Below are 144,179 nucleotides of genomic sequence, written 5' to 3'. Positions count from 1 at the left end.
TAGGAAGAAATATATTAGATATTGGGAAGAAATTCTTCCACTGTGAAGGTGTTGAAACACTGGCACAGGTTACCCAGAGAACCTGTGCCTGTCCCATGCCTGGAAGCGTCAAGGCCAGGTTGGATGGGGCTCTGAGCAACCTGGTCTAGAGGAAGGTGCCCTTGCTCACAGCAGGGGGATTGGATTGAGATGGTATTTAAGGTCCCTTCCTGCCCAAAGCATTCTGGGCCTCACTTAGGTCTGTCTTCTGAATTCCTGAGTTCAGAGTTCTAGTGCACTCAGGTGGGTTTTCTATCTTCTAGATAGAATCTATCTTGCTCTGTTTCCAACTTGTTTTCTTTCCAGATGATGCTTCTTTACTTTGTTTGGTGTGGTGTTTTTTTTTTTTTTTTTTTTGGTATGTGAGCATATATAAAATGTGATAGTTCTGTGGAGTAATTGCATCAAAGGTAGCCTGCAATAATAGCAACATCCTCTGGCAGAAGGTTGCCAGTCGATCAAGAGGATTATTTGGGCTTCCGTTTCATTGCCTGACTTTATCAACCAAGGCAGTCATAATCCATAGTGCTACATATACAGAGCAGATTTCCCTTGTAGTAGCCCTGTCTCTGCAGGAGAGAAAGGATGTCTTAAGATCTCCCCAGAGATCTTAAGCAGGTGATCTTGCCTGACGTAGGTTTTCTTGTCTTTAATGGGGAATTCTGTACTGAAAGCCTATGCTGGCATCCATGTAAGATTCAAATCAGGTAATATCATAGTGCTGTCTAAATGAATCTTGCAAACATTAAAAAAAAAATATAGGCTTAGCAAATGAAAGCATTGCTTGTACATTATTTAGCAGCAGCTGCCTGCTAAATTCATAATAAACCTCTTTTTTTAAAAAGTCTCATAACAGAGTTTACATAATTTCATAGAGTAATATATTAGATGGATAACCATGTTAGAGGCCTCATTTTTCAATATGACTAGGAATATTTTCCAACATTTTACATTAAGAAAGCTAATGGTCTGACCAAGGTATCCTCAAGTTCATGTTTCCAGAAATCAATTGATTTTTGTATGAAAACAAAATCATTTTATCCACAGCAATCTCCTTTTTTGGGGGGTTAGGGGAGAAATGAAGGCAGGTGCTGAAGACACAGGTGCTATAAAAAAGTTTCTGTTTTGGTGGATACAGACATTTTCCACACCACATTTTTGTGCTCTTTTTAAAAATGTCATTTTTACTCTGCTCACCACTTGCATTCACGCAAGACCTGTGGTTTAAAGTGGGTTTTCCTGAATACTCTTGGCCTGCGGTCATATTCTATCCATGGATAATGGAGTTTTACAAACCCGTTTTACAAACCACTGTTTACAAAACCTGTCTGTGTGGCTCCTGAGAAGAACACTTAGGAAGATGGTGACGTGGCCTGTGAAAGTCTCTGTCAAGCCCCATAAACACTGATGGGTAAGATCAGGAAGAGCTCAGAAGTCCAGGATTTTCTAGTTCCCCTCCCTGTAGTGGAACTTCCATCGTTCTCCTTCTCCTTAATGGCTACTTTGGCGAGATTTTCTTCTGTTCCAGGAGAGCTATCAGCTCTTAGTCCTTCCCTAAGCTGGGCAGGCACAGTGACCAGTCCCATCCAGGGACTGTGTTTCAAATTAACCAGATGAAGTGAGAGCCTTTGTCCAGTCCTTGCTTCTACTGGAATATTGCAATGTAAAAGTAATTCTTCAAATGAATATGCATTGAAAATATATAGAATAATTTGTTCTCAAGGAACATATATAATACTAAGATTTATTTTTCATATAATTACCAAATATAATTAGTATTTCATCATTGAAATAAAAAAAATTTAAAAAATTATATACTTTTGGTTTGAACCAATGTATCTATCTGGACAATATATAAAATGATTCTGCACTATTTAAAGCACTATTTAAATTGGTCCTATAAACATAACTAAGAATTTATTTTAAATTGATTTCTATTCAAAAGGATACCATAATGTTTAATATCTCAGCTTTAGGTTCTACAGAAATTTGCCCACATGCTGAGATTTAAGCACAGGAACTGAAGAAATGGTGCTATAGATCAGCTTCGTCACATTTAATATGAAAGCTGCCTTTTCTGCAGCAGAAAAGCCAAGCAGAGCGTCTCCAACATTTTCCAGCATAACAGAAAAATGGAATATATCAGAGCAAATAATTATCATTGTATTGCTAAATGCTCAGTGCCAAGAAATTTAAATCAGGGCCTTTCCTTTACTCTCCGTTACCTCCAGCTTCTTCCTGTAAACACACAGGTAACTGCATGTTATCATGTTAGAAATAAGTATTTCTTTATGCAATGTAAACTTAATTTTTGGTGGCTTACCTGCAAAATTGCCTCACCCAGTGAATTTTAAACAGCTGGCCTATACATCCTTTTCATTCAGCTGTTTTTCCTTCTGGAGGTACTTAAATAATATCTTGAGGGTGTTTCCTCTTAATGAGGTAATAATACCCATATCCTGGGCTAAATAAACTTGAGGCCAAAGGCCTAGGTGTTTATTAGCAGAGGATGTGGTTATTAAGAAATTTAACAGGAAGCACCCTTGAGTTATTATTTTACTGACATTTCTAATGATTATGCATTTGAGTAATAATTGGTTGAAAAATAATACTTATACTTTTAAGAGGTCAGGTGAAGCAGAAGATAATTTATAAGTCTGCTCATGGCAAACAAAGCTTCTATCAGTCTGGTACCTTCCAAAATGGGTAGTGATACCAGAGGGAGGAGGATCTGCTGTTGCCTTGGGCACACCAGGTCAGGGTACCACTCTCCTTAATGCAGGGAAACCTGTGGAAACTCTGGGTTTCAATTCAAAGCCGGTTAGACTGTGCATCCTTTTAAGAGACTGAAGTTATTTGTCAACAACAGAGGTAGCAAAAACACATGAATTTGTGAAATTTGCATGTTGTTAGCTCTAATAAGTGACAATTGGCATCCTAATCCTCTTTAGCAAGGGAGTTTTGCCCCCAAAGGAACAATAATAATGAGCTTAGCTCTTAGAAAAACTGGTTCTCATCTCTGGATCTTAATTGGTTTTGCAGAGATGGACAGAGGAATGGAGACAAAGGGAACTTAACAGCATGCCAAGTTCCTGTCATAAGTAAACAGTAGTTTGGAGAAGACTCTGGACTCTCAGTCTGGTGTTCCCGTTGCGTTGCTTCCTCTGCCCCGTAATACCTCCGTCCTGCAAATATTTGTGCTGCATGAGTAGATTCAGAGTCCTTGGCTCCACTCACCAGGCATCTTCCACTGTGGATAGTGTTTCATTTACAACACTTTGCATTTTGTATGATGCAAATGCTGGCAGAGTGCAAACGTTCTGATGAGAATGTGCAAACTGCTCACAAACTCGGAGCTCAGCACATATGTAGGTATTTGTAAGGCTGGCAGCTGAGGGACATCAGATTATGCTGTTTAGTTCCACTCATATGAAATCAACTGCTGTGTAAAATCCCACCAGCTTCCCTTAATTGCTACAGAACAGGAACTGTGTGGATTTAAACAAATGAAAGAAGGTGATTCGGGGAACTGACAAGTCTCTCCTGTTCTTTGTTTAGGGCAGAAATTGTAGCAAAGTATTTTCAGGTTAACCAGCTTCTGTGAGCTGAATTTTTGCCAAGTTTGAGACTCTCCATTAAAAATACAGCAGTGGCTAATTGCTTTGCTGACAGCTTGTTTAAGTTGAATATAGGATGCTAAGTTCCTCATGTTAGAACAAAAACAAAAATACAATGGCTACTTATGTTTTGCCTGCAATTAACAGAATAAACATCTTAATAGGCAGAGAAGACACAAACAGATGTTCTAATTGCACATCTGTGTGAAACTGATATTTGCTAGTTCCACTGTAGCTTGACCTCTGTACCTCGGGAAGTTGAATTCCCTCCAGATTTAAATGATTTATTGATCTGGATGCAATGAGTATTGCAGAAACAAGCTGTATTTCTAAGAAGTTAAATACATTCTCATTCTGTGAAGTACTAATTCATATTTGAAAGGAAATCACACTCTGCTTTAATCAAAGTGGAGATATCAATATTGTTCATCATATCCTTGAATAAGTGGGAGGAAAGAGGAAATATGCAGGGGATATGAGATTGGCCAACTGGATGAATGTGGAAACAAGGAAATTGGTTCCAATAGCTACATCTTTCTCTTTAGGCTTCTGAAAAGATTTTGTGAGATGGACCAAAGCAAAGCCAGTGAAAACCCCCCTTTTTTGTAAGCTAAAAAACCCCTCATTCCCTACTACACTGAAGATTAATTTTGTTTTGTAGTTCTCTATGCAGAAACTAGAAAAAAAAACCCCTTTCATAATACATATTAAGCTTTTTCCATAAGTAGAGTTAAGATTTATATTGACAGGTTTTCATGACATTTCGGAAATAGCAAATAATGAGTAGCAAGTGACTTTAGGACCAGATGTAACATCAGAGACTGCAAAATAATATCCTTACCTCTACACTGTAAAACTGGGCACTGTACATTTGTATTAATTTTTATTTTATTTATTTGTGTTTTTTTAGAATATTTGCTTTCATTGGTTTGGGTAATTATATCTTTGACACAACACCCACTGTTGTGTGCTGCTTTGAGTGTCTTTGCTGTTCCACTGAAGCCAATACTTAGTCAGACCTGGGAAGACTTGAGTACCAAACCCAGTGCTGGTTGTTAGGCTTTTGTTATCCACCAAGCTGCCTCTTGTTCCTGCCAAAAACAGTTACACCGTGTTGAACTGAAGTATAGCAAATCTCTGTGGTTTTAAATGCACTAATTTTATATCCAGCTGTCTGGAATTAATGCAGAGGAATAAACAAACAACATCACAGTTTGATTTGTTCAACCTGTTTTGTGGGTTTCGTTGGTTTAAGTTTTTTTTTTTCTTTTTCCATAATTGTCAAACAAACCTAAAGTTTATTTTGCTAAAGGAAAGTGAGATTGAGGAAAGTACCAAATCCATTGCTATAGAGGAATGGATGGATCTTTCCAGCTAGGAACAAAATGTTTCTAATCAATATGGAAGCACCCGAAGCGCATGTTCCTCCTCCGCAGCTCAGCTCTGGCCAGCTGTGGGATGCTATTCCTGTTTCCATGTGCCCATGGATGCAGTCTGGCAGCATGTTAGGAAAACTCTTAATGCATAAAAAGAAAGTGACTTGAGAAAGCAAAATGAGAAGAAAGAAGAGAGGGAAAACAGCAAGGAAACAGGGAGGGGAATAGAGAGATGAGTGAAAGGATGATTGTTCCTGAGCCTCCTGCAGCTGGTGCCATTGCTGTGTTTTTCTGGGAACTGGATGATGATGATGATGATGAGGGAAAGAAATTGTCTCTTCTTGTCATAGCATGGTGTTTTGGAGATTGCTCGAGGGGTGGGAAAGTGGGATGAGTGATCATTTGAACTATACACAGAACTTGGTGCCTCATTGATGTCTGGATCTTTAGCCAGCTCTGAAAGTTATAGTTCCTTTTCTGTGCTTTAATCACAACTAACTCCTAAGGAGATCCCTAATTAGTATTAGAAAAGAAGAGATTATCATTAAAGTATTGTGTTGATGTATCAAAATACAAAGAAAACATACAAAATCAATAAGAGAACACACACATCTATTTATGCACTTATAATGTCTATAATTCTATGTCCAAAGGATGGCTCCATAAATTACAGGATTAATACACAGTGAGAATTAGTGCAGTATTTTCTATTTATTATTATTATTTTAATATAATTTCTGTACCTCTTTTTTATATCAATTTATATAACTTTTTTTTCTTCTATGGTGCTTTACAGGTTCCAAGTTATTTTGTGGCACATAGAAATGTTTGTATTAGGAGGCAAATCATTCTTTCATATGTATGTGAGGAGTAACATCTGGCTTCTAAATTTCTACTTATCTTTTATTAAGGCTGGTGAGGGCATCATCTTCCAGGTGTTTTCACTTAACTATTTGGTGGACAGCAAACACATGTCATACACACTGTGTACTGTGTCTAAGTACAATCTGGAGCTATTGAAAGAGAGTATTTACTGAGGAAATTGTTTAAGAGTTCATATATATGATTTTAAGAGCACAATTTCCCTTTCCCTAGAGGTGATTTATATATAAATGTCAAATTTAAGATATATGACTCCCAAAAAGGCAGCCACAGAACACAAGACTGTGGTCATATAACACAACTCCAGTGTCAAAGAAAGGCCATATTTTAGGACTTTGGCACCATTGTCATGAAATATGGCTTAATATAAAACTAACTGAAAGTCAAATGTTATTTTGCAAGAGAAAGGGACAGTAACTTGCTGTTTATAAGTTCCTGTGGAAATGGGGCGATGTGACGTGCAAGCCTTGTTGTAAAGCACTGCTAAGGCTAAAAAAAATGAAAATTAAAAAACAAAATGAGATCATGCAGATATTCAGTTCTGAGGCAAATTCAGCTGTGAGCTGAAAGCCTTCATTTAACTTTGTTAGTGTTTGAATGGCTCTCAATGTGGAGAATCAAAGTCTGTCTGTCCTACAGCCTAATGAGAAGGGGACATGCATGTGTCCCTCCTGTTCTGTCCTTACAGAAAGCTCCCACAGCAGCAGAGCTGGCAAGGTTCCGCTTTATTTGTCCCCAGCACACCGATGTGCTTGTGCCTCCTCAGATGCTGTGACTACTGGCTTCAAATGACTGCTTAGTCTGAGATTTCTTTATGTTTGAGCTGGTCTATGGGCAAATCATCATTATTATTGAATCATTGCATATGAATTCGTGGACAAACTAGACTTGTAAAACTTGTGATGTTTGGAGTTTAAAAATGAACTTGATTTTTGTAAGAGCAGGTCTAGAATTACTCAAAATGATTGTACTTTTCAGTGTACAGCAGTTTCACAGGGCAACAGTTTATTCTGAGCAATGAGAAGATCTTTTTGGCTGTAGCTGTGAAGGAAAACAAATAGTTATTCTGAGTTTGTGGGACAAAAATGATACCCATACTGAATTTCACCTCGTGAGGCTGTTGACAGTGTAAGGACCTTGCTGTAAACATAGTGGAAGTCTTATATTGTTCTGTATTCTTAGAGATAATTTTGGCACTCTAGAAAGGACAAGGACATTTACTGAAACCTGTGCCAATGAAATGATGGAAATCAGATGCAATGAGAATCAAACCTCCTCATTACTATTGTCAACAAGAGTATCTAACTGGTCACTACTTGACAATTCTTAAGATCCTCAAAAAATAACAATAAGATTGATCTTGTAGTGAAAGACACAAGACAACTTATAAGGACATTAAAAAAAAAACCTCTTCAACTTATGTAGTCTGGAAAAGGCACAAGAGATAATGTCAACTTTAATTACTGTTTTCTTCTGAGCACAGGGAATAGGCCAAAGGGCATGAATGGAAATTAAAGAAAAATGGAAAACAGATGGTAGGAAGCATGCTACAGGAACTGGGATCCAGGCAGCACTGTACATAATTTACCAAAGAGAAAAGGGGCCTTTTGAGTTATTTTGTCCCATTTTAAACAACATCATCTTATGGTCTGTTTCACAACAACGTTATTACCAAATCAAGTCCCCATTGATAGCAACTGATGTATTGTTGCCAGGATTTAAAATTTTTTCTTCTCCAGTTTTTAGAAGACATCTTTGAAATATAGGTCAAGTAAAATTGGATGCTGAAAGATAGCTGCATAAATTAATAGCTTGACATCCAAAAGTGCTGGTCACCAAAGCCACCATATATTTCCAGGGGGTACTGGTTGAATACTTGCCATTTGGAAAAGGTTGACATTGATTTAAATGCTTCAGCGTGGGATTAGGAGCCTAATTTTAATAAGTGTTTTAAAATAAATCATGTCAATATTTATGGTGATATATTGCCAAGTACTGTTGCTTTGTTTTAGGGGCTTTCATCTGGATAGGAAATCTTTTAGTCCAGGCAGAGTTTCTTTCCCTTTACAGCAGGCTTCTCAAAGTTAAGGAAGCTGATTAGGGAATGGTGCTGACGTGCAGCAGGGAGGTTTCAAAGTTTTAAATCAGAAAGACTTTAAGGCACACTAAGCCATAGACTGGAGAAACACAAACACCAAATGATAGCCCTTGCAATTAATCCTAAAATTCATGCCTGTTTCTGTACTTAATTTTTTTTCTTCTCCAATCCTACCCTGCATAATGGGAGCCAGGTCTATGCTTTTCATGGGAAACTTCTAATTTGTTGGGGTTTATGTAGGATGAAGCAGAATCATGTTCAGATCACATATGGAACATCACGGCAGTTCTTGGAATGGGTTTCATCAGAAGTGTTGTTTCAAAAAAAAGGCTGAATGGTTACTTGCAAACATGTTAACATAAGCTCAGTCATCCCTAGGCTTCCAACACCATAATGGGAGAAGGTATTGAGGTCATGGGTTGTTTTTTTAGGTTCTGAAGACTGACTTTGAGAATGGAGGAAAAGTAAATAAAGGATTATTTATTAAATGAAGAAAGGATTATCCATTACAGGATAAATCTTGCTTGCCTTACGTGTACAAATAGTTCTCATTGACTATGAACAAGTCAAATACTTACATAAGACATTTATAACTTTTTATGTAACCTTATAAAACTGTGTATATTCTTCTATGTCCTGGCCTTAAGCAGCATGCAGAAATTAGCCAGTCAGGTGTATAATAAAACAAAGCAGCCTCATTTTTTTACTACAGATCTCTCCAAAGATGGTTTTAAACAGGAAAACTGCTTATCTATTTAACCACAAGGCAAATTTATGCAGAAAAAACATCCAGACAACTAAGCAAGTTTCAATGGAGAGTCTCAATTGCTGTGAGAACAGAGCGGCTGGGAAAAGGAAAGGAGGAGGATGCAAAGCATGAAAACATTCAGAAGGTATTTAAATGGAAAGTTTCTCCTCCTGCGCATTCCTCAGAGTCCCTCAGAACGCTGGGCAGGGCTGGCCCCGGGACATTCCTTGCTGGATAACAGTAACCTTTATTATAAGGCTACAGATTAATTTCAGAGTAATTTTCTTCCCTCCCACCAGCTGTAGTTACTCAAGGCAGATTAACCAGAACATGATTGGTTTCAGCCCCTATCTGGCAGCATGAACTAAATACCACAATTACAGAGGTTGCCAACAGAGATAGTGTTAAATGCTAATTTAGTGACTCTCTTAGTTGGGATTATCCCAACTGTCACATCTCTGGGCTGAGTTTTTCCGAGGTACAAGTGCAATGTCACTGAAGAGTTGGGAGGACTGAGCTCCTGCAGGGGTGCTGTATGGATTCATAACCACAGGCTACTGCATGGTATATGGGTGTCCTCATATCCCATCCTGCCTCAGCCTCTCTGTCAGCTGTACATGACACATTTGCATTCAGTGACCCATTTTGCCTCAAGTATGTGGCACTTGGGGACATGGTTTAGTGGTGGACTTGGCAGTGCTAGGTTAACAGTTGGACTTGAGGATCTTAGAGGTCTTTTCCAACCTAAACGATACTTTCTCTGGTATTAAGTCACTTGGCAGCTTCTGCAGCCTTTAACTAATGTTATGCTCTGCATACATGATATAAAAACTTTTCTCATCATCTTTCATCCTTATTGATTCAGTTGGAAATCACCCCTCTTTATGTTTCCCATAGTTTATCTCAGGAATGCGTAGATAATGACCTTTCATTAAAAGAGAAGGAAACATTCAGCCTCCTATTTTAATTTTATTCAGAGGAACAGCTGAATCCAAAAGGAAGATTTGGATGTTTTCCCCTCTTTCTTTGAGAAGCTACAGAAATTGAGGAGACCAGACTTGAATCATCACTAGACAAGTGCATTCAGTGCTGCTCTGGAGTAATTCACAGACATTTTTTCCCTGTGGTGAAATATTTTGAAATCCCTCATTTTTGTCTGAATGGCAAATGCCAAAACCTCAGTGTTTTTCATGAGGAGGAATTCTTGTCTTCTGGCCAGCTCAGTTAGCTTCCCGGCAAGAACTGGGAAGTTAAGGCTGTGGCAAAGGGAGGATTTCCACATTCATGTGGAAGTAGACAGCAGTTGCTTTCCGTCCTTTGACCTCCTGTAGTACTGAGGTATCAGACATTAGAATCATGACACTGTACAGAAAGTTATTGAATCGACTAATTCCTCAGGGCTTTGTCTAATTTTTCTCTTAAGATGGTTTAGTTAAGCTTAGACATTTATCATGCAACTAAAGATCATGTAAGGAAATTTTCTCATCGTCTATCAAGTACTCCCTGCTAACTCGTTCAAAAGAGTAAAAAAAAAGAAAAAAAAGGCCAAATGATCCATTCTCTCAATTCCATGCTGGAGTGGATTTCCTTTCTTGATCACAGTACACATTGCCATGGTCTCACCTGTCACCCATAATCTGAGTTCAGACTTCAGCTTGACCTAGCTTGTGCTGTACCTTTTGCTGATTCTGTTTTACATTAACTCAAAGACAGGGCAGTTTTTTAAATCCAGCTAGAATATTTGACTGGGCTTTTCCTCATGTCTTGTCTGTGACAACTACAGTCCTCCCTTGTGCAGCTCCTCCAGAATGTGTTTGCCAAGATTATACTCCTAGAACATAGTTTTGAGTACATCCCCCTTCCTTCAACATCCTGCTTGTCCTCAGTCTGAAGGTGCTTCCTTTCCCCTCTAGTCAGTCTTGTGATATCTCCATCCAGTCCATAACTCCAGGCCCTAATGCCGAGCTCATTTTATCCAACAAACTCAACATTTTATCCAACTCTCCAACTGAGAGTGTAGGGACTGGATATTCAGCTTGTTACTTCAGGCTATGCAGATCTAGTTCTCAAGCAATGTGGTTTACTTGACACAGTTTGAAGCCACAACTTTAACAGCAATTCAGAACATGAAAAATACTTTCCACTGGATTCCCGTATTTTCAGCTTCATCACTTGAATTACAATGATTTCTTGTTGTGCCTGAGCAGAGTCCACAAACTCTGCAATTTACTGCTTCCTGCAACAGTCTGACACAGTCTCCTGTGGGAGAAAAATAAGTTAAACAGAGAACTTTTTCCTCTTAAAGAATTATATTGATCTTGCAGATGCTGAGTTGACTTACAGTGTTTTTCCTTAGAGCACTTGGCTGCAGATTCGCTTAAGAGCAAATATAAGAGCCCTATCATCTCATTTCCCCTTAAGCCTAAGCATTATAATCTCTGTCAGTCACTGACATGCAGTTTTTCTTTTAAAGATGAGATATAATAGTATGAAACAGCTCTTCAGTGTTCTCTAAATTCTGTGTCATAATTTCCCAACTATTACTATTTCATTTCTCTCCAAAACCTCTGGTTTATATGCAGCCTGAACTTCAAGTGCAACATATAGAAAATATAAATATTTAAATTTGAGATATGGTTTACACTGTTCTTTCCTGGAGTGTTTTTCCTTGTTTCAGAAACCACATGAGTGTAGCTTAAGTAGCCTACTCGAGAGAGCAAATTCATCATGTGCCTACTTCAAGACTCTTGTGTTGTTTAAGAGCTCGCTAGGCTGTGGTAAATAATCCACAGACCTTCACAGGAGGCAATGCTGACTCACATTCCTTGTGGAAGAGCACAGGCTTGCATCTTTTGGTATCCTCCTCCTTCTTTTACCCCTTTACCATCTAGTTTTATCTGAGATGGGAACGATGTTGATTTGACACAGACCTTTACAGTCTTATTTCAGCTTGACTGGGCTTCTCAGTGTCGGTTTCCATGTTCTGCAGCTTGCTACAATACGTTCTTCCTGCAGACTGGAATCTCAGTTTCCAAAATGAGGATGACTTTTGACATCCCATGTTCTTACACAGCATGAATCTGCCACCTTTACATCAAGGTGTACAAAGATATATATGTATGTAAAGATGTGTAAAGGATATACAAAAGAGTGGTATGGTCACATGACCATCAGCTTTACTTCAGCCAGGGAGCAGGCAGTGATTTTTCTCTCGTGACAAAATCTAATGGGCATCATCTGATGTGCTGTGACAAGGCAGCACGGCATCAGTAGTGATCAGTATATTCTGATTTAATGTTTGAGAATTGACCTTCTGTGTTAGGTAGTGTAAACATGAACTAAAAGAGGCAATTTTGGTCCCAAAGGTGGAGGAATCTGATGTACCAACCTTTTATCTGTTGCTGAGTAGTTGATGTGTGCAGAATGTGTAGCTCAAAGCTAAAATACACTGACAGGACTCTTCCTTTATGGCTCAGAGTGGCTCATCATCCAGGGTTACTCCTGTAGTCTCCCAATGGCTTGCTTTTGTTACCAACACTAAGGTGATGATATGGTTTGAAGCTGGCTCCCTGCCAAGTCTCCAAACCTTACCACAAGAAGTCCCCCCTCCCCCCCAAACCTCAGGGAGAAGAGGGAGAAAAACAACCAAGAAAAACTGAAAGGAGAGAGACAGCTAAAGAAATATATATATATAAATATATTTGCACTTATGTTACAGTTATATACAATTGAAATATATATATAATTTCACAAGGGAAAGGGAAGGGGGAAGGGAAAAAGGAACAAAACCAAAATAAAATATATATATATCCTGATTAGTAGCCCAATATCTAGCAACTAAAAGAGTTAGCAAAGAAATATCTCACTACTCTCCTTGGGACAACGGAGAGTCGCTCCGGAACGATCGCCGGCAAACCTCCACCTCCCAAGGTCGACAAGGCCTTACCAGGCCTCGCTCCCCAACACGGCAGACTCAAGAGCAGGGAACCTGCACCTCCAAGCCGCCAGAAGGCAAGAGAGCGAAGGCCTCTCCTCCTTTCTTCTTATAGCCTGGCTTACGTAAAAATCGTAGGGAATACTGGGTAAATCTGGGCCCTTCCTTGGCTACAAACTGGTCACCAAGGAAGGCCCAGACCAAACTACCACAGATGATTTTATTCTACTGTCAGTTTTGCCATAATTCACCAAAAACAAATAACCTTTTCTTTTATTCTGCGGCACTGATGTGGCTGACAGACAATGGCCCTGACGTGCAATTTGTGTTTCCACAGTGAAAGAGACTATATTTAGAGTAAACGATTTTAACTCCCCTTAGTAAATAAAGGGAAAAAAAATTAATCTCTGACACTGCTTTTTACAGATAATTGATTTTTAAAAATGACTTTGCTACCTCATTTATGGCTAGGAAGCAATAAAACCTCTCCCCCAATTCAGTTCAGAAATTCACCACAGAGATGTTGAAAGTAGAGAGCGCCAGGAAAAGAGTGAGTGTAAAATACTTTTAAAACCAAACATCACATCTCTCTGTAGTGGTGGATAACCGCAATCATTTTCCTTTCCTTCACAGAGCATGAGGAATATCGTACTCAGGAGAATTATGCCTCAGCCCTTCAAATGCTACTTACCCTGTTATGCAGCCTAATCAGAGATGATCTTTGCTGGAATGAGCGAGCTGCAGACAGCCACTGGGCATTACTGTGGAATGCAGGGGCAAAGGGAAGTCCTGCTTCGTATTTGGCTTGAAAAATTGGATGCCCTACAGGGTGTAATGTGCCTGGCTTGGGCTGTGGCAACATGGAAGTTCATACAACTACCCCTTATCTTGTGCTGGGGTGTTCAGATTGGGCACAGATGAGGACCTTGCGTTCTCCCCTTCTCTCCTTCCTACCCTGTTCTGGTGTGGAGCCTTTCATGGTCCCTGAGGATTGCCAGCTCTGGTGGCACGAGGAGATGGCTCTCCTGGAGCACTGCACTGCTAGGAATACTGGGGAGAGGGAAAGCTAAAGGAAAGAATCCAGTATCTAATACAAAATCTGGGATAGCACTTCTGAGCTTCCATTTCAGTGCAACTGTGTTTAAATTCTCAGTGACTGTTCTCCTCAGCTTTTGGCAATGCTGATGCTTTTAAGTGTGTTTGTGCACAGAAGGTTACAGGCTGGCTTTTCTCTATTGGCCTTAGGTGTGAGCTGAAAATCCTCCAATACCTTTTGGAAAGAGGAAGGAGCATCTGAGTACATAGTTCATGGAGAGGACTTCTCAAAGCAAGTCTGATAGGTTGTTGCCATCTTGTGAGGAGGCTTTTTTCCTTTCAATATACCAGAGGTGAAGTGTCGAGTAAGGGGGAGTGGAGCTTATAAGGAGTCAGTGATACACATTTCCATCTCAAATAAAAAAAAAGAGAGTATTTTGAAGAATTTTAATGAGTAGGAACAACTTATGAGACAGGAAAATTTAAAATAGTTTCCCTAAGTCTACCCCATGCTTCCTGGGAATGCTACTAAAATTGCAGTGTATTTTCCTGTGGATTTTAGTGGCTGCAGGTGACTATGGGGTACTGTGACATAACAAATAATTACTGTTTCTCTTTGAGACCCAGGTGGGAATGTTCTTCAGATTTGTGCTCCTTTCAAAAGGAGTCTTTTACTGGTTAGAAAAACTGGTTGGTGCTCAGATAACATGAGTTTTGCAGTTTTCTCTGTGTTGCCTTGTTCCAAGTTACTGGCACAACTGTAGCCTTAGAGTTACCTGCTTTATGGATGGGCAAATAATGTGATCATTAAAGATGCTGGGGCCAGAGGTTGGCTGATGTTTGTTTAATTGAATCCCATGGCAGAATCTGGAAAATCCTCAACAGGAAAGGTTGCCATTCAGGGCACATAAGAGTACTGAAATAGGTCAAATAATCTGAGTATGACATTCCTGAATCTGGTGGAGCTTTAGGTTTTGGTGCACAGTGACTTTAAACCACTTTTTCAATTTCATGATGCTAAACATGCTAAATCTATTCCTGTGCAATGAAACACAAACTCGAGGCCCTAACAGGTGAAATAGCTACTACTGGGTCTGGTATTTTTGAATTATAATAAGCTAGATTCTGCAGAGCTTTAGCATTTTCCTTCACATCCAACTTAAGGGGGGGAAAAAAGAAAAAAAAGGTAAAATATAAAGGATGACAATTTCCCCCTCATTTAAAACAATTCTGTTCCTGAATGAGATGGATGGCACAAGTCATTGATGAACAGGAACCTAGAACTATGTGGCACTGCTGCTGAGTTTGCCTTGCAAGCTGAAAAGGAAACAGATATTCCTGGTTAGAGAGACGAGAATTTCCCAGTGTGCACATAGTGCCAGTGGGTGCCAGAAAGAGCAGAAGATCTTTAATGCACAGGAGGGATTTAATGACTTAATGAACCTGTTGTACTGAATCAGTGAGAGAGGTTTTAGAAAAACATGCTGACTTCTGGCAAGAACTGCTTATTTACCGGACTTCACTTATTTTATGGGCTATGATGGCCATTACTTTCAGGTTATATATGAGGATAATTACCAGAACTCCAGTGAAGTAGCCGTCTCTTTGTTTTCTGGGAAAATTTGTGTACATACAGAAAAAAATATTCATTTATATGCATGATTTCCCTCAGAATACCCAAAAGCCTGAAGATGTGTTCTCCCTCCAAGTGTTGTCCATCTTCAAATTTAGTTTCACAACATATACTGTGGGTTATACCATCCAGAAGATTAATAATTATAATTGTGAGAAAAAAAAATATTCTTTTTCACTGAGACTGTAGGGAGACAGTCTGTTTATTGGCTAGAACAAAGACTTGGCACGCTTGTATTATAATACTTTGCCATTATTCACTTTGTTAAAGAAATGCAAACTATTTTTTTTTTCCATTTTTCATGTGTCATATATGTTAAGAACTTTGCATTGAAAGAGAAGTGAGTGTACTGGAGACTCTCATAAAACCTGCAGATGCTAATGGAAATGGTGGGTGTGGAAAGGCAAAATTAAACAGCTCAGAGCTTATAGGAGTGAAAATACTGGCTTAGGTATTTAGACTATGATGTTATCCTGCAGTGTAAACTACTTACAGGACAGCAATATATAACATTTACTATCCCAATCTGAGTATTATGGGGAGCTATGGCCATTCTTACAGTTATCTACATGGTGAAGACTGAATATAAAACTCTGCAAAGTAGAGGCAAAAGAATTTTCATATACCATAAAGGCCAGGCCCAACTAATCTCCAACAACAAGCTGCATATAAAAATGGGTTTGAAATTTTGCACATCCTCCTCTTGCGTAAGGCACAATAGATTCCTAATGTCCAGTCGAGCTGTGACAATTTATGGCATCTGGCAGCTCAGCTACACACATTTTAAGTGTATAGAAGGGAATATTATTTTATAAACATGAAAAGCATGGTTTTCAGAGAAAAGGAAGCAAAAGTTATGTATTACAAAAAACTTAGACATGCCTCAGTTTCAGTTTGAGAAACTTGGCCTATATTCCTTTAGCAGTTTGCAACCACAGACCAACTTCCAAGGGGAACACCCAGCTCCCCATGGGGAAGGATTTATGATTTTATTCAGGATGTATGAAATGCGATGATTTTGGCTGGAGTTCAGGAAACAGAAGAGGGGGGCAGTGTCTACATGCATTTACACCCCTTTCAGTCTGCTTGTTGTCAATGAAGTTTTAATGACAATGAACAAAGGCAGAACGTGGGCTGCAGAATGGGAGCTGTGTGCTTTGTAAAAATGACCAAAAAAAAAAAAAGCAAGGAAACAAATTGCCGACCCTTCTGTGAGCAGAAGCTGCTGGTGCTGGCAGAGCTTTGAAAAACAAGGCTGCAGCTGAAAACAACAGTGGATTCCAAGAGCCCCCATTAGGGACCTTTCTTCCAGACCCTGAGTTCTCGTTCTCTCTGACCTACTGAAATGATCTGTTACAATACATTTGTGAACTCAACCTTTGGAAACAGATGAAGTTGACTGTGTTTCCAAAATTCATGAACGTGCAGTCAAGTAGCTGTATTCCTGGAATATGCAGGAACTTTTCATCCCCTGAGCTGTTGCATGGATGGACATCTATGCATTTTGAGGGAAGCTGTTTGACATGGGATTTTTAAAACCTGAGAAAAGTTCATGGTACCCAGTCAGTTGAAGGAAATTCTTCCCACTGTTCTTTCTCACTGATAGTTTAGTGTTGTTTAACACGCGGTAATTTTCGTTTAATGAAAGCAGTGTGCGTGGGGAGAATCACTGTCTAAAAGAAGCAGTTGCTGAGCCAGATCCCTGGCTTGCATCCATTGCCTTGCACCATGAGAGCACGAGGGAATTCCTCAGTACCGATGAGCCGGGGAGCCTGGCCCCACCAGCACCCTCTCACTGTGCCTTTCCCGGGGGAGCATGCCTGGGACAGAGCTGGGGCTGGGCAGGAGGGAGTCTTCAACCATTTGTGAACTCTGGCAAGCCCCAAATGCTGACCCAGCCCTTGGGAGGACGTTGCAGCTGAACACGATTCTGAACAGTCTGAAGCAGCTCCGTGCAGATGAGCGGGGTCCCGACAGGCCCCTGCGTGGGATGGAAAGTCCGGAGACTCCTGCACGTTCTTGTTGCTGCACTCAGGTCTTGCTGCAGGAGGTGGACACGGAGTATCTGCACTGAAATACACTGTCAATAGCTTCAAAAGAGAGACACAGGCTTTGCCTGGTGGGAGTAAGACCCCTGTCTATCATCTAAACATATCTGCATTTTGTAAGCAAGGCAATAACTTAATAAAACACTGGAAGTAACAGGTATTGCCTGGGAGGCTGAAAGTGAGAAGTGAACTAGTGAGCTGGCTTCCACCTGGGATCTGCAAGAGCCTTGAGGTCATCGACAAAGATGTCTTGACTTGAAACCATAAACTTTCTTTGGGATGTGCTGTGCACTGGAATAATCAAGTATGGAATGATTTATTAGCAGTTTATGCAGATAGAAGAGTCACTCCAAAGGGAGACAAATTCGCCATTGAAATAGGTTTCTTTGTGATGGAAATAAAAATAAAATGCTTGGCTTGTTACATATCAAGACGTAGATTGAAATCTTCTACATGGCCTTGGAGAGAGAGAGGGTTCATAGCCACTACAGATGTATAAACTTAGCTATCATTAAATTTTTCTCATAGTGTCAAACACTATGTGCATTATGTATCTCCCCACTGATCAACGAAAAGCTTTCATAGCCTCAAATTAATTAAAAAACAACAACAATGCAGCATCATGCCCATATGAAACCAGAAAATCACCACTAGAAATGTTAGCCACAACAAATTAAAAATCTGAGAGTCTCACCGTACTAAGCTGCTCATGTCTTTCTTCCTCCTCATGTACTGATATTCCTAAATACATGGTAAAACACTAAAACATAATTACAGAGTAGATACTTGACTGGAAAACTTCCCCTCACCTGTAATATGCATCCAGCTGCTTTGTTAATATTGCAATTCAGATACAATTTAAAATCAGCAAGGAAAGTTATTCCAGAACCTGCACCAGAAGGTCACAAACTCCCCTTGAAAGCACTGATACTTCCTTTTGTTGGCTCTTATGTATCTGATTACAAATTACTAAATCCTCCTGCTATTTGAGAACTTTTAGATTCTAATCAGTACTTTGATGAATGTACAGCACAATAATGCAGATGAGTGATGTCACCCTTTAAACATACAGCAGCATGCATGGACGTAAAGCCAGAGAAACCACTCAAAAGCTCTGGGACCTCTGTGATCTGGGATCTCCCTTTGTAATCCATCCTGACTGTAAATTGTTGCCTAACAACTTGAAATTGTTAAAATGTCTAATTAAACATTGCAAAAAAAATCACAAAAATACAAAATGTTCTGCTTAAATTGTAAAGAGATGCTTTTATGTTGATATAATAGAATGAAAATCCGGGATAAGGAAATGTTGCAGATGTTGACTTGAATAAATAAGAAGGAAACATGAGTAAGTTGAACAATGTCAGCAGCATTAAAGATCTTTTCTTTAGCAATTAGGAATTAGGTAACTTCCTAAAACTTTGTGCTACAGTATAAGAGATGGTTTATTAAATTAAGTAGAGATAAATATTACAGACTTTTTTCATGTAATGAAATGTAAAGTAATGAAAGGAAAACAATGTAGCCAGATGTCAATAGATGAGCAAAGAAACCTTAAAAGGTAGGATGTTTTCATAAAATATAATGAAACCAAATTGTTGAAGTAGAACTCATAATATAAGTATAATGTGTCATTTTTCTACTGCAGCTGACATGATCCTGACCCGTTCTTTTAGTCTGTTTGACACACTTATATTCAGTATTTTCATTGAGTGTGAAAACTCCATAGGACTAGTCTTGGTAAAACTTTGTTAAAAACTGTGCTGAGGGGATGTGAGGATGGTGCTAAGAATTCATAAAGGGGAAGAAATGCAGAGATCTGTCTCTCTGATACCCGTTCAACAGCAACTGGGAAGGGATAATGTCTGTTCAGTTCCATAGAGTCTTTATAATTCCTTGCCTGTGTGGTTTTGCATTATGATATCACCATTCTTTTAATGTGGATTAAAAAGGAGTGACCTTGCCTTATTTTAAAACATGTACCATTAAACTAGGATAATTGGGGAATTTCCTGTAAAAAGAACTTTCCTGCCACCTCACACTATGTCTGGGTAGTTGTGTGTGTCGTTCTTCTGAGACTGCCCAAGAAAAGGAAATGTAAACCAAAGTATATTTTCCTTAAGTTTTCCTATACTTTGCACCTATGTAGAGCAAAGAAACCTCTCTGCAGAGGTGCTGCAACCTGCAAGCAGCTACCTTTTAATAATCTTCCTCCTTTTCTCTGCCAGGGACTTCTGATGCTCCCAGCCCTTTAGGCTGGGGCACCTGAAGTACAGGAAAAGGACTTTTTGCAGAAGTTGTTTCTTTCTGTTCTTTCTCTCTCTTAGGTAATCCATGCTGCTGATCGGCTGTCAATGGGATTAAGCAATCTGCTGTACTTGTATCAAACTGGTGGTTGAAGTAGTGTAAAAATACTAAACCACTTGTGAGTCTGCCACCAGAAGTGAACAGATATTTGGTGATTCTAGCTGTGGTGATAGTTATTCAATCCTTGTATTTTGTTTTCAGCTCAAGAACTATAAACTGACCTCTGCACTCCATTCTTAGAAATTAAATCTATATTCCTTTATTTTTCTATCCCCTTCTTTCTGAGTGTGTATATATACATTTGTACAACTGCAGTTGTCTGTGCTGTTTTATCTGGGAAGCCCCTGTAAAAATCTAATGCTTTTCTCCACTGAAACAGGTTTTTCTTCCAGTGTCACTTTGATTATGGTGGAGTGCTGTCTTTTCAACACTTAAGCATGTTCTGTCACCACATGGTTAACATTTAAAGCTTCTTTTAGCAGTGAAAGTCAGTCTTACTTAGATACTTGTTCCCTTGTTGATTTTAATATGGGAAGTCACCATCCTTTAACTGGACAAATTTATTTCAATTGAGCTTGAAATGAACACGGGCAGTAGCACTGTATCAGTTCATATCATTCCCCCCCTCCTTCCTCTTCTCCCATCATGTCTAATACATCTGATGCACTTTAAAAGATCCTGGGCATAAGATAAGCTATCAGAAGTCTCTAGTTGTTTTGAAAGAGATCAGGGAGTCTGAAACACTGGAAGGGGTCACCTTGAATCTGTCTTGAATATGAGAAAGGCAGGCGTGCCAGCCCAGATGGTCTTTCTTTATACTTTTTATGCTATAAAGAGAGGCATTACTGCTGCTTGGAATGAAGGGGTTTTATGATCAAGAGCAGAAGAAAAGGATTTAGAATTGTTAATATACTGCTTGAGTGCTTAGCCATTTATATTTACAGTAATTGCTTCTGGGAAAAAAAAAGTCTTTCTCCTGCCAACATGCAGGAAAAATAAAGGCTGATTGAATTAAGTCTGGGAACCAGTTTGATTAGAAACTGAAACAAATCTCCTAGGACTCTAGAAACCTAGTTCATTTGTGGCGTTCCTTCTATACTCTAATGGGCTCTAATGCTTGATACCGAATGATAAGAAAAGCTTGTTTCTGAAAACAGCTGTTGTGGGTTTGGTAGCTTGGAACCACATTTTGAGAGCTGAATGTAAACCATAAATAAGTGGAAATGCAAGCAAGTGAGATTGTTCCTCCCGATAGGATTGGAACCAATGGTCATTGTTTCAAAAATGTTCACAGAAAGGTAATAGAATTACACCTTTCACTTTTGGAAATAGTCATACTGTGTAAAAGGTCTGCAATGTGTAATGATGTGTACACTCTGAGACTTATACCAGGCACCCGGAGGTACCACAGATCAGCATTTTGGTATTTGCTGTTTACTGAACTATAGCCCAGTGCCATTATGCTGGGATGATGTTGATACTGCTTCAGAATTGGAAGAAATTAAAACATTTCTGTTCTATGCTCACGTTAAGGTAACTCAGGCCTTCAAATACCTGAAAAATCATGACCCTGCTTTCTAAATTTCCCACCACTCATTAAAACTTGTAAGGGACATTTGGAGCTCTTCACCTTTAGCATTGTTCCAAGAGAAAACTTGAAAATGAGTTTCTTGAGGCACTTTGTGGGGCACAACTTGGGAGCTGAGAGCAACAAAATCCTTTGGTTGTGAGATGCAGAAGTGAGATTCACTTCCCCGCTTTCCTGCTCCTATTCTTTCCAGTCATCACAGTTAAATTTGGTATGAACTCCTTGGGCCATCCCTGATGTAACCCACAGGCCTAAGACTTGTGGGTCACAGTCCCAGAACAAACTTTGTGGTTTTGCATATTTTTAAACAGAAAAATTGTTTTTTTCCTTTATTGTTAGTTGGAGAGATCATATTTTTAAAAAGAAGTTGTGTAATACCAAATAAATTTCTCTGTTTTGCAGGTAGCTCTTTGAAAATGACAAATTAACAACGATTATAATTTTATTTAATGTATAATTATCTATTATTTACAGAATAAAGAGTAAATAGTGGAAGCAAAGATCATGTCATAACCTGCAGTATGTGAAGTGCTAGAGAAGATCACTTTTTTATGTGGCTACTTCTTTCATCACTCAGAAATGGTGGGAAAATATTTCTAAAATACAGCATGGACAGGCACTGGATTTCAAACTGAATTTCATGAAGCAGCACAACAACTCATTAACATTGACTTTTTAAAATATTTAAACACCTGTTTTTTGGTATCAGCTAATCATGGCAGAGACTTGTTAAATTAAATTGTTATTGGATTATTTTTTTAACTTTTGGCATATTATATGTCAGGAATGAACAGTGTATAATTAGCCCACATTTTGGAAAACAGGTTTTCACCCACTTTGGTGTGTGATGGAGTGATATTTGATAATTTTGCAATTTTTTGAAGAAAAATATGCAAAACGTTGAGTGCATAAGGTGTACAGTGGCAGTTTGCATTACACAAATTTTGTGCAAATAGAAATTAAAATACCCCATCTGGCATAACCTGGAAATGTAACGCATAGAAACTGTACGTGTTGTTCTGAAAAAAACCTATTATAACCTTGCTTCCTTAGAACAAATTCAGCCTGTTCTACCAGGATGATACAATGAAGCCAGTTCTATCTTCTTCCTTAGCAACACAAAACTTTTACAAAAAAACAAAGAGGTAGTTGGAAGTGTTTGAATTACGAATGTTTCCAAATCATTAAACATACAAATATTAAATTTATTAATGATATTCAAGAAGTAGATGCAATGAAAAGTTGATGAATTAACAGATTCAGATGAAGGTTATGTGACATTTACCAGACATCTTGGTGACACAAACCTGTGGACCAGATGGGAGGGTTAGGGAGAAGATGGTGATACAAAGCTGATGTTTCAGTACATTCTTGCACATTTTCTGTGGTTTTTGTTTTGTTTGGTTGTATTTGATGGGATCTGCTGGATGGCTCCACATTTACTTGGACACTGTGCCCAGCGCATTCCTGGGTGCACTTATGATTTCATGGCTGTTGGTTAAAACCTGTAGAATACCCCATCTCCTTAAAAGAGCCCAAATAATTTTTAAAAGGTTTTGTGGACACGATTTCAGTCTCAGCCTTAAGAAAAAGAAAGGATTCATTTAATGCTGGAGACTGAGGAGGAAAAAAGGAGGCTGAGAAAAAGATGGACAGGAAGGCAGTGGAAAGGTAGGCAAGAGAAAGTGGCAGAAAGCATCAGGTTTATATATATGAAAAAATGAGCACAAATAGAAAAAACAATGCAGTAAAGACATATTGTTTTTCTTTGCTTTAAATGCCTATTAAGCAGAGCAGTCAACAGGCAGACAATTATACCACCAGGCACTTTAGATTACATTAGGGTGCAAGGCAGGCTTTGCTCTCCATGGTTTATGATATCCTTTGAACCCTCTGAAAGGATAAATGGTATAATTTGTGATGTGACTCATACAGGAAAGCAGATAATCAGTGGTGTGCCATAATACAAGTGAGAAAAAGACAAAATAACAGTCAAAGAGTGCTTACATTGTGTTCCTTTTATCTTCTGATATTGTTTATCATCTTAGTATTATCATTATTATTTGCTAATGTTATCATATCACCTAATGACAAAAATTCAAGGCTTGGAGCCAGGATGCCAGACAAAACATCCTAATGCTCATGGCAGTTTCTTCCTTTGTTGATTATTAAACTCTTTCTGTGAATGAAAATAATGATAACAACAGGGAGAAATGTACACCACGCTGGGACCAATTTCCTGCCACACCATGAGTGATGCAAATAAACTGCCTTCTGCAGCTGAAATGATGCCCCTGGTTGGAGGGAACCTGAATGAGGAGTGACAAGTGTGGCAGAAGTGACCTGAATTGTGCTGTTAGCACTGAGAAGACAGATGCCTGATTTAGTTCTTCGGGGTTCCACAGCTTCCTACTGAAAAATTGAAAATGAAGAAAATAGGTCTGGCGGGGCTGGGAGGTGTTCCTAGTGAGGTTTCAGTACTGACTTTCTGTGGGGATATCAGTTTTATAGCAAAGAGAAAAACTTCCTAGCTTACCATCTGTATCTGTGCTTTGCTTCCTGTGTTTTTATTTATTAAATTAAGCAAAAGGGCACCAGAGCAAACCCCTGATGAAAATGAAGTGCCCTGTTTTTTTCAAGAAATGAATAATAATTCAAAAACAGGCTATCATCCACAGTTTTATGGAGAGCCTTGAGCTATGCTATGTGTCATATTTTTCTAAAGCCCTCTAGTTAATAGTTCTGTAGGCAGACTCGAGTACTCCAAGAATTAGCTAATGTTACACCAGTAAAAATGTCACTTGGAAAAGACAGATATAAGGAACATTTCTAATGGGGGTTGCATTTGGTCACGTTTTTTTCCATTAGATCATGCTTCTGTGGAGTTCCTTGGCTCTTATTGGAAGATCCTGCTGGTTCTTGGACTGTGATGCAGAATGTCCCTTACATTCATTAGTAGCTTATGTTGGAAGCAGAGGGCTTCTGAGCCCTTCAGCTGTAATTCAACAACATTAGTCTTAGGCAGGAAAGTGAAAATTTATTTACTGAAAGTAAAATATTTGCTTTGGCCAAAATGCAATTTTTGGCACTAGTACTGACGTCTTTTAGGTCAAATTTTGGTAGTAGGCTTGTAAGCCTGGGATTACAAACACAGGAGAATGTAATAAAAATTTGGTCCTGTCTCATTCCTCTTGGTGTAAATCCAGAGTATTTTACTGAAATCTATTGCCATCTGACTAAACTTTCTGTTTCTAGAGTCTACCAGTGTACACAGCATTTGATGTTACCAGCCCAGAGTATTTAGATTTTCTCATTATTATAGAAAGCAAAAAGAAAATAAAAATAACTAGCCAATCCACTTTATAAGTAACCAGGTAACATAAACTCATGTTACTGATGTGACAATTATCTGAGTTAGTAAGTATGGTTAATGGTAGCAAAAATAATGCAAAAATGACCTCCTGAGGGAAGTGAATGTTACTGTCCCTTTTGTGCAGAGAAACTGAATCCAAGAGATTAAATAGGCTGTGTAGCACTTCCACATAAGATGGAAATGAAAGATGTGCAGAATAATGATGAATTGTGTTATTTGTGAACTTTTAGATTAAACCTCACTGTGCTTATACTTTACAACTTGTAGAAGTAATCAAATCAAGACTGAGTCCTTCACATCCCTACAAGATAAAGGTCCTCTATGTGCCCCACAGATTAGTTTAGCAAACAACCTTTGCTCCATTGCTCTAAAAAAAAAAAAAATTTCTTTTTATGTAATGGAATTTTTTTTCCTTTGTTTTCTAGGATCTTCATGCTTCCAAGAGGACAGCTGTTCCCAAGAGCCATACAGTTCCTGTAAATTTGTCCTTATATCTTGGCTTTGACAGCTCAGAGAAGATGTCAATGGTAAGTTTGGAGTCCCTAACAGTTGTTTCTGTGTTTTCCAGGAGACTGTGTAGGCAATCAGTGCTGATATTTCACACAGTGGTCACCTGCTGGAGAGGTGTGACTATCTGGGGATGCTGGACCATGCAGAACTCTTGTCACTCTGCAGAACTGGCGCTCTCATCCAGAGAATTAACACAAATTTTACTCGCTCCAAAGTTTCACTTCCCTTTTGAGTGTCTCAGAATTTCCAGTATTGATTCCCTAAATTGAGACTTTGGAAATGAGAGTCAGATACTTAGACTTAATAGAATAAAGTTGTTGTGGAGGCTCAGAGCATGCTGCACTGATAATGTCAAGCACCCCAGTGCAGATGCTTCAAACTCAGTGGTAGGTGCCTGGATTTAGCAGCTAAGCCTAAGGGTTCTGCTTGACACTTTTAGATCCGGCCTATGCTTTTCCATGTCAGAAATTATTCAAGCAGCTATTAGACCTGCAACAAATTGCAGTGGAAAGATCAACAGAGCATGAAGAAGCTCTGTTTACAAGGTACCAGGGACCACTTGCATAACAAACCTGTCAATGATTTGTAAAGTGTACAGGCACAGTACCGTGGAAAGTCTCACTCAAAACAATTGGTTACTCATTACTGTGTTGTTTCAGTGATCTTCTCATCTTACTGGATGTGCTGGACAGCAGGAAGGCCTGCCCATCTCTTTAGTACCTGATGATCCTTGGACAACTTTGTTGCCCTCTCTGTAAATGAATGTCAGCTTTCCTATAGAAGTATAGGACTGCCTGTTTTATTTGAATGTTCTCTGGGAAACAGTTTAGAGAGCATCCATATCAAACAATTCCTGTGCTGCAGTATTTGTACCTCAAAGAGCTAGGTCAAGGGTTTTGGATCAAAGCCTAGCTGAGACTGCATACATCATGGGGCCCAGGGAGAGAAGCATTAAATTTCTTGCTTAAAATTGGCTGTTAAATGCAAATGCATCATCCTTTGTGTTATATAAAATCTGAGATGAGTGTTCTGTATTTTCTCGAGGCAGCAAACTGTTGAACAGATTCTCCTCCATTTCAAGGTCTTTCCATCAGTCTCTTGATGAATGCATTAAACTATTTATTCATTATAGGTGATGAAAAGTATATAACCTTTCCGGAAAGGAAGTGGGTCTGCTCCATAAATAAATCTAGTTTTGTAAATTAAAGATGTGCTAGAATGAAATACTTGAGTCCTACAGTGCTGAAACTTGAGCAAGGCAAATGTTGTAATGGCAGCTTTGGGAAGGAGAGTGCTCACAGTGGAATGGATGAACCTTATGAAGTACCCTGATGGTCTAAAAATTCAGGCTGTGCTGGATCAGGGGAAGAAGTTCCATAGCCAAGGTCCCTTGTGGAGAAGATCTGCCAGAGTTTCTCCTGTGCTGTATATTGTCTGAGCATGACCTCAGATGGAAAGCACCGTACTACTCCACCAACAAAGTAGGAAAGTTCTGATTACATTCTGAGAGGTCATCTCTTAATGATCTGTGTCCTTTTAGGAGATCAGAGGGCAGGAAGTCATAAAACACTCTCCCTAGTTTCTTGCTTCATCTAGTACTGGCTCCATTGCTTTTATGTATTGTTTGGAGCTCCTCATGACTGTGAAAATTGGCTCCAACATTGAAACCATTGTAGTAGTCCAAGGAAGAACTGATGAGTCAATGAGTTCCACATATTCCTTTTGGCCAGAAACATGAAAAAGTATATGGTCTTTCTCACTGTGATTTTCAGGTCAACTACTGTCAGGTGGCAACTAAGTACTTAACCAGATCCATATCCAGTAATGTCAGGTGAGAAGCAGCAGCAAGAAGGTCAGGTATAGCCTTTGCCATATCTCATAAGTGATTTTCCTGACATGCCAGTACAACTTTGGTTTTCTGTGAGTTATACTTCATATGTTTCCCTAACCACTGACTTCAAAAAAGCCGAAATCATTTACCTCCATTATCAAGATTTCAACACTTCAGTGTTGGTTATTTTTTGTTTTATTTTTTCCATCACCCTTCTTTCAAATGAACGATGAAGCTTTGCATACTTTGGTTCTAAACGTAAGTGCACTGCATGTTTATCCAAGGCACAATTCTCTAACCTTTTTCTCAGTTACAGCTTGCTTCTGGTATCATTGTCAGATTTGTTGGCAGAGGGAATTGGCCACAACTGGTGTCCTCCACAGCACTTGCTATAGCAGTTGGATACCAATGAAGAATGTTTTATGGCAATGGCAGCATTACAGCATCTCAGGGGTTTTGCTTAATGATTGGACACATTCCATGTTAGGATACAAATGTAATCTGTGTTTGTGGAAAAACAAACATCCCAGTTAAGACTAGAGCAAATCCTCCCCGGTGCTGACTGTGACCAAGGTATGAGCCAGGTCAAGTGTGGAGAAATAAATATTGACCTCATATAACGGTTCATATGATAGCTGTGCTGTGTTAAATCTGTAGCTGTTTTGCACTGGAGTACCAACTAATGACACAGCCAACTTAAATCTATTGACTACTACCATATTTTTTTAAAGTTTGCACTCTCCCTCCCCACTCCCAGTAATTCCATTTTGATCTCATGGAACTGATTCTGCTCTAAATGAAGCTCTCAGGAGCCTTGCAAAGCTACTGTAGACAAAGGGTCTACAGTCAGTCACTTACCAGACACAATGTACTTTTTTTATGGTCTAATGCAGCCTCAAAATAAGAGCCACATTTTTAAATTTTAGCATGACAAGTCACGTGCACCCACAAATCATGCTGTTGTCATCAAGGTCTTAAAAAAACATATTTCTTGGAGAAAAAGTAGATTAATGCAGTTAAACAAAGCACATTACAGGAGACGGAGAGAAAAATCCACAGAGGGGAAATTAGTGCCCTACTTATTAGTACCTTTTAAAATCTCTCTTCTGTACTTGAAATATTAAATAGCAGGCTGGAAAAAATGTAATCTTCCTGCAGGAATGTATTGCTTCCTTCAACATAAATATTAGTCTCTTAACATGCAAGTTTGTCACTGCTTGAATTGTACTCATATTGTGGTGCAAGCAAATGCTTCGTGCTATTGAAAGAGTTTTCCTTAATAAAATGCAGAAGCAAGAATGTTAAATCTTTTGAAGTTGCTGCTAAACATGTAATATTTAGCTTGAGAAGCAATAGTGAGGAAATGAACATGATAAGAGCTCATTCAGTAACAGGCCTAAATTGATTATTTCCTTCCTTATGTAAACTTATCAGTCAGCCCTTTGGGCTCACTTCCGAATACCAGCTCAGCACAAGAGTCTTATCACAAGGAAATGGAATGTAAAAGCCCTGACAATTTTGATAAGGCACGTACTTTAGTTATGATCCTATCTCCCCCCTCCTCCCTTTTAAATAATTCATCTGCACTAAAAGGGGAGATGCCCTCCCTCTAACTTTTGTATAAATAAAAGTTGGTGCTGTTATAGGCAGAGTAAACCTTGGTTATTTATTGTGCTGGTTTCTCAAAATATTCTTAGGGAAGGAAACTAGAAGATGTATTGACAATTACAAGCAACTTTGGAATGGAGTGGCATAGTGTTTTGAATAGATTATTTTCGAGTTTTTAGAGAGACTCATATGAGTTTTGGACACAATCTAAAGATTCTCAGTAGAGTGGATACTGTTGGAAACTTAAGACTCTCTGGTTTTATCTGTCACTTGTTTATTTGCCACCTTTACCCATCTATGATGCCATGGGTCTCACATCTCCTTGTGATGGCAGAACCCAGACTGCATAAAGATCCAACAGCTCACAGTACAAAAGTCAGACATACAAACTGAAAAACCTACTACTCCAACACCAAACCACACACCATAGATGAGGCAAAAGAATACTGACAACCAAGCTCTACCCACCAGCCACAACAGCCTTAAACTTCACAGTTTTAGAAGCCAAAAAACCAGCAAAGCAGCCCAAAATACAAATTTAACTTCATTCATTTGTCCCAGTAAAGTAATAATTTAAAAATGTGCATAACAAGTTTTGTGGTTCATCGCATGCCAGGACAACAAGGCCTGATAAAAGGACTCAGATGACAGTACTGTTTTTGTTTGAGATGTGGTGACATGTTCCTCAAGCAAATGTTATAGGCAGCAAATCCATGACCCAGTAAAATACACTCCAGACCATCAAAGTAGTTCTCCAGCTTGATGAAATCCACTCATTTCTAGCAAGAATGACCTAAAACTCTTCAGAGAAAAAAAAAAAAGGTGCGGTGGAATTCAGAAAGAATGTTTTTTAAGCAAACAGTGACATACCAAAGCTGAGTGTAACTTTTCCAGCGAAACTTAAAACTAAGCCAAACTTACCTGTTTCATTTTTTCTGCAGAAACTCAAATTTTGAGTCACTTTATGCAAATTAGGGAAAAGTCATGACTGAGGCTGGATTGACATATGATTTGGATTGGCTACTTCTCTAAACCTCCTCTCAGGAATAATTATCATCAAAACAACATCTCATCATTGTAAGTCAAGAGGGGTCTTAATCCTGACAGCATTGAATTGCACGGCAAAGATACCATTGATTTTAATAAGGTCAGGATTTCTCCAGAATTTTCATGATGCTTTGCACGAGGCAGCCCTTAGACTTTTTCACAAAACATCCTAAATCCTTTCTATTGGAGAAATGTTGCTGTGGCAAGTCTATTTCATGAAACAGTGGCAAAAATGAGACCGGAAAAAGGTCATGGAGCAAATCCAGAACATTCTTATATGCACATGAACACCCAAAGGAAAAGAAGGCTTCTGATGGAAGATTTGGGCTCAGAGTAGATGGATCTGTGTTGCCTTTTCCCTGCCTTTGTGCACAATATGAACTTTCATAACTCTGTGCTTTCTTTAACAAACTGTACATAACAGGAATAAAATCTTGTTAATGATTTTGGAGAGAAAAAACCCCAGAATTAGCAGGGCTAAGGAAAAACTAAACATTTGCAATGTGAATGCTAGGTAGTAAAATAAAAGAGGGTGTAACTGCATTGCCTGTCATTTATTTCTTTGGGCCTACAGCAGCAAAGTCCTCAGGGAAAAGAATTACAGTAGGAGATATTATCTTATTTTACTTCTGTGTTTCCTATCTTAAATTAATAGTGTGTAGGATTTTCATTATAATTGATATAATTATTCATGAGTCTATTTTGTTGTACAAGCGAGTAAAGAGCACTTTGCTGCTCAGTGAAGCCTGGTTTGTTTTATGGTGTTTAAATTAGGGCTTAAAGATATAAGTGAGGGGGAAAAATACTATTGCTGAAATTCTCGGTCCGACAACTGAACTGGTGTTTGGAGCAAAGAGCGGATGGAAGGGCTGGGTTTTTGCACCCGTTTCTGTAAATCCATAGGGAAAAAAAAGTTTTGTAACCTCAGATGCTCTACAGCAACTGGCTGTAGTGTGCATGGGGTTTGCTTTGTGACACAAAGTTCAAGCACTGGAGAACTGCAGAGCTAGTAATCAGATGGTCTGTAAGAAGGCCAGGTTGAACAGGGCTTGGAGCAACCTGGTTTAGTGGAGAGTGTCCCTACCCATGGTAGGGGGTTGGAACGACCTGATATTTAAGGTTCCTTCCAATCCAACCCATTCTGTGATTAACAGCACAACCTCTGTTCATGATAGGCATTATTGGCAGTGATAAAAATGGGGATGGCATTACACTAATCAGTCATTGATTGCTTGAAGATGGAGAACAGGGTAAATCTAGAGGGAGCTTTCAGAGATAATTTCCGGCAAAGCTCAGGTGGGTACTGCCAGCTTTACTGAATGGAGTATTATACTGTGGGAAGAGGTGCATCAGAAAATTTTTGTGGTCTGCTTAAAAGTAGCAGAATTGGTTATTTATTTAGGTCAAATAGACCTGAGTACTTGGAGACCGTGGGGAGCTTACGTAGTGCACTGGCATGGTGTGAAGGAGATACATTCTGGGGGAGAGGCACAGATGGGATAAGAGCACAGTCTCTGAACAGATGTCTCATGACATTTCATGGTGATCATGAAACAATTGTGTGGCCAGAGACTGTCTAATAAATAGATCTGCAGAGTCCCAATAAAAATTCCTCCAAAAACTTTTCATATATTCATATATTCTTATATTTTCATATACTGTGCTTATTAACCATGAGGTTTTGGAAACACATGGTGATCACTCACCACCCAGGCCAGTCTTCAGGCTTCTGTACTAGTTTGGAAGAGTTCAGGCTGAATCAAAGTTTCAGGTATTGTAAAAGATAAACCAGTACACTTTATTGTCTTGAAACTTAGAGGAACTGTTCTAAGAAGTTCAGCTTATCTGTTTGGGTTAAGTAGAAAGGCCTAAAGTCAGGCTATTTTTTTGGCTAACAACGATTATGTTTCCTTTTTTGCTAAACACCTAGATATTTATGAAAACAAAGCAGAATATATGTGCAAAGATTCCATCAGGTTTATAGCCAAAATTAATTGCAAAATAATTTTCTCTTAACCTCAATTCAGATTTTGAAAGAGCATTTCTGTTACTTCTCTTTGCCCCTTTTTTTACAAGCTACACTTCTATCACCAATTAAATATAATTCCTGCTAATAAATGATCCATTTTCTGCAATATCCTGAATTGTTGCTGTAAAAGATGCAAGTCATGAATCAAAATGCATTTATTGTATACTGTAGCTCTAGTGCTAGTTATGTATTTATTAGATATTTGAAGCTCCATCTTACATTGTCCCCTGCCTTTCCACCAAGCAAATAAGAGGTCAGGTGAGCAACATCTGTTCACTTTGCAGGCTATCACAAGTTTCAAGGGAGTGGTAACAGAGGGCTGTGCCAGCTGGTGTGATAAGCCATGAGGTGACATACAGTCTGTGACAGACTTAAGCTCCAGGGAACAGTGCAAAGGTTGTGCAACTTGGGGCAGCGTGGAGCTGCTCCAGTGAGAAAGTCCCCAGGGAAGGGTTGTGGCCAGTGTTACCTGTGATGGCAACATCACACTGTGGAAGCAAATTATTATCACCTCCTATGTCCACCTTCTCCATGTTGTTTAGTGCCCGGTGACTGTGGAAGGGTCAGACCTGTCAGACCAAGTGCAGGTTGCCCTTCTGCTTGGCTGGGAACCAGTTGTTTGCAGGCAGCCCGGGAGGATTTAGATGGTGTTTTTGCTTCTGTGGACATGGAATACAGGTGAGACAACTGAGATCTGAATCACTGCTGGTGTAAGTGGTAAAAATAACCTGGTGCAAACTAGATTCTTGTCCATATCAGGTGGCATAATGTGATCAGCCAAAAGATATGATCTACAGTAGTAATAAATTGACTTCTGACTTGATAAGTTTTTCAACTTGTTTTTTTTTTCATGACCCCATGAGTGACATAACAAAGAACATTGCACACCAGTCTGTGAAGTTGTTGTATTTTAAATGTATATTAAATTCTCCACTCTACATAAGTTGTACCATGGAACAGACTCATTTCCTCTTTTGGTGAGTTAATCTTGTAAATTAGCATTACAACAAAGCCTGAAGAAGCTCCCTTCCCTTCCATTTCCTTTTCTTTTGTGGTAGATCAGTTATTCACAGGATGTTCTTTGTTTCTGGAATCAACTCTTTGTTTTGCCAAACTTACTTCCACCCCTGTGTCTAGTAGAGACCTGTTCCAAGAGGTGTTCCACCGCCTGAGAACACGAACAGGCAACAGAAGGGCTTTTCTTACAAAACTGTCTTTGCAAGCTTTTTATCTCTTCCCCGCCCTAGAGAGGAAAGATTTTTGTTGAAAACAAGTAGATCTGTACGCATTACCTATGGGAAATTCTCCTTAGTGCCTTCAAAAACTGCTCCTGAAAATCTGCCTTTGAGGAAATGTCCTGTACATCTAAATAGGTGAAGAGATCTCTCAGACATCTTCTTTCATGGGAATATATTTCTAAAGGAATATGGATTGTTCTGCTTTTAGTGGTTTCAAAATCTTGAGTCAAATCTATGAGGTACATTTTACTTAATTACGTGTCTAAGAGTTTCCATTCCTTCAGGTAGTGGATTCCCTGCTAGTGATGGAAACTGCATCTTCCATTTCGTAACCAATAATCCTAATAACTGCAATCTACACTCTGTACATTTATTTTGTGGAGTGTCATTGACTCTTGAGACTTGCATATCCAAAGGTGACTTTGTCCTGATGCAAATACATGGATACTCCTAGGGTCTGCATTGCCTTGTGTAAGTTTCAAGAGGAAAACATGGTAATAGGAAGACAAGAAATATTAGAAATGTTCATTATAAAGTTGGAAACAAGTCTCACCAAGCCTCGAATGCATTCTTTGTGGATGGAATGGAAGCAGAAAAAAATGTTTCAAAGGAACTGACTGCTCCTTTGTGTGATTCAGGCTCACAGAGAACTGTGTTCATTACAAAATCTTTTGCAGAAGACATGTTTTCATTGAAGGCGGTGACGTGTGGGTCTAAGATAAAAATAATTCTTATTTTATAAAGAAGTGAGTAACCTCTGTGTCTCATCCTTATGTACCTGACCTGGTACCATGTAGATGGTTTCTGCACCATGTCTGTTCTACAGAAAATGAGTGTCCTTTTTAATTGTCTGAGGGCTTGCTGAGAAATTGGTCTGTTAGGGTTACTGCAAATAAAAGAAGATCTCAGTAGTCAATTATTTCTTTGTCTAAAAGAAGTCATTAAATTTGATGATAGAAGCTGTCAATGTATAAAAATATACAACTGAATAGAACGTGAGAACAAATGCTGACAAGTGTAGTATACAGCCAGTGCTCTTGACAAGACACAGGATTGAATCAAACAAATGGCTCATAAAACTCATTTAGCAGGAGGACAGTAAAATCCTTCCTTTAAGATGATTTAGCTTTTTTATATGGAGATAGGAGTCTACCCCAGTGGATGGGGGTGCTTGCTTTTACCAGACACTGCAGACAGCGCTGCAATACAACTTTAGTTTATTATGGCACTAAAACTATTAAACTCTGACAGTCTTTTTTTCACTTGAAAAGTGAAAAAACCTCACTTGAAGTGAGGTTTGTCTGTAACCAAAAGGGGACAGCCATTCTTTTCCCATGCTGACTATTGTTTTTGATGAGCAGTCATCTCTGTGTCTTTTAAAAAAGCATGAGCTCACTTTGTGCTAATTGCCTGAGAGGGAAAATATAGAGTTAACTGTAGAGGTTGATCAGTAACTCAAAACTACAATAGCTCCACTCAACATACAAAAAAGTTAAAGCAGGTACTCCATTCTCTGTCTCATTGATTAGCATTATCCAGATGATAAATATTAGTAACTTCCAATTTCCTGAGGGACAAAAGCTGTGTGGGTGGGTATAGGAAGAGCCCAGGTCAGGAGCCTTCCCACGAGGATGAGGATCTGACTGATGCCCCAAGCAGAGGATAACTATGGTGGCTTTCCCCCAGGAGACAGTCACCTCTGTTGATAGGTGGGGGTGTTGAATATGTGGAAACCCCTTGGAGCCAGGTTTCCATTCACCTGGGCGACCGTGTTGGACGGGGATGGGGGGCTGTCTCAGCAAAAAGCCACCATCCCTCTGTCTTATGTCCTGGTCTGTCACCACTGCTCGTGGTAAAATACTGCTCCTGCCAGCACCACCCATGGAGTGCCCCATATGGTATGTGGCTCCTGTAGGATGCCAGGCCCACGGTCCTGGGTTCACTCTGTTGTTCCAATCTGGATGTTTGTTCTGGGGAGCACAGAAACTCTCATTCCAGCTTGCAAAAGTGTTTTTCAGAGTCACTCTGAGGTCGCAGAGTCCTCTGAATCACTGAGGTCACTTAGACATAACCTAAGTGTCTTCAACAGTCCTTTGAAAATTGCTGGCAGTATTTTCTCTGACCGGGTCATTATCTGCTTACTGAGAAAGAGGATGTTTTGTAATACACTTTTTCTGTCAAGCTGAATGTTTGCAACATGTAAGTCCTCATTTGGACTGAAAGATCATCTTTAAATTCATGAGTTGGGTTAGGGAAAAAAAATCCATCACTGACAAATCAACACTTTCAAAACCAGATTTATGATAGTGTTTGAATCTCATGTAAGCTTTAGATCAATTCTTTATTGATTTTATTCAACTATTTCTTCAGCTGAATGAAATTTGGACGAAATAAGATTTGCCTTCCAGTACCAATCCTTCTGTTGATTAAGAAGGGACATATTCACTCTGTCATTAGCATCCTCTGTTAGAGAAGCTCTCAAATACCTGCTTTGTTGAAAAGAAAAAAGAAAATAATATAGGCTGCCATCACAGGCAGTCCTAAATCAGGGTCAGGTGCTGTGGATCTGGTCCAGGATGACAGAAATCTGGTGCTGTGCAGAGTCTAACCCAAAGTAGGGTTAGACTGTCAGTGTTGCTTGCCCCAGATATGATGCTGACCAGTGGTACAAAATAGCTGGTATTGCAGACTGTCTGTGAGTCTGTCCTCAGCAGATAGCCACCTCATTCCCAAGGAAGCTTCAACTGTAATCTGAACTTTTCAGTATCTGTTCCATATGGACACCAACAGTGAGCTTTCAGCTGTCTTAGAGACTTTTCCTGGCTCTGTTTTTTCACCTTTTGCTCTATGACAAATCCCAGTAAATGCATATTAGCAGATTGTTTTTATTATCTGCAAATCCCACAAAATTTAGTATGTTTTTCACTGTATCTCTCTCATTCCAAGACAGAAAGAAAAGAAAATTCTCATGTATCCATGTTAGGTCCAAAACCACAGTTTATGTCATGCCTGTTGTTATTCAGGTTGACCAGTTTACTCTGGCATATTTTGACTTCAAACCCATATCTAACCTTAACTCCAGCATGATGGCTCTGTTAAGATCAGACCTTTAAAACTTTAAGCCTTGTGATCCCCCTATGGAGGAGTACCACTATTCTGGGACTCGAAGTCATTTCATGTCTTTGGTAGCTGTCTAACTGAGCATCACAAAAAAGGCTCAAAATTTTATTAAATCATTGGTTGTATTTAATACCTAACAAAACAAAACAACGAAGTAAGAGCAGCAACCAGCAGGTATGTTAGGAAAACATGGCAGGCTTGCACAGAATGTGAGCTCTGCTTCTTAAGTGGAAGAGACAGACAATTATTTACTACAATTTCAGAGCACATGGCACTAAGTCTCTTGGCCAGGAGAGACGACTTTAGGGAAAGCGATGTTTATCACAGTGCCCTGTTAAGTGGATTTGAGTCCAACAGAAATAAACAAAACAGCCTCTGGAAAAGTTTCAGGGCTTTCCAACTGGTGAGTGCTCCCGTGTTGCAGACAGCTCAGGTCATTTATTAGGAGCCAAACAGTCAGTACAAATGGCAATAGGAACTTTTATGTTGACTTCTTCCTTCTACTTTTGTTTGTTTCTTTGTAAAGAAGGTGGATTTCATACAGTTATGAAAAGCTACACTTAAAGACAGTCTCTAGCCTGCCCATTTGAGAGACCCTACATCTTTCAAATACACTCCTTTTCTCTGCTACTCATGAGGAACCTCCCATTTGCTGCTCTGCTTTTCTTATCTTACACAAACGAGACAATCCTAGTTTCCTGTGAGTGTGGTAAACCATTCAAATTTTTACTAATCATTGTGGTATTTGCTGCCTGCCTTTCAGGATTGGTATAGCTGGTAGATCTAAAGTGGACAGGTTGTATGCTACAGATTCCAGGTCGTAATCATCTTGCAATCCTGCATTTTGCTTGCAAATGTTGCAAGATTTTTGTATTGGCTGTTTTCTGCAACTAGATGTCACCTTGTTGAATCATTTCTGAGATCATTGTGTTACCAAATTTACCAGGCCCAGCAATATCAAGAAATCCAAGATGGGAATCCAGGGCTTTTGTTTTCAGGTCAATGATAGTGGTGGAGGTTTTGTAAGACATCCCCTTATCTTCTCCTTTGGTCTACTAAAATCTCTAGACGTGGAATGTGTCTCTGCATTGCCTTACAGTTCTCTGATGCAGAAATAAGCATTTTGATGGGAGAAAGCTCATGAAATCATTTTCTTGTTGGTGTCTCTTGAGACAGTTGCAGTTCTTCTCTCCAAATTTGACATGGGAAGATGAGCGTGAATAACTAGGAGAAGGTCATGGTAAAAAAGCAGTTCTGGCCCACTTGTTTCTCCCATACCCTGAGATCCCTGATATACCTTATTCAAAGTAGTATAAATTACTGCTGGCCCTGGAAAGAATCTACATTCAGGCAAAAGAAAGTTAGGAACAGAAGTCAGTACCACTTGATATGAACAACTGTTGAATATGTTAAAAGACAGTGAAAAGAATGTGTTAAAAAACAGTGAAATTTTACTATCATGCCCTTTGTTGTTAAAATGTGAACATTGTTACAGTTTTCTTTCTTAATAGTGGGATGTAATGGACTTTACACTAAGAGCACATTCAGAAGATTGGTGTTAAATACCTTTCCTTGAAGCTTTGGCTGATATGAACATCATTACTCTCAAAAAAGAAAAAAAATTCTACATTTTCAGCCTATCATGGCATATATGAGGCAAAAAGTAGTTCTCATTCTTAGCAATTTCTATTTTTTAATGGAAAATTTATTTACATCTTCAATTTTTCAGTTTGGGGTAAAACTTTTGCTTCCGTCTCTTTTTGAAATCCAAGCAAAATATTTAATTCTTTTAATTATTCCATGAGACTTTTATTGTCTGAAATACTATTTTTTCCTGTAAACTAGTTGTTTCAGTGCATTTATGCAAGACAGGCCATAATTTTGATCAATGGTGCATTCAGACTATCAATTACAGAATCCTCTGGAGTTTGCAGATAGGAAATCCAATGGATTCAGTGTCTCATATGCGTCTAATCAGTAATGTGTAGTAACTTATCAGATAACAATTATACCCAGCGGTTTTGCACAGTATTTCTGGGAATCATCCTTTGACACTTTATTTAGAACATCTGTCAGCATAGATGTTATTAAACTCATTGGACATCACTCAGCAGCCACTATTCCAGTGTTTGCAGAAGGTAAAGAGACCTCCTAGATCACCTGTAGCACAGCTTCTTGAAAGATACCTGCTTTTTCTTCTCTGGTTTGACTTTTGTTTTGGTGTTGTTGTCTTTGATGAAAGTGAAAACACATGTAACGTTTCTGGCTGCTTGTCTTTGGTATTGTTCTTGAAATATTTGGTGGTTCTGATGCCTGTGCTTAAAGAAGTAAAAGAATTCACTAGACAGGGAATGTATGCAGTGGTTACCTTGGGGTGGAAAGGATCTCCAGAGAAGGAGTGTAATCTCCCTGCTCAAGCTGGTTCCAGCTAGACCAGGTTGCCCAGGGCTGGTTCAGTCAAGGTTTGAGCATCTATTCCAACAGATGGGTTAATAACTAAGCTTTTAGTGGTTTTGATAGCAGAGCAAATCTGGCATGGGAGAGGTGAAAGGGGAGGATCATGTTGGGGGCATCAGACCTTGCAAGAACTCTGATGTGTGTTATGGGGCCAGGAAGACAGAGTGAGGGGAGCATAAGGATGAGAAACTTCACAAATCTGGGGAACTACCAGGTGCACTCATTGAGTCCAGTGTGGCCACTGCTTATTTGCACACCAGAGAGAAGCAAAATCTCCAAATTCCCCAAGTGACTAGAAATTCTACCAAAACAAATTTTTATTGAAGAGATTGAGAAAATAATGATGCATGATGTTTCATTCTGATTTTGATTTCTTTTGTGTTTGCCACTGTATGATTAATTAAATGAAAATAATTTTGAGCAGGAAAACTGAGTAGGAAATCCTTCTTCTTTTCCCTGTATTTGTAGGTAAATACTAACTTAATTTCAAACTGAAATATAACAGAAAGGTACTTCTTTCTGCAAAATATGTTTCTGTTAGTGGTTCATATTATCTGTTGATGAATATGTGAGCAATTGTACTTTAGACTCTCCTCTTGAAAGAGAACGGGATATGTTTACTAGTGTGATGTATATTAAATGATGCACTAAAATGTATCATACATACTTTACAAACATATGCTTCATAAGGAGGTATCATCACTGAGAAATACCAACTTCTACTTCAATACGAGTCTGTGAGATTTTGCATGTCGGCAGCCAAAGCTTCCCAGTGTTTTTCTAAATTGGAATTTTTTTTGCATAAAATTGCTGAAGATCACAAAATGTCTTTGCCTAAAATGGGATGCTACTGGGATGCAATGACTTCAATGGCACTGAATTCTTGAATTGCACCTAAGAAGGCTGCTAAGAGTGGTTATCTAAGGTGGTGTGTGCTTATACATTTAAGCAACAAAACTTTGGAAGATTTTGTGAGGGCCCTGCTTCAGCAAAGTCCTTGGTCTTATGTTTGACTGTAGATAAGGGAACTCACTGCTTGTAATGCATGTACTAACACAGTTTACTCTGTCCTAGAAACATGTTGAAAACAGCTTCTGGGTCACTTTAAATCCAGCAGTTTGTTGCAAACAGATTGCATTGTTGCAGCAGAGGGTTGCAAAAAATATTGCAATGGACCCCCGGGTACATCTGAACCTCTTTCTAACATTTCTTGCAGACTTTTCCCACTCATGAAAAAATGTATGTATTAAAAACAAAACAAAACAACCTTACAAAGCTTCTAATTGCAAACAAAGTTACAAAACCAAATCCACCTTAAGGGGAAACGAGAAACAAACCCAAATATACAAACCTGGGTCATAATGTTGCTTTTCTGTATCGCACACTCATTATGGAGGTAGCTTTTACTTAACCTCTTAGTTCTCACATCACTCATGTTAATGGCCAAGTTTCTGATACCAGGGACATTTATCAACTGGTCATCTGTGACTCCATGAGTCACTGTCTCCAGGCTTGACATAAACCACTCAGGCTCTGTGCTAGGGTCACCTGGACTTTGTCACTATTTAACAATTGAAAAGGAGCAGTATTTTCTTAAAGCACAGGCCAGACCCTCCAGTGATGTAAATGAGCACAAGAGAAGTAAAGTCAATAGAGCACTGACGTTTTCCTTAAGCTCCAAGGCAGTTGAGCAAATGCTGAAGATCTGTTTTCACTCTGTACCAACTTTTCCTTGCTCATTTGTTCCTTTGCCCTCTTCAGTTAAATCAAACATACCTAGATATAGGCAGTACTTGAAAAGCAAATCCCATGGCTTATTCTTTTCTATGCCTGCATCTTTCCTGTGGAGAAAATTCTGTGATAAGAGGGAGAAATGAAGAGGCAATATCTCTTTAAAGACACTTTACCTTTCAGTTCTTGTACAGTTTAAGGTCTGTATCAAACCTGGTGCCTACAAACTGCAGACAACTAGTAAAGATGTAGGGCCCAGCTGCAACACAGGGGCCAAGGTGTACCCCTGAGCCAGAGCCATTGACAAAAGCATGTCGGAATTTAGTCCTGTTCTTGGCAGTTAGTTTGAGAAAACATACAGACTTTTTCCAGGTCAGCCTCAGTGTTTTCTTCTTCCAAGCCCCAGGAAGTAAAAAAATGCATGTTTAATGAACTTCTTGAAAACTCTAGTTCTTGTATTCCTGACCTAATAAGTAAGAGATATCGATGAACTTTGGAAATTTATTGTAGGGAAACTTTAATCCAAGTGCCTGACATATATTTCTTTAGTACATGAAGTCTTTAAAACATTAGACTGGGTCAGGAGAATCAGACCACTGACTCAATGTAGAGAATTTCTCATTGTCAAAACACTGTTTGAAACTTCTGCTGGGAATTTAGTGCTGCTGCTAATGTGCAGCTGCTGAGTAGTCAAAGGACATGCTTATCCACGTGTCTCTGCTTCTCTACTTCAGCCTGCCCTGAAGAATGTGTCATGGGATCTATTTCTGGATCAATGGCAGAAGTCACCAAACAATCCTTCCAAATTATTCTGTTGACCACATGAAGGCTTAACTCTCCTCTAAAGACAACAAGGCCAATGTAACATTGAATGCTGTAATTAACTCCATGTGTTTTGAGGCATTAAGGTAGAGTGGAATGACCAGAAGTACACTAATAAATAAAGACCATATCCTGGTATTGATCTGTATGTGGAACTCACCTCTGAAATCAATAGGGAGCACTGAAAAAAAATCAATGGCAGGATATGACCTTAGATAAGCTGTTTTCAAATCATTCGGTCTCTCTACTACAAGAAGACAGGTTACTTTGTGTTATCTAAGCCCTCAAACATCCTCAAGAAGTTTGGGAAGTAGGAAAAAGCCACATGTAAGGGAACTGCTATAGAAAGATTTACATGACAAAATACTCGTGTTTTGTAAGCCCTTGATTAGTTGTTGCTTTGTAATATCAACTCTCTGGGTGAAATATTTAAACTGTTTCTTGTAATTAGGACTGAAAGTCTCTGAGAATTCCTTGGGGAAGAGTGAGTGATCTAGTAAAAGGAGTCAGTGTTTACATGCACTTCCCTCTAGCACAGTCAATAACCTTGCCCTGTGTTATAACGTGGGGAAAACTCTACAGAAATGAGGCCTTGAGGCAATTGCTCTGCATGAGAAGTCAACCATTTGTTGTTGAAGGGGAAATGGAACTAAAAAGCTCAAGAGACACAGCCTACCTTCTTTTCTGAGATACGGTTTTGACAGATGAGCATGGTATAGTTGGTTATTTTTCCTCTTCTGGAAATCAAAAAGGCTGAGTTTTGCATCTCATAGTTTATGTTTCTTGGCTCTATTTGCCTGTGTTAGATAAGTACTGTGTGGGATCTTCTGAAGCGCAAGAGGGCAAACAGGGACCTCACTGAAGGAGGTTATAGATCCCTTCAGGCTCACAAATTTGATTTCTTTCCTTCAGAAACCATATGGAAGGGATGGGCACATGGATGCCTGGATACCTGTCTAATACGGCGTCAAGATGCAGCTGAAGCTTACACCCAGGCCTAGTTAACTAACTTTGTTGCTCCCATGACCAGAATAAAAAAATAGCTTTAAGATGGCTGCATGGATATTCCTCTCACTAATTGTTTTCCACAGATGTGAGTATTCATTTTTTTCTCTTTTAATTTTCTGGGAGAGAAGTCCTCAAGCAAATGTTTTTGGGAGTGAGAAGAACTACTTTTAATACCCCAAAGTTTTTATGTGAGCTTACCCTGATGAACAGTACAGTAACATGGTATGAGGCATGTCCCATATCAACTAAAAAGAATATGGAGAAAATTACAGATTTGAACATGGGGGTAGAGGAAGGGGAAAGAAAGAACCAAAGGCATTTACCCGAAGAGTTTCTCTCTTCAGAATAACTCTTTTTACTTGCCCTTTCTTGCCTTCTGCCTTTTTGTTTTTTTTAATTGCATACATGCATTTAATGCATGTGAGATGATTCACTTTGTCGAAGATGGTATAAACCTGCACTTAGAGACTCGTAGACTTCTTGTTCCTAATACTGGAAGATGCAATCCAGCCAAAATCTCCTCTAGATGGCTCTGATGCTTTCATTACATTACTAGTCTTTGCTCAGATCCTTGTCTGACTCTTTTCCCTATCTGTAGCTTCATTCTCACTTAGAATTGCATGTTTGAAAGTTCCTATTCCTTTTTATTCATGAAGGAGATCTATGTCAGTAATACAAGCTTTTGCATGCTGCCCCATTAGTGTCTCATCTTAATCCATGCCTTGAGGGTCCAAATCCAGGGAGGATAGAATAATTGAGTCTCCATGCAGATCTTGGACTCTTGTCAAACTGTGCCAAAAAATATGCCAATTAAAATTGCATTTTCATGACATTACAAGCCAGACGGTTGCAGAAAATGTGGATGAACAAAATGAAGGTTTATAGATTAGGTTTAAGAAAAAGACTAATTTCCCCTCCAAAATTACCTGACTTGTATTGTGTCATTGTTCATGATTTAGTCAGAACCTGGAATGCTACCTTCAGATTATGGAAGCTGGCAAAATTCATAAGCTGGCAGAAGGGAAAATATTCACATAACTCTCGGCGAGAAACCAAATCAAACTATTCTTTTTAATTGCAGGTGAGTAATAGCACTCTTACATTTCATACAAATAACGTCAGCACTCTCCTGCTCTGTGATTGATGGGATGTTTTAAGTGGAGTGCTCTAATTCAGCACAGCTGGTCTCTTGCTGGATTCCCCTCCTAGTCCAAGAAATTTTTGGGTTTAGATGTGTTGGCAACAACTTACCCTGTTAAGGCTGAAAAATATTCCTCAAGAGAGTAGATGTTGAATTGTCAACTCTTCACTTGGTCTATATCTCTGCTAGTGAAAACCAGGGACTACTGTTCAGTTGTTTGGTTGGTTTTTTGAACCAATTCTTTTGGCCTTCAAGGTCTTGTTTGAGCTTTTTGGACTGAACCATAATGGTCTATCATGAGTAATGTGTCTGTGGCCTAAGTGCTTCCTTGTAGTACTTTCAGAAGGAGTTTTTCTTTTCCCTGGATCTCTGCCATTTGGTTGCTTCCCGTGGCTGGGACTAAGAAGTTGTCTGCATATTTAGGAGGCCCCGGTAGAATTCCCCACACTCCTTGAACCCATGTGCATGGCCAGTGGCAGGAGAGGGCTCCCATGAGGATCACAGGAGAGCACTGATAGGGAAACATGCACACTGTGGGATGCTTGAAAACCTCACTTAAATCCAGCATGGGTTTGAAGAAGGGATTGCACAGCATTAGTGCACAGTTCTCCATACCATGTGCAGGCCATGGTGCTTTGCCAAGCCTAAGGGTATCTAAGGAAAGAAAACTGATGGGTGTTTGAGAAAGCAGAAAGACTAAACCACTTCTATTATGCTTCCAAAGTGGAGAATGCAGAGCAAAAGATGGGATTCTTTAAGGATCTTACCATGCTACAGACTATGGAGATCATTTAAAGTAGGCATATATCCATTAAGTTTCCTAGCATCAGACTCATATGGATTTATTTACAGTCCCTGAGTAGAATCCACATGAGCTTTCAGAGCCCTTGGAGTATATAATAACAGGAAAATCATGCCTCTAGTTAAACACTTCCCCAGGGAAAGTCTGGTAAATGTCCAGGGTGGTGATTAGGAAAGGCTAACTTATGATGTGACAAGGAAAGTAGTACAACTTAGATAACACTAGTAAATGACAGTGGTGCCAAAAAATGATAGATTATTCCAATGTGTTCTGTTAAAAATAAATAAATAAATAAACCAAGCAGGTTTTAGAGGAATATCCTGAATCTATCTGTACCCATATACAGTTATTTACTGTTCTAGCATATCAATTTGGATGTCTATGTGTGAAAAACATGTTACAGAAGTAATTATTTAATATATAAGGAATTATCTGTTGTGTTCCACCTAGGAAAGGATGGGACATTGTACTGTGCAGCTGTCATGAGTGAGCACCCACAATGACATTTATATTGGAGGAAAGTAGCAGTAATAGAAAGCATTTAGTGAATGACTGAAAACAAATTTGCAAGGAAGAGACAATTTTCTCTTTGCTCTTGTTGGTTTTATGCTCTGTATATGGTAATCCTTAGATTATGGAGTTAGTAAATTGAATTGGTGGGGAGTTTATGCCATAAACAAGTGAAACCCTAAGCTTCCAACATTAAAAAGCCTTTTTATTCCCAAGGATTAGACTTTTGCTTATTATTGATTTTCTTATGTTGTAATTTACACCGTGATCTTCTTTCTTTCTGCTATAGTTATATGAATTATTATTGCTGTATTATTGGCAAATATGTATTTTTAGACTTTGTTCCTGGTTATGTTGCAACCTCTCAGTCTTGCACAGACTCTCAGATATGCTCTCCCTCTTATGCACTGATCTGAAATACAGATTTCAGCAGGAGAGATCATAATGAAAAAAATTAAGCAACACTTTACCATTCGGGATCTAAATAGTTCTGTCTTGCTCAGTGGCCGAGTAATTGCTCAATATTCTGGACTTCCTGTGATGGACCCAGCATGTCTGTTCAGCGCCAAGGACTGTGGTGCTCAGATATCTGATCTGTCTCTGAGAAATCCTGGATTGTCTATGCAGAGCTGTCTGGAAATTGTAGAGCTGGTCTCACAACTCAAGCAGAGCCCTGTGCCGACACACTCCAGTCTTGCAATTGGTTTAGCTGCTGTTTATTTGGGTCTCGCTGTGTTACACTCCACTCCACTGAGGAGACATAACTCAAGCAGTGTCTTTTAGAGGAGTTGATGGAGAAATGTCTTAGCACAGTGAAAACCAGAGACTCCTTACTGATGCTTTGAGATCCTGTGGTTATCTGTAAAAACCTCTGTTTCCTCAGGTTTGTTCCTGAAGTCTGAAACAGATGTTTTATTACACTTTTACTGACTCCAAGGACAAAAAAAATATCTCACCACTTCAGCAGGAACATCCTGACACCAAAATCTTTGTTCCAAATATTATAATGTGTATTTTATGGCATATAAAGAAAAAGTTACTCAAAATACTGACTAGGGAGATGTTTTCCCCACCTGTCCCATAGTGGATAAAAATTTGCCTGGACAGTGCTATTATAAATCATATATCTGTTATACAATAATGCCAAAACATTAAAACCTGAGTGTTTATATACAGAGTAAGGTCTAGCATACATGCCTTACACTGTGGTCTACAAGATGTCTTGCTGAAGTGTGAGCAGCTGACCGCGTGGTATGTCCCTCACTGCTTTCTAGATTCAGGCATTCAGTATAATTTTGGAAGCCAGTGAGATTTAAAGACCTCAAAGTCTCTGGGTATCAGGGCAATTCTTCAAGGCATAACAAGGTTTGGGTCAGAAATAAGGAGCCGAGAGATTGTGGCCAGTTGAGAAGGTCTCTCTGTTACATCAACACAGGTGTGTACCTATGGTTGCTTTCTTCCTGGCACAGTTTATTGCTGCTACTCTTTCTCTTCACCTACAGTGGTAAGGATTTCAGTGTGTTTTTACCATTTGAATGGTGTTTTTAGTACTGCCAGGAGGTATCTGACTGGACCTGCCCTTGGAAGTTTTTCTGGGACAGTCTCAAGGTCTCCCCTCATGCCCAAAGTGCTGCCATCTCTCTCTTTCTTGAGCTGTGTTGTCTGTACAGGGAAGCAGTTCAAAAGCAATTGGCTGCAGGAGGCTGATGGTCTAAAGTACAAGAAGAAAAAGAAGAACACCACAAAAATTTGCTCTTTTCAGCCAGGTAAAAATGAGCATATTTGCCACTGAGATAAAAAAAACTTGGGGTTTTTGTTTGTTTATTTTTATCATCTTCACTTACGGGGCACATGAACAGGTTTCCTTTACATAAAGGTGCAAATTCAAAAAAAAAATGTTGCATATAAACTTTTAAGGAAGAAGGTACCCTTTCATTTTTGCTATTTGATAAGAAAACCACTGAACAAGAGCAAAACACAGAAAAAGACTGTATCAAATGGGTGCTTGTAGTGTGTAATACATTTTTTTTCTGGCTGCAGTTGAAGCTGCAGTCAGTCTCTATGCAGTGAACTAAAGCTAGAAACCTATGTGGTTCAACCATGTAAAAATACTAAAATGACTTTCTTCCCTCCTGCTCCTCCACGCTTTCTTCTTTGCAGATGGCAGAGGACAATATGCTGGGTCTGCAATAACACTGACTCAAAATTCCTTGCTAATTGTAAGATAACTTCCTAAAGATTGCAAGCGAAAGGAAGTCAGAGAACAAAGCAATGTCAAGTATGCACATGTCACAACACAATGTGCTGATTCCAAGCCTTTGGAAACATGCTGAAAGACATGTCTGAAAAAAAAAACAGGGAAGTGCTTCCACACAGGCTTTCAGCATGAAAACAACAGCTGAATGTGTCTGTTCCCACCAGGAAAAAATACCCTGAAATAACAAAAGGTGCTGGAAAGCTAGAAATGAAATCATCAGATGATGAGTACACCCTTTTGTCTGTTCCTAAAATTTACATAGACTGTACTCCCAGTGCATTGTAAACGAAGGGATCAGTCTGGAGTAGTGTTTGACTGCAAGGTGCCAAGAAGACCAAGAAAAATGGAATGTATAAACAGGTCTCTCTTACAATGAAGGACTAACAGAACAAAACAGAAGGAAAGCAAACAAAGGGCCACACTTTCAGATAATGTATCTGCAGGAATGCAAACTCTGTGCATTCCTGATCACTCCTGTAGGTACTGAAGGCACAAAAGACAGACTCTTGAGGAGAATGGCATACACAACGTTTCTTTGTGAAACAGTCTGCACACATTCCCTTCATAACCACAGGCAAATCTTTGCATCATTGCTGTACTCTAAAGATGTAAGTGCTTTCAATTAGGTCTGTCACTGTTGGCTTGCTGAGTCCAATTTTCTGTCATCTTAAGAGCTAAGGGTTGAGCAAATTCCAGGGGAAAATTATGGGATCCCAGTGAAAGACAACATACACAACACAAAGGAAACACTGAGTGCATCTGACTAAAGACATTACAAAATATCACCTCCAAAAGCAGGGAGAGATCATACCTAAATGCAAATGAAGCAGCACTCAGGAATGAATAATGATGTGGCTAAGGCATTTTTCTTTTAAAGCTGACAGAAGGAAATAAAATTATCCCTAGTTTCTGCAGGCCCGAAGTGAAAACCAAGTTGCATAACATTGCATATCAGCTCAGGAATAAAGCCTCCATCTCCAGATTCTCTAGTGACTTTATAAAACTGTTCCTTTTTTCCGAGTGCCGAGCCCCAAAGAGCACTTAGGACAAGTGCACATGAGAGGCTTGTTTTGCATTTGATGCTTCTAGTTGTGCTCCCACAGATACATGCCATAAAATGACCTCAGAGTTTGTTCATGTTTCCTATAGTGGCCATAATATGCAAGAAAATGAAAATCCAATCTTACCTTAAGCAAATTGTTTAGGTACATTTAAGCAAAATTTTCCAGAGATTTGTTAAAACCTAACATAAGTTTTTCTGCCAGAAATAGAAAAAGTGTGTCTGTGATTACAAAGGCTGAATATAAAATGAGCTGAGAAACTATTTCTTTCCCCTGGCTGCAAACTGTAGTATCTCTCTCAAATCTATTTGTCTGTTAGATATTCCTTGTCAGTGTACTTTTGGGGATTCAGATCTTTCTTGCTGATTCTAATTTGGACTCCAACTGTGTGAGGCACCATTTAAATTTGGTGTTCAGCTGTCTTCCATGGATTTCCATCCATTTAATGAATTTCTTCTTCCCTCTTGGGCTAAACTGACAATATCTGTCTCTCAGTCTCAAAATAGCAAGTTCATGGAAAATACGGCTTCTTTCAAATCAACATTGGGTTTCTTTTATTATTTGTGTAAACAAGAACCTGACCAAACTGAGCCTTCTGTTTTACACTCAGAGGAAACCCTCTGCCATAATAAATCATATTGCAGATGCCCTTTGAGGCTGAGACTATGCCTGACTGTAGCCAAATGAGGGAGCGATATACTCTGTTACGGCTGTGCATGGTCACATAAAATTTGGGAACTGGCAGAAATGGACAATAAGGCACGTGAAACTGTTAGGCAGTGAAGGAGAGATGGGGAATGCACCTTAAAAAGAGCTTTTGGTTTGCACTCTTGTAGGGCCTGCCAGAGGTTTTGAAATAATGCAAAGGATGAGCTTGCTATCCTGGGAACAATATTCTAGCAAATTGCTTTTTCAGGACCAAGGGAATTGTATCTTTGATCGTAATTCCTTTCAGATCCCTGAGTAAATGAATTGAAAACTAACTTTGGGTTAAAAAAAAAAAGGAAGAAAGAGAAAAAAAAGAAAGGAAATATGAAGATTAAATCCAAGCACTATTATACTGTCCAAAAGCACTGAAGAGATTGTAGCAGGTGGTCCCACCACCTGTGCTTGTCTGCTTCCATTCCAAATAATCTCCTTATCAAATGCAGAGAGAAGCAGACACCCAGGAGGGTCCCACAGGAAGAGCAGTGGCTGAAAAAGAGAGTAACTAACCAGAGAGATAGGAACCTGCAGTGGGGAAACTGAAACAGAGTGGGAAACAGTGGAGACAGATCCTTGTCCCATTTACTTGCATATGTACAGCAATGCTGCTGGCTCCAGCCCTTCACGTTTATGTCATGTTGGTAATGGGAGATAAGAGATCCTGCAATTCAAAGCTTTAAGCTACCACGTTCTAATGGCTTGCAGAGAAAAAGGCCAATCAGACAATGCTTTTATAATAGCACCTATTTTCTTTATCCTTCCTCAATTGCTTCAGGAAATGCTTTAATTTAATAGAGTAAGCGGATGCATTGCGTGAATTCCAAATGGCACAGTAACAACGTAATGATCCCTACCCTCGGCATTGCAGGGAGGACTGTGGTTTGGTTCTCAGTGGGCTGCACTTACAATAGCTTTTTATGATTGTCAGACTTTGACTAAAAGAAAACAAAGCACTGGCTGAAAAAGAAATGACAATAAAGACCATTTCTGTCATGTATCTGAATATTCCTTTTCACTCATTCTTTTCTGTGCATGAAATTTCGTAGGTAAATACAGCTAGAAGGGGAAAGGTGCCTCAAAGGAGCCTGCTATTGCCAGTGTGTATCCTCGCATTCAAGTGAGATCTTTTGAAGTGAAGACATTCCCAAAGTTGAGGACTTCTGTGTCGAACTGCCTGCTGGTCATGATGCACACCCTGGAGCTGATGGCTCTACCTTTTCCCGAGTTGCTCCCTAGTGGAGCAAAGTTCTTGCTCTTTGGGTGGCAGCCAGTTTCCTTCTTATCAGGTCTGCTCACTGTGGTGCAGCATCACACTGACATGTTTAAATGGCTTCTCAGCTGGGACTGTGCTTGGTACCTCTTTGCCACCTTCCACTTTGCACCCAGAGATGGTCCTTGAGCTCTTTGTAAATTCTACATCTGGACCCAAAGGCTTCCAGAGCTTCCTGTCCACACCACAATCTGGAATAAATTGTGATAGCCTCTTATGAGATGCAATCCTCAGTGCTTTTCTTCCTCATGGACAGGACATTTTTCTGTCCTGTAGGGAGCAGTTTGATAAGAGCCCTGATGCTGGATCTGCCATTCTGGGAAGTCCAGTTGTTAGGCCTGGACTTTCCTTAAATCTCTTCTCTGTTTTAGCAACACAAGAGGATATGGACAAAAGTTAGGCCTGTTGAAACTCATCAGAAAAGTTGTCTGGCACCCTGGGCAAGGGGGACAGACTTGAGGATCCATGTTTTCCATAGTGATAATTATCCATAAAAATGAATACAGTGTTCTGTAGGAGAGCTAACCTCAAAACATCCAGCATAGCTTCTGCAAGCTTTAGTGGTTTGTCCTGATGTAGCATTGCTTGATATTGTTTTTTCAAAGAAGGGAACTTTGGATTTAACACTGCAGTTTTGAAGTGAAGTCTTGTTCACCTTGATAGCTTTTTGGCTCGTTCATTTTGAGCAATGGTTTTGAGATCCCTGAGAGGAATATTCTGAGGTAAAAGAATAGTACGGCAGTTTTCTTTCATGAATCAGAAATATTTCTTTCATTTCTTCCATGATGTTGTCAAGACAACAGTGTCCTAATGGCACCTGTACTGTTTGCCACAGTGTTTTGGAGAACAAAAGACATTTTTTTGTTTATATGACTCTCAGAATACACAGGTTTTGATCTAACTTTTAAACCAAAAATACCATATATACAGAAGACGGTCTAAGGTTCTTGAAGTGTAAAAGTCAGGTAAAGAAAAGTGATGGGTCTCTGCAACTGACTCAGAAATATATGACATTTTCTATTATTCTGTAGGGCGATGACTTTGTATCATATACTTACAAAGTGTGGCAAATTTTATAGTAACTTCATTAATCAACTTGGTACTTTTACAGTCTCAGCTTGCGTTGCACTTAACATACTTTTTCAATATTTGAATTCCCTGACTAAATCCATAAAGCAAAGAAAGGAGAGATTAAAATAACAAGAACTACATTGACTTCAATTCAGCTCAAAGTTTATTCTGGACTCTGCTGTCTGCTTTTAGCAGAGAAGCAAAAAGTTTGCTCTCCCCTCTTGTGAAAGGGTCATGTTAGAACAGGACAGGCCCTGAGGGACTTGGTGTGAAGAAGTGGTGGTTGTGTGGTGACAATTCCTTCAGACCTTCTCCTTCCTAGAAGTGTACAGTCCTGCTGATCAGAAGGTTTTTGGTAGGAATATGTAAGGTTCCTGTCAATGTGAATCTTCCTCAGGAATTCTGAGCAGCCTCTTAAGACTGGTTAGGAAGAAACAGTTCATGTTACTCTGAATCTAGTTTTAGGAATCTGATAACTGGATTAATTAACAAAAGCAGCAAAATGCATGTGGTAAACTCAGATCTGGGCAGGAATAAGCTTTGTTTCAGTGTGGTCATTTTGATACTGATCACGACATTGGCCAGTAAACAAGAGAAGAAGAACCAATTTTATGTGAAGTTTCTGTTGACTCCACTCCAGGGCCATAGTAATTCTTCCAATTCCAGCAAGAGCATCCTTCTTCAGATGACTCCTGATTTTCTTCTTTCTTCAGCTCAGGTAAATGGAAAGCTGTTCTGGGGCAATGAAGGCTCAGTAATCAGGCTAGAATTAATTCCCACCTATATATAAAAGCCATCTGAAGATGTCACCTGACAGAAATTCTGTGTTAAGGTTGCAAAGCCCAGAATTTAAATGTAAGGAAATGTTTTACTCACAGCTGCCAGCAGAACCTTAATTCAAATGCTCTTTGTGTTAAGATATAGTCTTTAATTGCATAATCACATACTATTTTTTCCAAAGGACCTCTGTCTCACTTGGGGCACAGGACCTACAAGAGGGCCAAGTAGAGGTTATACAGGCACACATAAATCTGCCACTTCCTAATTTAGCTGTCCTTGACTTTGCAACCTATGTAATTTTGCTTTCAGAGATATATATGTATTCTTTTTCTTACACCATGATAGAGAAGGTTTTCATAAATGGTTTCTTTTGGTGGGAAATGGTTGGATGTCAGCTTGCGAAGGCTCTTAAAGGAGACATAGTTAAGAAATGGATAATCCAGTAAACACAGCCTCCATGCATTTTAAACATGCATAGGCTAACACTTCATTTGCTCTCGGTTTGGAGTGTCACACGGTGTTTCAAGTGCTAAAAGATTTACTATGGTTTATGACTCAAATATTTCTAACTCAATTTGTCGTTTAGCACCAAACTCCCCTGTCCTGCAGCACACTCAAAGGCTAAAGGGCATCGAGGCATTCTCCTGCTCAACTGCCCATGGATTTGAATAGCTCTCATGACCTTTCTATTGCTCTTGGGATCTTTTATGAAATTAATTATTAAAATGCAAGGCCTCAGGTCTATCTGTGATGTAATGCTTGAGGTTTTCACTGCAAAACCAGATTTCCTCAGTCACAATAATTTTTATATACTAAACAGTTTCTGCTTGAAAAGAATGATACTACCCTTCAGTATAATTTTGCTTTTTTAATCCACCTTATTACCAGTTTGCTCTTTTGCAAAGCACTATTAACTGAGTGCATTTCCATTAAATTTCAAAGTACATCTTGGTCTTTATGACTGGATGTTGCTTATAAAACATGCGAGTTCTGGCAGGTATGACCTCGGGTGCAAACATAACTTTATTTGCTAAGAATAAGCTGTTTAGCTCTGTGGCTTTGCTTATGGTTCCATAATTAAAGTGCTTGGACACTATTACAGCAAATGGACTGAAGCTACAGGTAAAATGAGCAGTAAACAGAAATATAGATAAGAGGAACGAAGTTTGAGGAGCAGGTTGTCATATCCAATTCTGCTAACTTCATAAATGGAAAATATCCAACCTTGACTTGCATGAATAGTTAGAACAATAGTTATCACAAAGAGCCCTTCAGCCCAAGAGGACTGTGTTTATTAAGTGGCCAAATCAGTGGGTTTGTGATCTGTAAAAATAATTTGCTACAGTGTATTGGAACAATAATTATTGAATGGCAAACGCATTTTAAGGCATTTTAGTGGCAGCTCCACAGTTGATCCTACAAACAGAGACTATTACGAATCCAGGTTTTCATGCCTTCAGCAAATGCAGGTTTTGAGTAAGAATTCAGCTGTGGAAAATTGAAAACTTTCCATACAGATACGTGCCTGAGCTGTATAATAGATGAGCAATCTGAGGCAGCACTGAAAGAATCCATTTTTCTCTTTCCAATTTTTCCCCATCTGGGTTTACTAGATTACCCAACGAATATGAGCTAATATTTTAGTTTGCAGAGAGTTCTCCTCATGTTTGGAGGAACTGGGAATTTCGTAACAGTTTTATGAGATGAGTTTAGAGCTGCTTTTTGGAAATGTGTTTTTAAACAGAGGATGTGTTTTATCTTTCTTTAGAACATATTTTCTTGATTTAACTGGCATAGGTTCATATTTTTTTGAATAATTTAAGCAGTCTGGATCCAGGGCCCAAATTGTGTTGACCTTCAATATAATCCTGGTGAAGTGAATGTTGAAATAGCAAAGGGAAGTTCACTTTTGTGTTGAAGACCAGGGTCAGTGAGAAATATTTCAGCTGTTATGCTATCCTGATTTAGAAGGCAAATGAAAAGCTTCTGTGCATCGTATTGACGTGATGTGACTGAGTGAGTGCAGATGCATCATGATCTGAAGCCTGCTAAACTTGTGTTTGGAGGGGTGTGAATATATAAGAAAGAGTCTGTTCCTGGGAGAAGCCAAACACTGGTTCTGGAAAGATCCCAGCAAATCACAATAAAGTTATGCAACTAATCTTTATTGGTAGGATGTGGTACAAAATAAGAAGATTTATGGTTTTATTTGGAGTGTCTAAGCATGACAGACTCTAGTGGTTATCACCAGTGTCAGGTCAGGAGCAGGGCACAGGAGCTTCCCTAAACGCTCAGGAAAAAGTGTTACATGCATAAAACTTGTGGCCCATTGTGGGAGAAGCATTTTGTATTACGTTGAATATTTGAATTTTCTATTAGGCTGCTCCTTGTGCACCTGACCAAGCCCAGGCCTAACAGAATGACTACAGTAAGTGACAACATATAAGATTTTATGCTTCTGCAGGACTGGAGATCATTTCAAGAAAACTGGCTTCTCAGGGAAAGTAGAATCTCAAATCTGTTACTACTGGTCAGAGCCCAAGAAATAAAACTTCAAATCCACAGGGACAAAAGATCACACAATACAGCTGTGCTTCAGGCAGACATACCCAGCCTAAGTGATATTTCTACATGGTCCAGACCTTAACCCGGGCACAGACCCCTCACAAGCATGGATCTGTGTTTGGGGTAGTTAGTCTCACTCATGTTAAGTATTTGGTGTGAAAAATCTGTAGCAGAGCTGTTTTTTTTAATTGGGTGGAGTGGGAGGGGAAGGTGGCGTGTTCCCCATCTGAAATTTGTTATTGGAAATTATTTCTAGCATTTGAAAAATTATTTGAATAATATTTAGATAGTATTAATCACCCATTTCCATCAGCTATTGAAAAGGGCTCAGTGAAAATAATGTTTCATTTTTCAAACTTCTCTCCTGCTTGAAATAAAAATTGGATGTAGAGAAACCTTGAGTTTTTGAAAGCAATATAAAAACAATGGAGTCCTCCTGGAAAAAAAAAAAAAAAAGAATGGAATTTGTTCAGTTCCTTTAGAAACCCAGGCTCTGCCTTCAGAGTTTTCTCAACAGTCTATATTTTTCCCAATCACTAGCAAAACAAGGGTAAAGTCTTTCCCAAGGGAAACTGCTTAAGCCTGTTGCAACGTCCGTGAAGAGTATGGGTGCTGGTGGAGAGTGATACAGGGAGGAACTGTGCTGTCAACAACAGGAAGCTGGTGAAAAACGAGCGGTGCCCCTGGGGAGGTGAATGCAGAGCAGATGGCTCTAATTGTGAGTCACACTGTGACAACCGACAAGAGAAATTCTGCACTCTTGACACTTTAAAGATACCAAAAATACCAGAGAGCACATTCCATGGCTTCTTGAAGACTTCCATATCGAGGTAGCTGGGGGGGGGAGAGCTCCAGCTACTCCTGTTTCCATCACTGAACAGCCCATAAAATTTGCTGTTGATAAGCTTCCAAGCAGCCAAGCATTCTAATACTTAGATAAGTCACTAATGTTAATAAAACCACTGAAGAAATAAGAAGGAAGAGGTGCAAAGGGGATTCATGTGCAGGGCAGCACCAGTTGCTTTAGATACTGATCCTTTCAATTAGGGGTGGTTCTGGATAAGAAAGGGGAAAGTAACATCCTTGTTTATAAGCACTGTTAGATTTTGAAATATCTGGGTTTTTTTCTTTTTTTTTTTTTTTTTCTTTTTCCATCCAGAATGACTGCAAGCATTTCTTGATGTATTTCAATTATTGTCCGGATACAGGGTTGCAGATTTATATTGTGCTTCTTTAGTGGAGTTACAAAAAGTCAAGACCAGAAACCATTCACAGTTGCTTGCCAATTTTTTATTTTGGGATGAATGCCTGGCTTGGGTGGGTCTGCAGATGTCAACAGAGCTACCTCAGAAATACGTTTTATTTGCAGTATTTTCTTGCTTGATGCAACTGCTTTACTACCAGTAGTTTAGTACCAGATTATCACTTGAGCATGGCCTGGTTGTTTTGCATGCACCCTAATAACATCAATCAGCTCCTTTACTTGGAACTCTGTGACCACTGATATCTGGCTGAGGCACTATTGTTGTTTTTCTTCTGGTCCCATGCAAAAATGTTCCCTGGATATTTGGGGAGGGGTGTGTGTGTGAATTTCATAGTGTTAGAAATATTTTTGGGAGTGTCTCATTCTGACTGGATTCAGATATCTGATATTTTGGCAGTTTCTACTATTTTCCAGATTGTTGATATTTGTGAAAGCTGCTAACAATGGAAAAGTGCATCTGGACACTTGGGAAGGAACAACACTGCACAACTGTTCCTCCTACAGCTGTCAGGCTGCAGCTCAGGGGTACAATTTCAAAGCTGATAGTGGGTAAGTGCTCATGCAGTGAGGTGGTGGGTTTGCTCAGGGAGGTCGCACAGTGCAGCACTTCTCAGTTCATTTCAGAATTTCTGAGTTGGAGCTATCTTTATCATTTTCTTTTATTGTTAGTTTGGTTTATGTTACACCAGTTAAGTGGCTCTGTAACTTGCAGTACCTGTGGCAGTTGTGTAATGTCACACTGTGTCTTCTGGAAATCCCACCAAGCAGCCTTCCCCTCAGTTCTGCTGTGTTACACTGCTGAGGTTACACCAACTTCTTTGGTCCAATTCTCTCATGTCACCAATGCAGCTTGAGATGAGGCTAAATTAAATCCTTGGGCATTTCAGAACAAGACTTTGCAACTGCTGTGCCAGACTGACACTTGACCTATTTGCTAGCAGATATTTTATTAATCTTCTGCTGTTATTGCCATTTTTAAGATGAAGTTACTCTGTGAAAAGCCCAGGATTTACACTAACTCGAATTAATCTACTGAAATACTTGTGTAGTTCACACTTAAGAATTTTTAGGTTATGTAACACCCATATACACTGGGTTACATTTTCTAAAATCATGAACCTTTTCCATATCCAACTCACAAAGATCTTTGCAGATACACACGTATGAGTCTCCCAAGACATGCAAAGCCCTGCCATCATTTTGTGGTATCACCACCACCAGAGAAACCTACTGCAATGCAAAGCCAAGGAGTAGGACTCATGTTTGGTGTGAATTTCAAAGTTTGTCTCTTGTGGTGTTACTTTTTCCCGCTGGTAGTAGTAGAGAAGAAGAGGAGTAAGCACCATGTCATCTTCTTTTCTTGAATCCTTGGTAGGGATTTTGAGACCACAACTCTTCTCTCCTTTTAAAGGTTTTCCCTTGGAGAAGTTGTATGACACGGTGGAATGTCTTTCTTCTTTATATCTGTGTTGGCTAAAGGAAGACAGAGGAGCTTGAAAAGGCTCGCCCTCCTCAAGGAACGCTATCTGATTTGTAAGCATTCCTAGAGGTTAAGGCTGGTGACTATCAAGAAAGCAAATACTTCACGCAAGGGTAAGTCCTCTAATTGTGTTTGTGTTGAATAGCTGCCAGATCCCCATGTCAGGATGTCTGCAGTCACGGCTCTGATCTCACCATTCCTTCCTCGGCTGTTGCACAATTGTGTTGCATGTTTGTGGTAGGGGAGAAAGTTGGAGAGCTGGGCTATGAAACCATCTCAGGGAAGGAAGCCATGTTTTATTTTAGTTGCTTGGTTTGGATAAAAGCCTGTAGGAGATTGAATAACATAAAAAACCCATAATGTGGCCCATTCATGGAAAACAAACCTGGTCTTCTCTACAGATATGAGAAATATGAGGCTTGATAGCCAGGTTGGAAAAGGAAATGCCTGTTTGCCTGTTTCATTAGTAGAAATCCTAATGAACATATGTGATAAGACATTACTTGTTCTACGTGGACTCTCACCTGTAGCTGCAAGTTGAGCTCAGGCTTGTAGATGTAATGAAGGAACTTTTGGAAAACTGGTTGGAAATCTGCGTCTCTGAATGCTCACTTCAAGGATCTGTTGTGGCAGAGAAGTGAGACAGAACAATGACAAATAACAGGTTGTGAAAGAGGAAAGAAACCCAAAGGTACTGCAGGCAACAAGCTTAGCAGTGGAGAGAGAAGGAAAGAACATCATAATTCCTTCCAGCCACAGCAGAAGAGTTTTGGGGACTCTCAGAACAAGCAGGGATTGAAAGCCACTCGGGTTACACAAATAATCCTGAAAGAAGACAGCAGTTGCCTTAGCCACAGAAATATTGAGTAAAAGTAATATCCTGATCAGTCTCAGCACCATAAATCTTTCTCAGATGATAAAGTTGCGCATTGCTCCAGCTTGGTTAGAACAAAGTAAATGTCACAGAGGTCTAATTTTAATATTGAAAAATAGTAAGAGGTTGGGTTAATCTTTGACCATCATGTCATCTCACATAATAAAATCTGGGGAGCTGTTAGCGGTGCTCCAGGAGGATGTCAGTTCCACTTCCTAAACCAGGAAGGGGAGAATTATCCAGAGCAATAAAGAGCTTGTACAAATAATACTAGGGAAATCAGAAGTTAATCAGAATACCAACTCAATCTAATCTGTGTGAATAGCTCCCTGCCAACTGCTCTGTTACCTGAAACAGGGGTCAACTGATAAATATCAGCCAGTCCTCTCATTAAAAAAACACAACTAACAAACCCCCTTCATCTCCGAATCTCAAATTCCATCATTCCCGATAAGCAGTAACCAGTTCCTCATCTCTCATTTGCAGTTCATATCCTAAGCTACACAGATTTGCTGTTAGAGATAAGGATATGAAAAAGCAAAGTGATATTAATACACATGTTGCAACCTGTGAGCCTCTCCGAGGCTGCCGTGCCTGGCGTTGGGAACAGAGGTGGTCAGTGAGTCTGCACAGGGACTTGGGATCTGGCCAGGTGCTGTTTGTTTAACATTAGCCTGGATGTTCAAGGAAAACAGTATGAGACATCTGAATGGAGAAACAGATGATTGACCAAAGAGGGAGCAAGGAAGGAAGAACGGGAGCGAGAAGGACCCACTGTGCGTCCATGGGCTGCTCCTGGAGCTGGCAGAGAATGTCTGCCAGCTGAAGGGGGAAGAAGGAGAGGGATCTGTAACCCCAGGCTTATGAAAGATGTCCCCCAGTTGCCATCAAACCCTATGAATTACCTTTGGATTCTCATCCCGTGCTCACCACTGTGATGAACTTGTCATAGTTCCAGCCAAGGCAGTATTTTCTACCTTTCCCTTTTACCACAGGTGAGATTTTGCTTCCTAAAACCCAGGTAACACTGATCAAAAGTGGCAGTCAGGAAAAGATGGTTCCTGAATCAGTATTCTGGGGCTTGAGTCAAACGTTCCTCTTCAGCCATTTTGTGCAATGTTTTTCTGAACTTTTGTGAAGGCACAGAAATTGCCTTTTTTTGCTTTTCTTGGTAGCTGAGAGAAATAATGGATGAGTCAGCTGCACCATAATGCAGAATTCTTCTCTACAACAGGTTAGAGGCTTTCCATAGAAAATCGTTCTTTTCTGTTCTGCTGACTTTGTTTCTTCATGTGTTTTAGATTTACAGATAAACCAGTCAAAACTAATCAAAAGCAAAACAGAACACAACCAATACAAAATCCCCCAACATACTTTTAAAGGTCACTGATGTAACTGTATTTAGTTTTAATATTTTTTTAATTCCAGTGTGTAGTGAATAAGCAGAGGTTATTTCCTCAAACAAACCAAGGTTTTCTTAGCTTGTTTTCTTGACTTCAGATTTAGCTAAAGTCAAATATTATGACCTGTAATAATCTGAGAACAATATGTCTTTTTTTTTACACTCAAATTGCTATTCACTGTCACTTTGCCTGTTAAGGGAAAAAATAAAGCCTGTTTCAGTGAGCCACAGGTAAATTAAATTTAACTCAATTCTATGATTGAGGGCAGAGGTCTTGGAGACAAGCTGCCTGTAACAGGTTATATATGCTTATATTTATGGCAAGTCTACACTCAAATTAGAAATAAGTCAAAATGATTTCAGTGAAACATTTTTGCCATTTTTGTCAAAGTGAAAAATAAAGAGAAACCTATAAAATGGATTCATTTACATGATTATTTGTGGAAAATAGATTTATTGTTTCACATTATGTTTCTCTGTGAGCTATCATTCATTTGCTTTTCCAAGGACATGCTCTCCTTCCATTATTTACTTTTAATTTCAAAGGGGGAAATAATGGGGTGAGGGGTTTTGGATTATCGTTTCATTTGAAATGCCTGGACAGTAAAGAAATAGTGTATTCTGTGCATCCTTTAAAAGCCAGACACCTGCTACTGAAGGGGAAATAATTTCCCCCCACTCCTCATCCCCCTCCTAAAAAAAGAAGAGAAAGAAAAAAAGAACAGGTGCACTTAATGGGCCAGACTAAAGTATGACAGGAGATTTTTGAAGCCACAGATGAATTTAGCTGCACCACTTCCGAGGAATATAAATAAGTGTTGTTTACTTTGGTTTTCTGAAGTTTGAAATTATCCTCTCCAATGTAGGCTTTGGGGGGAAGTCCACTTGAAATAATTGTAGACATTTGAAATTAACGTGTCACTGCCACCTCATATGACAAGTGTAAATGCCACTCATTCATACACAGATTTTCCACAGACTACCAGAATGCCAGAGAATAGTACCAAGCATTGCCAGTGAAAAGCAGCAGTAGCCTTGCCTTACATCTCCACTTGCTATTTCACAATTTTTCCAAATTGTCTTTGAGTGGGGAACAAGGTCTGGGCATTTGGCCCAGGCAGGCAACACTATCTCTATTTTTTTAACTCTAGTTTTAATAGAACCTTTCCTCCTACCTATACTTCCTGTTGCATTTGTTTTTCTAGAATTGTTCTGGAAAATAATGAGTTTATAGAAATGTTACACTGTGTCTTGAGCCTATGAAATTAATACATTATTAGGTAAAAAGTCTTTCAATCATACTACTACTCCAAATATATACATACACTGAGACACATATGTTGAATCTGTTAAAAAACAACTTTCAAGAAGCTTTGGAATTACACAAAAATTAGACAATGCTGTACAATTAAACCACAATCTGCCTTATTAATGGATAACTCTTGCTCATCTCTGGGCCTAAATCACATGTTGTGCTGGTCAAAACACACCCCAAATGAATTTAGACACGTTATATCTGTGATCTTATTCTAGAACCTTAGTTCTTTACAAGGTCCACCATTTTGTAAGGCCACTGTGACAGGCAATGAAAACTGTTTATTGAAGTGAGTACGGCTTATCCTAATTTCCATAAGGAAGCTTTTTTTCCTCATGCATTCTAACCTTAGTAGACTATCATCTTCCTTTATATTCAGTATTTAAAAATTGTTTTGGCAAAGTGCCTGTGTAGCGAGAAATGCAAGCTGCCTTTATTGGACTGCTTTGTTCTTGTTTTTATTTTTCATTAAATACCTCTCATGTTTTTTTCCTTACAATGACCCACTGCAGGTAAATTCAAAGTAAGAACCATGTTATTTCTTTTGTTCCAATGACTCACTACAGTAAGGAACAGATTCTGTTGTGTTAAGTTGTTGCTTCTAAGATAATATCATACACTTCATTCCAACATAATAATAGTTTTTAATTTGAAGTCATAGAAAAACAGAATGATTGAAAATAACCCATAAGTGATTGAGTGAGCTACATGTAGAATCATCCTCAGGTCTGGATTCATCTGTCTGTCTTTTCTACAGATTGGGAGAATTTTCTTTCCTCCTTTTTTTTTTTTTTTTTTTTTTTTCTTTGTTTTTTTTTTTTTTTTTTAGGCAGTTCTTAATGCTTGAACAAATCCCTTTTTCTTCCCTTCGGTAATGTGGTTAACTGTCTGGAATGTGAGCCACTGGAAATTCTTCCCCACAGAAGAATCTCCATTAAGCTTTCAAACAGAGTTACTTCATCCCCACAGCTGCATGGATAGAAGTCTTTCTAGTGCCTAAATACTTACTGTATATGTCATCCTTAAATTTAATTATTTTTTTTTCCCCAGCCAGAGCTTTAGGAGCAGGTGCTAGCCTTTTGCTTCCTTTCTGCTTCCTCTGTGGGGAACGGGCTGGAAAGAGCCAACTAATTAGAAAATTCTACAGGGAAATTAATTCTGCAAACAGCTGAGGAATGGCATTTCAGTATAATGCTCACTTTGTCTGTCAGCAGAGCACTGGTTGGCTTCACAAGTGGCAGCTCTCCCAGATGTTACACATGTTGTGATGAGACCAGAACTGCATCATATGTTGCCCGTTTACTAAGAGACATGGTGCTCTGGAAGAGTAAATACACTAAAACTAACTCTGGGACATGCTATGTTGCTGTCACAAGGCAGCTGCGTGTTTTTTTTACATATGCTTGAAGCGTAGCAGTGAACCAAATCATTTTTAGTGAGCTTAGTTCCGAGTGTTGCCTTTGCTTTCATGTAGGGCTGAGGTGTGGGGGAGGAGGGTGAGAAGAGACATGCTAAACTACTCGGTGTGAAGGGCTGTGCATTGTACACTTGGAAAAATGTGTGCAGATCTTTAACATGTCTGAGCAAAGCCCTCATATAAGCAGTTGGCTGGTCACGTGCATATGAGAATAGTGAGATCTGCATCCACAGGCTTCCGTGTTTGGAGACAGTGGCGACTGGAAAATGCAGAGACAGACTCGGAAGGAGCCTGTTGTGAGATGTTTATGGAAACAGCGCTTAGTGAAGATGATGACAGACTGCTCGTTTCTCAGAGGTCTCACCAGTACCAGTTTTGTCATCTTAGTACTTTTTACTTGTGGACTAAAGCCCGTTCAGCCACTCACGTTACTTTCAGTGATGTGCCAGGTTCTCAGCTCGCTTCTTACGACAGATCTTTGTGACCCTCAAGCCAAGAACAGCACAAAAGCCCCAGTCCTCCTCCCAGCCACATTGCTTAGCTGTTCCTTCCAGAGCCCCCAAATTTTCCTTGAGCTATTCATAACATGAGGTAACCCTCAGTTGCAGGTTTCTCCTGCACATTGCTCCCAAACTGGCTTGGCATTCCTTGCTTCTGTCCTGCCAGGAGATTGGCCCTGGGCTTCATTTTAGTGTTCAGCTAGGCACGAGTGGTGCTCAGACTCCAGATGTCTGAGAATTGGCCCTGGGTTTAACATAGGAAGAGAGACTTGTGAGTGCTCATTGAGTAATATAGAGCTGCTTTTCTTATCTCTTTGGTCCCAACATGATGTTGAAGTTCGCAGTGCTCTGAATACCTCTTTGTGTGGCAGCTGGTTCATTTTTTAGATGTCTTACTCTCCCTCAGTGGGTCTTGTATTCTTGAGCTCTCTTTTGCACTCTCTATCTCTGTCATTAGTATCTGAATGCTTTTTCTTCCCGAGCCTCCTAAGAATTCATTTGTCATACCTAAGAATGTAAAAAAAAAGAACATTCACAGAAGTCCCATGGAGATACGTCATTTTTCTGCAGCTGAAGGTTTTCCAATGCGTTTTCCTTTTTCTCATATTTGCTTGACTGTAACAGGACTCAGGTTTTTTTTTTTCTTTTTTTTCCCCCCTTTCCATTTTCCTGTACTTCACAAACGCAATAATATTCTATATTCTATCTCACTCAAAAATCTCATCACTCCTTATTTTTTTATCTGTTCTTTCCAGCATAATTACATTGCTTAATACATTGCACAGTGTTGGGTTCAAGGACTGTTTTTAACGGTGAACTGTCCGTATCCTGTTACCAGTGCACTGTTAACATGCAGATGTTGTTTAAGAATTAGTTGGTTATGAGCTTTATTTAAATTCAAAAGTTGACATTTTTGCTATGCTCATATTGACGTGTGATCATCTTCCAGCATTAAACATTAACTAAAGGGCCTTGATTTTGAAAAAGTCCTTTTCAGAGATGAAGAGCATGCTTTCAGAAGAAAATAATAGCATTCCATTCTTTGTCTTTAATAAAAATCAAGCCAGTTTCTATACTTTCTAAATTTACCTTACCTGATAGAAATTACAGGTTTCCTAATGAGATATAATTGCTTAAGAAACCATTGAAATTAAATCCCAGATAAATATTAACACCTTCCCCTTATCTAATTCATAATTTAAAAACTTCTGTGCATGTTTTAATTAATTTCTGTAGTTGCATACATTAACAAAGTGGAAGGACTAAAAAGCATCTCTCTCCAAAGGAGAGGTGCGTGAACTCTTGAATGTAAAGAACTTGATTCTAAAGTCTCTTTGAGTTAGAGAGGTTCTAATGTCACATAAAGAAGATTTATTGTGCAGTCACATATTCTGAATTAATTGACTTTTTAATTTTCGGGTCCTGAATGCATCACTGCTTGGCAGTTTTCCAAAGTGCATTGTGATATAACTGATGCATTTATTATGGAAGTTTGTCAAATGGTCCATGCTTAACATGAAGACCTGTTTGCATTTAAAATAAGAACACATTTAAATTATTAAATATCGTTATCACATATTCTTACCAGAATTACATTTTTTATTATGGAGTGCTTAATAATTGCAAGAACACTGTCAGCTGAAATTTTTAAAGTGATTGCCAAATAGGAAAGAAAATGGAAAAGGGGAAATAAAATGTGCTATTTATTGCAGGTGAATGTCTAGCTTTATATACTACCTAGATAAAAGTTCTTAGTGATTTAATTTTCTGTATATTGTCATCCAGATGTTCAAAACACTGACCCAGCTGGTATGGAAATTTCATTTTTTCCAACTCAAGATAATGAGTCATAAAAAAAAAATAAATCATAAAATATCTCCATATTGCATCCATGGAGATTCGCTAGGATGATTTGCACTAAATGGATTTTTTACACGGGATAAATTTCTTTTCCAAAGTTCTACAAGAGTCAAGATAATATCCAAACGTGTTTAGGAGCCAAAAAGTGTAAATGAAGGAGAAAGACACATCTGTGTGTGGAAGTTGTTGAATAATTGCACTGTTTGTTTAATGATATAACTGTTGAATCCTATAAGTGCTCCTGGAGAGAACAACAGTTAGAGCACCATGGATAAGGATGTGGTTATGTGATGTGATGTGTGAAAATCAGGAGGGGTCAACCTAGAAGGAAGAGAAGTCCTTGGTTTTGGGGCATGGGGGTGTGTGTGGATGTAAGGAGGCCAGGGCAGCTAGGTGATTTGGGCACTGAATTTAAAAAAACCTTAAAATTAATTAAAATGTTTCATTATGTTGTAAACACCACACATGTTTCCTTTGGGATAAAGAGAAATGCTTTTTTTTCCTTTATATGTTCAAGAGGACTGAATTTCTGTTCGTTTTCAAGAGATCTTCCCTTTTGAAAATTGAAATTCTATTTCAAAATGGTAATGCTGGCTTAAGAAATCAAAACTTTGCTTAGAAGTGCAAATAGGCAAATAAATAAAAGTAGTTCACTTACCCATTTTGGGAACAAAGCTACTCACTCTGATCAAAGCTGATCAGAATTTGCAACGGGTTTTAGTATGTCCAAGATTTCATTTCCTAGTTAGTTTTGTATTCATCAAGAAATTTCATTCATCTCTAGCTATAATGTTTCTGTTCACAAGATTTTTTTATATGTGTTTACCACATGTTGCAAGAGTTAATAAATAAAACCAAATTGATTTATGACTTGTTTTGCTTGGACAAGTTTATGAATAGCAATGTTTTTCAATTAAATTCTTTCTTTCCTCCAAAACAAATTGAGAATTTTTTTCAGAAAATGTGCTCACACCTTGTGTTATCATGGATACTCTTGAGATAAACGTGCATCTGGGGTAGATATTCTGAAGAATGGTTTCCAAAGTCTGGAATGGAAACTTTTAAACTTTCATGCTGTCCTTAAGTTTTAATATATACCTGGCTTGATATTGCATTGCAATGTTTACATAAATTCTATATTTTGCATAACAGATGTGCCTCAGCAAAATGTGAGCCTTTTTCTTAATACATTTTTGCAGCAGCTGCAGATAACATCCCTTGTTGAATTTCTAGATTGTTCAGTAAGGTCAACATCCATAAAGCATTTTGTCTACTACACTTTAGGCATTTCCCTCTATCTTCTCTAAAAATGTGAGTGTTATTCTTTTTTCTGAAATCCCATCAATTTGTTACTTGTAGGCATGGCCTGGAAAGGAAGGAAGGATAAAGAGACAGTGGGAGTGAATCAATATTTTATTGTAGTGACACTCTGGTGTTATTCCAGGCAGGCAGTTTTACTTATGACTGCAGTGCTGTCCATCCCAGTTGCTCTGAAATGAAAGGCTACATCTTTGCTGCTCATTCATGTGTTGTAGCACAGATGAGAAAACAGGTAGACCAGCTTTATTCTCTGACTAAAGAATTTGACAGTTTAAAGCTGTGCCACCTTCCCCAAAGGCCAGGAATTTGCTAAATGGACCTGTGTCCATTGTGCTTATCAACAATATCCAGAAATACAAGAACCAAATTGTGCTAAGGATTAATCTAAGGATGTTATTTAAACACCTGTATTTTGTGGTCAGAAAACCACTCTGCTAAACTCATCTGAGGGCCTGCTGTTGCCATAAAAGGAGTGTGTTGGGGTGGCTAAGGGGACCAGGTCATATCCCTCAAGGCTGAAAGAAAAAAAGTCATGGCATGTGAGTAAAAAACCAGAGATTTCCAGAAAGGACCATGATTCTTTTGCCATCAGTCAATAATCTTTTTGCTGTTGACACTCACAAAGTTAGGCCAGTATTGATTGCTTCTGAAATCCCACCCTTATTACCAGCCTTCTTAAGTGTCAACCTGTTTGCCTTCTTTCCAAATGTTGGGAAAATCCCTGAAATTTCTGACCTTCAACCCCACTGAAAACAAAAGAAAAAAGGTTATTTGGTGTTTTTTTATTTGGTGTTTTTTTATTTGGTGGTTTGGGGATTTTTTTGGTAAGCCCCCTAGAAAAAAAATGCAGTGGAAATCAGATGAACATTAAGTGGTTTTTGACACATTTGGCAAATGGTAGTGTTTTTAAGAAGTCTACTCAGAAAACCTCTTGTGTAAGCATCCACTTTCTCAGTTTGAGTAAGAGGATTTCTTGCCAGAAAGTGGAAAAAGAAAGATCACCAGTTGGTGATTCATCCTTTCCACTCATATTTTCTTTGCCTATGACTCCCAAAGTGTTTGGTGGAAATGGCAATGTTGTTGTATTTTTACAACTAAAGCACAGGAGGTTAAAGTGAAGATATGAAAACATGAATGCTTGAAAAGTTACATTCCTGGAAAAGAGAGGCACAGATGAGCTGTCAGAGAAAGCTGATGCTCAGAAGTACACTAAGAACCTTCAGAGGCTTGGCATTAATGGAAAACAAAATACTTATTTAGTAGCCTAAGTTATACGCTAAGCGACAGCCCTAAACTTTCATAACATTCTAGGAAAAGAGCAGGAAAAAGAATGTAAAATGCTCATAATTATCTATACTAAATGCTAGACTGTATATTATATCCCTTGTCTCTAATGTTGAGAAAAAAACCTATACGGTCTGAATTATTATAATTAAAAAAAAAAAGCATAATCTGCAAGAAATTTTTATGTGCTGAGTTGTTTTTTAGCTGGGTTGTTTATGAAGCATTAAAAAAAGCTGCAGGTCTCACATTTTGCTTTACACAATCAATGTTTCAATGACTGCCTAAATACTTGTCATTCTGTTCCATTCATAAGATTATGCCATATACAGTCATGTGGGGTTTGTCCAGAAGTTGACATGTCCTTTCATTGCTAAAAAATTGGGTTTGGAATGGAATGGAGTTGAGTACAGGAAGGAAATGATTATGGAAACTGTAAGAATTTGAGACCTCAGCTATCTTCAGACACAACAAAACATTTCCTCCTGTTATCAGAAGGCATGTAATTACTGATCAGACAAAAAAATGCCAAGAAATATTTCAAGAAGGTATTTGGCTTCTGAAAGGTAATTCTGCCATCCGAGTCAGACATAAGCAGAGCATCACGTTGTGATATTTTTTCTTATATGAAGAGAAGTAAAAGGGGTAAATATTTGGAGTTCAGGCTTTTACTGCCTGTCTCAAGGGACTCTACTGAATGTCTTTACACCCTCTAAAGAACATTTATTAGAAGAAAGATAAACTCCAAAGAACACTGGTAAACTAATTTTTTTTATTTAAGTGGATAAGGTTGTGATGGATACACCTGATTACATTATCAGAGTCTAGGAATTTTAAGATAAACTCAGGCTCCAGAAAAATTCAAGCTATTCACAAGTCAAAATAATTTTCAAATGCATCATGTGAAAGACAAATAGAACTACAAATGTGATGCTGATGTAAAGAATTTTCCAAGTTAGTTGGAGAAATTTAAGTGTGGCATTGATTGCTTGTGTTTAACCTTCACACAATAACAATGTTGCTTTCAGCTGGAAATGATGAAGTCATGCATAAAAAACATTTGCATATCTAAAACATACTCACAGACTTTAAGCCATTTCAAATAAAACCATTTTCAAATAAAATTTTGATTCTTGTCCTATACACTGATAAGATATTTTTATTCTGTTAAAATTATATATTTTAGACAAGAATATAAAAAACCCAGCAGTATTCTTTTGCTAGTGTGACAGAGCAAACATAAATAAAAATAAAGAACATTTACTGCACAAAAAGAAGAAAATGTGTCGGGCGTGGATAATAGCTATTGAGAAAATGTTAGCATGGGGAAAGGCTAAGAAATGTTAAGCATATTAGCTATTCTTAATTGAGTTTTCACTGGAAACCACCTCTTTTCTGAATAGGGCTGGTTGTTATTCGTACCTGCACCCTCATATCTTAAAATGACCTTAAAGAATGTTAAGTGTAAGCCAATTCTAATTAACTGCTATTTAATCAGTTAATATTTGAGGGGATGGAAGAAGTACAAGGCTAAATCTGCAGAGAGCACAATGCTGGCTAGCACAACACCTAACTTTAAGGCATCCTGCCAGCTAGCAGGAATTCTTGCTCCAAGATTAGGCACATCTCTTCTTTAATGAATGGAGGGGAAGAGCTAACTCAGCTCAGAGTAATGTCACTGGAGAGCAGCGGGCTGAACTCTTCCAGAGAAAAGCAACGAGATGTCAGCTGTGTCCCTGAGTAAGGCATTTGACTCTACTTGGGTTTCTCCACTGTGAATCTGCTCTTTCAATTAAACATCTCCAAATTGGCTAAAGGAAATCCCAGCCCAATATTTAAAGCATTCACCTGTGGACCTGCTTTCAAAAGCCATTCTGCTTTAGCTTGAAAACACATTTATCTGTCTTCCAGGGGTTTTTTTTACTGAATTTTAAAACTTAGTATATATTGCATATTTTGAGAGATGGGGAGGAGAGTGTGATTGATCAATTAATTTGATATGTAGAAATTCCTTGGCCGAGGAAAGAATTGCTCCAGGTGCAACAAATACTTATGCAAAAAGTGCTTCAGCAGGAGAGGCTGGTACCTGATAGTCATAAACTGCCAGGATTACTGTGCCAATCAAGTAAACCACTGCAATCAGTATTCAAACACAGTCACATAAATATGGAAACAGAATATTCAGCCAGAAACCTATAAGTATAACATTTCTTCATGTTTACCACAAAGTAAACTGTCTCAGTATATAGAAAAAAATAACAATAAGTACTTCTGCCTTTTCAGAGCTGTTTTTGTAAGTTCTGAAAAATCATGGAAGATGCCACTGCATCAGGCAAAAAGCTTTATTAAGATGAATAAAAGGAAAAAGGTAAACTTAGCAAAATGCTTTACTCTGCATACTTAAGGGAAGCACAGAGAAAGCCACATGTGCAAAATGGCAGAGATTGTTTTGTCTATCCCTGCAGTGAGTTGAACTGTAACCACCCAGCAGAGTGAGGAATTGCTGCTCAACCAAGCACATATCACATGGAGAGGTAGCACTCTCCTGTTCTTTCATGACAGAGTAAATAGTTTAATGTTTCTGTGAGCATGTGGCTGGAGGCGCACCCTGTTTATGACAGGCTACGGATGTCTGTGGAACGTAGCCCTGGAAGAATCTGCAATATTTCCAGCAGGAAAACCAAATGCTAAGCAGATGTATTTTCTTCCAGACCCAAATTGTTGGACTCTTCAGTTTTAGGTTCAAGCTGGCAGAAGACCTTCACTTCATTCAGTTTAACATTTTTAAGACAATGATCACAAAACAATGACTTTTCAGCCCTATTGACAAAGCCTGGAAGTCACTGAGTAGGTCATGCAGATCTGTGTTCCCCTGAGGGCACAGAGACTGCTCATTAAATCTGCTTGGTCTTCTCACTTATGCATTGAACTTAAAAAAATCAAAACAAAACAAGAAACCCAACCCCTAAAAGTAAGTAGCACTCTTGCCCAGAGAATGCTTAAAAGAGTTACTCCAACCTGATCTTTCTGCCACTTACCTTCTATGGGAGGAAATATTCATGGAGGAACAAACTCAAAAAGATCACAAAGATCCTGCCACACAGATTTCCTGGTGTTATTCTATAGGGCAGAGGCAAAAGTTCGTTCCTCGAATTCCTGTCCCCATGTAAACAGGGGGAAAAATACTGTCTTTTGTCAACATTTTGTTTAGCTCATTTGTCGTTATCTTCAAAACTATTCTATGAAGATACAATTTATTAATTTCATGTTTGTTCAATAACAAAAATGATCCTTTGGGACCATATTTGTAGTATGTGCTGAAATGTGTTGTTTGCTAAGTGGCCTTATCTATAATTCAGAGAGTCTTTGTGTGCTTTGGAAGACCATTTGGCAAACTCTACGAAAGGAAGTAATTTAGTTATTTGGCTGCATTAAAGATGAAATCAATTTAAGATGAATTAGGACTTCTAGAAAAATGATATGAAAAAAACCCTGATGGCCGAAGTTCTTGGCTTTGGAAAAAGTAATTAGCCAGTATTACAACAGCCTTGGTGAACTTGCAGTAAGATGTGGATCTAGAAGAGTAGTTTAAGAAGGTGTTGCTCCCAGCTTCTCATTCCTATCTCTCAACTGGTTGTTACTTTCTCAAAAGTTTAGATATGCTGTGTACCCTGGTGAATGCTTCTAGCCTGTTTCAGTGGCAAAATGTATGTATGGCCAGTTCAGTGGCAAAATAGATTAATATAAACCACCGTTTTAGATTATTCAGGGTGCAGACTTCATTTCAGTTTGAGTCCCTGTCTCCTCCTCTTGTTGCTCCGTGGCCATAAAAATTTTGAGGGGATGTTGCAACCCAAGCACCCATATGAAGGCAAAGCTTCATCTGAGACTAACTTCAGTTCCAGAAGGTTCAGGTTCATAGCATGAACTCGGAGTCTGGTTATTGAGAATACATTGGTAAGTGAAGATACAGTTCACAACCATTTATTCTGAGTCATTTACAATCTAGTGATAAATCTGTGCAGTTTTACTTCCAGCTGAACAGGACACTGGATGTGCTAAACTGTTTAATGTAGGTAACATGATACTCTATGATAAAAATGATGCATTAGTGAGCTAACTGACAAAAAAAAAAAGTGTCTAAAAAAGATACTTAAGGAGAGGCCAAAATCATTTGCAGTTATTTTAATGGTATCCAAATGCTGTTTCAACTAAAGATGTTAATAATTACAATGAGCAATAAAACTCCAGAAAGAGTTAAACTTACTGTCAGGCTTTATTCTGCTGCAGTGTTCTGTTTGACATAATTCCATAACCTCTTCCCTTCAATAAATGTCATCTATTTTGTTTTATTTTTTTAATTTCTTCAATGTCTTAGCTGTGAAGAGAGACAGAGCATGGAAATTGTCAGGGATATATCACGTTTTGCATTCACATGCTTATGGTTTTTGTTAGGGTGACTGAAAGGTCAGAGAAGATGCTGCAGGAAGACTTTCAAGTAACAATAAATATGGAAGTTGTTTCCAACTCAGTGTTTTGAAAAGCTTTAATCAAAAGGCCTCACAATGATCAACTCTGGTAGAGGAATAAGAGTAGTATTTCCACAGTAAACATTTTCTTTTTGATGGTACCTTCTCTGAAAACCACCAGTGGGGAAGGGGTAGGATTTGATGACACTATAGATTTAAAAAATGCTATAAACTTATCTAAAAGCAGAAGATGATGCCAGCTTTTGAAGACTGACAGTCACTCAAGAACTGCAGAGGCTGGATGGAAAACCTCCATTGCTTTTTATGAAAAGGTCTGTGATACAGTAGTATCTGACATGAGGGAACAGCCTCAAAGGCCTCTGAAGTTCTTTCCTCTCAAATGTCCTTTAGAAAGTAGAATAACATGTAGAAACAAGACCTGTGTGGTAGCTCCCTGTCATCTGCAGGGACCTTTCTGCCCACAACTGTCTGGCTTTCAGTGCTCCTCTCTGTACCTGGTTTCAGAGTCTAGGACTGGTCTTCTATTTATCTGGTACTAGAGACGCATTTGTGGGCACAGGATTTGTAAATACTATAAAATTATCATAATGGCTTTATCCATCTCCTACCAAGAAATAAGGCACAGTAATAAACTTAATCCTCAATCCATCTTTAACAGTATTTCCAAAGGCTGTTTTAGAAAATATAAACAGATTAAGGAATAGCCAGAAACTTGATCTGGTGAGCAATCACAGATTTTTCAGTTGTGTGTTGAAGACATAGCAACGTAAATTACCCTTGAAATGACTCTATTTCAAGTAATACTCTTTTCCGAGCTATATTTTTAGACAACTTCATACTAGTAGTACAAGAGCTTATTCCAGACAAGGACTTAGCTTGGGTTTATGTTAACATATAATTTGTAAAAGTTTGTAATAAACACTGAGACTGGCAGAAATTATGGGAAGGAAAACACTGCTACTAACTTTGGCTACTTGCTTTGATTCAGACCTCATTGTGTTTGTTATGTGAGCTTCAAAACTGCAGAGAAGTTCTGGATCGTCGCGTCACCGAGACCAGAATTTCCAAAGCAGCCTCATCTTTTTAGAAACTCTCCTTTGATTGAGGATTTTGACTTCCAATATAAATATTCACCAGAGGCCTGATGCTTAGATGGGGAAGTAGACTAACAGGTTTTCATTCAGATAGGAAGAAATATGCAATGCATAATTCAAGACCTTAGGCCTGAGCTGGTATCCTGGAATACACCCGCTGAAGCTGATGAAATTTTAGGGTGTACAGGAAGTGCCAGCTGAAGTCTTACAAATAAACACTTGGTGAATATTTATATAAATATGGTAAACAGAAAAGGAAAATACCAGTGTGCATGCTGGTGGTCAGTCCGAAATGACTACTCTTCTCAGCCTAGTTTTTGTATCCTTTAGAATAATAGGTCCATCATTATTTTTCCAATGCTTTTCAAACTTGTGGTAAGAGATAATTTCCCCTCTGTTAGTCACACAAACTAAAAGCAGCTCTGTAATCTCAGTTTAGCTGCATTTGGAAACTAGTCTTGTTTGTAAATGAAGGAAGAAAACCAGGCAGGAACTTATTTACCAAGTGTCTCTGTAGAAGCATTCAGTTTTTCCATGATCACACTTTTCTCCACACTGACCAGCTGCTCTGCACTGGAGAAAGCTTTTGACTTCTTCAAAATACCAGTTTATCATTCAGGATGCATCAATGCCTTTGAAAGTGTGATATAGAAACTACTGTGATGTTGCACTCTGTGTGTGTTTTATTATTTAAAACATGTAGTTGTTTTGGTCAAAATTGCTCATGACATTGTTTGAGACACTGAGCAAACTCATAATGGGAAAATCCATTGCTCTGAAGAGCCAACAATTTAAATAATTTAAAGCTATGTTTCCTGTTATTCCAAAATGAAGCTTAATCTATTATTTAACTGTCCAGGAAGCTACTGTACAAAGGTGTTGGGCAATCTTGAATTAAGTGGAAAAAAAGTTGGTGGTATAAATTAAATAAATATTTCATTATAATCAATGGTGGCATTTTAATAATTAGTGAGAAGTGTTTAGAGATTTTTCATAACATGGGATGTAAGCAGTGAAAACAAAAGGCTGATTATTCAGCACATAAAAGCCAATTTTAGAAGAATTAGCAGATGGAGAGTGCCAGAGCCAGAGGAGAGCGAGTATTTTTTAAAAGCTGTATGATCATGTAATTAAATCAAATGGATTAAATATGAGAATTCACAAAAATTCAGGTGCGTTTGGTTCCATTCTCATTGACACTGGTGAAGTAATGACATTTCTGTTTCCCTACACGTACATGCTTTTTGGAAAACCATTTATTAATGTTGGAATTAACGGCCTCACAACCATGCATTAAAACTACAATATGACTTAAAATGATCAATTCCGCACAACAAAGTGTTTATGGGGACAAATCCAACAGCAGAAATTATTCCAAATTCCTGGAAAATTGTATTGCCTTGTTAGCATTTGTTTCAGAAGCATGACCAAACCAGTAAAACAGAAGAGTGTCAGGATGTCAGGAAGAAGAGTGGGAAGAAGAGTGGGAAGAAGAGGGAATGACTGATCTTTTCATTATTACAGAGCTTGACAAACCTGGAAATAGTTCCACCTTCTCCAAATCATAATCTCAGAAGACTATATTCTCTTCTTAAAGAAACAAATTAATTTTAAAAGCCTTTAAAAACATCACCAATGACTGTGTATGCCTAGATATGCCAACCAAACTGCTATTTCTTTGAGGTGTTTCAGCATCCTTGATGGATGAATCATCTCCACCGTGGTTTTTTCAATCAAATAATTTATTTTTATACATGTTTTCTACCAAATGGATTGCCAGAGGGAGGCTATGTCACAAGCAGGGCCAGCTAGTGCTCGTCTGAAATATGCAGGATACACTTTGTACTGGTACTTGCTTTGATTTGTTTCCTTACTAGATATAGAAATAGAACTAGCTGTAATCCACTTTCCCACCTAAGGTCTGAATAACAGATAAATTGATACAATCAGGGAAAATTAAGTGTCCAATAATCACGTGGAGTGTCTTTTCGAAAGGTAACTGTTGGGCTTTCCATTTTCTCAGAGGTGCCATACATACCTGTTGAACGTTTGTGTCTTCTGCCACACCATTGGATATACAGCAGGCACTTGACTGGCTTTATTGAGATCACACAGTTGTTCTCTTTCCTCTTTTATGGTGGGTTCTTTTTCTGTGGTAAGTTCATATGTAAATGGGGTGGATTTCATATGGTCTTGGAAGCATGTGCCCAGCCACGCAGTCTCTAAGAAACAGTCAGTTTTCTTTTAATTTTTTATTGCTGTAGGTCTTTTTTGGGTTGCATACCCTGCTCCTTACAAGCACCTTTCTGTCAGAGAAACAGAAGACAGCTTTCTTCTGCCATCCTGCAAGGTCCTGCATGTAAGTCTCCTGAAGCCCACGGATCTCAAAGCAGTAACTCAGTCAAGTGCGCAAGTTCCACTCTGATCCCCGTGTTTCTTACACTGGTGTTGACAATCTCTTTGGGGAATTACAGCGAGGAGACTGGATGGCTCAAAATGTTATTGATGGACTGTTGAAGCTCTGGCTACATTTTTGTAGAGCCATGAGGGAATTGACTGTGCACTGTCTATTAATCATCTTGTGCATGAATCCCTCAGCTAACACTGTAGGGTTCAGCCCCCATTAAGCCAATTTGGTCAAAGGCAGCCTGGTGGCAACTGAAAACTATGACCAGCTGAGTGCTGCATCCAGTGGTAGTTTGTGAAAATTGCTTTAGTGGCCTCAGACAAAATATCAGCATCTCCAAAAAATTCCTCAAAAGTAACTGCTAGCCAAAGGTTGAGGGACAACAGAGGGTTTAAAGACAAGAAGGGCGAACTTGGCTCTTCCCAAGTATTCTCTGTAAGCCAGCAATGAAGTGCAAAGGGACACATTGATATTAGCACCACCCAGGCTGTCAATAAAGAACTTCTGTCCTCAGAAATACCAAATCCAGTTCATATGAATTTCCCACTCTCCCAAAACCACTTTCCCACCAAGCAGAAGAGCTCACAAAACTGAAGAGCATTCCCTCCTTCTCACATCTCTGCAGTCTGTAAGCACTGTGCCTGTCAGAATGTTCCCAGGAGGTTTCCTTTACCATTGTGTCTCATCTCTGCAAGCAGCTGCTTCCTTTTTGCGTAAGAGTTCTTGGAGACTTGCTTTGCTTATCAAAGCTAAACCACTGAAAAGCTGGTAAATAACTAAGTTCTACTGGGAAGATGAAATCCCACTGCAGATGGAGAGGTTTGCTTAACCTATAAAAAAATTCTGGAATAGCTATTGTTTTGGCAAAATTCTAAAATGTAATAAAGTTTGATTGTTCTTGGCTTCTCCTAATTTGCTTACTTTAGGGTTATAGCTGATCCTCACCATGCAGATGTTAGTCCTATTACTGTTAACAGGAGTTAAATATACACAGATATATGAGGGACTTGACCACTTACTCTCACTGTTCCAAGGTCAGCTGAAGTCTGGACCTTTTACTTTCTCTGTGCTCCAGTAACTGAGAACAAAGCTTATGCAAGACTTCCTTGGGGATCAAGGGGTCTGAGGTTTTCACAGTCCACAAGGCTAAAATTCAAATATGAAGCACAGCTGTTTGGATAGGAGTCTTGGACCTCTTTGTTTTGAACTACAGTGACCTGCTCAGACTTCCCAACACGTGAAACTCTGAAATTCCTGCACAGCTAATGACTGGGATGTGAAAATTGCCTGGCAGGCAGACCTGGATAAAGTGACCAGTTTAGAGTGCTCCGGGATTTGCAGGTGGAAGGGCTGTTCTTTCTCTTCCTTTCCCCTCTCCCTCACGCTTCTAGACGTGTACATAATTCCATAGACACCTCTGCATATGTGCAAATTTGAATCTATGTTCACCCTCCAAACTGCTGACCACAAAAACTACAGAACAAACTATGGTTTTGTTGCAGATGGTAACGTTCCTCTCTTCTGCCAAGCACAAGTATTTTTATGAGTCCCTGATAAGAGGTAAAATAAAAAGGGAAACAATATGGGATAAACTCGTAACTCACTTTAAGTAGTGATAGACCTCCACTTTCAAATTCATTCTATATATCCCTGGTAGTGCAGGCATTTTGAAGTATATAATACATTTAAAAGTGCCAGTTAAACCTTCCCTTTGATTTAGCTGCAATTCCACAAATATTTAGAATATCAGCAATGAGTAATCTTGCAGAATTGAGACATGATATGCTGGATAATATTAAAATCTCAAATAAATAGTTAAATGGACTGGCAGTAGCCATTGTGGCTTGGATGAGGTGATGACCTCAGAGGAGGATGCTTGACTGCTTAGGCTTTTCTTGAAGCCAGTGATACACCTTCTAATATCGCCTTACATTTAGAATCCAATTCCATTATCTTCTTTCCAAAAATTATATATATTAATGCCTGATTGTAACAAGATAAAGAATATTTGATCTGTTTTAGGTGTCTGGCCTTTCACATTTATTTTGCTGCTGCAAAGCATGTGAAATACTATGGAAGGAATGTGGAAAACCCCCACCATTCTTTATGTAGTGATATAATGAGTATATTTGTGCATCCAAGATAATAGGAATCCCTGTAGTGATATAATGAGTATATTTGTGCATCCAAGATAATAGGAATCCCAGCATTCATGCTTACTATAAAATATAGCAAGCAAAGACTAAGTAAATCCTGGCATTTTTTAATACAAAAATAATTTTGACTGCATCTTTGGCTTGGTATGACATGGAAACTGGCGATTGTTTATGCTTTGCTACTTTTTTTGGTCTGCATTAAAATCCCACATGAGAAACAAATTTTTCTCTAGGAACAAACTGTTACTTTTTTTGGGACTGAGTTCTAATTAGCTGGGTCGTATGTCTGTTTCTTTTCAGCTGGGAAAACGCAATGCATATAAAATCCAGATGGATAGCACATGATGCTGGAACCAGCCTGGCCAATCAGCCATGTCACTTTGATTAGAGGAAACCTATAAGCATTTAAGCAAAAATCCAAACCCAGCAAGATAGTAAGAGTAGCAAACTGGCTTCACTCTGAGGTTTCATCACAGCTCTGGCCTCCCCACACATTACTGAAAGGTATTTACACCCGTATTTAATGTAGGATTTGTGATTTAGACCCTGAATACTAATGGCAGAAGCCATGTGGGAAGCGGGATGGGGAGGAAATTTGTCATCAGAATACATCAGACCACAAGGACCATAGCTTTAGGGCAATGAGCTCTTTGAAGAAGCTTGAAATTCACCCTGAAATGATCCATAATATCACAGATCAATTCTTTTTGTATGGATTGGGGTTGTGGCAGAACAGCCTTTCAGAGAGCAACTGAGCACATGTGGCGATTGCTCACAGTCTCACTGTGCTCAGAAGCTCCTGGGGTTTCACCAGATTGAGAGCGAGATTTTCAGAGAAGAAGTCTGAAGGAGAGGCAGGCAGTCCTTGTGGAGGGATGGAGCAGCATCTGGAATCCCTACGGATAACTGCAGGAATGTTTATTATTCTTTGTTTATTATTTTGAGTGTGTGCTCTCTCCCTCTTCCTCTCTTTGTCTCCCTTTGTTATTTGTGTAATAAAGTTCCTCTAGGCACATAAAGTAAGTCATCTGGAATTGTGCAACTCCTTCTGCCAGGAAGTTGGAAAAGCTGCTCTCCTGTGCAGAGAGAAAAATACTGACTTGTTGCAACCATTGAGAAATTACAGAAATACAGCATTTGTGTTTGAGTTACACTGAATAGCAAAGAGCTGTGGCAAATAATTGTGCTTCTCACTGTTAAAAAATTCTTCTTTTATCCTGTCCAAGGTGTTATGTCTATTTAAAACTTGAAAATTAATTTGTATATTTTGAAATTAAAAAAAAGCACTCAAAGTACATTAGAAGGGCTCAGTGTCAAAGTCACTTTCCCTGCCAGTGGATGCAGAGAAGGAAAAGGAAATGAGTAAGGAGAAAGGAGCATCTTTGCAGCCACATGGCTAGTGAAATTTTCTGTTTATTCTTTGGGGGAAAAGCAGAGTAGCTGCAGAGCTGCTGGTTGGAGAGGTGCCGGGACTGTTTTTATTGGCAGGCGAGGCTGAGTGGCTGAAAGGTGGCCATTAACACCCTGACACCAAGTGCTGACAGGGCGATTATAAGATTAACACCCTATGTTATATTAACAGTGTCAAAACCTCCCCTTACCTGTCAGTGAAAAATAATGGCACGAAGGAAAACATTATAGACATACAGAGATTTTAACACGAAAATACCACACAGCTCCTTTTTCAAATAGGTCTAAATATCTAGATGACCTACTAAAGCCCAATAAAATGAAAGACTATATTTTAAATTAATTTTAAATTAGAGTTTCACAAATGTGCTTGGCCACTTGCCTTGCAGTTTTTATGCCACAATTGTCCCCTTTCCAGTTTAAGTGCATGTATTTCTACACATATTTTAATTATATTTCATATTGTATGTGATGATAGTATATTCTGTATGCCATAAGATCTGTAAGATCTACACACAGAATGCATAATACATATTCTATATCCATATATATATATATATATAATTCAGTTTCTAAACAAGATCAAGACAGAGTCAAGGCATCCAAAATGCCAGAAAGTGTTCATGTGTTGCATAAGAAAAGTTCAGTAGTTTTAAGTCATGTTTCGGGGATTTTCAGAGTTGCAATTCCATCGTATCATGAGGGATTAAAGGTTATTGAAAGCCCTTAACAAAGTGGATGTAGTTCACTTAAGACTTGTTACAAATTACTAAAACGCCATCTGAAAAGTTCAAATGTCTCTGAAACAGATCCAACAGAAACATTTAATAACTAAACAAGGATAAAGGATGGATTTATGAGTACTGTTTACTTTGAGGGCTGCTGGAAGACAATGCAAAAAATTCACAAACACTTCCAGAGCTTCTGTTAAACGAACACTGCGCCTGAAAAAAATGGAGTATTTATTATAGCAACTGATGAGAATTGCCAAAGGTAGGGAGTTTCCAATAAACAGGATTCTAGTTTTAGGAACAACCTGCTAAAGTATTTGTATGTGTAATTTTATTACAGCATCTGCTTTGGCTGACACAAAGGTCTCCAGGGCAATTCTGAACTTTCAAGTCATCTATAGAATTGAGTGTTTTCATCTACATATCTTTTGTACTTCAAAAAATAAAAAATATGACATAATTCAGAGAAAATTATGTTTAATCATGTTTTATTAATGATATTCAGGCAGTTTTCCATGCTAACAAGAACCTCAGTGTATTTTCTGAAATGTCAGAAATGCCTGTAGAGATTTTTGGCATTTCAAAAAATTTGATTTTCAAAATGAGGAAGAGACAAGAAATACTATCAAGATAGTAGGGTATTTAGTGGTCTAATTTATGACAAGATCAAGTGGCCATTAAAAAGACACTCAAGCAGCGAGATCTTGCACACAGTATAGTTTTCTGGGAATTTAAGTAATACATGAAGGCTTTGTTTGCCAAATGAATGACACAGACTAGAGCTAAAAAATGCTTATCTACACTGTTTTAGGTGTTCAGCAAAGGTGCAGTTCCCCCTGCTTTATTTTACTTTTCTGAGCAGACATAAGAGACTTTGTGGGAATCCTGATTTGTGTTTATCTGCCTCTGGAAGAGAGTAAAATTCCTTTTTCCTAGTAAAGGGAAGATCGTGCAGCTCTCCTGTCCAAAGGGCCTCTGCTGGGTGAGACAGAGATGAGCTTTTCAAGTGTTGCTTCTGCTGGAGAGCACTAAGGGGGGGATTATGGGCTTGGTAGTGCTAAAATCAGTGATCAGTGCATGCCACAGATCCACTGTCTCTGAGCTCTGAATGGGAGCAGAGCAACAGGCTGTATCTGCTAATCCTTATCCCTTTCTTTCTGCACATCTTCGGTGAGACAAGGAGAGACGATGGGTCACATTCTGCCCCAGCCCAAGACCTTCTTTCACACTTGCAGATCAAGACAGACTTTGGCAAAGCTGGGGTGGCAGTCAACAAAAAAAGAAAAAAAAATAAAGCCACAACACAGTGAAAGCCACTGAATTGTTACTAAACTATGAAATCATGTGTAGACATGAAAGTGGGAGGAGAACTACCTAAGACCTTATTTACAAAGGAGTAAAGACATAAAAGATGACCTTCTGTGACCACTAAAAGGATAACTTCATCAGGATATATTTGTGCCAGAACACGACTCTCGCATGTCAATCATGCTGAAGTGCCAGAGAATTTACTGTAGTCATTTGCAAGGGGTTTTGAGTGACAAGGTATATTCTTTTATTTTATTTTTATTTAATTTTTTTATTTTTGGTTTGTTGGGTTTTTCTTTTTCATTCCTTTTTTTTTTTTTTAATTTGATCTGATGCCTTTACACACCTGGAAGAAAATGAATATACACTCACGAGATAAGATTCATAGTCTTGCCACCACTGTGCAGCCCAGTCAAAGAAAAAAGTGATTTTAAAATGACCTGCATAAACCATGTTTTAGCGTTATGTGACAAGCAGTAAATCATCTTAGTGCTTTTTTTAAAAATAAAAGCCATGTATTGTACCTTTGCCTCAGACAAATTGCTGAGTGACTTAAAACTCACCTACTTTAGAACCAAAATTCCTCCTCCTCCAGAACCAACATGACTCTAATTGCACAGAAATCACACCTTCAGCAATCCCTACATTATCTGTGATGTAAGGTGTCTACTCTGAGCTATAAGATGTGCTTATTTTCCTTGTTCTAGCTTTCCCAGAAAGGCAGCATGTGAGTGATCACTGGCAGTCCTGGGAAGAGATGGAGGGCACATATTGCTGTAGGTGTGGGAAAAGAAGTAAACCCCATGTACTCTGTGTATCCGTGTATTAGTCTGTATTAGGGATATACTTACATATTTTACAATGAAAGCATTTAATTAATTCTGATTTAAATTTTAGAAAGCTAGTAAAAAGTGAAAATTTGTCATATAAATGTTGGCCTGTGTTCTGCAAAGTCACCTACGAACATTAAGAAAACAGGGGGAGGAGGTGGAACAGAGCCCACAGACAAGCCACATTTTAACACTGACAACTGTTGTCCACCTCTCTATCTTTTTATCTGCATTGCTTTGCCTTCCTTAACATATGGCTAGGGAAGGATGGATTTTTAAGGTATTTACAGCATAGTATACAGAAAACACTACTTTCTCATCTCTTTCAAAAACACCTCAGTGCACTATTTGGAGACTCTTTTTTTATAATTGCTTTAGATGGATCAATTTTATTTTTTCCCCTTTACTTTCCAGGCTATTTTAAGCACATAAACAGAACTCTACTGCTGTCCTGGTTATGCTGAAAAAAATCCCCAAACTCTTACATATATCAGTGACTTCATGGTGAGTTGCAACAGCAACACCAAGTGAAAGAATTCCTACTTAGAGCATTGCAGTTTGGAAATGAGTCAAAACTGGACAGAGTATTGAACAGTGACTGCTGTCAGCAGCTGACTTTTCCCATATAACCTTCACAGATCCCAAGTGGGAAGTTTACATCACCAACATCCCACAAGCATGGACAGATGGAGTCAAGGCACTGTCCACAGGGTTGTCCCGAGGGCACAGCTCTACTGATGCCACCACAACATCCCAAAACAGAATAGCTGTATGGATACGAGCCCCAAAGACTTTCCCATCCCCACTGTGTGTTATATATGGGCAAAATACTTCCATACTTGAGAAAAGGAACACAGTTAAGTGTCCAGGGTAGCTCTGCTGGCTTCATTGCTATTGTTCCTATTTGTTTATTATCATCTGTCAGGACTGACGGGTGTTTAGAACAAAACAAGCCCCGGTTTTGAAACGCTGCTTAATGAGAGGAACAAGTTTCAACTTTATTCTCTGCTTTCATGCAACCAGAGGTTCTGTTTATTTAGAAAGCTAACATTTATACAGATTATGCACTCGCAGTGGTTCTGTGCCAAAAAACACATGACTGAAATGGGTCTTTCCATCACTCTTTCAGCGTTGACCTATGATTGTTTTTACAGGAACTGGATCTTTTAAGCAATAACCTCTGGTGGAGCAAGGGGAAAGCACGGCACCTTGTGCAATGATTTGCAAAAGGTGGCTTGGGCAAAAGGATATGTGAATACTCCAAATACTATTTGATTGCAGTAACTTCCAGTGAGAGTGGGAAGGGTCATCCAGCAAAGCTGGGGGGAAGGTCACCAGTTTAAGGAAATCAAATTTTTATGCAATGTGATTGTTTTGATTGATTAAGCCATCCAACAAACTTTTCAAAGTATTAAAACTGGTAAAGTAAGAATTATTAGAGATGGCAAATTGAACTGGAAAAGTCACTGAGTAATGATTCAAGTTCTAAATTTGCTGTTGTTGTATGTGCTCCTTATTATCCTGCTGTTGAAAATGTTTGAAATGTTTCCTAAGTGAGTAGAGTCCTAAGAAAGAAATGCTTGTCTTGTGTTTGTATGTAACTGTATATTTAAAACTCTTCTAAAAAAAATCACTCACTGCAAAAAAATGGAAAATTATTATGCTCAGAAGGATCTATCTGGCCACTGCATTTGTAGTAACATATTATCTTCAGGATTAAATATCCAGCCTGACAAATGTCCTGTGTATCAGTCAGTTAGTAGAAATATTGCAGAGGTGTGTGATTAGAGAGTGCTTGAAAACTCTTGATTTTTCTGGCTTGAATATCTTTCCTGGGAGACAATAGTCTTCCTATGGAACCATTCTACGAATTAAGGATGTATGAAAAAAGAAACATCTTTCTACTTTCCAATATTTTTCCAGCTGAAAAATGGTGACAAAGCTGTAGGATGTGATTCTTCCCCCCTTCACATTCTCACACTTTCTAAATGTTTTCCAACTGGCAAAACAGCCAGTGTTACTTTGTGCTCTTTCCTGCCTTTGGAAAGAAAGTAGGTTTAAAATACAGGAAAGCCCTGTTTGAAAACAGTGCTAGTATTTCTCTGTTCTGAACTATTTTCGGAGAAAAGAGTAGAATCAAATTATTATTCATTTCATAACTATGAAATGAAAAATTCACCAGTTCAGAAAACATTCTCCTCTGAAACATCCTCCTAGAAGTGTATTTTTAACTTGCAGTTATTTTTCACTCACCTTTGTGGCTTTAGTTAAGCCAAGTCTGTCTTACAGAGTCACAGTCTCTCAAAAGATTTTTCTGTATTTTCCTTTGACATCTGCGGGCTGATTTGCATCAGCAAAGTGTTCATTAAAAAGGATTAAGCACAGTTAAGTACTGCAGCCCCATGAAAGAAAGTGAGGCTAAACACCATGCACCTTCTCTTCATTGAAGGTGCCAACCCATGCGTCCTAATTTAGGGGCTTTTTGCCTCCCATACATCAGGAAACCTAAAACTTTTCATAATATAGCACAAATTACCTCTTCAGCTAGTGAGTAAATAATCGCTGTTGACTTGTCTCCTGCACAGCTTTTACCTCAGGGTTGTGTGTTGGTGGCACAAAATGTGCTGTGACTTGGGGGCAGGAGGTGGTCACTTGTCTCTTTCTCCACTCAACCATTTCTGTCTTTCCCTCTGTTCCCACCCAAAGCAAGAATTAAGTGCCTAAATTGCTTTGCTCATCACTTTATCAGTGGACCCACTGCTTCTTTTAGTGGCTGCAATTCCCTTAGCACAGGGCTTGGGACCACTGGTGGAGGTAGATGTGCCTCACCCCTGCTGGGGGAAGCCACTCAGTGTGGGGAAGCTCCCCCAGACCCAAATGAGCGGGAGAAAAGCGTGACTTGGAAAGACAGCAGGAATTCCTTTCCTTTCATCTCCTGTGCTTTAATTTCCATCAAGAAGGAGGCAGTTGGACTCATTTCTTTGAGTAGGTTCTCCCCATTTGAGATAGAGGTAAAAGATGCAGAGTAAGAGCAGGATCCAGAGGTGAGCGAACCTGTCCCAAAGTGAGGAAAATACTGCAATTCGATATTTATTTGCTGAGCTGCCCCATTTCATCATTTATCCTTTGCTGCTCTGTCATATAAGTCCTGCAATTATCTGCCATGCTGCTTAAATGGAGATTTCTCTTCACAAAAAGGAGAAGAGGGTCCAGACTTTTACTATATTTCCTACACTCTTACAGAGTTTACTGAAGTGGTTGTAGGGTTTAGCAGATTTTCATCCTGTAATTACATGTTGTGTCTGAAGGCTTCTATTAAAGCTGGGGATGGAAGCTCCTCAGAAGACTTAATAAATAACTGAAATGTGTAAGACTCTCTTTATTCAGAAAATCTGCCTGGAAAGCTCATAAGAGAAGGCTTTCCTGTGAGATTTTCTATACTTCCTACTTGAAGAGAGGCTGGAAACCTGAGAAGAGTCATTCTGTTCCAGCTAAAGTGGGTAGGTGCCAGGGGTTTAGGAGACTGAGGGAGAGGCGAGGGGAGGAAAAGGGAGTTACACATTTTTTTTCAGAAATTCAAGTTCATCTTGAGTTTTTGGAAGAAGTTAGTGTTCAACTTTTGTTTTGTCTGAACAAATTTCTTCACTGTTATTTTGTCTAAATCATCTGGCTTAAGTGGGCTTGGCTTGCCTGAGAAGTCACATTGAATTAATAGGTCTGTTCACAACGCGTACGTTGAAGCCTGTTTGTAAATCCCTACAAGAGCTAATGTGCTCCATGCACCTCTTGCCAGGCACATGGAACCTCTTTTCCACTACACACAGGACACTTTATTGGAGATGTGCTTGCACTGTGCTTCACCCAAGCTGAAGCAGAGCTGAGCTTCCAGGAGGGTCTTTGGTCCAGGAACATCAGTCAATATGAACTTATTTTGATGAGAGGTGCTACATTTTCCAAAAGAAGAGACTTCATTTCTCTCTACTTGTGCTATTTAAGACCTCTGCAGTTCAGCTTTTAAGGTGCTGAGATAGCCTTCATAACTGATAACCCCTTCACAGCTTGGAAACTATGATTTGAATTTGGCTAGTTCAACGGGACATCACTTGAAAATCTTAAGCAGAAATTATGGCATAAAAAGCAAAGAACCTGGCAAATTCTTTACCATATTTTCACCCCTGAAGAGGAATACACGTACACACATGTATAGAGAGAGGGTCACACTGTGCTTAGGTACATGAGATAAAGAGTAAGGCTCCACCAGAGGAGTAGATGTGCAATTTGAGTAATGAAATAAATAGATGTATGAGAGTGTAGTGTTGCAAACAGAGGCAAAACAGTCTGAATCAATCATGGACAATGGTCAAAGATGTTTGGAGTGCAAAATTCAAGAAACTAAGAAAGGAAATGAGAAATAAACTGCAGACAAATTATGAAACAGCCATTTTTTTCCTCATCCAAGCTTTAAAGCTAATTTTCAATAGCAGGAAAAGTACGTTAAGAATATGCAGTGCTGATGAGCTCAGAACCACAATATTTTTTCACACAGGTCCAGGGTCAGGACATACTCAGGACATCTCCCAGAAGCTCCAAAACAAATTGCTTTTGGACTTTGAGACCATGAAACCAGAGGGACCAAATACAGTCCCTCAGAGGTACGCAATGCTTCAAAGTCCAGCCTCACAAATGAAAGATACACTTGTCCTCCCTCCTCTCCCCTCCCCCCCAAAAGTGTAATCAGTAAGATGTCAGGAAGAAACATGATTTATAAGAAAAATCCATCAGATTTTAGTTTGGCTTCAATGTGTTTACAGTGCAAATGACACACAAAATGACTTCTGCCAGTGGCTGGCTGCCACCCTTCTCCAAAGCAGTGATGGGTGCAATATTTTTTAGGTTCCTAGCTTGAAATAGGGCAAAAATTAGTATTTTTATGTCCTTTCTTGAAACCAGTCCCTGTAAGGTGTCTCATGTCTGGCAGTCAAGGCTCTTCCAGGAGAGTACCTCCGTCCTATACTGTGCTACCAAGAATAAATACTCTCTGAGCAGAGGTGCCAAAAGAGGAAAAAAAAGAAATCCCTGCCTTTCATTTTTTTTCTTTCCTTGCAAGGCCCAACATGCTGTCTTTGGACAGATTTCAATCCCGCTTTAATTCATTAAAAAAGTGAAACAAAATCACCATTTACATCCTTGACAGCTGGCAGGTTTTATGTGTTCTTACTGCTCCTGCCAAGTCAAAAAAAAGTTTTCATTCAGCTCTGTCATGGATCTTTGGAGTGCTGGAAGTGTGAGAGATGTCAAAATGTACTCATAACAATGACATACAGTACCTGAAGGCAGGAACGTATTATGCTAATGGACTAGTGTAAAGGAACTTACAATTCTCCTTTTCACTTAAAAAAAAAAAAGAAGAAAGAAAAACAACAAAAAACTCCACGACAACATCAGAAAACATACCAGTCCCGAAAGAGGGAGCATTTTGCTTTCCTCAAAGCCATCAGACATGTTCCAAGAGCTCTCTGTTCATCAGATTGCATTCCAGCCTATAGTGGGGGTAGGGGGAAGAGGGAAGGAAAGGCAAAAATTTGGTGGTTTATTGGCATTTCTTGATTCTTGTTGCTTCTGTGAGATGAGAATGGTGGATGAGCAGTTCAGGTGCTGGGATGGGCTGCCAAAGTGCTACAGGCAGACCCTGCTGCTGCTGCTGCTGCTGCTGCTGCAGATTCAGCAACATGGACTCTTTCCTACTGGGTATCAAGATCATGGAATTTAGGAATTTGCACCCCTATGCACCCCTATGTGATTGGGTTTGCAATATGTCACAAACAGGGCACCAAATGGAAACATTACAGTGATTGTAAGGCAGTGATAACAGTGCCCTGCAGCTACTTGGGTAGAAATAGGAACAGAAATGGCCTCCAATTTACATTTTCTGCTCTTCCACAGCCCTAATGAGATACTAACAGAAGGAAAACCCCTTTCAAAGAGAAAACAAACATGGCAGAGCTGAGGCATGTTGCAAAGCCCCAGTGTTTTATGTCCCAGTGCACGTAGACCGAGCCTAGACCACATTGCAGGGAATGTGTAACTCGGAGGCCTACAATCTGATCCTGTGCATTAACGCTGTACTCAGCCCATGTGTTCCTTGGCCAGAAAGGGGCTGTACAGAAAAGCTTGGCAGCTGTTTGAATTCTGTGGAGTTAGGTAAAGTTATCTAGATTACAGTTCAACAAAATCTTAGTTGCCACTTGAATTTTTGATGGGGACAAAGATAAATCAGGCCCTGCTGATACTGCATTTCCTTGTCTGGCTGCCCACCCCAAGGAAATGCAAATGTGAGTTAAATCCTCCTAAGCACAAGTGTAAGAGGCAAAACTTCCCTGCACAGCTGTTTACATTAGAGAGAAACAACCCTTTTGGAATAAAAGAACAGAAGCACCCCATGGTATAATTACAATGAGCACACCCCTGCTATCATTTCCAGAGGCGTTTGGGAGGGAGCTGCCACAACTTTCAGAACTGAATCCTCACTCAGGAAGGACAGATGCCAGATCATTATTCTTGGCTTTAAGATAGAAAATAGCTTATGGGCATAAGATGCTATTTACTGCCTACAGTACATTTCAAAGAACAGCTATCTTGTCAATCATACACCCTTTGTATTGCTTGACTAGGTCATTTTAGTTTTGCTGTGGTTAGTTATTTTAAAATCAGTGTTATTCTTATGATCAGCTATCCCTTATCTGCAGTGGTGAGAATAGCTTGGGGTTGCGACTCAAAGACCACAAATATGACTAGTCTTGGCTCTGAAACTTTGAGACCCATAGGCACAGTCTTTTCTTACAGAATGCAATCATTATGGCATGCACACAGCCCTGAGCTATTTCACTTATTAAGCCAACAACTGCTTAAAATGGCAAACTGCTCTTGGAAAAATCAACTTGGTGCTTTTTGCCTGTACAAGATCCCTTTTGATACACATAAATTTTGAGAAATTCTAAGCCTAGGGCAATTGTCTACCTCTGAGATACAGTTACAGCAGGATAATGAGGAGACTCTTCGTTACATTGCTGTGCTCATCTTCACCCACAGTACTGTGGATGCAACAGGCAGAAATTATTTGTTCTCCGCAAGAGAACAAAAAAAACCCCACACCAGTGGAAATGTGGCTTTGTGTGCATATCTGGGGTGAGGGAGATCCAGAAAAACACCAGACTGAAGGAGCAGGAACAGTGTGGTGTCTTTTACCAAAACTGGTTCTGGGAACTTTCTGGAAATCTTCACTGTGAGGGTGGTGAGGCACTGGCACAAGTTGCCCAGAGAAACTGAGGATGCCCCATCCCTGGATGTGCTCAAAGCCAGGTTGGATGGGGCTTGGAGCAACCTGATCTACCAGAAGGTGTCCCTGCTCATGGCAGGGGGTGTGGAATGAGGTGATCTTTAAGGTCCCTTCCAATCCAAGCCATTCTTTGCTTCTATGATTATCAGTGCTGTTTCTCAGAAATCCCCTGCTGTTACACCCAGAGCCACTGGAGAGGTGATGTGTAGACGTTGTGTTGGTTGACCAGCATTCAGGGCTTTGCATCTGGATGAAGTCTTTCATCCACAGCTTCTCTGGGCAGCCTGTTCCATGTATAATCAAAGTCATGCTTTTCCTATGCCAAAATTACCTTTTGGTTGCCCTTCCCAAGCAGGTTACCGTGCATGGCACTCTGGCTGTCCTCCCTGTGGGGAAGCCACACCTTTCACCAGGCTCTGGTGTATGGTTGGACATGTGCAAAGTGCTGCCAGCACTGAGGGCTCTGGAAGTCTTCAAGATAAAGTGCACTTTCTGAAAGTAAGATTACTCTTATTACTGAGATGATGTGAAACTGTTTATTTTATTAGGAACCTTTTCAAATCATTTAATTATCATATTAGTTGTGTTCATAGCTTATATTCTACGGGCACAATTGTGTGACTGAATGAAAGATTGTCTCCTGCCAACTTCATTGTACAAACAGCCCGGAGCTCTCTCTGCCTTAAATATATATCCAGAAGGGGGTTGAACATGTGTGAGAAGTGGAGACAAACTTTGGAAACAAAAGGAGCTCTTACCCAAGGTCTCTTTAAAAGAGTCTTGCTAATTTTTTAAAATAATAATGATCTTTTGAAGACTGAAAAAAAAACCAGTTCTGTACTCTGCTCAGTACTGATCAAATGGTTTCACAGTTGTCTACAATCAATAAGATTTTGCTTTGGCCCTATCAAGGTAAATTAAAAAAAAATCACAAAATTCTGCGATTCCACATCTGGGAAAGTTCTGCTTTTCCACATAAAATATATGGCAAGCCTGGAGTATTCGGACTGCCAAAAAGCAAATCTCCACACCATATAAATGATGTAGTTGAAAAAATTATTAACTTATGAAACTTATAGCCAGCAGGGTTATAGAAATATTATATATAGGCATATAGAGAAATCAGTAAATAGAATTGCTATCAAGTATGACTATTTTATTTTTTTTTAATATTCCAAAGTTATTCTCCCTTTGGAGCAGGGAGTTAAAAATGCAATGGCACAAGAATTCAGAAATATTTCTAGAAAGGAAAAAAACAACCTTTAGAAGATACAATCCATTGTATGTCAAAATTATATCCTTCCTTTAATTCCTTTGGAAGGAGAAATGACAGTGTTTAATCAGAGAAAGCATTTTGGTCACAGTACAGCAATGCATTTTTCAAAACTGCACTTTTCCAGGTGAAATATTCTTTTCAGGAGAGGCTTGGTCAATCCTCTCCCTTTTTCCTCATCTGCTGGTACATCACACTGGCTGGAAAGGCATCTCCTCTAGGCTGGGAAAACCTGTGGCCACCATGTACTCTAAAACCTACTCAGGAAGCCCCAAATGGCGTCAGAGTGGCCAGCTCCGTATTCCCAGTCAGGTGTTCCACATGAGGACATGGGGTGTCACCACGGCAGCTGGTGGCTGTAACGCACCTGCATGGAAGCTGCTGTGCCTCTCCCAGTGCAGCTGCAAGAGCATTGCTGTTTGCTGAGGCACTGGAATGTTCCTCACCCAGCTGTGCTCCACTGGACACCTCTCCCTGGGCTGGAAGAGCAGTGCTGACAGCAGGGTGACACTAACGTTGGCCAGCTGACAAACAAAGGTTGCCTACACACACTCTTGATTGAACTCGATGTCCTTCCTTTGACCCTCAGCTCCTTCCTCTGACTCTGAGTAATGAGTGTAAGCACTCCTAGATACTTCAATATATCTTTTTTCTATTTTTCTTCTAGCAGAATGGATATTCCTCCTTCATTGCTCATAGTCCTATTTGTCTCTCTTCTAAAGAAGTGAACACATCTGCTGGGGGGTTGGTGAGTCTGAGCTCGTCCATTAGGAAGGGTTCATGAAATACTCTATACTACTCAGGTAGCTTGTGATAGCATCCTTCTCACAGCTGGAGGATTTTATTTCCAATATCTGAATAAAATACACCTGCTGAAGAGCCATATCCCATACTAGGATCAGCCACAGACTGGACATGTGCTCGGGGCTTGTCCTCTTGTATAATTCAAAACAAAATGGAGAAAAATACCTTATTGAGCATGAATTTCCCAAGAGAATATGGCTGAACTTGTCTGCAACTAAGTCACAGTTGGTTGCATACTCTGCTTGCCTAAATTCACACTTTCCAGCCCACCTGTGAGGATTATATTTCAGACAGTTGTTTAAATGGTCATATCAAACATAACACAATTTGGGGTCATGGGATGCTTATTATTCCAGGAAGATTTCTTAAGTACATCAGTAGTATGTTGTCACATTTCATCGTAAACCAAAGAACGGCTGCAAAAGACAGTCATTGGCGGGGCTGAGCCACAGTACCACCCTACTATCAATAATATCAATATATGGCAGCAAACTGCTCCTCCATGTGCCTGTGTGGGAAAAGTCTTAAATGCAAAGCCTGTGTAATAGACCAAGAAAACCTCCCTAAATAATTGTGGACCAGAAATTTATTTTTTTTCCCCATGAATGGGGTGTTTTACAGCATGTTTCTGTCTGAACAGCAAAAATGGTCAAGAGGAAAACTGAAGAGATTTAAGATGCAAACCCAAAATGCGGTAGATTCTAAACTGAGTGTAAAGGTTTTTGTCAATGTGAGGGTCACAGTTACACACTCTCATGTACAATCAGACAAGCAGGCAAAGTTTCAGATAAAATTACGGTGTGAGAAACAGAATCTTAATTATGTTTTTAAAATGCTGATGGTGATTTTTTAATGCTGCTGCTCTGAGCATCTTCCCATCCTAAAGACTGCTGTGCCTGAAAACTCAGAGTGGTGGCTCCAAGGGAAGGATTTTCCTCTTCCTCAGTTTCCCACCATGGAAAATGTCTACAAATGAACACAAAGAGCAAGACAACAGCTTGCAAAAAATGCAAAGTCAAGCTTACCTGTGGCCCACCTCTGCAGCAATCTTGTTTACCCATCAACACCTCAGGAGCAATCTCTACTTTATTCACATTCCTCACTAGCAGTCTTTATTATATGGTGCACCACATCCTCACATTAATTAGCACCTCACTGGCAGGCTAAGTATCATTTTTCAAAAGGACTGCAATTAACAAAATAAACCAAATCCCTTTTTAGTTCGAGCAGCACTGCTTCTCTACCTTTCTTCAAAGTGATGGGGTCAAATTGTTGTTTTCCTCTGTAAACCGGCAATGGAAATATTTCCAGATGTGGGACAGTTTTCACTTGCCTAACACCTTTTGCCTGAATATTTTAAAGGGAAGGGTGGGGAAGGATATTGATTTTCTTTGATTTTTCTTCAGTTTGTCTGGGAAGTTGGAGGCATGGAGGTGATAAGTAACTTACCTCAGGTTACAGAATGACTCATGAGTAGAGTCTGATTTTGTGGGCTCTCAGATTATTTTTTTCACCAGATGATCCACAGCAACTCAAAATTTGGTAATGTGTCTTTCTTGAAAAAAAAATAAAAAATTATGTTCGTGTTGGGGGAACATCCTAGTTTATTCCTAGTGTTGATACAGTAAATTGCCAGCCTGTCCCGTTCATCCAACCTTTGAGACTGATGCCAATGGCAGTCCGAATGCAGAGCTTGGGAATGAGTCTCACACAGCCATCAGCTTGAAAGCTGTTTACAAACTCACCAGTACGAAACTGTAATACCACAGCAATATTAGTCTGTGACAGCTGGGGAACCAGAGAGGTCTCAATGGCAATAAACAGAATATGATCATTTGAAATACGCTGTATTCCTTTGGATGCTTTGCAACATGATCTTCTCTCTGTGGAGAAAACCCTTAGTGCATGGGGCTTAAAGATTTCTTTCCCTATTTTTAAAACAAATGCTGTGGAAACAAATTATCTTGACCTGAAGTTTTGTATATAAAACCAGCTTAGAGTTGTCATTAAAATACTGTGGCTGAAAAGTGCCAACAAAACATAAAAATATTGACTGTCAGTGGTAATCCAGCTCCCTCAGGGCAGCCAGAGATCCCCATGGTGCCATGGCCTCCAGGCACGATTTTCTGGCTGGATTGGCCCTTCTGTGGATAAAAATGTCTTTCCCTCACCAGAAGGAGCCAGGAGTGTCTGAGGCAGCTCGATGAAGCCCTAGGACTTGCTGGTGCTTTTTCGATTTCCTAGTGGGCCATTCAGAGTGGGAGAGAAGGTAAGCTTGGAAAAATGCAGTATTGTCTCTGGAATGCAAATTTCACTTTTGGGCAAAACTGTTTATCTAAAAAAAAAAAAGAAAAAAAGGAAAAAAAATAGGGCCAGAACCTTCATTGTGTGGCAGTTAAAAAAGCAATTCAGTAATTTGTCCTCACAAGCCTGTTAAAGGTCTTAAAAGAGACTTCCAAAATCACCCTAAATAACCTCAGAAGGGAAAAGCTGATTTTCTAGGTTCAGTTCAGCCCTGTTTTGTGTGAAAGCTACAAGGCATGCTGTACTGCAGAACCCACCCTGTGGTGGCCTTTGAGATGCCTCTCAACACCAGTAGTATTTGTGCTTTGTAATGAACTTTTAAGGCCACTATGTGGAAAAGAGTGCCATTGGCAAGTGCAATTCCCTCCTCATTAAATATTCCCATGCTGTGAGAAACTGTGAGTCCTGGTGTTTTTTTAAGATCTGGGAAAAAGAATAATGCCACATTGCTGTTGAAGATGACGCTGGTCCTTCAGGCAGGCCTTGCTCTGCCCACCTGAAACAGTCCTGACTTTTTGGGACAGACATTGTATGGCACAGCTGGGATTTCATAAACCCTCTCACACAAATCTCTCTGCTACACTTCTAGACCAAAAAAAAAAAAAAAAATGGATCCGAGAAAACCTTCACAAAAGGACTAAGAGCTATACTGGAGGTATCTCTCCTGCGGGCGTTATTCCTCTGAACAGGCCAGAGTTTAGGGCAGGTCAAAAGAAAACTGCTGATCTGGAAATAATGGTGCATGTCAGGAAGATGCCACCATCGTGCAGGGCCTGCCAGCTGTGTACCCCCTCCAGTCAGCACCACACAAGGAAACACAAACACAGATCAGCTGCAAAATTATATTAAAGCTTCCATGAATAATAATAAATAACAATAACAACAACAACAACAATAATACTAGTTGTTGTTGCTATTACTGCTACTATTATTACTATGCTCAGGTCATGAAAGACTGCAGTTCAGTGTCAGAGATGTGAAGCTGCCTCAAACCTCTCACTGCTGTCCTGTTTTCCAAACAGTTGCATAACCTCTGATAATGCATTTTAACACTATTTGCCATTATATATATCCAAAATAAGTCAAGTTTGCCAAAAACGACACCATCTTACATGGCATGATTAGATGTTGGACAGCCCAACGGAGATCACCTCAGCTTAGTTCCAGTGTCTGTTCCCTTTGAAATAGAAATTCTACATAGAAATGAGAAAAACCCTCCCTTTATTTTGTTTCATTATATCACTGAGGCTTTGACACACCCCCTAAAACTCTCTCAGAGAATTATGTGCTGTGCTCTGGGGGTCATGACATTGCAAGCATCATGTATTGGAATGGTGGAACAAACTTTTCAACAGGCCAAATTTTTCTACTGGCTATAAATATTCCCTATCAGTCCTACTAGTGCCTCAGCAATCCTCTTTAGAGCCTTCCAGCTAAATGGTAGATATGCCCACCAGGTATAATTCTAACTTTATCAGGATGGCTATAAAAACAAAAATTTTGGCTAATGAAATCGCTGACAGTGATTATAGGTACTCAAGCTTGGGGCATTCTCTGCTTTTCTACACATCTTCAACTTGCAAAGAATAAACAGGTTGTAACCACCTTGAGAAGATTCCTCCAGGCTGAACACAAGGGTACACCATGGCCACACTGAAAGATCTGTATTTCCCTAGGAAATATCCTGCACCACTGCTCGCCTTTGGAATATATTTGAAAATACCTGCCATGGAACACTGTGTCCCTGTTTGCTTTTCACACTAACAGTGGCCAGAGCTCAAGTTACAAGTATATCAAGTTGCCTCTAAGAACACCAAAGAATAAAACTGTGATGCTTCCAAGTGAAGCTAGACTTTCCAACAAACCTTGTATAATTCCTCACCTGCGATATTTCCGCAGCTTGGTATTCTCCCCTCCAAAAAACCATTAGATTCTCTCAATGGATAATGGAGAGCAAAGATGTGCATATATTCAGGTAGGGTATATCTTTTTTTGGCGGCAAACCAGGCTAAAGCTGTTCCCAGCAACTTCTGGTTTCTTACTTTTGTTTGCTTTCAAAGGAACCTAAGGCACTTCAGCCTCAAGAAGAAGAAAAAAACTCCATGCTTGTTTTTGCAATTGATGGATATCTAACTTACTCTTACATTGGGAAAGATATCAATTCCCTTGTATTGATGAACCTCAATATTAAGGAAACCCAGTAATTCCTGTCAAACCTAAAGTGTTAATAAGGATACAATTATATATAGTTCTGGTCTACACCATTTCAAGATGTAGAGGACAAATCTTAACACTCCATGCACTGCAGCCATCTCACTAAATCCAATGTTTCTCAGAAACACCTAATTTAATTTAAATGCAGGGAGTCACACCAGAGCCAGCAGATGAAACAAAAATGTAAAGGGCGGTCCTAAACCAGTTGTATATTTCTGAACATTTCCACCTCTCTACATTAACTGTAATTTCTTTGATTACAACTCAGATTCTCCCACCCTAGTTTTTTTCCCCTTTATGTGGCTGAGAGAGCTTTACTCATGGTCATTGTTTCCTTTACACCACTGATTAGTCAGACAGCTCACCCGGTTGTGTGGGGTTCTCATGTGAGTGTGAGAAAGCAGCACGAAGAAACCAAGGAAAATATGAATGCAAAACCACAAAGGAAATCCAAGCATCACCAAGGCCAGGTGCAGGCTCTGAAACTGGATGTAACTTGGTCCCAAGCTGTCTTAGCATCAGCTTGTGGTTAATATTGTCACCGTTGGGTTAGCAGGTTTGTTAGGCTCTGAGCATTACTTTTTTTTAAGGTACATCCTAAGAGATTCAAGTTCCACCTACCAAAGATATTAAGAAGAAAACATCTGACTGCAAAATTCCATCAGGAACCGGAGTGCTGCTTTATTAATAAATGGAATATATATATATAAATTAAATGAGATCTCAAGTTCTTTAAGCAGAATCATGGGAATGGGATTATTCACTGTAGTTATTGGTGCACGATTACTCTCTCTGTGTCTTCATTAAGCTGCAGAAAAAGCAGATAATTTTCAGGTTTTACCCATTCCTCCTCCCTTTCTGTGATGCTTTTCTTCATCAGAGCTCGCTGCCCACTCCTCTCCTCTGGCTGACCTTCCTTGGAGGGTACACTCTATTTCCTACCAGCCCTTTTCTCTCCCATCCCATACCACCTGAAGATGTCCAGCCCAAAGCCACCATGATGAGGACCACGCCAGCTGCGTTTCCCTCCCTGGGAGCCGAGCTCTGGGACAGGCTTCAGTGCCCTGTTTGAACTCATGGGGGGAATCTGTGCCCAGCCAGCCAGAGCAGCTGCCAGAGCAACCTCCAGCCCCCTCCCTCCCTTTTTGCTCCAGCTGCTGGAGCCCTTATCCCTCCCTTCTTCCTTCCTCCCCAGACATTCAGGGCCACAGCTGTTTGATCAGGTCACGGTCCTATTCTCTCAGAGTCACTGACAAACAGCACGAAAAACCACTGGTGAAGAGATCAGATTTTCCTTCTCATTCCTTTTCCACCAACAGGGAGCTCTCCCCTGTTCGTCTGAGGGCACAGTGGCCATCACAGCTGCTTTGTGGCTGGCAAGGTACACACAGCTAAAATCCATATATTCTCATTTTCCATTTATTTTCCCTTCCTGTCTACCCTGGTAGAAGGAAGAGCAGGTGAGCAGTGCCACAGAGTGCTGGTCGCACTACTGCTCCTTCAATCATGTTGTGAATTATAAAAGCAGATCACTTTGATTGAGTGTGAGGTACCAGAAAACTTTTGGATGGCCACTGCTGTATGATCTCATGCAGACAAACCACCTGTTAGTGGGCTGCAGCAGTCATAAATTGGTCCTGGGAATGCTTGGATAAAGAACCGTCTTCTCTGTTGTCCCAGGAGAGCTGATCTATCTGTATAAAATATCTATTTACTCTGCAGAAGTTGCCATTAAAATATTAGCTTAGTGATATTTTCCATGAGGAATTCCTGGGCTTTCCATGCTCCCGTGTGAGTGCAGACTTATGTACCTACATGTGCACACACCGCAGCGTGTTGGAAGAAATGTGAGCATACGTAGCACTGAAATATAAATGCAACTGTTCAGGTTCAGTGGAGATCAAAAAAGGTAGGAAATGATAGAATGAATTATTATTTAAAAAAATAATTGAAATTTATCTTCCAGAGTTTTGTCTTTGCTAGACCTTTGACAAAGTTGTTAACAGATTCTGTAGGGGATCAATGTTTTTATTTTTTGTAGTGCAAAATTGGACTTTACCATAGACCTTTCTGCTTTAATTTTAATTCTGTATTGATAATTTCAGAAAAAAAATATTGATGCTTTAAACCTTTTCCCCCTTTTCCTTTCTCCCTTTTTCTCTCTTTTTTTGCAATCACCTGTAACGAGAAATCTAGTAGGTTTGTGTAATCTCTTTCCTTTTCCCATTTTCTCTTTATTAAGGTTTTGAAAAGCCATAGAATGGTGAGAAATGGGATTTTTCAGAAGCAGAAAGCTGCAGAATGGCCAAGGCAAAAGCTGAACCTCACTCTGCCCAGTATTTTTCAATTCAGAGCAAGGAGAATTGAAGACACATAGTAATGACAATGCCGCTGCTGCTACAGTAATTCCCCTTTGAATATTGCCAAAACAAAACAATGCAGTGTTGGAGTGTTTCTCAGAAACACCTTCCTCTTCTTTTGTCAGAAGGGGTTGGAACCAGATGATCTTTTATGGACTTTAAGGTCCCTTCCATCCCAAGCCATTCTATGAAGAATTACAATCTGGCTTTTACGAAACAAGTGTGTTTCATTGGAACTGTTTATCAGTCTCGATGATAACACCTTTCAGTGCCTTTATGAAAATGGAGGTTGAGAGCCACACTGAGCAGAAATGGGAAACCAGAGCACCTCTCAGCCAACAGAAGGCTCTGGTGCTCTTGGAGCATATCTCTGCCAGGGATAAAATACACCTGGACACTTTTCACACCAAATCTGTGCCAGCTGTGCAGACAACCTGGTGTCTTTTCCAAGGTGGCAAAATTGGGAAAGTGTGTGTATATGTGTGACATACACTGGGAGGAAGGGAGCTAGAGGAACAATGGGCTTTCTGGATGGCTGAAACATCTCCATTTTAGTGTCCAAAATCAGGAGCCTTTTATTGCACTTCTAGCAATCTAGCAGAAAACCTCTTCCTCAGACATGGGTCTCGTGCCAGTTTTGAGATAGATATTCCATTTTGTGTTGATTTTGGATTTGGAGCCAATATTGGCCTGATCGTGGAAACTGAGTTGCAGCTTTAAATTTGGAGAGGCAACTGGTTCTCCTGAATGCTTTTAAAACACTTTCAGCCCTTTGGATGAAAAACGCTCACGTTTGTTTTACCATTAGTCACTTGGAGTAAGACCACTGGAGGTCTGAGGGACCAGCTAAATCCTACTAGATACATAGCTTCTTCTGACCATCCTTTGCATTACAAGTACCTAAAGAAAGGGTATTTATAGAAATGAGTCATGTGCCAAGTGACATTTTCTTTCATTCCAAAGATGAGAGGTTTACGTACATAAAACACACAGCTCCACGTGCAATACTCTCCCCAGTGCATTTACAGGCAAAATAACAAGCTGAATGCCAAGACTACAAGTTGTCCAACAGCAAATCCAGCTGTCATTATTGCAGGTATCCATCCTCCAGTGGAAACAGTCTCCATCAACAGCAGACAGCTGTGGCTTTTAATATAATTCAGTGGCAGATAATACAAAGCAGTACTTTCACAGCCGGAGCATGGATGAAAAATGACACAGCCCAGGAACATGACAAGTAACAGGCCTGCAGGGTGAAGTTCTGACTGGCTTTAACTGGAAAGCTTGTTTTCTCTTGAGCATACGTTTGCCAACTTCAAATGGCACTTACTATTTTTGGTAAAGTTGTTGCAAGCCCTCACACATGCTTCATCCAAGCACCGGTTCAATACTATATGATAATCATTTGGTATTAAATGCTGCTAGCAGAGCCAGAAGGTTTCCTTCATGCATCCTCCTACCACTGCCAAGGCAATCAAATTAATTCTGTTAACAGCCTGCCAAGTCAACTAGCCCACTAAACTGTCCTGTGTTAAAAACGAAATCGAGACACTGATATCAAACCGTGCCGTTTCCCCGCGGAGTGTGACGGCTGGAGCCCTGCCAGCGGGAACGACTGCTATCATCAGACGATGCCATGCGATGGCTCTAATGAGCTGACATTTCCTGTTGCTAAATTGCCACGTCTGAAAGCCAAACCAAACAGTGCTCAACCTCTGCAGAAACCAGACGATGGTTTCTGACTTTTCCTTCTGCCTTCTGTTTCTGCGCTTTCGGCGTTTCTCCATCCAAAGCTGCCTAGATAAAGAGGAATGAAGTAAAAAACTGCTCCTGTACCATATGGAATATATCAGACTGCTCTGCAAAAACCAACCTGTCTCATGTTGCTTCCCCAGACACCATGGACCGTTCTGCAAGCTGAGCCATTCCCCTGTTAATTGGAATGGGGGGGCTCTTGTGAGTGAGCACTGCAGGTACAGGTTGCCCACACTGACCTGGACAAATTTTTTTTCTGACTCTTTTCACTCTCTTCTTCTTTTTTCACCCTCTTCTGGCTGCTTATTTTAGCAACAACAGCAGTGGTAGGTGGAGGAGTTCACTTACCTTTTCTAGGATCTCCAGGGAATCAGTGCAGAGCATTGAAGGTGCTGTCACTGTTACATTGCCTGAGTCTCTCATAATCATCATTTAACACAGTGAAATCTTAATGCTTCTCTTCAGAATAAGTTTTCGTCTAAAGTTTTTCACCTAAAGGAATACTCTTTATGGGGGTCAAATCACCAGTGTGTGTTGAAACCACTGTAGCCTAGCAGTGCTCACTGACATAGACACTGCTTCTGAAGCAAAATAGGTACATCCAAGGAATATTAATAGAAAGAAATATTACAAGCTCAGCCTAAAAAACCAAGCAGTAGTCCTCTGGGATTCTTAACACGTGCTCCTCAGCAAATGAGCTATAAGATAAGTCTAGTTGAACAAGCAAAAAAGAGGTGTTTTTCCAGAAAGAGGATGGAAATTATGAAAAATGTCAGGTAGATTTTTTTTTTCACCCACCAAGAGAAGACCAATAAGTTCAAGGCAGCATCAGATTTTTTTCTCATTATTTTCTAGGCTAAGATAGAGACAGAGAGGGGATTTTATCTACCTGCACCAACCTACTGTCCTAAGACTGTGAACTAAATAGGGGTCTGTTTAGCTGGCAACATAGTTTTCTTCATAGCCTTTGCTTTTGTCCTCCAAATTGCACATGAATTTCATAGACCTCAAGCTGTACTTGCAACCTTTTCCCTAATTCACAGCACTGGTAGTCTTGGCTGTCCTCCATCAACTTAACTATTAAGTCTCAAAAGTCTGTTATGGATTTTATAGACTTGGGGGAAGTTCATTTTGCTTGTGTGCAGGCTCTTATCTGTTCAGTTTGGTTTGCTCTCTTCTGTAGCGACACATTTAATGTCTGTGTATTAATAAATAACTAAAAATTATTCCACCTATTTCTTTGTATTAGGTTGAAGTCAAGGAATGAAAATGATCTACCAGGGACAAGTGTTTCCTCTGGTAGCAATGTGCTAAAAAAGCAACAGCACTGGTAAGAACTGAGTGTGTCTTTAGAGTTCCAATTTTCTCTGCCATGGGTTGAAGTAAGTCATAGAATCATAGAATCATTAAAGTTAGAAAAGACCTTCCAAGATGATCAAGTCCAACCTTTAACAGAGAAGTCAGTGCATTGTGATTCAATATAATCACTACATATGCCACACATTCCTTAGAATTTTGAAAGCGTCTACTTCATCCCTTCCCAAAATAATATAGCAAAGATTTCCAAGGAAACCTAAAGCATAAGGGAAATTAATGAATAAAATAGGTACTGACATGGATAAAAATAATTTTCCTCTCAAAGCACAGAGAAAAGCTACTGATGGTATATATTGCTCTCCTCCCCACCCCAACCACTTCCCTTGGCTGGGGGTTTCCATGACCAAGACAGCCATCTGAGTTACAAGTCTGCATGGTTACACAGGACCAAACCAGCCTTTTGCCTTTATTTTTAATTAATTTTTTAAATTCTGAAATTACTAAGTAGAAAAAGGCTGATGCTTATCCCAGGTACTGATCTATTTTGTGTAACCTGGACACAGGGCTATTGTATGCAAAATTAATATTCATATTCAACCATTATTTCTCAGGCTTTTCTTTAAAACCTTTTTGTAGCAAAGAAAAAGAAAAGGCAGTATAAATATAACAGCATGAATATTAAATTCATAAACCTGAGATACATAAACAAGGAAGTAAATCCTGCAAACCCTCCTTATCCCATACCAAGAAAAAACCTAATGCCATTTGGGAGCAATGTGGGGGTTTCAATACACTGCAGCTTCTTCTGGAGTTCTTAAAGTGCAGAGATATGAGTGATTTCCAATTTAAAGACCTTCTTAGTTGTGTGTATGTGTTTCATTTCCTATATACTTAGTAGGTCATAAAATCTTATCAGTCTAGAAAGAAAATGTCACATCCCTATCACTGCAAAAACTCAAGGTTTTGTTTTGAGAGGCCAGTCTTAGAAATTTTCTACCTTTGAAGAGACTGTGCTCTTTAATTTCTAACACTTGGCATATGCAGTGCTAGACGGTACAACAATTGGATTTTGATGTGTTAAGTGGCAAAGGACATTCAGCGATTAGCCTCAGTGTAGAAATGAGTTTTGCTTTAAGGACAATATCACTTGAAATCTAAAAGGCAATGTTTAAAATATAGGAGGAATTGTTATGTTTACAAGGATATGTTTTTCAGCAAGAGTGCCATGATATATGTTGCTTTCTGTTGACACTCTCTTTTCTTCTACATTTGGGTTCATAATGAATTGCATGTAATTACAAGAGGTGATCTTTCAAAGTAGTGTTTTCCAGAGAACTCCAAGAGAAGAAAATGGGATCTTTGTGCTAAATAAATGCCTACAAGACCTGTTCTACTCTCTTTTGACCAAGAGAAAAATGATGGAAGTAAAATTCAAGTGATTTTCCATTTCTATTTGCATAATGTTTGCTTTAGGTTAAAGGCATATGCAGACCTGTTGCTGGAAGGCTGAGCACATTGGAAAGAACAAGAAAAGGAAGGTCACATCCTGACATGATGATGTACGTTAATTGATTAAGAGAATATTATGTCATTTCTGAATAGGCTTAGTGTCAAACTCCTGCTTCCCTCCAACTCTGGCAGCATTAACAGCATGCTGTTGATACTATAATTTGAGGTCTCACTACCTTTGACAGCTCTGCAAGGGTATTTTGGAAGGATTTAGTGGTTTTGAATAGCTTATTTCACTAACCCCTGAAGAAACACTTTCCTTCAACACAAGCACGAGTGGTTATTTTCTATACTTAATAAGGCCAAGGTAAAGAAAACCTGATTGCATATTTTTAAATATTTTATCTTTACACGAGCCTGGGTTGTGCAAAGCACAGAGCCATATACACACTTTCACAGAGAAGATAATAATATCGAAAAAAATCTCAAGGACTGTCTAACTCCCATGCCAAAACTTTCAAGCAGGAGTATAAAATCAGAAAAAAGTAGTCTCAACAGAAGGGGTATTAAGGATAGGAACCTCCCCACCTGATGAGAAGCTGCATCTTCTGCTCATCCTCAGGGATAGAGGAAGCAAGAGGTCAACAAGTTCTCTGCATTTCCTACCAGAGTATAGTATTAAATACCCAATTTTTGTTTAAAGTGTGTGTGGATGATCTATGCTAAAACTGGTCCTGCAGCACACATTTGCAGAATGTGTGTATTTATCCTGTAGATTTCCTAACATGGGGTGAGAAAAAATGGAGAGAGGAGTGAAAGAACTCAGACTTTTCCCAATATTCTTGTTAAGTTCTCAGCTGCCCCTATTCTATGGGCACTCCTCACTTCCAGGATTTTCTGTAGCCTTGGATAAATATCCTCACTCATTTTTTTGAAAACAAAAGATAAGAATGGTGGTAACACATACGATGAAAAGCAATCAAATCAAATGCCATCCATATAAACCTGAGAAAAATCTGAAAAGTAAACAATGTCTCCATCAGAGAATTGTTACAACACATCGCTGTTATAATTATTATAATATTATACTATTTTCCTTAGCAACAGCCTGGGGTTTGTTTAAACTCTATAAATTTTGAAGAGGTTGACACTGCAATAATTCAGTGGATTATATAGTTGGATTCTTCTTAAACTACAAATTTAATCCCATTTCATTTCCTAGATGACCCCTGATTAAGCTTGTCCAGCGTCTCTGATATGCTACAACAGTTATCCTGATACAAGAGTTGAATTGACTGAGAAAAATAACTGAACATGACCAAAATAACAATCATAATAATTCATCCTTCCATTTTGGTTTGAAAAGGAGGTAACTATTCCTGACGTGAACAGACCAGAAAAAAGTGACTTTCCCAAGATCATCCAACAGACTGGGGTCCAAATTGCCAGGATCTTACCCAGTACTGTCTCCCCATTAGGTCACAGAGGAGGTCTTTGGCTTTCAGTGACAATTCCCATTGCAGTGATCTTTGGGATTTCCTAACAGCAACCAACCTGAATCAGTGTAGAAAATAAAGGAATAAGTTGCTCCAGAAGGTTCTGAAAGCAAGTGCAGAAAAATTTTGGCTGTAGCGCCAGTAATGTCGTATCCTACTGTCCCGATTTCCCATTTGGAATGACAGTAAAGGGAGTTGAGAAGTTACCATGGTGGCTTCAATAAGAACTGACTGCTTTTCCCTGTCTGGAAGCCATCTGATCTGTTTTGCATTCAAAGCCTTCGCTGGAAGGAGTTATGGCTCTGTGAATACTATTGTGTTCTTAGTCATACATTTATTAGATATGAAATATTTTCACTGAGCACTTCTTAGAACCATTACAGAGCAATTTAACACTTTTATATGCTTTAGCCAGTCTTATTCTTTGCCTTCATGACTCCGACTATCCCTTTCCCTCTCCCAAATAAAAGAAGATGATGATTTAATCTAGAAGACATGCTGAGGGCACCAACAGATGTGGTTTTGCTGCTCCACACTCTGACTCAGGGTCTTTTCCAAATCCCCAGATGAAGTCAATGCAACTGTTTCATTACTTCAGAAGGGGTTTGGATGAGGCTTTTTTCATGATACTGGTAAAGGACTTTGCCCCCCCCTGCTGAACACACACTCTTATGAAATTGGGATGGCACTGGGAACCCGTGTTTGAACTGCTTGCCTGGGAGCTGCCATAGGACAAACCACATGTTATGATGATGGAGAAGGAAACAGTTAATGGTCCAATCACTATTAATATAGGTTAAAACCAAGTAACTTTTGTTTATATTTCATTGTTGTTTAAAGTACTCAGAACTAAAAAAGGAAAAATCTGATGAATATGTTGTGTTTACATTGACTTAGTTCCCATTCACATTTTCCTAACACGAAGAAATACCTCCTCAGCTCAGAAACATGGGAGAAAGCTTCAGATGTCAGAGGGAAAGTTTCTTTTGCGTGAGGGCTCTGTTTTGCAATTTTCAGGCCCCAAGCACGATAGAGGAGTCATTTCTCAGGCCCTATTGTGGCTGCTCCAAGCATGCCTGGCACTGAGGGGGATTGTGTGTGGGGCTGGACATGTTTGCAAGACCCTTTGGGGGCTGCTCATGGTCCCAGAGAGGGGACAAAGCCAGGTTGACCCCACGGGGGGCTGGTGGTAGCCAAGACGAGGAGGTTGGTGTCTGGCTGCCCAGCTCGGAGGTGCTGTGCTTTGCTTTGCTGCTGGGGGATTCCTGGTCCCTCCCCACCACTCCGCGTGTCCCTGCCTGCTCGCCGAGTCCTCCGGCTCCATTGATTTATTTATTTCTTCACGCAGAGCTCTCCGAGATCAACCCCGAGCCACGGGTAGGCTCCAGGACAGGCAGCCGAGGAGGAGAGCAGCGAGCTCTTAAAAGTGAGGCTCTCCAGCCGTCGCAGGAGGCAGCCGTGCCAAAACAGGGAATGATTGCCTAGCCCTGCTTTTGCAAGGTTTTACAGCTTCGTTCACACTTCCATCTGTCTCCCTCCCCCCTTCCCTGTTTCCCCCCCCTCCCTTCCCCTCTCTCTTTTTCTGTCGGATGCTTCAAGGAAAAGAAAATTTATGGAAGTGGTTCCAAGAGCTGTTTTCTCTGCCTTGGTGCTAGTCGGTGCATGCTCCTGGCTGGCTCAGCCCTCCCTTCTCTCTGCCCGGCTCCAAAACTCCTTCACCTCACACAAAAGATAGATCATGTTACCCTTCATTAGCTGCCTTCTGAGCCCCGGCCCCCAGAGTTGGTGAGTGCATCCTTAGAAGTGCCAGGTACATGCAGCTCCCTGCCCCCTGCACCTCCTCTGTAGGATAAAATTCCCTTTCCAGGTTCCCACCCTGGGAAAAATGTGAATTTCAAGGTTTTTTCCAAGACAAAAAAAAAGTAAGTGATGTTATCTTTCTGTGAAGGGATGAGTGGTAGGAAACACAGGTTGTCTTCCTTTCTGTTTTAATCAGCAAATTGCTTAATAAATGTAAGGTAATAAATCAGAACAGTGGCACATGCTTGGTTTTGAGGACAGGCTGCATGAGTGGCACCGTGCTTGTCCTACATTCTCAGAGCCAGTCTCAGGCGTGGTCCAACAGGGAAGGCAGGATCCCCACTCCCTCCCGTCTCTTTTGCCTCATTTTGCCAGAAAAGCAGCTCAAATGTCATGGACAGAAAAATTAATTTTGCTGGGACTTTTGAACTTGCAGTGGTCACCCAAGCCCAAGCAGCAGCTGCAAAAGACAGTTCTCCTGCCCTCCACCTCCTGTCCCACTCCTTGTTCGTTTGTGTCTTTGCCTCCCTCGTTTTCTCCCTGTATCTCACTCCAGGGCTTTCTGACCTCGGTATTGCTCTGTCAGTGCTAAGACTGCAAAGAGAAAAACTTGAAACCCCTGATTCAGACTCTAATCTTGGTTCCGTGCTCCTCTTCTAAACCCTGATGGCCATTTTTGTCTAGAGCTGTATCCTGATCTCACCAGCAATTTTAAGAATTCAGAGTTGTTCACTGCCTCCTTTCCACTGGCTCAAACACAGATCAAACCTGGATTTCAGGGTCTGAATTTTCTTGTACATATTTGTTCAGACTAGGATCTTGAATGACAGGAATCGGTGACAGCGATTTTCTGAAGATGAACTGGTAACTTAAAAATGGAGTGACAACTCTGACGGGCCCTGAATCTGGGGACATTTGTAGTGCCCTTTCCAGGACTGACAGGCTGAGAGATACAGCACTAGTATAAAAACAAGCCTGTTTTTAAAGGTTTGTCTCTTGGCCTTCCCTCCTCGGTGATGTCTCACCTACGATACAGCCAGTGACTCATCCTTCAATTATTGTTGCTGTCATTCTGGTCCAAATTGCTCGGAGGAAGGGAAATACTGACAGAGACACTTTGGGAGATTAAAATACCCGTGTCTGCGATGCTTTATAACAGCTTTGCTATAAGGAACCCGCTTTCTCCATGATTACTTTGTTATGAATTCACTTGTGTAACACATTCTTGGAACAGCACCATTTGTTTCTGGAACAAGGAATCAGTGACAGGAGATTCATTGTAGATGGAGAATATTTTCTTTAGAGAAAAGCTGTCAGGTCAAGTCAGGCTTTTATATTGCTGTTTGTAAAACAAGGTGTTTACATACCTGTAAACCTGCCATGTATTTTTTTTCCTTCTGACGAAAGTCACCTTTAGAAAGGTAGGTGGAAACGGTTCTTTGGCACTGAAAGTAGAGCGAGAGCAGGAAAGGCTAAGCTGCCACACTTCCTTGCCCTTTCCTCCCCTTACAAGATGCCAGCTCCCCCCCCCGGGAATGTGCCCAGGGTGCTGATCACCCCAAATCCCAGGAATATGCAATGTGCACCCTTCACTGTCCAAAGCACCCCGGCTCTGCCCCTGCTGCAACATCACCTGAAGAGAGGGTGCAGCCTGGTGCCTGCAGCCTCCCTCCTGCCAATCCCTACATCTGTGCCCAGGACCATGGGAGAAACCACTCTTTGTCACAAGGTTAATAATTAAGATACTCCAGCTGATAAATAGAAGTGCTAAGAACTCGGTGTGCTGCATATCCCTCCTGTGCAGGCAGCTAGTCAACTCTTTTATCTAGATTATCATCTCTGAAGGAAAGTATAATTTGGCAATCATGGTCAAAGTGTTTAGACAATTCAGTCAATGGAAAACCCTGAGGCAAAAAGACAACTAAAACAAAAACATGAAGACAGAGGGATGTAAGAGGAGAGTAAACCCCACTCGATTTTGTCTTTAGACAAAATCTCTCTTGCCCATGGTGAATGCACAAGGCCTCCCAAAGATGGAGGAAAGCAGGCTTCCTAGATAACAACATAAATTAATCTAGAAATTAGATGCTCAAATCAGAAAGAGGAAAGCTGCAAACCAAGCAGGATCTCTGCACTTCTGCTTTCCTTACTCCATGGCTGGTGGAGTTGTCATTGGATGTTTTAATTCTGGAGTGAACACTTCTATCCCCTAATTTACCCTGTCATTTGCCCACCCCCAGGAAAACAAAATATGTGTTCAGATAAACACAGACTAACTCCCAAGCCTACACAAACTATTTAATTAAGAGTTTCCAAGTGGAAACCACACATTATTTCCTGAAATTAAGGGACCCTCCATTCTGCTCTAGGGACAAACAGAAATCAGGAGGCAAGGGGCTGGGCCATATCCTGAACTCCCACTCCCTCAAGAGCATCAACTATCAGACTGTGCAAACACAGACATGTGCCTCTGATGGGAAAAATCAAACCAGAGGGCTTTGCAGGCAGAGGGCTGGAAATGCCTGTCTCCTCCATGGCCAAAAACCTGGAGTGCCGCCAGGCTCCACTGATCTGACTGCTGAGGAGAGGAAGGAGCTGTAAGCCAGCAATTAGTAATTCTGCTACTAACAGGAAAGATTGCTGGGAAGCATAAACAGGTTTGCTGTTTATATGAGAGTTAGTGCAGGAAGTGGTGTTGCTGGTGGCTGGGGGTTTTTCGGAAAGCTGCCTTGCCCAGGGAAGGATGCGGTTTGTCGGAATCGCAGCCCCTGGGTGAGGAAGAGCTTCATGCACAGAGGTTTGGGACTGGTTTTATGGATTTACATCACTTATATTATCACTTCCAGTCCAAATATGCATTATTAAACTCCATAGCATAAGAGGTAACACATAATCCTTTGGTACACCCTGAGTTTTATTCTTACATTGTGGTGCACAGGGGAAAAATCTTGGACTTTCTGAATGATTGCTTTTTATTTTTCTCAGGAACACAGCTCACCCACAGAGATCTCTGCAGTTTTTGAAGGGATAGGTGCTTTTCCAAGCAGCATGAAAAATAAAATCATGAATGATGCACAACTTAGTCATAATAAGCACAGAATTAAGAAACAAGGAAGATTATATAAGCTTTGGGAAGGGAACCAGTTTGTTTGTGCAAATGGTAAAGCAAGGAAATATACCTCTAGAAGAATTTCAGTATTACTTAATTTTCCAGAGGTCCGAGATGAAGAGAAAAAAAGGCCTAGAAAATGACCTGACTTCTAGTTTTCACCAACTTCATTCTCTGTTGTTGCCAGTCACCTTCTGCTTCTCTTTTAGTGGAGCAGTTTCTCTGAAAATCAAAGGACTGTGCTGTTAGTGCAGAAAGGTGTGGGCACAGTGACCCCTTTTTAGGAGGTGGACAGAAGCCAGGGGTACCTGGAAACAAAACAGTAGATAAGCCTTTTGGCATGTGTAAGAAAATAAACTCTAAAATGCAGAAAGTAGATATGGGGAATTCTCCCTAAATTTCCTATTTATTTATCTGTCTATCCATCCATTTATCCCCAGGAAAAAGAAGGCATTTCACATGGGGCAAGATGGAAAATGAGTAATCAGAGCAAAATTAAAAATTTCCCTAAGTTCTTAGAAATGAGGGATGTTCATTTATTAATACTGCTAAAAATGAATGACATTAGGCTGGAGGAAGGTGACAAAAGCATTCCTCTTGGAACAGCACATCCTGGATTTCATTGCACATGTATATTTGAATTCGTTCTCTTAAATATGTCAGCCGTGTGCCCACTGGAACTCACAACTCTGTGTTGTTTGGCCAGTCCATCTAACCACTGAATTAAAGGGTAATACAGATGTGCTGTGGGATGCAGGAATTATTGGTGATGACATGTATCATGCTGGGAGCAATAGGGCAGAGTGACAACATAACACGAGGAGAAAATTATCTCTGACATACCCTTTATTTCTTTAATGGTATATAATTTCTGGTCCAAATTAAGTAAGGATCTCCAGTGCTATTTGACAGTACCTGAAGGAGACAACCTTAAAAATTTGCCAGTTTTGCCTTAGATAAATAGATAGAGTTTCTTCAGTGCTCCTTGCACTTCCTCCTACTTAGTTTAGAGAGTGCTCCCAGTCTCAGGCAGGGATATTTAGCTCTCTAGCAACTGGCAAGTTTTAAAGGATCATTGTATGTTTTCATGCTCAAGTGATAAATCTGGAGGTGAGTTCCTGGCATGGCCAATGGCAATGTGGATGTGTGCTGCAGAAGACAGGTTTACAGCATTAAAACCTGGGAGAAATAATTATGTGAGCCACTTTGGATGAAATCATAATTAAGCCTTATTGGGGGTTTGAAAGTTTGGATTTACAATATATTTCACTCACCATTTTTCATTTTCATGAACCTCTGGCAGTTCCTGCTTCCATCTGGGATGAGGAGAAAAGTAGCTAAAAGCACTATGAATTAAATAGTGGGAAACCCATATACATTCAGGAGGGCACGCTGGCAGTCTGGAGATAAACCTTGTTCTTTAGGGACACAGAGCTCCATTATATTTCTCAGGTTGAAGAGGAGCTGTGTCACATTGGGTGTTCATTCAAAGCAAAACCCTTTTCCATGAAAAGGAAAGAAAACATCGGCAGTTCAGTTGTGTTTTCCCTGAGGAACCCTTGCCTTGAGGCAGGGCACAGCAGAAAATACAAAATTCCCATCCTGGGCAAGAATCAGAGAAAAAAGGACCCTTTTCCCTTGTAAGGGAAGTCTGTTGCACTGGTCTGGACTAGTGACAACACATGCATTGCTATTATGCTTTCCAGTTTCTATCCACTGCAGGAGCAGCAAATTGGGTGCAATAGGCTGGACACCACTGATAGCTTATAAAACTGTGAGCACTGAAAATGGTTAATTTGCTGTGTAAGATTTTGCAGTATTACTCCTCAGATCATTAGAACATGCTACTAGCAATCCCCAAAAAATCACATTTTAAAGGCCTTAGATTTCCTTCCAGGTCCGAAAAGAACTGAGACATGGACTTTTGCAATGGCAAAACACGTAGGAGTCCAGGAGAGAGACCACGTCAGACATATGTTCAGCACTTGTCCACGCATTGTGAAATGTCTGAACCTGTTTGTGTGCTCACCACAGCCATGAAATGGCTTCCCAGACTCCTGTGTCAGAGCTTTACACCTGCATCCTACTACCCAGACCTCAGAGCCCACAGGAAAACTGATTCTGCTCACTGTCACCTTCTTGCTTTTTCACAAGGCTGAGGAGGTAGAAACTCCAAGGTGGATCTTACAACAGTGTGACTATGTGCTTGTTTGGAATTTTGGCCAATATGTTAATAAATAACGTAAATATCAAAGAATGTAAAATATTGTACAGTGGCAACACCCATTACCTCCAGCACTGGCAAGGATTCTAATGTATAAACATCTGTGTAATACAAAAATTCCATTAATTTAGATAATAAAGATTAATACACTAACCTAAATCCATACAGCCCTGAAGAGAGTTTGAATATTTTTTCCATTAGGTTCTGGGAAAAAAAACAACAAACAAATTCAAAAGCAATTTCTAGTTTCAAGTCACTTCAATAGAGATTTGCTTTTTGGGTCACTTTAAGCATAGAAGTTGGATTGTAGCTGCCTTTGTGCCTCTTGTATAGAATTCATAAAATTAGCATATGATTATTATATATAGAATTCATAAAATTAGCATGTTATTATCATCCAGAGGTTATTAAGACAGACTAAAAAGAATAGACTTTTTGGGAAGAGAAACAATAAAAGTAGTGGAGATGGAGGATATAAGTAGTTCCAAGGATGGATACCAGAGACAGCCTTCAAAATAAGGGCTGTCACGACCTCCTTTCTCACCCACAGTATGTGCACAGCTCATCCACAGTATTTCCCATTTCAGTTCAACAGTTGCTTGACAGGCTCCTAAATTTAAGTACATGTGCAAGGATGTGCTGTGGACTTCTCCTGGGTTTAAGATGAGGAATATAATTCACTGCTTTCCAGAATCAAGGTTTAAAAGTAGATATTGAGATCTAAACCCCATGCAATACAGAAAAGGTCTGGAATTAGGCTTAGACTTCAAGTGCCTCAGTAACTGAAGCAATGTCCAAAACCTCTGCCTGGTTTGGGTTATCTGGAAGCAGTTCAGCATGCTAGATTATCCAGAGAGATAGTGAGTTATATATGTTAATGGGGAATTTAAGTAATACAATTTACAAATGGCAAGTACACACTCCTCTGGTTTCCCAGCTAAATCCCAGGAATGCATTGCTTGGAATTTCACAGAGCAATTGTAAACCCCCCAACACACTCCTTATATTCCTTCTTAGGTCAATGCAGTACCAAAGATCATTACAACTCCCTTTTCAAAACTAATTTTATTACTTCAGTCTAATTCTGTAGACAACATCATCAGGCCGCATTGCAAAACCATACTTTCATCACAGCCATTGCATTAGATTAGTCTTTCTCATTTCTGCACACCCTACAAATAGCAGAACACAAGTGAAGACTGAAAACAACCAGCAGAGTTGGTTTATCCATCAGCCACATGGACATCTGGATCAGCCAGAGTGACAAAGCCAGATTAATACTGATTTTCCTAATAAAATCCCAAGCCATCATCTTTAGACCGAGTTTAATCCTAAGCCTTATAACCTCATATAATCATGGCAGCATTGGCTGCTTTCTCTTGGAAACCACCCCCTGGGCACTGCTGGAGACAGAGCATCTAAATTAGATTGTCTCTCAGCTTGACATTGCATGGCACCAGAGAGGGGTGGAAATAGCCTCCCAGCAAGGATAATGAAAGGTACACCTTTCCTTATTCTTCCCTTGTCAAAATCAAATTTATAGACATTTTATTTAAGAGTGTATCAGCTATCTTTGCTTGTAACAGTAGCAACTGCTAGTAAAGATAGCAGGGAAGAAGCAAGTGGAAATAGGGAGAAGGTGATTCCTCTGACTGGCATTTTTACTGGCATGGGACACTGGAGCAGTTTAGGAAGCTTTTCTAGTGGTGGCCCAAAACCAGTCAAGATTGACCCTATGATGTCTTGCCAAGAATACCATGATCTTCCTCTGCAACCTCTTCAGCAGGAGATAGTGGCATAAGAGCTCTGAAGGAGGTCACACTATTGCATCAGCAGATGTGCAGAGGCATATCCTATAGGATGTACATAGGTATAAGTGTCCTCTGAAACCTGGGGTTTCTCTCTGGGACTGAAGGAGTATTTGGGGTAAGTTTAATGCAAGGCTAAAGGGTCTGTTTCTTTGAGGTGTTTGGTGTTCGTGTGCTACCATCTGTGAGGAACCATTCTGGTGTCTCCAGATACTCCGTTTGGAGTAATAAGAGGGTTACTTCATTCTGGAGTATCTTATTAAAATTACTGCACTTGTCTATGTTTGAGGCTGGAGCTAATATTCGTTCAGAGCAGAAGGAATGGGTGGTTCTTGTTCTCTCTTCATGACCATATTGTTTGCATTTTCTGCAACCTTCAAGTGATAAAAGAAATATAATAATCTGTCTGTTGTCTCCCTGCCAAACTGTCAGCTCAGCCAGTCCAGCACATCAGCACCCTCAGAGATTTTCTAAAACAACTTCCAAGCCATACATACGAGATACAGGGCACTTTATAAAGCAAAACCAGTTCATTTCTCGATCTAAAGCCACCCGTGAAGTGTCAGTCTACGGGAATCAATTCACACATGTTTTAATCAACTTGTAAGTTACACTGGATATATGGGAATAGTTAAATTTATAGAGCTTGGAGTCTGGCCCATTAAACTCTGTCTATACTGTTTTAACACTTCTGGAAGCATACATTTAAATTTGCCTCGGGTCATGAGTGAAATGAATACTCCTATTTCTAGTGAAATGCCAAGCACAGATCCATGAATGTGCACTGAAAACAAACTAAAAGCTTCCCCATGCTGTCCATGGAGATGGCAGGACTCCAGAGTGACTGGGGAGCAAAGGACAGTGGGGATGTGCAAGGATGTCCCACTGCTCTGGTTGCAGCCACTGGTTCCAGGCGTGCAGGAGAACAAACTCTGCCAACGAGCAGAAACGTGCCTTGAAATGGGATCCAGCTGTTTGCTGAAGGGTTCTCAGCTACCGACAGCCAATTTGGACATTTTGGGAACATCTGCAGGTTTGCTCTTATCGATGGATGGGGGGTTTTGACTGCATTTGCTCTTGGAGCAGGTTTGGCTGATAGCATCAGCATCTGCTCGGCAGCATTAGCAGCCCTGCCTATGCAGGTACCGAGGAAACCAGAGACAGGGCTTTTGCCAGTCAGGACAGGAATGTTTATTTAAATGTAAGGAGAGAACCAGATCTGCAGCTGCTGGATCTACAACGAGTCTCAGAGGGGCAAAAACTGACTTGGAAAAAAAGCACTGCGTCCTGTGAAATGGAAAAGGAAAAGAAAAACACTGAGCCAAACCTCTTGCAGGAATATGCACTCCCCACACTGAAAAGGCATTTTTGGTTTCCAGAAAAGATGGCTACAGCCCTCATGCCTCTGGTTGCCCAATGACAGGCAGCTTTACATGCTGAATACCAACATGAGGATTTGCAAAAACAATTACTTCAATTATCTTGTTCCCTTGGCAACCACATAACACGCACTCATGTTTTAATGAGTCACTGCCAGTGATGAGCAGGGGCTGCTGTGCAGGGCAGGAACCCTATCCCAGAGCCCCACAGCTCCCTGGGGAGCCCAAGGGGCACCTGGAGGACTCCAGCAGCACCTGCCATTCCCACCTCATGTTTTTTCCCTAACAACTAAGAAAAAACAGAGTTTACTGTCTTGAATATGAGGGTATTGGGTCAGAGCGAGCACCACTGCAACCATAAAAGCCTAATGTGAACTACTGTAAAATAAAGCAACGTGAAAACATAATTTCAACTTCTCAGGTGCAGTAGACTGTGTATAAAATTGCCATTACTGAGCTAAATTCTGGCTGAGATACCAGTGGTGTGAAACCGGAATCATGTCACTGAGTGACTGCAGCTTTTTTGGGTACGCTCAAGGACACCAGCTGATGGATAAACAGTTGTATGAAGACTGTTTTCAAACGCTGGGATTCATAGCCTACAAAAAATAAGTTCTGCATGCTAACAAAAGCATGTAGAATGTATAACTTTTATATCTCATTTTATATTATATACATCCATACACACATCTATGCATCTAGGCAAAAAAAATTCTGAATGGATAGGCTGATTTTCATTGTCTTATCTTAGTCCCACAGCAACTGCAAACTGCTAAAAGGAGCAAGAAAAATGACAAAAGTTCCTGAGAAAGTTTGTATTAATATGACAAATAAGGAAAATACTTTAGGTGTTCAGTGAAGGAATTGAGTAGCAAGAAACAGAATAAAATATCTGTGACAAGGCTTGTGAGAATGGAATGACAATGAACCTGGGGATCTTATTCATCTCTTTAGTGCAGTTAGACAAGAATATGACCTGAAAATAAAAGGAAACAACACACATACAAGTTTTAGTGGTTAACTCCCTGCTACATGCAATCCTTGCACTTACTGCTGCAGCAGTACATTTGATTATGGTGGTTTAGAAACACCACGTAGCTACTGCACTTGCTAAATCAAAAGTTTGCCCAGGAAACAAACTCTCATGCACAAGCAGAGCACATGGGAAAGGTCAGAAAGGACCCTCACGTCAGGCCAAGCAAATCCCTCTCCAGATACTTTTTAATGAAATATTAATTTAAAGCTCAACAAACTCCACTTTTTTTTGTAATGATGGAAAGGCAACTGAGCAAAAGAAAAGAGCTTTTAGTCCAAAGTTTTGGAACTTGTGAGTATTTTGTTTCTGGAAATTTGATCTCTTTTGGTTTTCTACTGTGCCTGACCCATCACAGGTATGATCATGCCTAGAAATTGGTGTTTTTCCCACTGGTGTGAGTAAAAGGCTATTTTGCAGACAAAAGACACCAAAACATTTGTATTGGGTACTCAGAAGTGACAAATTCAGCCTGCTATCCAAACCCACATGCTTTCCCATCACACTGGTAGCAGAGAAGAGCTAGGAGCAAGCAGAGGTGTTAAACAGATAGAAAGCTTGAAAACCAGATGCAATGAGGCAGCAGCTATCGGGTACAAAAATAGCAACATTTCCCCATGTAATCACAACAAATTGTTTTTAATCACAAGCAGATGTGATTCATAATCAGTTTTCCAAATTCAATCTAATGAGAGCCCCAGCAACTCCCAGCTGAAGAAATACTTCAGAGGGCAAGGGAATACCTATAGGTCAGTTTACATACCTTGGCAGCAACATGCAAGCCAATGGGGACATCGAGAAGGAAATAAGGTCAGAAATTGGCAGGGCAGCAGCTGCAGTTACCAGTTTAAACAAGATTCAGTTGTTGAAAATCTACATCTTAAAGGCCAAATCTGCAACTCATAGACCAAACTATGAATCTTCAACTCAAATGTTATTTCCATCTGAACGTATGGATATGAAACCTGGATGCTCCCCAGAGGCACACAGAGAGGCAACTTGAAGCTTTTGAACGAAAACGGAATGAAAATATGAAATGGAATGGATTCATAACGAATGCCAGGAGCTATGGAGGAGCTCAGTAGTTTGGACCTCTGGCAAAAGAAATGGGGGCATTTGGCACACGTCAAGACTGAAGGCACACAACTGCCCCATCAGAGAAGCCCCAGGGTAACTAGAGGAATGGTTGTCTGAACAACTCCATCAAACCTGCTCAGAGGATTCATGGGAACGGCATGATCTTGGATGTGTGACAGCATCTCTTGCTCCAGCAGAAACTTGGTGACACTGGGTAGGGACTGTCAGGCTCTTGTACGATGGATCCACCTAAATATCTACTCAGCTATCTCCTGACATGACAAGGTGGTACTGGTCCTAATGAATATATATAGGCGTGGTACTGGTCCTAATGAATATAAAGTTCCTCTACTGTTTGCTCCATTCCTGTATCATTACAGGAATGATTTTCGAGCTTTGCAGTTGCTGTGTAAATGAACAGAATTTTCCTAGATCTTTTTCCCGTTTAGTTATTAACATTTAAGTTACACTGTTATGCTTTTGTTATGTTACTTTTGTCTACAAGTTGCTAGAATTATTAACACTGTATTGAACAGATATTGGATCTCCTCAGTTTATAATTGATAACAGTTTGAAAGGAAAGGTAATTATTTTTTTTGAGAGTGGATTTTTTTAACCTTGGGAATATATTTTTAAAACCTTACATTTATAAGAAAAGTTCCACTTTGTAACCCTTAGATACCAAACCCTTAGATTGATGTCAGTGAAACTAACTGTTGCATTTTAAAAAAAGCATAAAGAACAATTCCTGCTCCAACAGCCAAAGCCGGGGAGTCACTCAGGCAATTTCAATCTGAATTCCCAGATTACCACAAACTTTGGCAATGTTTCCTGAAGGAACTAAAGCCAGTGCTGCTGGGAGTTCAGAAGCAGCTTTCCCAGGCTCCATGCCCTGCCTGGGGCACTCTCCTGCTGGCTCTCCCTGCAGACACACACATCCATCCTCGCTGGAGTTGGGATACCTATAACATGGGCATCCCCACTGCCTGCCTGATGGGATGTGTGGGATTAAAGCTGTCACTATCAATCAGAGCTAGTGAAAAAGCTGCTTTCCAGGTGGCACGAACAAGTTCTGAAAATCCTTTCCTAGCCCCCTTTCTTATGACTGGGGGAAAATATTTCACTCGTTTTCTGATCTCAATGTGAGGGTATTTCAGATGCTGTGAGCACTCCACCATATAGGACTAGATGCACAAACAGCAGGAGGGAACTCATATTCAAAGGAATGGAAAGAAAATAATGAATTACTGGAACAGCGCTGGCCACTTCAGTAAGAACACCAGTCATCTAATGAAAATATTGACATTTATGGGAATCCACAGGCAGAGTTAGGCATAGTTGTGGTCTCTGCTACTGTATCACTTTTCAAAATGTTTTATTTCTGTTTACCTTCCAAAACAAACTACTGTAACTAATATGTTTATAATAATTAAGGAAGAGACAGCCAAGTTTGAGAGACGAATGGCCTCCAAAATTCACACTTTTCGCAGCTGGAAGGGAAGGCTTAATTGGGCTGAGGACTTCTTTTCTTTCTCTAATCAGATAGGAAAGCTGGGAGGTAAGAACAAGGGCCCTAATTATTGCTAGTATAACTCCATGAAAAACAGTGTGCTTGCACAAGGCAATAATTTAATATGCTTTCCTTTGCTAATCATACCATTAGCAGCTAAATAACCACAACTAATACATTTATATGTCTGCCTGTGTTTGTATATACATGTGTGTGTATGGATATACATATAAGAAAATGTCATATGTGCTGGTCAATGCTGAAGCTGGAGCTGGTGCCCAGTGCTGATTCAGCCTGATAATAAGTATCTTGAGGACAGTCTCTCCTCAAGCCTCGAAGCAGCTTTTGTGGTCTGTCATTGCAGCAGGACTGACAGTGCACAGACCGTGCCTGGGAGGCACAGGGAGACAGCTTTCTCAGGGAAAGGTCTGTGACTGTTTTGTAACCAAAAACGGTCCCAAACTTGAGGGGTCTCACTGCTGAAGGAATGAGATGGCACAGAGCATTGGGTAGACGTGACTGTGTTTGTGGTTTTGCAAGACAGACTCGGGCTGATCTCTTGTGGCAGGGAAGTCTGATCCCTTAATCTCACTGAGACAAACATATTCTGTGCACATTCTCTTAGTTACTCATCAGGGAAGGCCTTGCTCAGTATGCAGCAGAATTCAGCCTGTTTTACTGCTTTCCAGTCTTTTTGCTCTGGGAGCAAAACAGAGCTGGCTTTCCTGGTCAGCTGGTGGTGATGGCTTCCTCAGGTTTGTCAATACGACCCTCATATATCCAGCAAAGATAAGCATCTATCAGCCTCTCATCAAAGGCTCTCACAACTTTCCACTTGCCCAACTGACCTCTTCTGTGGTCGGACTGGAGAGGTTACTTCCTAAAGATAACCACGACATGGATCTGCCAATTATGAAATAATGTTTATTCCTTCCAGATCAAAAAGTGGTCAGGGGAACACATTGTAAAGCCAAGGCACACTTGTCCTTTTTGCAATACAGCTGTATACCCTTATAGCAGTTAGCAATCTATTTTTTGGTACTTTGTTAATCATGTGTGTCAGCTGCTTCCTTAAAAGTATTTTGTTTCCAAACTAGTGACCAAGTAAATTGATAAACCCAGTCAGACCCAAAACAAACAGTGAGGAGTTCCTTAACTGAAGATAGAAGGGTCTAGAACTCACCTCAAACATTTTGTATTGCTAAAAGAGATTCACAGGTATGCAAACCCAGCATGCCAGGCAGGAGAAACATGCTTTTTCCTGTCGATGATTCTTTCAAATTTCAAATTACAGGATGTGCACAAAAGATTTCTTCAAGTTCTGTACAGAGCATAAGGGAAAATACTGGCCTTGGAAATGCAACTCTCTCTCATTACAGCAAATGTATTCTCTTCTTAGAGTTGAGGAAGGATGAGATTAATTTGAAATATTTAATTTTTAAACAGGACAGCAGAAAGGATGAATTTTTCCACTTATCAACTCAGAAATAAAATCTGATTTATTGCTTTATAAGTCATGTAGAAACTTCACTGGAAAAGTGTAATATATCTGTGATACTATATCTTTAGAAGAATCAATATAGAGCTTTAAATCAAAAGATTTTACACCATTCAACAGTAAATCCACAATGATAAAATGTGGCAATAGAAGAATTCTATAATGACAAAGGGATTCAAATAAAATATTGATAAACCCAATGCATCTCCATACATTCTCCTAATTCCAACTGGAGCTGTGTTTGCACGGTTGATTACTGGGAAGAGTTAGTGGTTAAAAGGCTAAATTTTCTAAGTTGCCCTCTTCTGAGGCAAGGAGTCTCTGAATCTGGAAAGTATTTAGGTTTCAAAAAATGATATGATCAAGCATTCCTGACAAAGCCTCCATACTCCTACTTGATTGGAATTTTTGAATTGCAGGCTGCAAGCTGCTGAGCTCTTTGAGAAGGCTTTGAGTTCTAACCTTTCTGTATTTTTTGGTATGTGATGGGTTCTCCACATTTTGTTGAAGATAGCAGGGAGCCCTCTCTGCTCCACAGGAACCTCTGAAGCATCCCCTATCTGGAAAATCATCAGCCCACAGATATTAGGAGAACCTGTTACTTAAATCTGTTTTTGAAACTTCCTGTACTACTTTTTTTTTTCTTTTCTCTTTGCAGGATTTATCCCATGGCCAATTTTGGTTGTTAATGGCCTGTGTTTTAGAAAATGATCTCGCTGGTTATTTATGCCCTATATCTCTATTTCAGTTATGCATTCAGCAGCTGGAGTCCATATGGAAATGTTGGTCATTTTAACTGAGTGAAGACCTTTGCAGATAAGGGATAGGAAATATAATAATGTTTTTCCTATTGGGTTCCTAATCATATGCCATTTAGGAGAAGTATGTATCGAACAGGATATTTTCCCTAATATTATGATTTACTATTATAAATTTCAATGTGCAAATTGGCCCTGGAGAAGACAGCAAACAAAGAAATATTTTATTTTAAAATTGTGAGCAGGAATTAATGGGTCAGAACACATCACTACCAGTTTGGAGGAGCAAGACCTTCTTCCTGTAGGAACTGTCACCTTTTTCACTTTCCTACCTCCCTCAGGAACATTTCTACCTGGGAACCAGCTCCACTTTCACACAGTGACACAGCAATGAGGTTATAAATATCTAAAGCCTAGCAGACTCATTCTCACTGGGGCATCCTTTCCTGGTTTACTCTTTGCCAAGCTGTGATTACAAAAGCAATTCCTTACACCCTTGAATAAACACCGTGGAGCTCTTCCAATGAGTACAACCATATAAGACAACCCGGGGGTGCTGTATTTAACACAGTTGATAGCTGTGCATAAGAGAGTAGGGAACAAGTGCCACTACTGGAAGTCCAAGGCAGTGATGGAGCTGACAGGAAAATCAATTACAGTGAGGCAGTGGAAAGAGAATGATGAAGAACTTGAAAATTAAAAATATATATGTTCTAGAATTTCAATTGAATAACCATCTTGCATGCCTACACAGAAGAATGGCTTGTGCAAAAAAAAAAAAAAGAGAGGAATATGAAAACCATAACCTAATGTTACCAAAACTTTCGAGGCCAGATGGAAAATCCATGTAATAATAAAGAACATAGCTGATCTGCTGGTGTGCAAGTGTAAAGAAAACAAGCTGCACACCAACCTTATTAAAGTTAAAAGAAGTAACGTTTTCAGGCCAGTTTGCCACAAACAGCTATGAGAAGTTGTCAGAAGGAAGTTGCAAGTGTCAAAAATTCTAAATTTTCACTTTTCTCTGACCAATTAAAGTCTGAGGAAGCTGAATTCATGGATCAGTTATTTTTCAATAGCAAATGCTCACGTAAATGCAAAATTTGCTTTCAGAAATGCAGAAATTGCTTCACGTAGATAGCAAAATAGTTTCATATTAAACTCTTTGGTGACAAAACTTCTTGGACAATTAGCTCTTCTGTGCAAGTCACTGTCCAGCCCATCACTTGCTTCAGGTGAAGAAGAAACCTGGGGAGTTTCAAACCAGAGTTTTTCACTTATTTGTTTTTCATTATGAATATTGTCTGAGCTGATATTTGTGATGCACTATAAAACATAAATCTTCCAAAATTACACATGGGTCAATATTTAATTACTGGAATGGAGTGGGTACTAGTATTCTTATACATTTTAAAGAGGAACAGCTACATCTGGGTATACATAAATGTGAATACTTCATAAGGAAATATTTTGCTTATACAGACAATTAGGTGTTTTCACAGCCTCAGGGTATGCCAGGGTGAAAGTGTTCCCTGCCACATGGTTTGTGCACCTAATTTCTCAGGGGCCCAAGTGGCAACATTTTCTACTTGTCAAGTAGAATACCCTTAGCATGGTATTTCAGAGCTTCTTTATTTTCAGTGTTTGAAAGTTTTTCCCAGAAACCAAGCCACATGTTAACTCACATTCATTTCTTCACAACATTAATTTCTTCACAACATCTCCACAGATTTTGAGGGAGGAATCTCAACTCCCAGTCTAAACAATATTGGAAGAAAAATTGGGAATAGGGTGGGGAAAGTTTAGGAAGCCACTGCTCCCTTATTTTGTTGCAGAATTAGGACAGACAGGGTAACTCATTCTAAGAGTGACACAAAATCCATGATAACTAACAACCAGGATTTAAGATCTTGACAGTTCTACAGTCTTCCCAATTAAAATATTCTTGTGCCTATCACTGGAAAAACTTCTCACCCTTCAGAGTTTTCTAGAAATATCAATCACTGCCTTTTCACCTGCATGTTAACATGTTTGTTCAGTTGTCAGTTCAGTCCCAAACACAAACACTTTCATCCTACTTTCCTGCAGACAGGAGAGGGGAAGGAAAGGAGTAGAAGATATCCGTGCTGATTGTAAGTTTGGTCCATAACTCCTTTGGTCACCTAGGATGCACATGATATGAACAAGTGAAACCACAAAGCAATGAACCACAACATCCAGCACAGCTTGACCTTTTATCTTATTTAGCTGAGCAGAAGCCCAATTTCCCCTTGGCTGTTGTGGCTGGTCAATCCTTTAATGACGAAGTGCTTTGAAGTAAGAGAAGCAGATGATATCCTGAATATCTACTGTGAAAAACAAACTGAGTTCTCTTCGGTTTGCAAAACTCATCACTTCTAGATTCCATGTAGCTACAGACATTGAACTAGAATCCCTCTGAGAAATCAGGATCCGAGCAGGGCTTGCAGTGCCCAGGGATGCAGGGCATGGAGTATCACCTGGAGAGCTTCTGGGGTGCTACCCCTCTCTGCCCAGCAACAAATTGCTCTGAGGGTTGGTCTGGGGAGGGAAAAACTCACAACTTATTTTGTCAGGTGAGTGGAGCATCTGGAAAACTCTGTCACATCACCCATACATGTTCCTCTTTCTTTGATTTTAATTTTTTTTTCATGGGCAGTTTTGCAGTATGAAATCTTCAGAGCTGAAATAATATAAAGAGAAAGAGATCCTTCTTTGCAAGGTAATTTGAACTCTAAACTGAATTTGGGCTGATGATGTTTGCAGGTCTGTTGTGTTCATTTTCCCTGTACCTTTCAGCACTCCAGCCTTCTCTGTGAGTATACTCATGGAAAGCGAATTTGAGTTAATAGCTCACTTTGGACTTTACAGTTGACTTTCAAGCTTGCCCTTTGCAAATCTCATTATAGCAATTAGCTAGATAGATGGTGGAAGAATGAAAGTATCCCATGAGGGAAAACCTGGATCTAGCGAAATTCAGGAGAGTTTTGCCAATGGCAGGATTTCAGCCCATATTTGTAATGTGACAAACAAGGCAGCTGCAATTTTCAAGTATTCATGACTGGTGACAAGATTTCTGCTCCAAAGAAATTAGTGTAGTGTCAAATGATGGTTACATCCAACTCAGTTTGCAGACACGAAAAAAAGAAGCAGTTTTTATTGTGATATGAGTTATTGGCTCATGTTAGAATTCCTAACCAGAGCAATTTTGCCAAATTTACAAAAAATTTGAATGAATTAAATCTATTCCATAACAGACCCTGGTATTCAATCTGCAATTCCCAAGGTGCACAATTTATAAAATGAATCTTTTTATAGTTTGTAAAGATGGCAGTGGAAAAGAAAGCATCTTTATTCTCAGGTAGCATTTAAACCCCATGAAAAATGTTGTGAGGAGTTGTGTTATTGTTGTAACACTGTCATTTGAGGTTGGCTTAGAGGGTCAGTGTGAAGTATTGTGGGACAGATGGGAGTTACGGGAGGAAAGAGTCCATTCCTTCAAAGGTGTCGTTGCTATAATTTCTAAAAAATTAAGAAAATTAAAATAATATTAGTATAACAACCTGCTGGCACAGGTTTCCAAGAGAGGTGGTAGATGCCCCATCCCTGAAAACATTCAAGGCCAGGTTAGATGGATCTCTGAGAAACCTGATCTAGTTGAAGATGTCCCTTCTCACTGCAAGGGGATTGTATTAGATGACCTTTAATGATCCCTTCCAACCCAAAGCATTCTATGATTTGACCATTTTCTCTTTCTAGATCCGTTTTAATCTTGGATTAATTTTGGAGCAGATTTTGAGATTATTTTACCCTAAACACTGAGACAGATTTTCTCTGTTAAAACCCTTTTTCCCGTACAGTGTTTTTTTTCCAGACCAAGTTCTTTGCGTAAGCAGTGGATTAAATATAAATAATACAGAACTTCAAGAAAATACTTGGTCATTTAGTCACTGGTGACTTGTCTGGATGAGATAATGAACTGGAAGGCTTACAGTTTTCTCAGAGGAATCTATGCCCATGCACAAAGTAGTTGTCCGTCCAAGAGCAGTTAAGTCTTGAGATGTTTTATCTTCCTGGTAAATCCCTGTGTATTTCCACTCATTAATGCCCATCACAATACTGGAAAGTGTGACTGCCCCTCCGGTTGCCCCAGTTTTGGTGGGAACATACTTCTCGATTACATCTTGAGGCCTTAGAAGAGAACAGGAAGAAAGGTAAGTATGGACTGTGAACTGACAGTTCAGGTATGGTGGTTCTTTTCCTCCCAAACCAAGTTTGGAAAATAGTATGTTTGGAAAAATAGTGGCATGCAGGAAGGGCATTTGGAAGGACCTGTAACACCACTCTGGGTTTCCGGCCTAGAGTTTCGAGGTTTCATATCCCAGCACTGTCTTCTAGAGCAGAGAAACAAGATGGGCAACCTCGCTGCTTAACATAGAAATGCAGTGTCTCATTTTATAATCTCTTCACTTTATTAGCTCTAGGGAGAAAGGGAATTATTCAGAGAGGAATTGTGTAAGTGCTGTCTTTGTCAAACATGTGCAAAAGGAGAAATAAACACTTAAAACAGCTGAAGGGCAAAGAAGGCACTGCCAAGAAAATGCTTATTGGAAAGAAGAAAATTAAATTTAAACCGAGTGCTACTAGTATTGCAAAAGAACAAGAAGCAGAACCTTCTTCTATACACAGCACAGGAGCCACAATGCAAAACCTGTGAAGGGAAAGGAGGGAAGGTGCCAGTACAACACAGGAGCATCACGGGCAGAGCCTCAGTGGGAGCACGGGTGTGGTGAGCCAAGCACGAGCCAGGACTGACTTGGGCAACCTCCACAACAGTGTGTCTTCCCACAGCCATGCCTCCATCTGCCAGCAGTGGGACCAGCCCTGTTGCTGGTACGTGCATGGGAGTTGCCTGCTCCCGTTGCCATCACTTGCTGGGGTTGCCCACACACCCACCTTCCAGCGTCCTACCCTCTGCTGCATCCCACCCTCTGTCAACACCCATAAATCAACACTGCAGAAAAAGGGAGTCTGATTAGAGCAGAACTGCCTTGCTCTGCTTTGCTGCTGAGTAGCAGGAGGACCCTTTCCTGTCTCCTAGAGCTGGTGCAGCTCCACAGTAAACATCATGCAGCCTCCAGCTGCGAGGAGCTCCTCTCAGGAGGGCACATCTGCACTTGCTTTACAGCCTAAAGTTTGCTCATCCCATCTGATTCCTGTCCTCCTGTACTACTCACAGTGATAAAGAACAGCCAAGACGTAGTTTGGCCCCACTGCTCCTTTTTTGTTACGATTACAAAATATCATCGTTTCTTGGTCGGCTGAAGGAACAGAGTGTTTAATTTCTCTCTCTTATTCTTTATGGAGATGGGCCTGAGCCATAACGTTTGGATCCAGCTCCTGCATTAAGCATTTTCAAATGTTTGGATGTAGCCATCCGGCTCATCCCTCTCTCCCCACGCCTCACCCAGGGCGCTGCCAGCCACATTTTGGATTTTGCAAAATCCCTGTAAATGGATAGAAAAAAGGAGAGGCAAAGCTCAAAAAAGGGAGGAAAAGCTAAGGAATGGACTGCAGAGAAAAGGCAAGGAAAAGGTTATTGTGTAGCTGGCACTGCCACTAATGTCAGAGAACACACCAGATCGGTCACAGGAGCGATCCCAGGAGATTTATGCCTGAGACTTTCCAGGGACCAGTCCCAGAGAAAGGCTTCTGCCTTTCGTAGTGTATCAGAGCTGCAAGATGAAGATAAGGATGAGATTTCATCAGGCACCAGCTGCAATCTAAAACACTCTGCAAACATATACATGTTAATAAAATAAATGTACATTTCAACCTCGTTATATGGCAAACTGGAGATTTAAATGAAGGGATCCTACAGGAGAGTATCAGGAGGTGGGAACAGGCTGGTCTCTCTTCACAATCCTAATTTTGCAAACAGCGCTTTAAAGTCTGCATCCAGTGGTAAACTGAGCACTCCAAGCTTTGCCCCCTCACTTATGTATGTCATATAATCAGGAAATGGAAATTATACAGTCTGCCTCTGGCTTCTGTAGCTAAGAAAAACACTGCCCAGAGTTACTGTAACAGAGCACAGAATTCCTTAGTAACCTGGAATGCGAATTAAATGAGATGGTTTCCCCTCTCTGATGATAGATATCTTGTATGAAGAAAAAACCCCTAATATCTGAGCACAGGATTATGTGCGAATTACTCTCTTAGTTGCACTTAAGTGTGTTTTAAGATGGTTCCAGTATCCCATTCAGACACTTACAACCAAAATGTAAACTCATATTTTTTCCCTTTTTCCCCCCCTGAAGTGAGTAGATATATTACTGCCTAGAGGCATGTAAATCTGTACAAATTTATTACTTTGTTCTAATTAAGTTTATTTGTTGATTTATCCATTTCACCTCCTTAAAGAAAACAGAGCTAAAAGCTCTTCAAAAGCTGTGTGATGACAGAGTCACCATTCTGTTTTAAAGTTTTTGGGGAATAAGTCAGTCCTGCCTCATCCCAACAGCAAAAGCGTCACACAGCAGACCCACACTTTGTCAGTACAAGCAAAATGGACATCTTTTAATTCCTCTCCTGAGCTCCATGATCTTATTTGGGGTGTGGGAGTGAAAGAAAGAGAGGAGATGGGGGTGTGAATGATCTACAGAACCCTGGCTCCCATCCTTCTTGTCTCTTGCAGTCTTCCTCCATCTGTGGGAAAGGAGGCTGATGAGTCTTCATTGACAGCTCTCACTGTCAAGTGTGACTTCAGGGGTGTGGGGGGGGGGCTCAGGCAACAGGGTGTGATCTCAGCTGTCTCCTTCCTTCCTTCCTTTTCCTCTGCTGGGACCCAGGACCTGATGTAAATCCAGTGACGTCAACAGGAGCCTGATCAAAGGGGCCTGGGTTAGAACCCAAGGGCATTCCCTCCAAGAGCTGTTTATGGCAAATCGATGTGACTTCAAGGAAGTGCCCTGCCTTCAAAATTAAACATAATCTAATTTTAAAAATCAGGTGGGGCAATGCTCTATTTAGGTCCTGATTCAGGAAATCACTGAGTAGTTATTTAACTTTAAGCATCTCATTAAGTTCTGTGCTATCCAGTATGAGACCAGAATACAAGTTCACACATCTTTGGTTTAAGTACATAATTAAAGGTAAGCATGTGGTTAAGTGTTTTGCTGCGTGGGGATGGAATTACTTGTATGCTTAGATGTTGTGCTGAACCAAGGAGACAGGGGCTGCTTTGTACTTGCTGAGTAGAGAGAACAGGGAGCCTGTACTATGCTGTCGCAGACTGAGGGGTGGAGTGGGCAAGACACTGCATAAGCTTGAGAAACATCACTGATTTGTGAGGAAATTAGTGGAACTTCGGGACCTGCTGCAGAAATATTTATAGGAATAGGGAAATCTGTGTGTGCCTCATCAGTCTGCGCTACTTCTGCAGGCCTTTCCTCATCTGGCTTTTCCTCCATCTCATAGAATCACAGCACTAGGTAACCATCTAGTCTAATCTCCCTGCTTCAGCAGGGTCCCCTAGAGTGTGTTACTTAGGGTTGTGTCCAGGGGGCTTTTGAATATCTCCAGTGAGGGAGACTCCACAACTTCTCTGGGCAACCTGTTCCAGTGCTCAGTTACCCCCACAGTAAAGTTCTTCCTCATATTCAGGTGGAACTTCCTGTGCATCAGTTTCCGACCGTTGCCTCTTATCCTATTGCTGGGCACCACCAAGAGGAGCCTGGCTCCATCCTCTTTACATCTTTTCTTCAGATACTTAGATACATTGATAAGGTCCCCTCTCAGTCTTCTCTTCTCCAGGCTAAACTCCATTTACCTTTCCAGAGGGGTCTTGGTGGAATACGTAAGAAAAGTGAATGTGAAAACAAAACAAGATGGAAAAGCATCCAAAATATTTTTAGGAGCTTGTAGACTGTTGAATATTGCATTCCTGCTGCAAGGTGAGCAGAAAGGAAAGTCCTTAGTTTTCCTTACTTCAGGTGTTCCTTGAGTTTTGTTGCTCAGATAAAGTGCCTGGTAGTTGAGTGACACTATATAGGAACTATAAGCGAGAGCAAACAGGATATTTTCCAAATGCACCGTGTCGTGGAGCAGTGCAGCGGGGATGCGGGGCGATGGATGGGTGGATGGATGAGGCGCTGGTGCCACCTGCTGTCCCACTGCTTCCCCCTTGGCCATAGGGATTTCGGCAAATAGAGCTTTCCCTGCTCTCTCACGAGCTCCATCTTTCTCTTATCTTTAAGTCTCCAGGAGTAGAAACATCTCTTATCGTTTTGCCTTTTCGGTTTGAAATTCTCAAATCGATCTCCACGTCTTTCCAAGCAAAAGATGCTCAAAACCAGGCTTACCAGGGTATTATTGCCATTGATATTCGTGAGTTATATGCTACAATTAATATTTTGTTTAACTGCACCCTCATTTACCCCAAAACACCCTAAGCATTGAAAAAGCAATCCATTTCTCTGGTTTTCAAAATCTAAGAAAAAAAACTACAGCAGTGTTTGTTCTTTCTGCAAAAAATTTGCGGATGGATATTTATCCTGATACTCCATGTCCTTCCCTGGAAAAAACCTCCATGATTAACCTTTACAAACTCAAACTGGTTGATAAATTTAGGGGCACACCAACCCCTCTGTCATCCTCAGGGTAGGCTGAGGGAACAGACCCAACCCTGCAAGGTTCAGGTCCCAGGTTCCGAATTCCAAACAAGGGGAAGGAAGAAAGGGAGGGAGACCAAACCACCGCTGCATCAGTGAGCACTGGAGATTTAGACAGGCTTTTGGAAAAAAAATGCACATTCAAAACATTTAATGTAGTATACCAACAGGACAGGACTACACACACAGGGAGCTCATTCCCAGTCTGACACCCAGCTTAGTGTCCAAAGGCACTTCCCTTCAAATGCTGTGTAGTCAGATTTATTAGGCAGCTTTATGGACTGATACTTCCTCACATTTTACTAGTTTGATTAATTCAGCTGGCACCTCTGATCTTGCTTCCACTACTAACATTTTCTCTTGAATGGAATGACTCTGTAGTCTCACCATTCATGTGTTTGAGTCAGATTTTACATCAAAGATGTCCTGGGTTTTATACTGTCAGAAGCAATTTTGTCCCAGAAGAATGAAGATTGTGATTATCCCAGGAGGAAAGCTGTCAACTCAGCTCTGTGTAGAAAAACTGCTGTCTACAAAAGCTTATATTGGACACCCTCTGGCAGACTGCCCTCTTAAAAAAAAAAAAGTCCACTGTTACCTACATGAAAGACTTTTTCTAAGAGCATTTTTGTGTTTGCTGACTTGGTTCGGACAGCGAATTCAAATGAGACAAAAGAGAAGTATGTCTTTCCATTATAAGCACTCATTTTTCAGGGCAATGTATAGAAGAGAGATAAAGGGGAACATAAGGGAGTGGCAAGTGCTGAGCTTTGATGATGCTCTGTGTCTCAATTAGATCCAAAATTCTGCTACATCACACAGTGCGGGCTCTCTATAGGCCTCAAAGGCTGCTCTAAACACAGGGGTTCTCTTCACCACACTATAAAAATCAGCTTCGTGTCCAACTGAGCCAATGTGGTCATCCAGGAACCTGAATGCCAAGGGAATTTCATATGGTCCAAGGATCATTTCCTTTTTCTTCTGATTTCCAGAAGTACCCCCGAAGAAATCACTGCCAATGAGCAAAGTTGGCATGACCATATTGACATGAGATCTAGGAACTGAACCAGGTGCAAACCCCCCCATCCCCATCCCCAAAGTAAGACTGAAGGACAAAGATTTTGATTTAATGAGGCACTTGAGCAAAACCTTAATATCCACTGATTCCAAGAGAACCCCAGTAAAGCTTAGAGTGCAATATATGTTCAAGTGGTTTACTGATTCTAGGCTTGGTTACACAAAAAAACAGATAACAAAGACTTTATGAAGGAAAGAAGAAATCTAAGTGCCAAAGCCAAAAGAAAATAGCTATTTTGAAAATTCTACAGTATGAAAACTAGAGGCTGTCATTCTGTTCAGAAACACAGGTTTCTCCCTTTAAATTCATGCCTCCCAGGCTTAATCTAATATGGTGGTATTTTGTATAACTTCAAAAAAAAGCCTACTTAGAAAAATGACAGGATGGGGTACATTTCTATTACTGGAAATGGAATTTTAAGCACTGAGTTTTATCTTGTCAGTTTAGCTCAGCAGTGATGTGAGCTCGCAAGGGGTGAAGTGGATCACTAATTGCCAGAAAGCACGACAATAAACTGATAAGCACAGAAGCTAAGAGTCTTTTAGATGAGAGATGTTCCAGGAAAGGGGGGACTGTTTGAACAGGTACTTTTTCTCTGCGGATTGGCTTCTCCCACAGTTCAGCTGTGTTTGCCTCACTTTTGTTCTCTGATCCCAAAAGGAGCACAGTGGGTGTTGTTTGGGCCAAATCAGGAAGACAGGTATATACCTGTACACACCTTGCTGCCAATGCCAGCTCCACCCTGCAAATCTTGCAGCTCTGTTTATGCTACATTTTTCCATGGCTCCAGACAGCCACAATTTTAATTGGACTGGTTGATTGTTTTTTTAACCCTTTTTTATTTATTTTATTTCATTTTATGATGCTAATCTTGGCACTGGAGGACTCCTCTAATTCAAATTACAATATCAAAATACACATCAGCTAATATAACAAATGGCCATTCACCTAAAATTAGGCAACCTACCATAAACAATAAGCCAAATTAAACCCACGCTTCTCCTTTCTTCCTTTTGGCCTGACCTGCTTCCCAAACATCTAAGCAAGAGGGAAGGTTAACAGATGCAGAAAGGTGAGAGGGGGAAGTACCAACCCTGCCCTGGGCTTTCAAGCCTTGTGATGCATTTTCCTCTTCACCAAGGGAGTGCAACAGAGGAGGAAAAAACCCCCAAACCTTGGCCAGCTGTGAAAAGGAAATCCCAAAAGTGGGAAGGGACTATTCAGATGCAAGTTTTTCCTTCTGAAGAGTTGCCATCACTGTGAGGAGAAAAAGAAAAGCAAAGGAAAGGAGAGAGGGACTGGCCCCATTTTAGGTGCTTTGTTGTTTATGATGCCTCCTGGAGCTTCCCCCACACCCCCAGTCCTCAGCTGTTAGAAATAACAGCAGCAAAGGAATAACAAAAGGATTTCAGGAGCACATGAAAACTCTAACTCCCTCAGGAGAGAGACTGGGTCTTAAACTTGTCCTGGAAAGTACCCTCAAGACTTGGGCTGGTCTATCCAAGGGGTGCACAGGCAACGTTTGAGCCTGGGCATGTCAGCATCAAGCAGAGTAGAGGTGTTTTGCTCCCAGGTTTAGGTAAAAGTTTCCCTCATTCCCATTTGCTTAAATGGTTATTTATGAATTAGTCAGCTGGATTTATGGCACACAGCATCTCATAAATTCCCCCAGATCCCACTGGACCACTCCATAAAATACTTACATACGCTACCGACTGTCAGAATAAGAAACGGTTTCCAAACAGCCTGAACTCTGGGTATCCCTGAAATAACCCAAAGTGAGTTTTGTGGAAGTCCTCCCAGCTTCAGCTGTTGTGTCAGCAGGGGAGCTTACTGCTGCCCAATGTACGACACCAAGTATTGTGTTTCCCGTTCTACCTGTATGGTTTACACTCTGAAGGAAAAAAAGTGCAAAATAAAAGTGCCAGACAAAACTTTAAAAGCATTTTTGTTTAAGGTAATTATGATGTCTATTTATGCCTATTAAATTACAAAGATTAATATTAAAGAACGCACAAAAACTGCCAGAAGGCAACACCTGAACCACGTATGCTCAACGCCTGTGCTGTTTCTAAAGTAACTGCTCACTCACCTCCTCAGAGCTGCCTAGATAATTGCAACTTTTTTGTCTAGAGTTCATTTGAGATGAAGAAAGCAGGGATTTCCTATTCCCCAGCCTGGGAATGCTTGGTGGACTTTGATCCATGGTTTACACACTGTTCCTTTGATAATTCCTTACAGTACAGTGGGATTTTGTTCACCTAAGTGTGGTGGGATGTTTGCTGTAACCACGGCTGTGCCAGCTTTTCCTTCTGAATCTTGCACACACAGAATTGCCAGAGCTTTCCTGAGTCCAAAATAATCATAGACAAACAGAAGTGTGTTTTAATATTTCTGTTACTTGGGCATACCTGTGCTATATAGCTCCTGAGGGCAGCAGTAGCACTGACAGTAGCACATCATAATTTTCTTTTCAAATTTATTCAAAGCTTTGTGGTGTTTCCTCAGAGTTTCAGCTCAGAAATCATACTATGGAGTGAGTATCAAAAGGACCTCTACAGACTACTTGGATTTTTTGTAAGTAAAGAACACATTATCTTCAACTCTAAGGAAATAACAAAAAATAAATTTTATGAGGGCAGTTAAACTGATAGCTAGATCTTTGCTGGCTTATGCTGAATTAAGGCAAAGGTTGGTAAGAACAAATGAGTGATCTGGATATTATGGAATTCCAAAATGATTTTTTTCTATAAAACAAACCTCTTGTGAAAATAGTTCATATTAGACTATATTAAACCTATTTATAGTGATGTTCATGACCTGTCTCAAAGAGAAGTAGAAATGACGTAAGTGGGACTACGTTTCAAATGCTGCTCATTGATGTGATTGACCTGTAAGAGATGCTAGAGACCCTCCCCAGTTCTGCAACTTATAGCTGATTGACTTCTACTGCCAAACATATGAGAGGACATGGCCTCAGGCTGCACTAGGGGAGGTTCAGGTTGGACATCAAGAAGAATTTCTTTGAGGAAAGGGTTGTCAAGTATTGGAATGGACTGCCCAGGGAGGTGGTGGAGTCACCATCCCTGGAGATGTTCAAGAAACAACTGGACATGTCGCTTAGTGCTGCGGTCTAGTTGACAATGTGGTGATCTTGGGTTGGACTCTATGACCTTGGAGGTCTTTTCCAGCCTAAATGATTCTATGATTCTATACTCAGCCCTCAAGCATACGTTGGCAGCCATTTGAGTCTGTAAGACAGACAGTGAGGATCTCTATTCTAACATGTTCTAAGCCTCTCAGTTCCAACCTCAAGGAAAACTGATAATTTTGTCTGTTTTAAAGAAACTGACAAAAAAGTGTTTTTGAGGAATAATGCTGATTTTTTGAATGTTATTAACAGCTTCTGTTAATAACAGAAAGAAGAAGAGAGAAACTTGGCATCTTCTGTCCCTCTGCTTGAGCTGGAAACCTCAGTTATGAAAATAGGATGGATAATAAATAGCTCTATCCAAGTCTCATGTGGACTAACATGATTAAAAAGATAGCATATCACTCAGCACGTTTCTTTGGTTCGTCATTAACGTATGGTTGGTACAGTGCTTTATTAAAATACCAGAACCTCATATCCTGCTGGAACTATCGATTAAATCTGCCTGGTGTTCACTTGTGTGGAGCTACTCATACTTTACATCACAGGTACAGGAAGAACAGTTGGATTTTCCACACATTTCTGGAGGCAATAAGAAAACCCAGGCTGTCTGGTATTTGCTATAAAACTCTAGCCAGAGTTTTCGGGTTCTACATCTGTTCTCTGGCACTGAATAACACTTACCAATGCTTTTACAGGCTGCAGGTATGTCTGTTTGTGAGGGAATATCATGTTTAACTTCCCCAGCAGGATCTTTTCCTTGAATTTGCCCTTGATCTGCAGTTGTGGCCAAGCAGATGCAGCAACACAAGGATGAAATAAAGGAAGAGTGGAAGGATTGGTGTTGGGTGGGCCAGGGGATTAATAAAGGCACTAAGCTGAGGTTCCCCCTTGCAACACAAGTTCCATAGCCTTCACTGTTAAAACAATGAAGTGGGTATTATACACATCTTTAACAGCTTCCACAAGTCCAAGCTTCACAGAAGTCTTCAAAATGGGAAATGGATTAGACCCCATTGGAAGGTTCTTGAAAGCCACTCTGCTCTACAGCTGGGAGAGTTGACTGAGGGGCCAGCCCTTGCATACAACCTGCAAAAGAGCAGTAAACGTGGGCCAGGAGTTTAGATCTTACCAGGAAGAAATCACTTGCATCTGACAGCCATCTCACATAATTTGACTTGCTGCCTTGGGGAATGACTTTGGATCTTGGCAGTCATTGAGCACAGGACACAAATACAGGAGTCCTACAGCTACTACCACTTTTTTGCTACAAAAAGCCAACAGAAAACACCAAGGGTCAGTCAGAGTCCTCTCACACAAGGACATGGTCATGTATGAGTTGAGCCTGGACATGGCATTGATACCTGAAGGGTTTTGCCCATGGGTGGTGCAAGGAATGGTGGCAAAGCACACACTTAAAGGCACCAAGATGTGAAGAAGTGTAGAGGTCTAAAAATTCTTGGGGCAAACCAAGGGCTTTCCATGGAGAAGTGAGCAGGGCTTTTCCTCAACAACTTGACAGAGCAATGCTTACACAGCCAGTGAGGTCCCATCGAACGCAAAGCCCATAAGCTTTTCAAACAAGTTATCAGGAAGAAGAAAATAAATTACGTGCTTACTTTCAAGTTGTGTAAAAATAAAGGTTCCTGTATTGTTTCTGTCATGAAGAGCTCTCTTATAGGATTTCAATCCAAGTTTTGCCAGCAGTAACTAATTCTACATTCCAGAGATGCAAACAGCTCCTTCCTCATACCCTCCCCTACCTTATGACTTCTACCTGCAGATAGGAAAAAACCACCCCAAAACCTCAAATGCTTGTTTCAAGACTGTCATCAGTTTGCAGTTTTTCTCCCTATCAGCTGACCAGGTAAGCTAGAAATTATAGAACTCTTATGGAAGATTATACTTTTAGCCCTTCAGAGTGGGGAGGTATGTAACCTTTCTTTCAAGCATCCCTCTGTCACCTTCCCACCCTCTCCCTGAGGCTCATTCCAGCTTGTTCACAAATCAGAGGTAACTGACAGCAGCAAATCAGATGCCATAAATCACTCAGGAAATGCTGCAGCAGGGAAGGTGAGGGTGCACTGCCGCTGTGTGAACTGGAGGTCACCAAGATGTTCCTCATGGCTCTCTTACAGAACCCATTCCCCTCTCAGGCTTGGGCCCACATTTAAGACATCCACCATTGCCATGAGGGAAACCTCATGTGTCTGAAGGGTCAAAATTTGGGGCTTACCAGCATCACCTTTAAGAATCAAATCTTGACTTGATCCTCTCTGATGCTTGTCTTCTTGAGACGTGGCCACTTATTATTGTGCTTCAGAACAGATTTTATTACCTTTAAGAATTAAATCCTGACTTAATTCTCTGATTCTAATCTCCTCAAAATAAGGGCACTTATTAGTACACTTCAGAACAGATTTTGACACTGTGAATGTTGGTTTATAGCTCCAAGAGAGAGAGGGAATTGCACCATTCTGCATTACCGTGAGTTTTTTTACACAGTGGCTGAAGCACAGCACACAGGTAGGATTTAATAACACCTGCCATGCTGACATTAATGGGAACTATGAGCATAAACCCACAGAGACAGGAAAAACAGTGCTGAACCCATAAATTAGAACAAAGTGGTAAGCAGGAGAAATCTCCAAAGCACTGTTAAATGGCTGTTTACTGACTGGAGCCCCTCAGTGAAATGATCTGCTTCAACGGGTCACTAAATTACCAAAAATGGGGTGTGGGTTAAAGCTGAATATCTTAACACCATTGTTAACATCAAAGAGTTTTCATTTTGCCAGAAAAGACCCCTCAGCACCTGCAGAATGACGTCAAAACAAATTAAGTGGTTGCCACTATACTGTCATTAACCAAATTCTAGGCCTTTATGCTGTATAAAAACTTGACAGACCAATTTTTGTTGGAGAAAACACTTTCCCCGCTCTAAGTACTTCACTTTAATGAGTGATAGTTTCTGCTCAGAGTATTCAAAAGGTACATGGATAGAGGTGCTGAAGTGTAACTATGGAGGTGAATTTTCTCCTAGATACTCACCTTTTCAAATTGTGTTGAAAACCTAGAAACGGAAGAAAAACCACCCTGAAAAACCCTAACCTCATGTCTGCAAAGTTTTGGCGCTTGAAAATGCTTTGCAAGTTGAAAGTAACACAAAATCCTACTGAATGCTATTAAAAAGATGAAGCTTTTAGATAGCCCTAGAACCAGGAGAATAGAAAGGAATTTAAGCCAAGAAACCAAGCAAAATTAAGAACTCATGACATGCTCCCAATAATATAGCAAGCTTAAATTAATTTTTTGTCTTATTTCTTATTCTAACCTGTGTAACTTTGTTTTAGGACCCGATAAATAATTTTCAAAGGATGCTTAACCACCTCTGAAAACTGCCCTTGTGGAATACACGCTGCCAAATAAGATACACAGCATGATGAAAATACCAAGTTTTTATAAACTTTGGTTTACAAACACAAGATATGGAAATGCTTGATATGGGATCACGCAGTATTACTTAATTGAAGATAATTACCAAAATCCTACACCATGAATTCAAGTCATTCATGAACTCAGCACATTCGCTTCTTCTTCAAGAGTTCTCTATCTGACTAATTAACAGAACTGGGAGAAAAAACTTTAAACAACTTCCTGGGGATTAAAACAAGCCACAGAGACACCAGATAAAGGCTATTTTTCTTTCGAACGTATCAGAATGACTTCATCCTGCATTGTCAGGGTGGGTGTTAAAGCACATTTCCCTCTCAAATTGAGGAATTCACCCAGAATGAGGCTGATTTTGGTTCTAATGCTATGGCCAAGTGAATATTTTCTTTTTCATTATTTCTATTTCTGCTTTAGGTGAAGATCAGATGTCAAAATACTACAATACCAAGTGAGAAGCTGTTGTATTATACTCAGAAGTGATTAATGCAAGGAAGTGTTTAAAATCTCTTACTGGATTTCCCCAAATGAGGAATATTTTCTCTGTTAAAGACCATGAGAAACCACACTAACATTTTTATCCTTTTTATCTCTTGCTAACACATACAGATTTAGAAAGAGTCATATAAAGCTGAATATCCGAAGCTATGATGGAATGTTCCATTCTGCTGAAACAACAGCAAAAAGAGATCAAAGCTTTAGAGTCCAGTGAGAAGAAAGCTCTAGGAAGTTCAGCAGCAACCATATAGTTATTTTTAGTCCCTGTGTTTCACTAGTTCCTTCCTGATCCCTTTCTGTTCTCACACCTACGCAGAGGAGATGGTATCCCATATCCTGGAGCAAATGTAGTAATGAGTAAGGAGTTACTAGTTCACCCTTAAAACTATGCTCTCACGCAAGTACATATGTCATTCATTTCTATGCTGCTCTCATGAGACCAACAGAAAAATTCCAATGTCAATGGCAAGGGAGACGTATGACAGATTTCCATGAAAAATATCATCCTCCTCTGCTCTCCAAGTTTAGCAATCCTGGTTTGGATGTGTGGTACATAGATTTTTTTGGAATGTATTCATGTGAAGCAGGGGCACTCAGCAAGAGGGTAGTATTCTTCATTTTCTATAATTGATTAGCGTCATTTTAGGGAGCCTGGTACCTGACCAATTGGACTGTCTTCTTCATAGACAATCTACCCTCCCAATCTAGTACTCTCGTACTGCAGTATTTTCTCAGTTGTCCATCTTTAATTGTAATGGCTGTAGCTTAATTCCTAATACTAGTTTCCCCCCATGAGTCCTTCTATGGTTTCTTGTCCTTGATCAGACATTTCACTGGCTAAACCCTGCATTGCAGGTCTGAAAATTTTTGCAGTTCTTACCTGCTCTTGCCTCCTTAAGTAGCTGCTGATTACGCTAATCTCTAAATATAACTCCAGGGAAAAATGAAGCTGTTTCAAAGGAATTAAATCTGGGGAGCCTTCAGTCTTTTGAATTTGAGATACTCAGTTTCCAATCAGAGCATAACATTAGTTGGAAACTGCTTTCTAGCCTTATTGTGTACAGGAAGCTATTGGCACCACCAGAACAGCACAAAATATTACCCTTGTATTGGGAACCTGTTTGACATGCCATTTTCTTTGTTGATATTTGAAGTACTGCCCAATTTTCTGCTAAATGTTAATCTCAAGGTGATTAAAGCCAAGGAAATGGAGAGGAGGGAAAGTAGAAATTTACTTACAAACCCTAAACATGGTTATAGGCTATCTACTCTTTCTGCTGCTGGTCAGCTTGAGTTTCCATCATATTTTCTGTGTTGGAGGAATTTTGACAGGTTTATGTGTGACACCAGGTTACCCTGCAAAATGGAAAGCCTGTAATTAGATGCTGTGCCATCAGGTTCCTCCCACTGGCAACCTTAAATCTGCCATCGGGAAAACACCCTCAGGGAGGCCAGTGCCTCTACAGGCCACTCACCTGTCACCTGTGGGATGTACCTGAACACAGCTGCCTCTGTGAAGGACCTGCCCCCAAATCCATGGGATGGCTACAGACAAAGCAAATATTTGTCCTCCCACACTGCTGCAACACTGAACTTGGGAAAAGCATTTTCTGCAGCAGCAAAAAGCAAGCAGAAGAATCTGATCCAAATCTACCACCTTCAAAGCCACCAGCAGGACCCCTCCTGTACTGCACGAGGGGACAGCTATACCTCTTACACTTCAACGGGTTACAGGATGTTTTCAATTGCTTTGAAAAGAGTTTAGTCAAAAGCTGGGTTATTGTTTGAATGAAACACACTTAACCTGTTTGTGCTGCTGTGCTTACCATCAGGTAGCTGCTGGTTTTCATTTGAAGAAAAAGCAGTACCTGAAATAGCTGAAACTATACAAACTGAAAGGCAGGCATAACAATAAAATACAGTAAAGCTTGAGGAGCATGAGACAAGATGGACCACGCTGAAGAAATTTGTTGAAAATTTTTTCCATCTGAAGTCATTAAAACATTTTGTTATTTCTTAAATGTCATCTACAAATGAAGATGCCTTACATAAGAGAGAGGTATTGCTAAATACCCAAACACGTGCACCAGCCACGTGACTGCCATAAAACTTCAAAGGTGGCTGCCTAACTAAAACGCTAATGTTTTTAATAATGTATTTCTTGGAACTGCTTTTTATGTGCTCAGATATACATAGATGTTTACTTCTCAGATAACAGAGTGCAAAAGGAGAAGACAAGCCTATTCCATGAGCATCATGTGCACATCACTGTTGGATACAGTAGTGAGCAAGGAAAAAACACTCTCAGAGGGACAGGAAGGGATTTGCATTTGTAGATCCCAGTTAAAGGTGAGGTACCATAGTTGTCCTAAGTTTCTTGGACAAGTATTGATCACTTTAGCAAGGGGGAAGAGAACCTAAACCCCAAAGTCTCCAGAAATTAAGTATTTCTCTGCATTTTCAGAGCTGTTTCGCAGGAATAATTTCTTCTGCATCTTTCTTAATTGTAATAGGTGCCTTCTTAATCATAACAGAAACAACAGTCGGTACCACGTTGCAGCCATGGTTTGGATTTGAGTATCTAACTACACTTCATCTTATGGTGTTCAGTTGTTGAGACCCCACAGCTCAGTTGCTTTAACTGTGGAATCTCATGCAATATTACCTTGCAACATCACAGAATCTGCTTTAGAGAACAGTAAAATCCTTGGAGATGCAGGTTGACTGTAAAAGTCATACATATATGTAAAATATGTACGGTAAATATGTTATTTTTATTATAGAGGAAAGGCAGCATTTTAAGAAACTAGTACCCAAATTCTTTGAAGAAAAGCCGGCCATTTGAGTCTTTGGATATTTCAATATCCAATACACAAACACAGAAATTAAATAGTAACATAATTTGAAGGTGACCATTGAGACTGACAAACATCCATGCTTAAGTTTATAACTTTCACTCCTTTGTTGAAATATCTTACGACCAAAAAAGCGTAAATGAAATAAAGTCACTAGTTCCAGTCTAATCTTTCCTTAGAACTCAATCTATGAAACATCCTTTGTCAGAATTATTGCAAGGGTCGATTTGGCAGCTTCCATTCTCTCCCAGCAATAAACCAAGCAGGGGATTGGATTACCAAGACCTGCCAAGAAGTTTTGCCAAAGTGTGAGAAGCAACACAAACGATTACCAGTTACCAACCTTGTGGGGCGTTTGGCAGCTGGAACCCACGACCTCTATTTTGCAAAAGCCTGAGCCACAGGAAAGTGACAGGAATGCAGAGACCATGAAAATCTGGGTATGGACAAGTCTGAGACAGGGAAATTCAAGAGGAGGGAAAATTACAAAAATAATTGAATGCTTTGTCTGTCATAGGAAACTCTACCCCGATGTCTAGAATGGGCTGTCACTTGATTAAGAGCTTAGGAGACTGCACAGAGCTGGCTGAAGTCTGTTGTCATCCAACACAGAAATCCTGGTCTCCCCTGAACACAGAATTTGAAGGCTTTCCCATTTTAAAACAAACACCTACACAACTCTGATTTTTGAGGTTAGTAATTTTCAGTGAAAAATCTGAAAAAACCCCAGACTTTCAAAAAATGTGAAAACCATTTTTTGCAGTGTGTGGATCTTGCAGAATATTTTTTTTGTGCAGCTACATAGTAAAAAGAGTATCCTAGCAGTGTGCCCATATGGCTTCTTAAGAGCATTCCTGTTCTTTGGCTCAATCACCACTGATGCATTTCATTGCAGCATGAAGGCTGGAATAAAACCCCTGGGAATGTGCCAAGGTTAACGTGCAGTGAGCTGAGGGAAGGTTCACACTGCTGGGATGAGGTATTGATGTAGGACATCTAGGAAAATTCCTTTCATCCTGCCCTATCAAGGGAGAGGACTCCACACTTTGCTCCCTCATCTTTGTCCCATGTCCCATACTTAGTTCTGGCAGGTTATCTTCTGCTTTTTGCCCTTTGGGCAGAATCATTCTGCTGTCAAAAGACGCTTGCAGCATGTAGCTTTTTTATTCAAACACCTCTTTGTGGAGTTACTGCTCCCATGCCATTTGAGGGGGAGAATAGTCCTCCAAAATACCTACAAAAATAAAAAAACCCAACAAACCACAACTGCTTTGCTGGTTTGTTTTTTTTTTTTTCTTTTCTTTTTTTCTGAACTCCTTGAATTCCATCCTAGGGACATCACAATAGTTTTTAAGATTCCTCTTGATTAAGAATCACAAATCCAGTGATTGACTTAGGGTTTTCACTTTGATGGCTTTTATTAACACCTGCATTCCTGTCACTTTCCTGTGGCTCAGGCTTCGAGATGACTGCCTTGCCAAAGGAATCGAAAAGGTAGATGGTGCTGGATTCCCTTAAGGACACACAGTTTCTTCGTTTTATTACCTTGGTAGTAAGTTTACCTCAAAAAAAGTACTTCTGTGCCACCTAGTGGTGTCATAGTTTAGTGACATAATTATTTAACACTTCATTGCCAAACCACCAAGTTCAAATGCAGTCCGAGGTGTTATGGAATTTTCATATCGTTTGTGTTTCAGTGTGTCCAGGTCAGGACAGGAGCATCAGCCAGGTGGGACCTCAGCCTGCCAAGCTCTGTGTGCAGCCCCAGTGTCCACAAAGCACTGTAGAATCGGCATCAGCTCAGTCAGAAACCATCTCGGACAAGATTTTTCATCAAAAATCTAGCAAATTCTAGCCTTTGCTGGTGAGAAAACCCTCTTTACTCCTTTTCCTCTCACCTGCACACACTGTTCAGGTGAGTCACGGTGCCTCAGGTTCAGTCTTCTCCAGGTACTTTAGTGAAACATGCAGGGGGGTCTGCAGGTTTTCCATGCTTCACTTCCAAAATTTACTTCCAAAAATGAATTTGTCAATTGTTCTGGAATACTCTATGCAACCAGAAGACACTGTCCTGCCCTTATGAGAGCCTATCCAAGGGAAGGGTTAATAAACCAGTCCAAATACTACTGAATTCTAGCAAGAGTCCTCTCTTGAGTGCACTGTTGGGTCTTTTTAAAGGTGCAGTGTGAAAAATTACTCCGAATGAATAAATGCCATATTTCACTTGAAACCCGCATTCGCTTGCTTTTAATGAGAACAGTGAACTCTCCCTTACATGGCAAGGTTTACTGATTTCCGTGAAACCTCTGCCAGCCAGACTTCGTCATGACTTGGTGTTACCTTCTCAAGTACTGCAGCAGCCCTGCAACAGCCATCCAGAACATGATGTAGTTTTACCTCTGCAGCTTGTGCAAGGAAAGAGTGCCTTTAAGCCAGATGGCAGCTAGGAGAGTTGAAGTGAATATAACCTAGTCTGGAGCTGTGCAATGTGAAAAGCATTAAGGCACTACCTCGAAATGTGCAACTCCTGTCCCTGTCCCCAGTGACCAGACCCCACTAGATGGCAATCCACGCCTTGGCTCTGTCCCTGCAGCTCTGGAAGTTGTGTTACTTGGCTGGTTTAAAAATTAAGAGGCCCAGGGTCTTAATATATGTATCTTTCTTTTTTTTTGGTCTCCTTTTTCTTTTCTCTCTGATCTTTTAGGTTTATAAATATGTAGAAACTCTTTTTTTTCCCTTTAAATGAGCTGGGCTTTTTGTAGTGTAAGGCTTAAGTAGAGCTTAAAATTTTCTGGTATAATACACATTGCTTTACAGAATAAATAAAAGCCCTGTGTATTTTGAACCCAGGAAGTATCAATAATGCACACATTTTGTAACTTAGTTGTTGGCTTCAGGCTTACAGAAGAGGGAATCATTCAAACATCAGCAGTTATATTGCAGAAAAAGAACTTTGAGTCTTTCACTACTAGTCAAAAACTTGGTCACTGACTGCTAAAAAACCCCTTTATGATCCTCCCCTACCATAATTCCAAAAGATGTTTCATGGAATGTTAAATGAACACCTAGGCCAAAAGGATATTCTTTCCTTTGAAAAAGTCCTAAACTTTCAGTTTGCAGCAACATAAGTCATTTATATTTACAAAGCTTCATTAAATAATATAATCCTTCTGTATTAAAGCTATAAAGGAACTGCTTTTTGTCTGCCCTGTGATTCCCAAGGTATAATTTAATAATTGCTTTCTTCTTATTTGCTCTGCAATGATTTGATCGTAAAGCAGTTGGCTTTGACTCATCATTAAACAGGAGTTCTGCAAATTAATGAGGCCATTCACAGAAATGGTTTGTTCACCAAAAATCCAAATAAAAAGCTGCATTGCAACAAGGGGTTTACAGAAGCAGAAAGAGAGATTTGTGTATTTGTGATATTCAAACATCATGTAAAGCTTCAAACTGAAGTCTGGGCAGTCATTTTATATAAATCCTCATATTCACCGCCACCCTGGATAAAAATATATTCCAATGCACACTCCAGAACTTTAATCCCTTACAAGTTCCCCTTTAGGTTTCTTTGTGCTCTCCATCATCTTCTCCCCAGCACTGGCACAGATTGCCCAGAGCAGCTGTGGATGTACCATCTCTGGAAGTGTTCAAGGCCAGGTTGGATGGGGCTTGGAGCAACCTGTTTTAGTGGAAGGTGTCCCTGCCCATGGCAGGGGGTAGAACAAGATGATCTTTAAGGTCCCTACCAACCCAAACTGCTCTGTAATTTTATGAAACACAGAGTCAAACAAGTTCAGTCCTTCTTCAGGAAGAGTTTGGTGCTGCTCCAGTCATATCCTGAATCCAAGCACAATCTAAACTGCATTTAAACCAGTGTTGCTGCAGCTCCATCCTGCTGGAACAAATGTTCTAACATCTAATAAGTTCCATTTGAATGAAAATGAGCAGTTACAGTAAACTCGCTTCCCACTTCCAAAAGCAAAATTTCCTCTAATTTCATTTTAAAGAGCAAATCCTTCTCTCCCCAACTGAGTACAAACAAACATCTGGAACTGCTGCACTTTAGGTTTTGTTTATGTATTTAATGGATGGCCAGAGGCTTAGAAGCTGCCAAATAATTCTAGTCTTAAGAGTTTATATTAACTAATTTCTGTGGGATTCAGGAAACATCTGCCAAGTTTCAGATACAAGCAAAGCTCTTACAATTGAGTTTCGACTCCTTGAAAGAATGGTCAGTAAATTGAAAGGCCAGACATACATCCCTAATTCATCTTCATCCCCAAGTATTATTGTACTACGTGAAGCTATAACATTTAACCCTGCGTGAATTATACTGAGTAGGAACTGGCAAACAGCTTAAACCACTCTGTTGGTCCCAGAGTTGTGTTTGGGGGGAAGATGTGGAAGTGACCACAATGTGTTTTTCTCTCTGGTGACTAATTTTACAGATAACTAAACCTCCATCTGAGTATTTACAGGGGCAACTCCTATCACACTGTCACTACCAAAAAACTTTAAAACTTAATCTCTGCAGAGATGGATTTCCAAACCTGTATTTGAGCAACAAAGA

General features: G+C 39.9%; 1 long non-coding RNA gene across 2 annotated transcripts; it reads left to right on the top strand.

Annotated features, from left to right (window-relative positions):
- The first annotated feature begins 25,109 nt into the window (after positions 1-25,109).
- Positions 25,110-141,808, top strand: LOC116786396. Of its 2 annotated transcripts, XR_004356914.1 has the most exons (9): positions 25,110-25,205; positions 77,402-77,605; positions 85,927-86,032; positions 90,657-90,737; positions 92,968-93,062; positions 94,774-95,072; positions 100,676-100,756; positions 140,124-140,298; positions 141,304-141,808. It is a non-coding gene; the product is annotated as an uncharacterized LOC116786396 (long non-coding RNA). The 2 variants fall into 2 exon arrangements; XR_004356913.1 differs by lacking the exon at positions 94,774-95,072.
- Positions 141,809-144,179: the final 2,371 nt, after the last annotated feature.

The sequence above is a fragment of the Chiroxiphia lanceolata genome, chromosome 4 (assembly GCF_009829145.1).
Source record: "Chiroxiphia lanceolata isolate bChiLan1 chromosome 4, bChiLan1.pri, whole genome shotgun sequence".
Classification (NCBI taxonomy): domain Eukaryota; kingdom Metazoa; phylum Chordata; class Aves; order Passeriformes; family Pipridae; genus Chiroxiphia; species Chiroxiphia lanceolata.
This window is presented reverse-complemented; position numbering and strand designations above follow the sequence as displayed.